Below are 140,910 nucleotides of genomic sequence, written 5' to 3'. Positions count from 1 at the left end.
CCAAGGCCAATTTGATACCCGAACTCTCAAAAGTATCAATGTGATACCCAAATACCTAAATTGGCATCAACGTGATACTTCCGTCAAAAATTTCTAACGGCTCTGTTTGTTTGTTGACGTGGCAAGCACGAGGGTCTCAATTTTTTAAATCAAGGGCAGAATAGTCTTTCAATACTAACTAATTACAAAAAAAAAAAAAAAAAAAAATGAACAGAGCTCTCTCTCCCAACTTCGATTCTTCTTCTTCTTCCCAACACTACCTCCTCCCACTCCAACTCACAATAGATCTAGCCAGATGCATCATTTTGCTGCTAAAGATTAGTTTTTTATTGTGGTAAATTCTGGGTGTGTGATATTGAGGATGGTTGATGTTCTGGTTATTGGGTTTGTGATTGGGATTGGGTGTGTTCACATTAAAGAGAAGCAGAACATCAAATGTTATCGGGCCGATTGGGCTTTGGGGGCGGTAACTGTCATCGGGTGGAGCTCGCATTCGAGGCTGAAATCAGAATTCTCGAAGAGGACGCCGGAGTGGAGGAGGCCGGGGCAGAAGATCGCGAGCTTGTGGAGGGAGGACCAGCCGCCGGGAGGCTCGGAGGAGGCGGCGGAGACAAGATCGGAGACGACAGAGCAAAGATTTAATCGATCTGTTTGGGCTTTTACTTTCTGGGTTTTCAATGGATCTGTCTCTCATAAACATCTCCATTACTTTATGGGTTTTCAATCGAATAGCCTCAAACTCTTGGTTGCTCTCTTCCTCAAGCAGCAAAGCAGAAACTCTTGGTTAATATTCTGGTCCGTTGCCGTCATCCCTGTGGCTTTGGTTTTCACAGACGAGCTCCGGTGACAGAGAATAGAAGCCCGAAAGCTTCTCAGGTTCTTCGACCTATTTTCCGACTCCGGCCATGGCTGCAAGTAAGACAGGTGGTGGTAGCTTCGTCTTGGCGAGGTGAAGAAGTCTGTGGTATCTTTGTGTCCATCCATAAACTTGAAAGAGAGAATCAAATGGGAGAAGTTCACTACAACAGAAACCTCATTTACGAGGAACTTATTCCTCACTGAAAACTAACATTTCGTCGCTGTAGTTTTTCTGCGAGGAAATTTTTTTTGTCTTCAATTCGTCGGAGAATGCTCATCAAGAAAAGCTTCAATGACGAAAAAATAATTTCCTCGCCAAACTCTTTTCGCGATGAAATTAATTTGTCTCGTTGTTATTCTTTAGCGACATTTTTTTTCCTCACCCAAACTCATATTTTTTTCTCGTTAAAAAAGTTAGAGGATTAGAAAATAGTCGTTAAATATATTTTTCGACAGACTAAATTTCGTCGCTAAATTAATTATTTTCTCGCTAATGATAATTAATAATTTAAAAACTATAAATAATAAAAAATTTAAACTCCGGTTCTTGGGACGAAAATCTTTTCATTGTTATAAATAGATTTGGGCAAGGAAGTTTTTCCTAGCTATAAGCTGTTTTCAGCGAGGAAATTTATTTCATCGTAACATGTATCCTTCAGCGAGAAAAAATTTTCTCGCTAAAGATACTCAATAACGAGGAAAACTTTTTTTCATCGGTATAAGATCTAAAGTCTATAGTAGGGAAATATTCTTTTTGTTGCTATTGTCTACTTATTACAATAGGACCTGTTGGCGATACATATCTTATTCAAGACTAGTTAAACATTCAACAAAATAATAAAGGAAATAAAAGCACATAGCAAGGATTTTGGAACAAAAGAAACTTATATTGCAGCAAACATGGTTTACATATGGTCTATAGTACACAACTCTCTTGGTAGTTCATTATTCTCAGACTTGAAGGAAACGATCCAAACCTATATTTCAATGGCAAAAGTACATTGTGGACCAAATTTGCAGCAATTTGATCTTCGTCAAGGGAAAGAATGCTGAAGTTGGATTTACTCTTGTCAAATTTGCAGGTACCACGATCAGTCCCACTGTTTTTAAGGGTAGTCCTTCTCTTGTTCCAAACCACCAGTACAGCCTGAGTCACAGGAACCGTTTTCTTCTGGATCACACTGCAAAATGTACAGGCTCATAAGACAATGCCATGCCATCATAGCAATCAAGTCAACTATAGTGCATCATCAATCCATTAGAGATAAGAAAGCAACCAACTGCCTAAACAAACACAGATTCTACCACCAGTACTGAAAACTTTGCAGATATTATAAAATGAATGTATGTGAATCCTACTTGAAATCCCAATAGACATAAAAAAAAAAAAAAAAAAGCACCTAACTCCTAACAAACGGATTACAAAACAAACAGGATTACGAGGAGACTCATAATTTAAGCAGGAAAAGGATATACAAAAAACCATCTCAATCAACATTACGCTTTCTGTTTGATCTTCGTAAGCAGAGTGCAGATAAAAACTTCAAAAAAGTAAGTAATTCCAACCAACTTGAAATCTGTAATGTCAAAATGTACAGTCACTCAACCATCTGGAAAAGTTCAATATCTTGAAGTAAAGATACATCATAGATCTACTTAATATTCCATCAGCAACATACTAATATATACATGACAGAGATTCAGATTCTACCACTGCCGAATTAGCTAGGCTTAAAGCCTTAAACTCAGTTAAGAAATTAGCTAAAGCTGCCTTTAGGTTTCGCGGATAAAAAGTTCAATACTTTTAAGGATAAACATATATAAGATTGTAAATTATGAGCAAACCTCATGATCACAGTCCACAAGCTGCTGCTCACTGAGACTCACAAGCTCCCCTGTTGTCAAATAATGATCTCCTTCCAGTGCAAGCTCCCCTTATCTACAAGAATACAAGCAATAAATCATCCTAGTATGTGATTCTTGTTCCTTCAATCAGTGTGAATTGATCGAGGTAAAACAATATTGTGCTGTGTAATTTGGTAGGAAAAGAATAAGGAGTGATCTTTGGCACTGATGAGTGCATGAACAATCAAAGGATGCATAGGTCAAAACTTAAACAAAATAGAAGTCAAAAAGCTTAAGAATAAACAATGAACGCCAACTTAATTGAGAATATATGATATATAATATGAAATAATCACAAACAAAAAAGAAACCAATTCTTTCTCTCTACTCCTATTCTAGTTCAAATGGGCGTGTCAAAATACCAAATCACCCACCAAAATGTCACTGAGAATTAACCCACCAAAATACCAAATCACCCAAACTACACCAATATCCGAAAACCCAAAATGCAGGTGTGGGAATGTAAACTGGCCTTATGGAAGTTGAGACTCCAACCTGAAACGTGGAACCAAAATATGGCAGCACAGACTCAAATCGATCAAACCTTTATTCTGTTTCAGAAAACTAATTAGAAGAAAACATTCTCAAATCAGGGTTTAACAATTGCACAAATAATCAAACGAATAAGAGGGCAATTGAAATTACCCCAAATTATATACACTACGACATCTCACATTTAGATTCAGAAGAAAATACGACCTTAGATTAATCAAGCTATACAAGAATGATATATAGGGAGGAAGAAAGATAAATCTAATCTTACTCACAGATATTAGAGCTTCAAAGATGGACGTAATCGATGCCATGATCAACACTGCCAACTGCGTCGTCGTCGACCAACAACAACACCCAGTCACAACCCTTCAGGCCTTCATATCTTTATCCTTGTCTGTAACATTGAATTGGCTGTTATACTGTATAGAGAACCTAATAAAAGAGTTGAAGTTAGAGACATACCTGAAGGGAGGGACTGAAGTGAAGCCAAACTCTCAATACCAGATATTAGGAATGAATCTACGAGAATGAAATTTTTTTATCAAAAATATCTGCTAAGTTCTCATGCGTTTAATTAATTACAAATAACAAGAATCAGATCTCCGAATATGGAATATATACAGGTTCTGTTAGGCGAGTCAACCTATAGGACTTCTTGTGTTGACTACGTCTAGTTCTTAGCTATAGTAAACGCACCGTTTAATTAAGTGCAGTACGCACCGTTTTGGTCAGCCTCGTGAAGGCATCTGCCGAGCTGTTACGTTACGTGTATGGCCCAATGTTGTAGTGACATGTGTCTGTCATGTGAACGACTCAAACTATTTCAGCTGCTTCACCTTGTATTTGTAATCATCGAAGATAATTGAAATTTCATTTGCTTTTGTTTTTCTCTCTTTTCCTTTCAATCTAGCTGCAATTCCAGTAGTTAGGGCCAAAACCCTAACAATCTGGTATCAGAGCCCTCGATTCGGAGGGGATGGTGAAACTCAAAGGTGGTGGCGGTGCTGGAGGACCGGCACACACTTCCGGGGAGCTGTCGCATGTGGAATTTGATCTTCAAGTCCACAAGGACGAAACGACGGCTAAAATTGGGGCGATGCAAGCTTCAGTAACCGGCTTGCAGGACTCAGTCGCGGCTCTGCGAGCTGACCTTCTGGAGGAAATGAAGCGGATGCGGCTGGAGGCCACAAACCCTCAACCACAACATGGGTCACCTCAGCTTAGCTTTGGTTCTCTACCAGCGTCCACAGGCAGTCCTCGCATAGGCTCAGTTGCAGCGTCGGTAGCCCCCACGACGGCTCCATCGAATAGCTTACAGGGACGAATGGGTAGTACCTCTAAACCATCTAACTCTGGATTTCCATTAAATTTGGGTGATGCTGATGTTATTTTAGGCTTTGCTAGTGAGGTCTATTCCCAGATGATCAATGTTGAGGAGGTAGCCCAAACCACTAGTGCCAAATCTAGTGTTTCTTCTGTGCCTAGTAGTGGTATTAATGATGATGGAAGTCTATGTAAAGCAACAGGGGCCTCTGCATCTCACATGCAAACTCACTATTATCAGCACTCAAATTTTGGGTCCTTACCTTTCAATTACATGGCGGGACCAACCCCAATTTTTTACCCTACTTTTAGCCAACCCTCTTTTGGTTATGCACCCACCACACACTATAGTGATACTGATCCCTTTGCTTTGCGGTACTCAGGCCCCTATGATCATAATTATTGCAGTAGGTCACCTCATTCCCTACCACAACCCACACTACCTTTTGCCGTTCCAATGTATATGAGCCAGCAGCACACATCACAACCTCTTCAATATTTTTCCAATCCCCTATTTGATAGTTCCATCCCATATCCGCAGCCCCACATGTCTCAATCGTCCCTAATGCACACTAGACCTCTTAACCAGCTTCAGTTTCAACCACAGCCTTATAATGCTCCCCCTCCTCCCATATTAGATCCTCAGCTTCCGACCATGAAGCAAATGAGACTTGACTTCACTGTTTTTGGAGGTGGTGACCCTGTTGAATGGCTGAATAAAGCTGAGCAGTTTTTCGAGTTCTACCAAATCCCTGAGGATAAAAAGCTAGCTATTGCCACCATGCATTTAACAGATAAAGCTTCTGATAGATGGTACATGTTCAAACATGAATTTCCTCCTACTTGGCAAGGTTTAGCTGATCTGTTAATGAGGGAGTTCAGTGGGCACAACGTGGTAGATTATCAAGCTGCTTTAGCTCGAATGTCTCAGACTGGGAGTGTAGAACAATACAAGGAGGAGTTCACTAAACTTTCAAGGAGAGCACCAGGATTTTCTCAACAGGTGCTGTTATCCTGTTTCTTGGGTGGATTGAAGAGTGAGATTCGAGCAGATGTGAAGGCTCAGAAGCCTCGGACATTATATGAAGCTTGTGAACTTGCAAAGATTTATGAAGAAAAAGAAGCTAGCCATCGAAATGCAACCAGAAGTGGCTTGGGAGCTAAGTCTTTTTCTCCTACCTCACTTAATGTGTCAGTCAGATCACCTCACACCTCAGTGACAAATCATCCTACCAATAATCATAAGCCCCACCTCCGAGCTACAGGAACCCCACAGACCACTACAGGCCAGCACGGCAACATGGGAAGCAGGAGGCTTAGTCAAGCTGAATACCAAGAGAGAAGAGCAAGGAACCAATGTTTTTTCTGTGATGAGATCTTTAAACCCGGGCACAATTGCAGGAAGGGACAAATCATGGTAATTGAGGTGATGCAGGAGGAAATAGAGATGCCAGGACAAGTTGCTAGTGATTTCAGTGAGGACCTCCAGTATGAGGAAGAACACAAAGAGACTGAAATTCAGTTACAAGTTATGGGAGACCAAAATCACTCAGACACCATGCAATTGAAAGGAGTATTTGGTAGTAAACAGGTTCATGTGTTAATAGACACTGGTGCCTCACACAACTTTATACATCCCTCAGTGCTTAAACGGTTTAAGGGACAGGTTGTTAATATCCAACCCCTTAATGTGAGACTAGCCAGTGGAGCCCTGATGCAAACCAAAGGACAGGTACAGGTGGTGTTGTGCGGAAGCGTAACAAACAAGGTATTGATATGAATTCAACAGTAACAAACAAAGCAAAAACACCTAATAAACAAACCACAAAGAACACCAAGATTTATAGTGGTTCACTCAATCAGTGTGATTGAGCTACATCCACTTTCGGAGCCGGCAAGATATTCCACTATGATCAATTTGGAGAAACATACAATTAGAGTTTATGAACAACTCTCTCTACCCAAATCCCCAATACACCCAATTAACTCTCTCTTTAGCCAAATAGAGAAGAAGAAGAATTCTTACTTCTCATATACAATACTTAACAACACCAACAACTAAGCTTAAGAAGCTTCAACTATGAAATTGCTAAGTCTCCAAAGAAAGAGGAAAAACTCTCAGAGTATTCAAGGATGGCTTTCAATTTATGTTTCTCCCTTCTCTTCACTCTGCTCTCTCTGTTTTCTACCTTCTTCTGCTGCTGCCGATATGGGAAATATATTACCCACACTCTCTCTCCAGCTCTTTCTTCAAAGCCGGATGCTTTCTACTTTTCTTCTTTTGCATGTTTTCTTTTTGACTTCTCTTTCTCTTTCTCTACTTTCTGCCAACTTCATTGTCTTCATATATATAATTAAAGCTAGCACATGCTTGAGATATATTCCATTCCTTTCGGCTGCCATGTCTTCAAGTGAAGACAACATCAACAATCTCCACCTTGGCTTCACTTGATACAATAATATCACAAGTAGAATATCACATACCAATTTGCCGCTCCGACATCCCCGTAGGGAATATCAAATGCTACGAACACCAATCAAGTTCAAGCAATGCTTGAACTTGCTCAATGGAACTGGTTTGGTCAACATATCAGCAGGATTTTCTTCAGTTCCAATTTTCAGGAGCTCTATATCACCATCCTCCACCAGTTGACGAATCTTGTGAAATTTGACATTGATATGTTTAGTGCGAGCATGAGTAACCTGGTTCTCTGCCAAATGAATAGCACTCTGACTATCACAATAGAGATCCACATAATCTTGAATTATTCCCAAGTCCTCAAGCAAACCACGAAGCCATACTGCTTCTTTTGCACCCTCTGTTACCGCCATGTATTCAGCTTCTGTAGTCGACAAAGCAATAGTAGATTGCAAGTTCGACTTCCAACTCACCGCTCCACCAGCAAGAGTAAACACATAAGCTGTAGTAGATCGGCACTTATCCAAATCACCTGCGAAATCAGAGTCCACATATCCAACAACACACTGACTCATCTTATCCTGCTGAAACACAATTCCAACATCCACAGTACCAAGAATATACCGTAGAATCCATTTCACTGCTTGCCAATGGCTTTTACCTGGGTTATGCATATATCTGCTCACCACACTTAAGGCCTGTGAAATGTCAGGTCTAGTACACACCATACAGTACATCAAACTACCAACAGCACTAGCATAAGGAACTTTAGCCATATATTGCATATCATCATCAGTGCTAGGAGACATAGAAGATTTAAGCTTGAAATGAGAGGCAAGAGGTGTACTTACAGGTTTAGATTTATCAACCATGCCAAACCGTTGTAGTACCTTCTTCAAATATTGTTTTTGTGACAAACAAACCTTGCCTTTGGATCTATCTCTTTCAATTTCCATGCCCAAAATCTTCTTAGCTTCTCCCAAGTCCTTCATTTCAAATTCACCACTCAACTGTGATTTTAATTTTTCAATTTCCACCTTGCTCTTAGATGCAATTAGCATATCATCAACATACAAGAGCAAATAAATGAAGGTCCCATCATGTAGCTTGCGAAAGTAAACACATGGATCATAAAGACTCCTAGTGTACTTCTGACCAAACATAAATTTATCAAACCGCTTGTACCACTGTCTTGGAGACTGTTTCAAACCATACAATGATTTATGCAGTTTGCAAACCAATTTTTCCTTACCAGCAACTTTGAAACCATCTGGTTGAGTCATATAGATCTCTTCTTTCAATTCACCATGTAAAAATGCAGTTTTGACATCAAGTTGTGCTAACTCAAGATCAAACTGTGCAACCAAGGCTAAAAGAATACGAATAGAAGAATGCTTCACAACAGGAGAGAATACCTCATTGTAGTCTATTCCTTCTTTTTGTGCATAGCCTTTAGCTACCAATCTAGCCTTGTACCGAGATCCTTCCTTTTTAGCAAATACCCATTTGCAGCCAATTGCTCTCTTCCCATGTGGTAACTGAACCAACTCCCAAGTCTTGTTCTTGTGAAGAGACTTCATCTCTTCATCCATTGCTTTTTCCCACTCTACACTATCCGCATGTATCACAGCTTCTTCATAGGTAGAAGGAATTTCTTCTTCAGTAATTGGAAGTGCATAAGTTACCATATCATTTAGCCAAGCTGGCTTTGGAGCATTTCTTTTTCCTTTTCTAAGTGCAATAGGTCCATGTTGCTGTGGAGACTCTTGAGCTTGAGCCTCTACTTCAATACTTGAATCTTCATTTGTTGAATCATCTGGCTCAACTGTAGGACTACCTGGATCAATTGGAGTTTCATCAACTTTTTCTTTAAACTCCACCTGCTTCAAACTCTCTATGGTCATCTCCTGTTTTTGAGAATCAGTCTGTTCACTCTGATTAACCATAACAGCCTCATCGAATGTCACATCTCTGCTTACAATAACTTTCCTCACATCTGGACACCAAAGCCTAAATCCCTTCACACCATCATTAAATCCCAAGAAAATAGCCTTCTTGGCTCTCGGATCAAGCTTGCTTTCCCTGACATGAAAATAAGCAGGACAACCAAAAATATGTAAGTAATGATAATCAGTAGCAGGTTTTCCAGACCATACCTCCATGGGCGTTTTACCCTCATTTGCAGCAGTAGGCAACCTGTTGATGAGATGGCCTGCATATGTAACTGCCTCAGCCCAAAACTCTTTGCCTAATCCAGCATTAGACAACATACATCGAACTTTCTCCAGTAAAGTACGATTCATGCGCTCTGCAACCCCATTCTGTTGTGGTGTCTCTCTAACTGTGAAGTGTCTCACAATGCCCTCATCTTGACATAACTTCAAAAATGGATCAGACTTGTATTCACCACCATTATCTGATCTGAGCCTCTTAATTTTTCGACCTGTCTGAGTCTCAATCATCTTCTTCCACTTCACAAATATACCTAAGACTTCATCTTTATGCTTCATGGTGTACACCCATACTCTTCTAGAGAAGTCATCAACAAAAGAGACATAGTAGTGTTTACCTCCCAAAGATGCAGTTTTGGTAGGTCCCCACACATCTGTGTGAACATAGTCTAGAGCACCTTTAGTCTGATGAACTGCAGTACCAAACTTCACTCTAGTCTGCTTTCCCAATACACAATGTTCACAAAATTCCAACTTCCAAGTCTTTGCACCCTTCAACAAACCTTGCTTCACTAATCCCTGCATTGCTTTCTCACCAGCATGTCCAAGACGCATATGCCATAATCTAGTAGTATCTGCATCATCTGTAGTCTCAGAAATTGCTGTTTCACTTGTCACTGTACTCCCTTGTAGAAAATACAAGTTTCTATCTCTAGTACCTCTCATCATCACAAGTGAACCTGACACAACTCTGGCAACTCCATTCTTCAATGTAACTGTGAGACCCTTTGATTCTAAAGTTCTCAAAGAGATAAGATTTTTCTTCAAGTTCGGAACATACCGAACATCTGTCAATTCTCTAACAACCCCATCATGCATTTTGAGACGAATTGTACCAATCCCTCTAGTTCTGCAAGGACTATCATCTCCCATCAAAACTACTCCACCATTTAGTTCTCTTAAAGTAGAGAACCATTCCTTGTTAGGACACATGTGGTGTGTACAACCCGAATCCAAAATCCATTTCTCAGAATAATCAAGTGCAGATGAGCTTGCCAAAGCAAAATCAATCTCATCCTCTTTAACATCATCAAAGGTAGATGAACAACTCAATGCAAAACCAAAATCATCATCATCTTCAGATTTTGCAACATTCACTTCAGAACCCTTCTTGTCTCTAGTCTTCAACTTGGGACAATCTTTCTTCCAATGCCCCTTTTGGCGACAAAAAGCACACTCATCTTTTGCAGGAAATTTGCCTCTTGACTTGGAACGAGAATTACCTCTTTTTCCACCAAACTTTCTATCTCCAGATCTTCCTCTTACTACAAGTGCTTCACCTGTCACTTTCTGCAATTGCTTCTCCTTCTTTCGACACTCATTATTTATCAATGAATTACACACATCATCAAATTTCACAAATTCTTTTCCATGCAACAAAGTTGTAATCAAATGCTCATACTCGTCAGGGAGAGAATTTAGCAAACACAAAGCCTTATCCTCATCACTAATTTGCACATCTAAATTAGCCAAATCTGCAAGTATCTTATTGAAATCACTGATGTGTTCAGACATAGAAATACCTTTGTCACGCCCCGAATTTTGAATAATAAATTCAAATCCGAAACATGAATAATTACAATTACAAAATCCAAATCTCGAAACTTCGAGTTCATTATTACAATTCACTCTCACAAGCAATATTGTAAAGCTCAAATGAGCATAACACACCTCACAACGTACAATTGCTGTAAAACTCTAACAATTGCTCTAACCGCACGATCACCGTCCTGGTTCTCCTGTCCTGTAGGATTACCCGCTACACAATTTGAATAGTGTACCGGGAGTTGCAACAACACAAAACCCGGTAAGCTTTTTACAGCCAGTATGAGTAAACAAGAAGAACTGTTGATTTAATAAAATACATTTCCTTTAACTCAAGTATAGAAATGTAGAAACATCACAATTACAATGATCACCACAAAACCACTTCACTTTCTCACTCTCATATATATATAAATATATATATATATAAATATTATACACTTATGAGTCACTCCCCGTTACCCTCATAAGGTCACTCAACATTTGGCAGACAGACTAGAGCTCTAACTGATCGTTTCCACCTACCCGGCGCGAGGGCGTGGTTCACGATTTAATGCTATTAGTTTCCACCTACCCGGTACAAGGGCGTGGTTCACTAATAGATGCCATGGTCACCCCCGTGACCTATTGATCTCCACAGATCAATATATCTCAACAAATCAACAATTTATTGTTTCTCAACAATAAATTTAATACCTCTCACAATATTGTTGCTTTTCAACAATAAACTCAACACAACCATAACAGTACATAATATCTCACAATTTCAACAATACATATTATTTCACATAAATAATATATATATAGATAGACATTCACACAGGAATGCCCATTAATACCAACTATAGTTCATATGATTGCAAAATAAAGCAATTAAATATATTGGGTTCGTAATATGAACCACGTGAGGTTTACTCACCTCTAATCCAGCTGCGTCTTCTTAACAGCTCCATTAACAATCTCACGAATCGTCCGCCAAATAAATCCATCGATCACCTAATCCAATAATGATCTTAACTTAGCCAACAACTCAAAAGCACACATATACGGAAACCCACGGTCGGATTCTAATTTTAATGATGATCCAACGGTCAGATCGAAATTATACGATGATCCAACGGTCGGATCTGAATTTAATGATGATCCAACGGTCGGATCCTCACGGATCGCCTTTAGGATCATCCTCCAAAATTATCACGAAGACTCAGATCTTCTTGAATCACTCTAACAAACATCTCCATAAAATTATATGAAAATCCGACGGTCAGATTCTCACGAATCGCCTTCCGAATCACTATTTCTCAATTATACGAAGATCCAACGGTCGGATCTTCGCCCGTGACCTCACAAAGTCACCGGGACAGTCATACGATCAACATATCCAAAATTGAAGCAAAACCGATGGTCAGATCTTCACAGATCGTAAACCGAAGATAAACGTAAAAACGTTAAATAGTAACGTCAAAACGTAAATCCACTATTTATCAACTTTTTCTAACATGACCATGTTATATATCAAAACGCTCGTATGGATGCATAGATCATCGCCTAGATAATGAAAACTCGAAATATGGTCTGATGCGCCGCCACAAGCGGTGGTCAGTGGGCGGTCAACGCGGCGGTCAACTCCGGTCAACCACCTCAGATGGCAAAGTGACCAACTACAAACTGGTTCAAAATGAAAGGGTGGTCGACTTTCATACCTGGAGCTAAGTCTGGTTTGGCCTAGATCGTCCTAGATCAAGCGTTGAAGTTGGATTAATCTCGTGCGTCTGATCAGATTTCAGATTAAATCAGGGACGTCGAAAAAGTCAAACCATGATCTAGCGTTCTATACACAAAATCGTGATGAAAGGCTTACATGGGGATGATCAGCATGAAGAGGAGATCACGAAAATGGGAACGATCGGCCCATGCAACGCCGGAAAAGTGGTTTTCCGGTCGGGTCGGGTTCTAGCTTCGGGGGGGCTTCGATCCACTTCTGGGGGCAGCGGCGGAGCAAGATGACACCACCAGGCGACTGGGCGTGCGGCGGCGAGTTCGGGAGGCGCCGGGTCCTGAGCTGGAGGTGGCCGGAGGGTGGTGAAAAAGCCGGGTCGGGTCGAGCTCGACCCGCCGGGTCTGAGGGTTTTCGATCGAGAGAGAGAGAGAGTCCGGGGGACTATTCCGCAAAAACAGAAAAGTTTCGTCCTTAATGAATAAATCAGAAATTTTTCCTATTTATAGAAAATTCCCAATTTTCAAATATTCATAACTTAATCATACGAACTCCGAATAATGCGTTCCACATGTCCACGAACTCGTATCGACGAGCTCTACAACTTTCATGAAAGAAGTTTTCCCAAATTTTGAATGTATAAAAAAGTCAACTTTGTTGACCCCCTAAAAACGTTCGTTTTCGAAAATAAAATCGTTCGAACTAATTCCACAACTTCTCCAAGCTTCGTACTCGCTCCTACTATCGTGAAATCATTTCTAAAAATCCACGGAATTTAATTTGGATTTTTTTCCGGGGTATTACAACCTTGCCGATAATTGAATCGGAAAAGCCGCCTCTTCAGGTGAAACCGGTTTTCAGCACTCTTGGTCATGTATTGGTCTTCCAATTTCTTCCACAGAGCTTTTGCCGAAGTTTCCTTCATGATAAAGAACTTCATATCCTTTGCAAGACACAATCTGATAGAACCACAAGCCCACTTATTAATCTGCTTCCACTCCTTCTCACTCATATCTTCTGGTTTGTCTTCAAGAGCTATATCCAATTCTTGTTGACACAAGACATCCATCATCTCACACTGCCACATGCCAAAATTGTTTGTTCCATCGAACTTCTCAACTTCAAATTTGGCATTGCCAATTGATGGCCTAGTAGTCGACGATGAACCCGAACTCGAATTTTTCTTTGTGTCAACCATTGAATCCAATCAATACACAACTCCCAAATTCAGAACCGAAGCTCTGATACCAGTTTGTTGTGCGGAAGCGTAACAAATAAGGTATTGATATGAATTCAACAGTAACAAACAAAGCAAAAACACCTAATAAACAAACCACAAAGAACACCAAGATTTATAGTGGTTCACTCAATCAGTGTGATTGAGCTACATCCACTTTCGGAGCCGGCAAGATATTCCACTATGATCAATTTGGAGAAACATACAATTAGAGTTTATGAACAACTCTCTCTACCCAAATCCCCAATACACCCAATTAACTCTCTCTTTAGCCAAATAGAGAAGAAGAAGAATTCTTACTTCTCATATACAATACTTAACAACACCAACAACTAAGCTTAAGAAGCTTCAACTATGAAATTGCTAAGTCTCCAAAGAAAGAGGAAAAACTCTCAGAGTATTCAAGGATGGCTTTCAATTTATGTTTCTCCCTTCTCTTCACTCTGCTCTCTCTGTTTTCTACCTTCTTCTGCTGCTGCCGATATGGGAAATATATTACCCACACTCTCTCTCCAGCTCTTTCTTCAAAGCCGGATGCTTTCTACTTTTCTTCTTTTGCATGTTTTCTTTTTGACTTCTCTTTCTCTTTCTCTACTTTCTGCCAACTTCATTGTCTTCATATATATAATTAAAGCTAGCACATGCTTGGGATATATTCCATTCCTTTCGGCTGCCATGTCTTCAAGTGAAGACAACATCAACAAGTGGAGCTACAACTACAAAAATACATTTTCTCAACTGAATTTTATATATTACCTGTTTCAGGTTGTGAGGTTGTACTGGGTGCTGCTTGGCTTAAAACCCTGGGTGACATCACTTGGAATTTTGAAACTATGAAAATGCAGTTTCATAGTGGTGAGAGCCAATATCTGCTACAAGGTGAAACCAAGTCGGCAGCTGCTATGGTGAGTTGCAAATCCATGTCTAGACTGCTGAGGAAAGAGAAAGAAGCTGTCTTAGTTCAACTAAGACCACTGGTCACCCAGAACTCTACGGTGACCACTCATCCTGCTATTCGAAACTTGTTGCAGAAGTATTCTGAGGTATTCCAGCCACCAGACTCTCTTCCACCTGCCAGAGATCATGACCATAGGATTGAACTATTGCCTAACACTCCAGCTATAAATGTGAGACCTTACAGATACCCTCACTTCCAAAAGGCTGAAATCGAGAAAATTGTGCAGGAAATGCTTGCTAATGGCATCATCAGACCAAGTGTCTCCCCATTCTCCTCACCAGTAATTTTAGTAAAAAAGAAAGATGGGACTCGGAGGATGTGTGTAGATTATAGGTCTCTTAATGCTGCTACTGTGAAGGACAAGTACCCAATACCTGTAGTGGATGAGCTAATTGATGAAGTACATGGGGCCACCATTTATACCAAACTGGATTTGAGGTCAGGGTACCATCAAATAAGGATGTTTGAAGGGGACATTAACAAAACAGCATTTCGGACTCATTCAGGCCATTATGAGTTTTTGGTGATGCCCTTTGGACTAACAAATGCACCATCAACTTTTCAATCCGTTATGAATGATATTTTGAGGGAGTATCTCAGAAAATTTGTTCTTGTGTTTTTTGATGACATCCTAATTTACAGCCCCTCTTTGGAAGAACATTTGGTTCACCTGCAGTTAGTCTTTGAGAAATTGCAATAGCATGAGTTAAAAGTGAAAGAAAGTAAATGCAGTTTTGCAACAAGGGTCGAATCTATGTGCCTAAGGTGGATAATTGGAGAACAAAAATCATCCAAGAGTTTCATGAAGGGCTAGTGGGAGGACACGCAGGGAGGACAAGGACCTACCAAAGGATAAAGAGAAGCTTTGCATGGCCCAGTATGCTAGGTGACATCAAGCACTTTATTGCGAGATGTCACATATGTCAACTTCACCATTATGAAACAATGTCTCCTCCAGGTCTGCTCCAACCTAATTCCATCCCTGACAAAGCATGGACCAACATTTCCATGGACTTTATAGATGGCCTACCTGTGTCTGAAGGAAAAACAGTTATATGGGTGGTGGTTGATAGGTTAACTAAATTTGCTCACTTTGTGCCAATGTCACATCCCTACACAGCGGCTTCAGTAGCTCAATTGTTTGTGAAGGAAATCTTTAGGCTGCATGGCATGCCTGAACACATTATATCCGATAGGGATCCAGTGGTCCTCAGTTTATTCTGGGAATCTTTTTTTAAATTGTAGGGTACTAAACTAGACAAGTCTTCTGCCTACCACCCCCAGAGTGATGGCCAAACAGAAAACCTTAACAGGACCTTGGAGCAGTATCTTAGGTGTGTTGCTGGGGAGAAACCACACTCTTGGGTACAGGAAATTCCATGGGCAGAATGGTGGTATAACTCTGCATTCCATTCAGCCATCCAAATGAGTCCATTCCAAGCATTATATGGATACCAACCTCCAGCCATCACCACCTATATGCCAGGGTCAACAGCTGTAGCTCAAGTGGACCAGCAATTAAAAAGCAGAGATGAACTTTTATCATTACTCAAGAGAAATCTGCAGGTGGCTCAATCCAGGATGAAGACTGCTTATGATAAAAAGCATACTGAAAGAGAATTTGCAGTTGGGGATCATGTATATCTGAAGCTACAGGCCTATAAACAACATTCAGTGCATCAGCAGGATCTGCATAAGCTCTCCCCAAGGTACTATGGCCCATTTGAGGTCACTGAGAGAGTAGGTAAAGTAGCCTATAGACTTAAACTGCCCCCTACTGCTAAAATCCACAACGTGTTTCATGTCTCATTACTCAAGAAGAAAATTGGGGAGTCTGCCACCCCTTCGCCACAACTACCATATCTTGTGAACCCTGAAAATCCCAAGTGGGAGCCAGCAGAAGTGTTGCAGAGAAGGATTTATAAAAAAGGGGGAACTGCAGCTACACAATGGTTGATTCAATGGTTTGGGACTACCCCAGAAGAAGCCACCTGGGAAGATGCTGACATGATCATGATGAGATTCCCCACCTTTGATCCTGATGGAAACACCAGTACCCCACTTCAATGAACTGTGCTATTTTTGCATACTTCACTTGAGGACAAGTTATTTTTGAAGGGAGGTGGAATGTTAGGCGAGTCAACCTATAGGACTTCTTGTGTTGACTACGTCTAGTTCTTAGCTATAGTAAACGCACCGTTTAATTAAGTGCAGTACGCACCGTTTTGGTCAGCCTCGTGAAGGCATCTGCCGAGCTGTTACGTTACGTGTATGGCCCAATGTTGTAGTGACATGTGTCTATCATGTGAACGACTCAAACTATTTCAGCTGCTTCACCTTGTATTCGTAATCATCGAAGATAATTGAAATTTCATTTGCTTTTGTTTTTCTCTCTTTTCCTTTCAATCTAGCTGCAATTCCAGTAGTTAGGGCCAAAACCCTAACAGGTTCCTAAAATAATCAAACCTAGAATTTCATTATTTCCTCTTTACATGGAGCAGAAACATGCTGAAATTTGGAATGGACAAGTGTGAGCCTATTTCTCCAATGCCCTGTTTCGACCTCGAGACCTACTAGATAGAAACATGCTGAAATTTGGATGGACAAGTGTGAGTTTCCCAGCCGCTTCTTGTTTTGAGAGCTTGTCCCGAAGCTCTCTTAGTTTAGCCTTCTTTGAATTCAAGACCCCAAGAAACTAGAAAAAGGGAAGAAGTCAGTCAAGGTCTTCAAGACAAACTTGCAGAAAACTACTCAAAGTATTTGATTCCCAGAAAAAACAATAATTCCAGCCAATTAAATGTTTGATCAAATTGTAATTCTGACGCACATTTGGAAGGGTTAAGTAATTAGTTCAAAACCAAGGAATATTTACCAAACAATTGCTCCTAGTGCTTAAGTATCCTATCCATCCAACCTGGCAGACATGAAGAAGTCTTTAACTTCAATGATTATAAAAGAGTAAAAAAGAAATTGACATAGGAGTAAAAAAGAAATTGACAAGACAACAGCTCAACGTAATATCTTCAACATGGCACCAAATGCAGCATTAGGGTTTTCATCTACAAGCATTATTTATCATCTGATTAAACACTAGACTCAGAACCATTGCCAGAACATTCTTCAATTCGTTACTTCTTAAGAGTTTGCCACACCAGGAGCCAACTTAGTATATTGATTCTTATCACTATCCCCATGACTAGTGAGAGATATTCTCCAAAGTATCATGTTACATGAAGAGAAGTCGACAACTACTAACAAAAAAATCTCCTTTATGATTGATCTTGCCACCTCTTCCCAGGAAAATTGGGAGTCTATATTTAAGCTTTTGTTGAAACATTCAGCTCCTAGGCAATATAAATCAGCATATCTGAGGTTAACAAACTCAGTCTAATGTAGCATACTAGCATTAACTTCTCCCCTAAACCCGATGCATCATAAGTAACGTCAAATAGGCACAACTTTATGCCCTTTATAACAATGTTTGCGAAACTATCAGTCTTAACACACACACACACGCATGCGGGTGACATGGTGGAAGACCCAAATGGGTTTCCTCATAAACAAAAAATTCTTCACAAAACTTAGATGAGACATCAAATTCCAAATTTTCAAAAGGAAAGTTTAAGTTTTCGATTTCTAACACTACTAGAATTATGCTCATAGACATCATGACAATTAAATCGGTGAGAAATACACGCGATGTAAAACAATGTCATTAACATCGATTCCTCAAAAACCGATTTGTATGTATATAACTGACATCGGTTTTGAAATTAGCCGGTGACAAAATTTTTGTTTGAATTTTCAGAAAACCGCTGAGCGGCTAAGTTAAAAAATTTTAAAGAAGTGCGGAGGAGGAGAAGCTCATTACCACACTTAGACATATTTGGACTAACATTGACTTCAGCTTGCCCTAACACTATTCGACCAAACCTCCCTTTTCTATATCCTTCGTTCTCTGCCTCCGACAAAAACCATCCTCCTCTTCGTTCTCCGCCTCCGACCACAACCCTCCTCCTCGTCTCCGTTCTCCGGCTACAATCATAACCCGACCTTCCTCGTCCTCCTCCTTTTCCGCCTCGGGCCAGCTCCTCTGCTCGAAGACGGTGAAGAGAATCAGCCTCTTCGTTCTCCCCCTCCGACAAAAACCATCCTCCTCTTCGTTCTCCTCCTCCGACCACAACCCTCCTCCTCTTCTTCGTTCTGAGGCTACAATCACAATCACAACCCGACCCGACCCGCCTCGTCCTCCTCCTTTTCCGCCTCAGACCAGCTCCTCTGCTCAAAGACAGTGAAGAGAATCAGAGATGGAGGCCGGGCTTTTGGAGAAAATTTGAGCTTTTTGTCATAGGTAATTGACGAATTCGTTCAATGCATGTCTTCGAAGGATTTGTGAGTCCTTAATTCACTGATCTGATTTTGTTTCTTATTTTGCTTCCAAGGATTTGTGTTTCATCTACCGAAGCTTTGTGTTTCTGAGTTTTCCGGTCATGTTCTGTGTTTTCCGGCAACTGTTGACGATAAATAAGGTATTGGTGTTCCTCTATTTGTCGAGCTCTACATGACTGTGCCATCAATTTTCAGTTTTGATTATGATTGGACGAATTGGAATTTTGGGGGTTTTGAGGCTACTGTGTGTTGGAAGTTTGATGTGGTGTATTGATCAATTGATGTTCTTCAGTTAATTTCCGATCATAAAGAAACCTCATAGTACGATTTTGGTTGTTGGTTAAGCCTGAATTCAAGAATGATAAGAATTGGATGATCAGAAGGATAAACTGTGTTATCGGGGGTGTAAGAACTGTAGCTGCTTTGGATTGTTTTTTGTATTCATACTTGTTTGTTGAATTGAGAATTAGAACTATGGAGCTTTGATTTGAGAACTGTAGAAGTGGGACGATTCCTCTAGATTTGGGTAATCTCTGTTTCAGCTTAGAAGATTAGCTTTGCTCTTGTTGATATGAAGGACGAGGATAAGATGTTTGGTTTAATTGTTTATAACATGAAGTCTTGGGAACCAAAATGATTAGAATTTGCATAGATTACCCTGTATGGATTGTTAAATTAGTGGAATGGAATTGATACTTTATGTTGTAAAAAAAAAAAAATTAAAAAGGGGCAAATTGGTCATTTCATTTTTTTTTTGGGCCCACGTGCTTAACACGTCAGCAAACAGACAGAGCCGTTAGAAATTTTTGACGGAAGTATCATGTTGATGCCAATTTAGGTCTTTGGGTATCACATTGATACTTTTGAGAGTTCGGGTATCAAATTGGCCTTGGCAAAATAGTCCTGAATTTTTCTCTTTAATAAATAGGTTGGGTTTGAGTTTAAATTTTTGACACGATTATTAAATGGGTTGGGTTTGGATTTGTCTTTTGCGACACGACAAATACCTTGACCCAACACGACCCATTGACAGCTCTAATGCTACTAAACCAAATGATACTGGACATTATTATTATTTGTTTTTAGTTATTTGATTTACATTTGACACGTTGCTGGTCCAGTTAGGTACATTTTGGATTATGCTTACCTGGCTCTTGTCCTGTATTTTAATAAATAGGTTGAGTTTGAGTTTAAATTTTTGACACGATTATTAAATGGGTTGGGTTTGGGTTTGTCTTTTGCGACACGACAAATACCTTGACCCAACACGACCTATTGACAGCTCTAATGCTACTAAACCAAATGATACTGGACATTATTATTATTATTTTTTAGTTATTTGATTTACATTCGACACGCTGCTGGTCCAGTTAGGTACATTTTGGATTATGCTTACCTGGCTCTTGTCCTGTATTTGTACAAGTCATTATACAAAGCAAGTCAAAGTCCGCAAATCAACCGTTGTAAATTTAACTAGTGTGATGGGGATTAAATGTTGCAATTGAGTATAATGGGAGTTGTCGAGTATGACAATATATAAGCGCCACAAAAGAATACCCAGGAAAAGATCATAGCTTAAATAAATTTAACCTTTTGGTTCGTATTACTGACATCATTAGGAAACAGGGATACCTTTTGAGCTTTTGACGGGTTAAGGAATATAGGTCTCTTGCTGAGTCAAAGGGTAGATCTTCCAATAGAGATTGAGCCAAGCATATACAGGTCTCTTGATTGGGAGACTGGGTAGATTAGGCCAAGCTTAGAGTTCGGCCTTATAACGGTGCTTAATTTGGACCAGTGTTATAATGGGCTTTTTATTTAATAATAGCCTTTGTCAACATTTACCATAATCTTACTGTTAGCATTGAAGGCACCCTCAAGTGCAAGAGGTACAAGTTATAGAATAGGGGATTAAGTAAGGATGTCGAACCCACGAGGATTGGTAAATCCTTTCCTAGCTAGGGAAAACCTAAGGAAAAACTAGAAGAATATGCAAATGTACAATCACAAACAAAGTCTCACAAGTGAACCAAAGTTCATGGTGAGTATGTGCAAGATGGTGTGTAGAGATTTGATTTTGATTTTGAGATTGGTTTCTATTCAAATTGAAACAATGAAAGCAAGTAATATAAACTAAGCTAAACTAAACAAGTTGTTATCAAATGGATGGGAGTTAGGGCATCGGGTTTCACCTTTTGCCTCCCTTGCAAGCATTAAAGCAATTGAATATGAATGATGCAAAGCTAATTGTCCTAGCCCCAACTAGTTCACTACTCACACATAGCTAGATACACAAGCTTCAACATTCTATTAAACATCAAATACATAAAGAGATAGGGAGTAAAGGGTGACTATTGATGATGCCGGAAGAGGTGGTGGAGATGGGTCTCCAAGAACATGATGTGGTGGTAGTCACCTCCTTCTCCTTGCTCCAAGCTCTTGATATTGGTAAGAATAGTGAAATTTGGAATCTCTAAGGTGAGTTGTGGTGTTGAGTGGTGGAGGAAATGGAGGTTGTAGTGGTGGAAATGGTAGTTTTAGAGGTGGAGATGGTGGTTTTAGTGGTGGAAATAGTGGTGTCTTCTCTAGAGAGAAAAATGGATCTTGGATAAGATGAAGATGATTGAATGGAGTCAAGAATTCTGAATAATTGCTCTTTGGCATCTCTTTGATCAGCTATGTATGTCCTCTTTGGTCCCAAAGTGTGTAAGAGATGCTCTTACACCATTGTCCCCCAAATGGTCCCAAATTGGCAAGGTGACAAAAGGACAAAGTGTAGGGAGATATTTGAATTTCAAGTGATGGGATATTCTCACAACCATGGTCCTCCTTTGCTGGAGAAAAGGCCCTCCATGAGTAGCGGCTCGCCGGAAAAGTTTGCCGAAAAAATCGCCGGAAAAGTCGATTTGCAATTTTCTTCCAATCTCCGTGTCTTCTTCCCCTAGCTTCAAATCTCCGCATTTCAAGCCTCAAATATTCATTTTATTCTCAATGCAAGGTTTCCTACAAATAAAAGGAAATGGATTAAAAATGGTAAAATAGCATGGAAGACAAATCAATTTTCATAATTATGGGGCACAATTGCATAAGTAATTTGTGACTCAACACTTACAAGACGTTGTTTTTAACTTTTTAGGATGTGAAGTAACAATCATTTATAGAAATCCACACTTTTCATTTTACAACCTATAGTACTCTTCATTTTATTTTTAGGTTGAAATTCTCATATAAAGACAAAATTTAAATTACTAATATTTAGGGATAATGACCAGTTACACAATTTTGGCCTAAAAATTGCCCACTTACTCCACTAAGAGTTTTTCACTCCCATTTACCCAATCTAACATGTATTGACAGTATTGCTCTCATTTTAATTAATAAATTACACTCATCTCTCTCTCTCCCCCCCTCCCCTCTTCAATCTATTCTCTCTCTCCTCCCCCCTCACCAATTTCTTCTCTCACCGGAGACCGAATCCGGCAATGTCTGCGGGCTTCGTCATCATATCCGGTTTCGTCGCCGTCTGCGGGCTCACTCTCTCTCTCTCCATGTCTAAGGATATGGAAATCTTGATCGGAAATTTCCGGTTATCAGTTCTTTGCTCGGCGTCCCGTCCTAACTCGGTTCAGCGACTTGGCCAAGTCTAAGTCGGATTTGATTTTGTTAGCTAGGAAGTCGCCGCTTTCTGTGCTCGGCTTCGTTGTCGCTGACTCTGTCTGGATCAGAGGAGCTAGTTCTGATAAGAGAGGTGCTGATAAGGAACAAGGACGACAAGGAATTGGAGAGGAATGACCTGGAATTGGAGGCATTAGGGGCACGATCATGTTGATTTTCACGATCATCTTGAGCTTCAAGGGTTCCGATCATGTTGAGGTTCACGGGGCTCCACTGCCATTCTCTCTCTCAGAGGCAGAGTTGATGACAATGTCGCTGTTAAATTTTTTTTTTGGTAAAATGAGGGCAGAAAGCCCAGAAGGAAAGAAAAAAGGAAAAAAAAAACTATGTTCCAAATGTCCAAGCGCCCATTTTGTTATGTTGCTGATGTTTAACTAGGGCTGGGATTGGGCCCGGTCCGTGTAAAATTTATAGAGCCCGGACCCGGACCGGAATTTTCGGGCCGGGCCCAAATAATATTTTTTCAGTTTTAGGACCGAGTTGGGCCCGGATCGTTTTTTTTTTTGCAGGCTTTTCGGGCCCAAAAAAAAAACAATAAATCTTGCTCCAAACCCATTCCTCCACCCTCCAAAGCCACAACTCAGATTTGTCTTCCAAACGGCATAGCTACAAAAAAAAGTGAAAAACTAGAGAGAGACCGAGAGAGAGATAAATTTTGGGGATGAGTAAAGACAATTATCTACAATTGATCTGATGGGGAAGGAGGACTAGGGACTAGGGAGAGAAGGGAAAAGAAAAGAAAAAAAGACAATGGACTGAATGGAGGCGTTTGGGGAGAAGAATAAGAAGATAAGAAGAAAGAAGGAAAAAAAAATAGAGGGGAGGGAGGAACAAGAAGAGATGGGAAAAGAAAGAAGAAAGAAGAGAGAATAATAGAAAACTAAAAAAACATGAGTAATTGAAGAGAAAGAAGAGAGAGAAGAAGAGAGTCCAGAAAAAGAGGAAGATAGGAGAATAAAAAACTAAAGAGAAAGAAGAGAGAGAAGAAGAGAGTCCAGAAAAAGAGAAAGAGAGAAGAATAAAAAACTAAACAAATTACAAATATGAGTAACTATACATCAGTTCGGGCCTTCGGGCTTTTTTTTTTAAACTTTTAAGGACTGAGCCCGGCCCGTTATGTAATGTTTTCAGGCCGGGCCTTATAGAACTGTCAAATTTTTTTAAAAGGCCCGGACCGGTTCCGGGCCGGGTTTCGGGTTTTCGGGCTAAATGCCCAGCCCTATGTTTAACTGTTGTAATCGTCTTGTTGGCATTTTATTGGGGGGCAATAAAAAGATTATTGGGGCACAATAAAATATTTATTGGGGGGCAATAATAAGATTATTGGGGGGCAGTAATATGTTTATTGGGAGGCAATAATATGGTTACTGGGTATTATTAGGGGGCAATAAATTCAGACGCCGGAATCCGGTCACCAGTCCTGTAGCCGGATTCGGGATTCCGGTTACCCGTCGCCGGAGTCCGCGGCAGGCCACTGGTTACCGGAGTCCGGCAAGGTCTCCGATGACTTGTCTCTCTAAGTGACAAAGAAGGAGAGGGCAAAATTGTCCCAAAAATAAATAAAAAAGAATTGGGTATTAGGGAAATGATCTCTTAGAGTGTTTGGGTAAGTGGGGTTAGTTAACCCCAAAATTGAGTAAATGATCATTTTCCCTAATATTTATAAGTCTAGATGTATAAAATCTTACCTACTTATAATTTCTGAGTTGAGATATTACTGTTAACAAGCTCTTTCTTCTTCTTTTTCTTTCGGATCTTCTTACTAATTCACAATGAATAGAGAGATGTAATAGGCAACACCAAAGTCTTTACATTACTGATATGAGAGTACTCTCAACATTATTCCTCCCATGCAGATGCTTTGGACATTTCAATTCCCTGATACTAATGTATTTGAGAATCATCTACATATTGAAGAACTCATGGAATATCTCATTTTCTCTATCAGAAGAAGAAAAGGAATATCTCCTTGTGTTGATGGTGTTAGAAATTGAGCAAAAGACAAATGAGTGAATCTTTAGTCAGAAGGGCATCCGGCCGGAGCTGTGCATATAACTATACGAGCTACACTGCAGAATTTAACTGGTTTACTGTAGTGCCTTGGTCATCAATATTCCGAAAGATTTCAAACATTGAGGTATGCTTATATATTCGGGCATTGTCTGGACTCAAATAGTCAATTGTCATAATTTCATTAGATATATTTGCAGTACTAGCTCCCATTGATGGCATTCCCCTTACCTGCATCTCAATGCTTTAAGTATGTAGTGGTTCTTTTCTCCATGCATTCTTAATATATGTTCTCCTCACCACTAACGAACACAATTCATGTTCTGCAAAACCAAACACTCATTGATATATACATTATAAGTTAATATGCCAAGACTCAAATATACTTGCATTGCTAAAGAAACACATGAGGGTTCTTGTTTCAGAACGTTAGGAATCACATGGGTAGAACTAGTGGTCCTCACTCATGGTATATACATATTAGTAAACATGAAACCGATTTGCTTTCAACAATGGCACTCAGATGTAGTTAATGTACCAGAATAGATTTTCTTTGTAATAAGGTACATCATGTATTTGATAGAGATTCAGAAACCTTCCTTCTAAGAAAGAGTATAGCATACTAGTACAGAGACTGAGACTTAGAATATAAGATATATATAGTCCTAGAAATATCATACTTTCTGGCAGCTCAGAAGAGTAAGATCCTCCCGTAAAAACTGCAAAAATCATGCATGGTATACGTATACCTCTGTGGTTATAGCAAACTCACTTAACTATAACAATGTTCACAAGCAAGTCAACTATATGTGGTTGTTCAGTTGTTTTTATGATCTTTTCATGGAGGCAGTATACTACTTTTGTACATAGACTAACGGCACCAATCTTCTTCACTGAAATTTACTAATGTTTTCTACAAAATTACCACTGCTTGGATAACCAGCCAATTGCTTTTCGGCCTTTTCCTAAAAGCATCATTGCTTTTTACTAAAAGTACAAACACGAAATTAACTTCATCCTAGTTAAGATATGCAATATTCTTGGGGTAACTTTTCTTAGTTGTGACACCCTACAACCATCGAACAAGGGGTCGTCTTGGGTACCTTGGTGTTTGCCATATACCCTTATTTTTTTATTTTTTTTACTTTTAGTAAATTAATATAGTGGAAACCTACTGAACTGGTCAACAGGTTACCCAATTAAATATCGACATGTGTCATTTTTAAAAATAAAATTTACTATAAATAGGACAAAAGTTACCGCTTTTACATCAATTGTTGTGATTATGGTAAAATGTGTAGTCATTGTAGTAATCATTTCATTAATGATAAAAACATAAAGATTTACCACTTTGACAACAAATTTGTTGTCATACTTGTTAAATTGTCTATAAATTAGTACATTAGTTTAGGTTGAGTAATTACTATAAATAGGACAAAAGTTACCGCTTTTACATCAATTGTTGTGATTCTGGTAAAATGTGTAGTCATTGTAGTAATCATTTCATTAATGATAAAAACATAAAGATTCATACATGTTCGATTTTATATAATATTTATCACTCTGAGGACTCATGTAACCACTTTGAGGACACATGTGGTAATTAGAAAAAAAATCCTCATTAAAGTAAATAAGGTCTTCATTAGAGTAAAGTAGGTTCTCATTTGAGTAATTAAGTCTTAAAAGTGGTAATTGTAATAGGTTCTCACTAGAGTAAAGTAGATTCTCATTTGAGTAAATAAGTCCTAAGGTAAGTTCTCATTTGACTACATTTAAAACAAATATTATTTATTTTTACACTAATTGTTGTCGTTGTTGTAAAATGCATGTAAAAAGAATTATATTTGATTAAGGAAACTACTAATGATATAATTAATTGGTAATAAAGACTACTTAACTAATACTAATTTTGCGAACTTAGGTTAGAAGGTTTTTGTTTTTAATAAGGAAAAAACATAATTTTCAATTGTGTAATTGTCCATTAATAACAAGCATTAATTCACTAATAATAAAATTAATTAGTAATATAGACTATTTAACTAAAAGTAATTCGGTGAACCTAGGATAGAAGGTTCTTTTAATTTTTTTTGAAAAAGGAAAAATCATAATTGTCAATTGTCAATTGATAATCAAACATTAATTGGCTTTATTGTTTTCACTATCTTTATTGTTTTCAATTCAATTAGTAGTTTGTGTTAACATTTTGGCTTATTGGAAATATGTAGCATAATTAGTGCCTGGGGGTTAAATTTTGTTAAGTAGTCATTGGTAGTTCTTGATATCATAAACAATTAGTAATTTGTTAACTTATATTGTTTTCACTATCCTTCTTAGAAATGAGTTTTTGTTTTATTTGTGTCTGAGGTACTTATACTATGATTGTAGGCTTAGTTTAGCTTTGTAGACAATGAGTGGTTTATGGAGTTTAATTAGCAAAAGTGTTACTTGGTGTTACTTGTTGTGTATGGTTTCAACAAGATAAAGAATAAAGTGTATATGGAAGATTTAAATGGACCGACTGAGTTTGGATTGGAGTTGTATCATATATTTAAGCTGTATGCTTAGGTAATACTTTGTGGAATGAAGTTGGTACAAGATTGTTGGCATTAATGTGGCAGAGCTAGTAGCCTTGGCACCCCTCAATATCTCCATGATTCCTTATGTGGAGCTGTTCAGACAATACTTAATAGACTTTGAAAGGTTTTGCTTAATTGGCCCCCTAGAAATAATGTTGATCACTCCAATATGTGATATCACCAAATAAGGAAGGATTTTAGCGTCCAATCAACAAACAACACGTTTTAATTTATTCTCAATAATTTAGTTTCTAATTAGCAAAGAATAAAAGATGATACATTATTACCTAAAATAGAGTACATATCCCATCGGTTTGGATAAAAAAGAAAAGAAAAAAAGAACAAACGAATCTTGTAACCATATTGAAGAGGTTGAAATATGTTGGGGGCTGCTGATGTGAAACTAGTATATGTGCCGAGTTCATGGAATCAAATGTGCACAATTGTTCATGTATATCCATGTTGGCTTCAGTACTTCTTTATATGTAAAGGAGAGAAAACCTTCAATTCTATACCAAAGTAGTTTAAGTTAAGAAATTCCAAGTCACTTCAAGGAATTCCAAAGAAAATGAAAAATAGCAATGGAAATGGACAGAAGCTACAATAATTAGTAGAGGTAAGAGATTGGATTAAGAAGACAAAATGAGGTTAGGGTTTACCTGAAGGAGAGTCGAGCCTCAAAGAGATATGCCGCTCAGAGTGAGTGAAAGCTTCAACTTTTGGAAATTTGACAAACCAAGCTTTCGCAAAATCAAAACAAGCTTTCTCAAAATCAGCTCCTCTTTCTCTTATCTTCTTCTTCCTATTGATTCTTTTGAAATTTGATATGCGGCTGCGTGCAATATTGCTGGAGATAAAAAAAAAATTTGCTTCTTCTTGTTCCAACTTAACCCTAAAGGGAAAAAAAGGGAAAAAAAAAAATTAGAAAGGCTAAGGGCTAAACAAGTTACCATTTTGTTAAATATTTTGAACCATTGGATATATTACTAATCCAATGGTCCAAAATATTTAACAAAATGAGGGTATGGCAAACACCAAGGTGCCCAAGAATTCTCCTACGAGGAAATCTGGAAAATTATACTGCACTCTTTGAAGAACATGTGTTTCCATAAAAACGTTGGTTCTAGAATAGTATAATAGAGGCATTATTTGGACTAGATGTATATCAAAAGTTGTTGTCAACAACTAATCCAACTATCATGGTTTGCTTTCTTTGGATATATATAGGTACCATTACAAAGGAACAAAAAGAATAAGATATTAGAAACTAGAGTAACAAATATAATCAACGTACTAACCTTTTAACTACTTACTGTAACTACTGCTATATAATATGTAAAATCAAAAACATTTAGAGCTATAAACAAACTTTGATCGGATTCAGCACACCAAAGTAATGACTAGATTTTTGCACCGAAATAAAGAAAAGAAAAGGTAATGACTAGGTTTATTGAGCACACCATTTTGAAACTACATGTATGTCGTAAATTTCAAGATAAATTATTCTAGAAAATTTTAACTAAGGTGTTTAACTGTAAATGTATATTTGATGTAGCGGTTAATGTATATTAGTTCTATTGAGTCTACAATAGTTAGGACATACAAAAATTTTATGAAGTAGAAAATTAGTTTGACAAGAAGACTTCATAGATATTTTAGTTTCTGAACAGCTTTTAGTTATCCATTTTCATAACCATCGTAATTAAGTTTCTTAAAACTCAAGTCAAAATAAAGCAGTACAAAGGGTGAAACACAATACATATTAGGTTGAGCACCAAGCTACATATGCAAACACAACATACAACTTGTAAGTCTAGATAGGCTCCGTTCTGATCAAAGTTGATCAATCAACGTAGTGAAGGGAATACCTATCTCCGAACTAGAATGCCATGCTGACTAGCCAGAATTGCATAAAAAATTTAGTTTCAGTTGTAGCTCAGACAAATCCAGACATGCCAAATCGTCGACCTGCGAAATTGAATAACAAATAGTATGAACTAATTTGTTGAATCCATGGTTTTAGCTGTTGAAAGATCGAGGGAGTAGTTTAATTTAAAGGAACCAACAGCCATACCTCACACTGAATAGAGTGAAACAACCTCTGATTTGCTGTGGTGGAAGCACACTCCACAACGGTAAGGCCCTCTGCAAGCAATGCTTTGAGTACTCCTGAAAGAGAAAATCCTTCTAGCTCACTGCAATTTGTACCATTAGTACTTACCACAATCTCCACTCCACCCCAACATGTTGGGCCAACCATGATATTGGAAGTACTCTTAGTACCCAAATTTTCATTAATTTCAGGACTGAAATCATGTGCAGAACTACTGTAATGTTTATACACCCTTCTAAGCTCTTCCCTCTTGGCATTCAGCTCCTGTATCTTTTCCTTCAGCTGCTTTATATAATTCACTGCTTCATTTATGTGCTCGGAGATTGAACGTTTTCCCTGTAAATCCCCATCAAAAAATGAAACCCTAGCTAGAATCATTGTGATTGATTTACTATCTAAAACCTAGATATGTTTGAACTCAACCACCCCAAAAAGAAATGGATCCCAATCTGTGCAAACTAATTACTAAATTAACTAAACAATTACCTTGATTAATTCAAGAGGGAGGAGGGATCGAAGTGATGCAGTGCGAATCGCCATAACTTGTCTTCTTTGGCGCTCGTTGTCCCTACGCAAGATCTTCCTTTCGCCAGAATCAGTAGCCATATTGTTAATATTTGCTTCACTAATATTAATATTGGATAGACTACGTCCCTGCAGATCAGATGGCAAAACCTCATGACTACCCCGCATCATGATCAGATCCTGTTGCATAAAATCTTCTTGGTGGGGAGTCGAAGATATTTGTAATTCCATATTTTTGCTTTGATGATCATGAGGGAAAGGAAACATCGAACAAAGACTATATGTATTTAGGGTAAGAGCAACTATAAGGAGCTAAAGGACAGAGATACGTTTGTTGAGATCTTCAGAGATTGAGGAACTTAAATAACTAGTGTGCTTAAGATTCCTGGTTATATTATTTCAAAAAAAAAAAAGTCCTGGTTATTTGTTAAAGAGGAGGTGCTCTGGAAGGCATATATATTAATATAAAAGCAAGGTCTTGTGAGTAGTAGTGAGTACGCATTCTTTCACTTTTGTACTAAACCAATTACTGCCTGTTACTTTCACATTTGGTGGAGCATAATCTGTCGGAAAGTAGGCAGTCGGGCCCGACCTGGGTTTACACTATGGGACTAATTAACCTGGGTTTACACTATGGGACTAATTAACCTCAGTAAGTGAAGGACAATTCTTAGGTTTACCTCTACAGTGAACGAGTATATTCACTCTCATTGTTGATTATCATAATTTTACTTAATAAATTTATAATTCAACGATCCATATCTTAAATTAGTCTTTAAAGATCATCTCTGTAAAAAATCAATCGAATCGGAAATCATTCAATTATCTAATTGAATCAAATAAATGGATAGTTCTAACAACACTTACTACTATTATGATGAACGTCCATGTATTTCATAGAAATGAATAACTAAAAGGTATTCAATTTGATTGATTTTTTACAGAGCTAATCTTTATATTACATTATACAACATGAATGGTTGGATTAGAAAATTATAAAGTTATTATGAGTTAATCGCAAGAAATAGTGAATATGCTCATTCACCCCAGGGGTGAACCTAAGAATTATCATTAAGTGAATATGTATGGGGAGCTACACCTAGCCTAACAGTTATCTGGTTCCTGCGTGTCAGATTATATTGTATATTACAAAGCAGATCGATAATGATGTGAATATCTCCTTAAGTTGAATCAAGTGGTTTGTTAGGAATATTAGTGTAATTTTATTATGCCATAAATAGGTTTGTTGATGTACTGTTCACTACACACACATAATACAATGTAGCCATGCAGTTTTTACGTTTTCTCTCGCTCTCTCCCTTTCTCTCATTTTCTTCTTCCTTCATCTCTAATTCATAGCTCAGCTTTCATGGTATCAGAGTCAGGTTATCCCACATGTGCATACCTAGTGGCCACAATGACTCTATGTCACCCAATATTAGTTGTCCACGTGTATGACTTGAAATTTCGCCACACGTGCGGGACATGTTGAGAGTATAGATCTCACATGAAAATGTGAAATCTTGCTTATGAGTTTATAAGGTTTGGCCACTCCATCCATTGTTAATTATTTTTAGATGTGAAACCCATATTACTTTATCTTTTTCCTTTTTCCTTATGAATGGCAATGATCAACCTGCACTCCTCTATCTTGTTCTATGCACACTATTTGTTATGACAGATATATGGTGAGCTGTGTTATATCTGCCAATACAAGGTGCACACATAATCTGTTTATCTGTTTATGCATACAGTATCCATAAATTTCCCTACTCTATTTTCTTTCACATAAAATGTGCGACAAAATTAAGTTGACGTTGATTTCTATCACATACCACGTGCGACATAATTAAGTTGAAGTTAATTTTGATTTTGAATCATTATTATGATTAGACATAATAAAGCTCATAGAGATTCTCATTGAATTAGAAAATTGAAGTTACAGTAATGATGAAGACTTACTCTAAGCCTCAGTCATCTCTCTATGAACTGAAGAAAGAGCAAGAAATTGTTGTAAATTAATGGAAGCTCACAGACTCGATACAATGTCTAACTCCTTAGACCGCAGATTATATAGGAGTTTAGATCACTTAGATTATATATAAACCCTTCTAACCGACCTTTACATCAAACAGATTTTTATAACTGAACCTATATAATAGTGTGGCTAATCAGTTATAACTTCTCGTTTTACGACTTTGCAATTAATAATGTGCTGCTATACTTTTTCCATGCTGTTTTCTTTATATCCTAATTTATTCCATGCTTGATCATGTTTGATAAAGTAATCTGGGGTTCACATCCAAAACCAATTGGCAATGGATGGAGTGGCCCAAACCCTTATAAACCCATAGGCAAGATCCCGTTTTTCCCATGTGGGATGTATATATTCTCAACACGCCCCCGCACGTGTGGCGAATTTTCAAGCCAAACACGTGGACAATTTTTGGGTGACGTGGAGCACGTGTGGCCGTTAGGCATGCACACGTGGGTAACCTGGCTCTGATACCATGATAAAGTAATCTGGGGTTCACATCCAAAACCAATTGGCAATGGATGAAGTGGCCCAAACCCTTATAAACCCATAAGCAATGTCCCGTTTTTCCCGTGTGGGATGTATATATTCTCAATAATGTTTAGTGTTTATGGTTGTTCGTTTCATTGCATAATGTATTTGGAACATCAGGGTTTTGGGTTTTTACTTGAATTTATAAACCACTAAATTCTTAAGTATCTGTAGCTAAATTCTGAATGAATCTTATTTACCAAGGAAAGTCTAGCTTTAATAGCTTTTACGTACAAGTACAGTTCATAAGTCTTGTAGCCGTGCAATTATGCAGAAGCGATAACCTCAACTAACCAAAAACTTCACCACCGGCCTAGCTGTGCAATTATCGAAAGCTAATAATTAGGACTAAAACATATTAAAGTGAATTATATATCTTGGACCACCACATGCATAATTTATTAAGAAGTTTTAACTTTTAACATGTGTTGTTAAAACCTAAAAGCTGATAGATGCAGATTAATTATAATAAGGGATAATTAGAAAGGCAGCCGCAATGGCAACAGTATCACGGAAAAGATATGCATGAAAGATACTTCTCTATAATACTACCCAATTAATATAATTAAGCTAAACCTACTTTGTAAAGTTCTTAATATATAAGCAATGGCCTTATTGTTTTTGGAACCAATATCACATTAGTTAGCTGTAATGCATTCTTTTTCCTTTCACTAAAATTTTTGTTCAAAGTATATCTTAAAAAGACATCTATGTGACTATATAAAATTATGTCGAAAAAGCAAGTTAATTAGTACTCTCATTATGTGGGAACAAAACCCCTATCTGCTAGGGATACAAGGCAAAAACCCCTAAATCATATTTAGTATGATATGTTTACCTTTATACATGCTTTCAAGTTCCCTAGCCATATTCCATGACCCATCATCGTCCAGTGCTAGCAAAAAATGTATAATATGCTTTCAAGTTATTGATATCTGGGAAGCCAATAACTATCCTATACTCACATTTTAATTTTTGTGCCATTTAAGATTTTGAGCGGGGGGGGGACCTTTGGTTTCTCCCCACCGATAAAAAAACTCAGTGTGAATTTTTTTTTTTTGTGGGACTCATCTTTACACCAATATATATCATATATCATTTCATCTTTACACCAATATATATCATATATCATTACTTCATTAGAATATATGGTGAAATTTAATCCGCATGAATTGATAAAATTTAAAATATTAAAATAATACATTTCACCATTTTTTTTTTTTAATCAAATCAACGATTTCTCATTATAGTCTCAAGCTAGAGCAGTACATTACATACTTTTCCACTGCCTTGAATATAGAGGGCAAATAAGAAAACGTGGTATATATATCTAGTACCACTCATTAACGAACTCCCATGCTCACTTATTACAAGCAAGCCTATCAACTATGAAACTAGAAGCATAGCAAATAGGCAAAGTCCCAAACAAAGAAAAGACTCTAAATTATCTCCTTGCCCTTGATGCTAGGGCTAGGAGGTTTTGTCAAGAAGACCAAGCTTGCCTCTTGTGCATCAGCTATCTTCTTTGATTTTGGTGGCTTCTTGTTCTTCGATCCAAGAGGTCGACCTTTCTTCTTCTTTGGTTCAGTGTTGGTATTTTCCAACTCAGCCTTAGACACTAGGATGCTGCCTGGAGCTTCAATCAATCCCAATGATCGAGCAGTGAACTTGGAGGTGAATTCTGGCATTCGAAGCTTCTTTGCAGGCGCTTCAGTAAGTTGGGAACAAGCAAACAACTCAGGTAAGATGACCTTCAGTTTTTTTGGAGACTGAAAATTAGAGGGTTAATTGTCTTTCTCTTTTAGCTGAAACCACTTCATTGACGGGGACCAAAGCCAAAGATGCCTCCTTACTAGACGAAGACCTACCATCTGAACTCCTCAAAACAATAGGCTTTCCGCGCTTTCGGGTTCCATGCTCTTTGGGATGAAAGAGAGAACGAGCAACAGAAGACAGTATAGGAGTCTAAAGTCTATGGAATTTGAACAAACCATTCTCAAACTGACTTTGGACAAAACCAAACGACGGGCTCTTAATCTCCAATCTTCTAGGTGTCAACATCTCCGTATTGAGAGATTTTCTACTGTCAGCTGCTGGACACACTCCATTTTCATGGTAAATCAAGTCACAGTAGTTGCACTTACCCATCAAATTTTCGAAGAAGAAAGAGATTTCTTCCTCAACTCCCGGCGCAAGCCTCACCACTTTCTTCAGAAAGAAGGGTTTCGAGAGATCATGAGAAACCCTAACCCGGATCTTTCCTATGTTGTCAAAAAGCTTGTCATCCAATTCGATGACCCTCCCAGCAATGGTAGCAATAGCCCTGATGGTATCCTTATCTTCAAAGAGAGGAGGCACATCAGTAATCCGAACCCAAAAGAACAAAGCATTCAGCGGGACTGATTGGGGTGGAGCAATCCCGTCATATTCTTGCATCACGATCGGTGCTTGGTTGATGTAGTATTAAAGATTAATTAATATAATCACATTAGTGATAATAGTTTTATAAGTCAAATTCCATATGATAATATTCACTTTAATTTAGTCATAATCTCCGGATCCATTCTTCAGCAAGCATCCTCTGCTTCATTGTCATTGAATTCCAGATCATACAATCCTCTTCCGTATCATATCATAGCTTTGCATTAAGCTTTAAGAAATTAAGAGTAGAATCCAATATCTTCTATATGCATATCATTAATTAATTAATTAATGTGTGAAAAGTTGTTATAAATAGGGAAGTCGGTCTCTCTCTCTCTCTCTCTCTCTCTCTCTCTCTCTCTCTCTCTCTCTCTCTCTCTCGCTCTCTCTCTCTCTCTCCCGGCCTATCGCGTGTTGTTTAATGAAGCGAACATTTTGACAATCAGCTCACAGATTGGGTCATTTCGATCTGATACTTTATGAGGTTAATTCATCACACTGTATGACATGATGAACTCGCGCTATAAGTCTATAACAGACCAGCAAGCTCCCATCATCTATGGAGATATCCATGAATATGGCATGATTAAGTTGTTCTTTAGCTCGTCTTTTTGGGAGGCTTCAATTATTATTTTATCTGCTTAATTAATTAGTAGAAAAGGAAAACCACTATAGAACAGAGATGACAGATCTTAGATTATCTCAATATTTTGTTGTTTTCCCAATTTCTTAAGAGCTTCATATAGAGGCACTAAATGTTCCGACATACAGTGCATGCTCGATTATCATGATGTTAGAATGGGAAACAATAACTTTGATGGTCCGTGCTACAATTGAAACCCAAATGTTAAACCACTAATCTTATGTTCTTGCAATTCTAAAAGCCAAGAAGTATTGTTTACGAGGTGTAGTATGAGGCGAAAGAGAGTCATGGCACCATAAATTTCTTTAAAAATATCTTAAATTCGTTATAAACTTTCAAAAATTTAAGGTCTGGTTCAGTCAATCTTATTAGTTATTACATAACAAAACTATTGACAATTATATCAGAATGAACGAGAATGTTTTGGGAATGTTGTGTATTTTGATCTCTACTAACAGAGCATATATATACATCTACAAAAAACTCTATTACTACAAAAAACAATATTCCTAATATAAGGCATGATTTAAGTCAGCCTTTCGGGGTTGTCTGCCAGCCTTTCGGGGTTGTCTGCCACCTTTGTCGGTCCAACACTCCCCCTCAAGTTGGTGCATACAGATCACGGATGCCCAACTTGTCAAGTGAGTCATAAAAGGCTTTACTCGATAGAGCCTTGGTAAGAATATCCGCCAATTGCTCTTCAGTAGGAACGAAGGGAAACAAAATGACCTGTGCATCCAGCTTCTCTTTAATGAAGTGTCGATCTACCTCTACATGTTTCGTACGATCATGTTGAACTGGATTATGAGCAATTTCAATTGCAGCCTTATTATCACAATAAAGCGGCATAGCCTTTTTTTGCATGAACCCCAAATCTCTCAACAAATTTCTCAACCACAACATCTCACAGCAAAGTCCTCGGGCCATTCCTCTATATTCTGCTTCTGCACTGGAGCGAGCCACCACCTTTTGTTTCTTGCTCTTCCAAGTAACCAAATTACCACCCACAAATGTGAAGTAGCCCGAAGTAGACCTGCGATCTGTAATATTACCTGCCCAGTCTGCATCTGTATATCCGGAAACATCCAAGTGACTGTATTTTGAAAAAATTAATCCCTTCCCTGGAGCAGACTTTAAATACTGCAAAATACGAAATACAGCATCCATATGGGCTTCACTGGGATTATGCATAAACTGACTCACCACACTAACTGCATAAGCTAAATCTGGTCTAGTGTGGGATAAATAAATCAACCGTCCAACTAACCTCTGGTATCTCCCTTTATTTGTAGGTACTTGATCTATATACTCTGCTAACCGATGGTTCTGCTCGATAGGAGTAGCAGCCGGTTTACAATCAAGCATACCTGTTTCTGCCAGCAAGTCTAGGACATACTTTCTCTGACTCAACACAATACAATCCTTGCCACGAGCAACTTCAATTCCTAAGAAATATTTCAAATTACCCAAATCTTTCATCTCAAATTCAGAGGACAACTGACCTTGTAACCTTTGAATTTCCTCAATGTCATCACCTGTCACAACCATGTCATCAACATAGATAATTAAGGCAGTCACTTTACCACACCGATGTTTAAGAAACAAGGTATGATCTGAATTGCTCTGTCGATACCCAATTTTCTTCATGAACTTGGTGAACCGGCCAAACCAAGCTCTGGGAGACTGCTTCAAGCCATAAAGCGACTTCTTCAATTTGCACACCACCTGCTCTCCAGTGGAAGTACCATATCCAGGAGGCAAATCCATATAAACTTCTTCATGCAGATCACCATGCAAGAATGCATTCTTAACATCAAACTGTTGCAAAGGCCAATCAAGATTAGCAGCTAATGAGAGAAGTACCCGAATTGTGTTAATTTTGGCCACTGGTGCAAATGTCTCATCATAATCCACTCCATACTTCTGAGTATACCCTTTAGCCACTAATCTCGCCTTGTACCGATCCACTGAACCATCCGAATTATGTTTCACTGTATACACCCACCGACAACCAACTGTCTTCTTCCCTGGTGGTAATGACACCAACTCCCACGTACAATTCTTCTCAAGAGCATCCATCTCGACTGTCATTGCTTTCATCCACTTCTCATCCTTCATGGCATCCTGCACTTTACTAGGAAGAGACACAGAAGATAATTGATTCACAAAGGCTACATATGGTTTAGATAACCTATGGGTCGACACATAATTAGCAACAGGGTATTTAGTCTTAGCACTTAGAGTAGGTTCATAGTGTTTCGGAGGTTGACCACGGGTTGAACGACTGGGTAAGGTTTTGGTAGGAACACTACATGACACAAAAGGACTTTTAGACAAGGAAGGATTGGGACATACCTCGGGTGATGATTGAGCAGGCGAGACCGCTGAAGAGGAGGGAGAGACTGAAGCATTGTCTAAAACACCATCTGAAGACGGTAGAACCTCATCCTTGAGGGAGAGACTGAAGCATTGTCTAAAACACCATCTGAAGACGGTAGAACCTCATCCTCCACTTGATCAAAAATTGTCTCCCCAGCCGACTGGTCAGACTGATCCGGTTGACCAGTTGGTAATACATTGCTCAAAGCTTCTTCTCTGGATGAACCCCTGTTTTCCCTATTTTCCTTCTCAATAGTAGACGATGGGTCCTCCAACTCTGAGAACTCATATGCCAGATACTCATTTTGCCTATTAGACAAATCTTCATAATAACAAGACTTCTCCCCCTTACTAGGAGTCACAGGAGGCAAGAAATAACAAACATCTTCACTGAAAGTAACATCCATGGTGACATAAAACTTCTGGGATTGAGGGTGATAACATTGGTAACCTTTCTGATGAGACCCATACCCAACAAATACACACTTAAGGGCTCTAGCATCCAATTTTGTCCTTTGATTTTTATACAAATGAACATAGGCAACACAACCAAAGACACGAGCAGGAAGGGTATTAGATGATGGGATAGAAACATAGTTAGACAAGACCTCAAGTGGGACACAACCTTGAAGAGGAGCAGATGGAAGGCGATTGATAAGATGAGAAGCACACAAAACAGCTTCTCCCCAGAGGTACTTAGGCATGTTAGCACTAAGCAAAAGAGATCGAGCCATATCCAAAAGGTGACGATTTTTCCGTTCAGACACCCCATTTTGCTCTGGTGTCTGTGGACAGGAAGTTTGATGGATTATGCCATGGTGTTGGAAATATTCATGAAAAGAATGATTAATAAACTCACCCCCATTATCGGAACGAAAAACCTTAACATGAGCATCATATTGAGTACGAACAAGACTATGAAATGCTGTAAAGGCAGAGAAGACAGAATCTTTGGACTTAAGTAGAACCACCCAAGATAATCGGGTAAAGTCATCGATGAATAACACAAAATATCGCATTCCAGAAAGGGTAGAATGTTTAGAAGGACCCCACAAGTCTGAATGAATTAACTCAAAAGGCATAGTACTAGAATGAAAGCTCGAAGGATAACTAGACCTATGACTCTTAGCCAAAGCACAAGTTTCACAATGCAAGCTAGAATCACTTATTCCAAAAAATAACGAAGGCATGGACTTTTTCATAACTCCAAAAGATGGGTGACCCAAACGCCTGTGCCACAACCATAACTCACTCAGTCGATCAGAACTCGATGTCAGGGCTAAAGGTTGTTCTGGTTCTTGTGTTTGTCCTGCGTACATGCAATCCAAATGAAACAGTCTCCCCCTCAGGTCTCCCTTGCCCATGATCACTCGATTGCACAGATTCTGAAAAACAACATACATTGGATAAAAGGTTACTGAGCACTTATTCTGTGAATTCAATTGAGATACAGATAACAGATGATGAGACAACGAGGGCACATAAAGGACATCATGTAAAACAATGGATGGTGTAACTTGAATAGACCCAATACCTAAGACCGGAAAAGACACACCATTTGCATTAGAGACATGAGATATAGAAGGAGATGACATAGACACAAAGAAAGACTTGTCGTAGGTCATATGATCGGACGCACCAGAATCAATTATCCATGTATCACTACCAGTAAAGTCAGAAATATGTAAAGCAATACCAATTTTACCTCGAGTTTCCTTAGTCAAGGAAACATTACCCTTAGAGAGGTCTCGCCCTTCGACACCATAGAAATCAGGTTCTGGCACCATTTGGATTGCTGCTTTGCCTCTCTGACCTCTTCTTCCTCCAGTATTACTTCCTCCTCTCCAACCGGAATTGTTCGAATTAAACCTTCGATCGTAGCTTAGGGCATTCATTCTTGAAATGACCAACTTCCTTACAATAGTTGCAAGTCATTTGGTTATTAACCGGAGCCAGCCCTCGGCTATAATTCTGATTCTGTTGGTACACCTGGCTCCGAGGTCGATAGTGACTTAGAGATGGGACATGAGATGAACTCCCATACTGAGGAGACAAAGATTGAGGTGATCTAGCCTGGACTGCTAAAACTGAAATGTCAGTATGAAGACCCTTGGCAGCAACTTTGTTGGTTTCATCTTTTCGAATATAAGCAAAGGCTTGCTCCAACGTTGGAGGAGTTGCAAGACGCAATAACTCATTCTTTGCCCCTTCGAAATGAGGATCGAGACCAGCAAGAAAGACATGAACACGCATCTTATCTTGCTCACTCCTGTAGGTAGTGATGTCTGCTTCACAAGTCATAGGATTAGGATTTCTCTGATCAAGCTCCTGCCAGATTGTCTTCAAATTTGCATAAAATGTTGCAACAGGCTGTCCACTTTGAGTTATTTTGAAAGCTTTGACATTTAATTCATGAACACGGGCAAAGTCACTTCCATCATAATAAGTAGCAGCAACAGAGTCCCAAATTGCTCTGGGAGAATCAAAATTAGCAAATAACTGCATTACCTCTGGAGTCATTGCTTTTAGAAGAATTCCCATCACATTAGTATTTGCTGTGTCCCATTCATCAGCTTTTGGTCCTGCAGCAGGTCTTGCAGTGCTACCAATAACATAACTCCACTTTCCAATCCCTTGAATATGGATCTTCATAAGCCTGTGCCATAACTGATAATTTGTGCCATCAAGCTTGACGCCAAAGCTTGAGTTATCTGTTACATTTTGAACAATCACAACTTCACGAGCCACAGATGTAGATGTAGCTCCTGTAGCCTGAGGATCACTTACGATCAAATCCACCATCTTACTTACTTACTTTTTTTTTTTCTTTTTTTTTTTTTTTTTTTAATAAATAAATTCAAGCAGAATCACTAGACCTATTACTAGACCTGTGATAAATGTCTCCCTTTCGTTCTGTCTCCCTCCTTTTTTTTTTTTTTTTTTTCTGTCTCTTTCTCTCTTTTCTCTCTCTCTTTCTGTTCTGTCTCCCTCTCTTTTTCTCTTGCAGGTGCTAGGCGTGAGGCGGAGGGTGACAGGAGGCTTGGAGCCGCGCGGGGCCGGGATCTGCGCAGGCGGGGCCGAGTGGACTGCGCTCGTGGGCAGGCGCAGTTTTGCCGACTTGGGTGTTGCAACAGCGGCGGTGGGTGGAGACTGGAGGCTGCGGTGGAGCTGGCGTGCGTTGCTGGCTTGCAGGGGCCGCTGTGATGGATGACGCCGATCTGGGATGGATGACGCCGATCTGGGATGGATGCGATCAGAGGTGATCAGATGAGATACCAAGGACTGGAGATCAAAAACAGGTTATGGGTTTATGGGTTTCAGATAGTGTTTGATCAGAAGAAAAGAATTGGCTAGAGTGTCAGTATTAACCAATCTGTATTAAACAAAAGAACCCAAAAGAACTCAAAAGAACCCGAGAAACAAAAGAAAAAAAACACAGCGGAACAGATTCCAAATTGGATCTCTGCTCTGATACCATATCAGAATGAACGAGAATGTTTTGGGAATGTTGTGTATTTTGATCTCTACTAACAGAGCATATATATACATCTACAAAAAACTCTATTACTACAAAAAACAATATTCCTAATATAAGGCATGATTTAAGTCAGCCTTTCGGGGTTGTCTGCCAGCCTTTCAGGGTTGTCTGCCACCTTTGTCGGTCCAACAAATTACACTTTATTGAATTGAAGGAGTGTGGTTGGAGAGAGTCGAGATAACCGTCCTGGTGGCGGGTCGACAAGAGGTCAAAATGCCGAGAACTAGAATATGATAGTATGAAAAAGCTTTAAAGAAATTACCAGAATATAATTAAGCAGTTGATCTTTACTTGCAGGATTTTGCAAAAACTTGTATAGTAATACACTTATCAGACCAACGAATTTTACACTCTCTGTCTGAGCCATAAGTCCACGACAGCTATTACCTTGTACACTGAAGAAAACAATATGAGTTAGCTGGAAAGAAATGTCTATACTTTATCTTACTCTAGAGGAAAATCAAATCAGCATATAGCTCCCAATCGATGTAAAACTTCTACTAAGAAAGTACTTGAAGCTAGAATGAGAAAAATTGTTCTTGCTTATATAAGAATGGCTTTGTAAAAACACATGCATTTTGCCTTTCCTAAACGAAACAATCGAAATGCAGGGAGGAGATTGTGAGACAAAACCAAGCAAGCAAATTAGCAAAATGTTGCTGATGATTGGTTATGTTACATTCTTGTAGAGAAGAAACCTACAACTAATTAAACTTTCTTAGTATTGTGTAAATCAACCATATAAACATATATACATTGCCCCCTTCAAAATCCGGTCGATGATGAGACGACTTTTGCGAGAGTCTGCTCCAGCCCATGAAAGTCTATATATGATGGATTGCTAACCTGTGAAGTTGGAGATATGAAACAAGAATTACGATCTTATTGCACTGTACTCGTGCATAATTTAAAACCTAAACCAATTAAATGAGAAATTAAAGACTAGCTACCTCGGATTGTATGGTGTAGACAAGCCTTTTGTTAACCTGGGTAGTAGCACAATTAATTACAGTAAGTCCTTGTTCAAGCAGTATTTGCAGCAATCTTGATAAGACCACACCTTGTGGCTCTGCAGAAGCACCAGTAACACAGCTGATTATTACAATCTCAACGCCACCTAAGCAAGGGTTGACTGCAACACGGCTTCTTGAAAAGTTGCCTGCTAACAATGATGAAGAGCTACCAGTAGATCCACTAAGATTCCCAGCTAGGCCAAGAGCACTAGTACAACTCAAATCCGGCGACGACGTTTGTATCTTTAGGTCATCTCTCTGGGCACCGAGTTCTTTGATCCTCGTTTGCAGGTGTTTTATTTGATTCACAGCTTCGTTCATATGATCTGCCAATGAACGCTTTCCCTGAAATAATCCATCCACATATATCCACGATCATAACCTTGTTCATCGCATTTAGTTTATGTAATTTACGAGGATATATAAACCCTAAATCAATTTCTGACAAAACTAATTAATCCAAACCCAGAAAGATGTACAAAGTATTGAGCAAGTATGAAGAACAGTAGGGCTTTAACAAATTACCTTGATAGACTGAGGAGGGAGTGTGGATCTGAGTGATGCATAAAGGGCGGCCATTTCTTGTCTTCTTTTCCTTTCAATATCTCTATGCATCATCTTCTTTTGGCTATCGTCAATAATGGAATTCGCACAAGGTTGATCATTATCCATTAAACTGAAGCATATATGTGGCAAGATCAGATCTTGTCGGCGGATTCTGTATTTTTGTTCAAAGGAATAATTAGATGATGAAGTACAGGAAGGACCATGTATAATTCAAGATTCCTTAGCTCTAAAGGAGACATAGTATAATATAGGCTCTCTGATCAACTACTCAAAGTAAGTACACGGAGCTGGTAAGGAAGGGAAAAGTAGTAGATTCGTTAGTTAGGGTTTTAGATCTTCCATGGACCAAATCAATATCCCAGCAACAAGATTCCCCAAAGTCTCTTCAATGGCCTAGCTGTATACATCTAATAGAAACTTACCTCTGGCCACACAGCTTTTCATGTTTTTGGAATTGGAAATGCAACCCCACCCACCAGCATTTTCTCTCCTATGCCTCTCCATGTTTATTACACCTTTTCTACGACTTCTTCTTCTTCTTCTTCTTCTTCTTCTTTTTTGACTGTGTCAAGGGGAACCCAAAGGCTTCCTAGGCCCAAGATAAACCCCCTTCGGCGCATGTGAAATGCTCCAACTGTGCATTGCAGCACAGTGCCTGGCCATCTTCTTCTTCTTCTTCTTTAATCTTTAGGCCGTTATGTTTTTTGTTGTTGGGGTTATAACCCATGTAGTGACCTCAAGGGTAATAACTTTTCTATTATGATTCTAATCTAAATTTATTACATTTTGAGAATCGAATTTTTAATCTATCATCACAATTTAATTCTGAATTCTTCATCTTAAATGAAACATGTATAGATCCCATGTAGTCAAAGAATTGGTGTCATTCCTTTGTACGCTGCTACAAAGAAAAATATTGGTCATGCAGGAATTCTTGTTGCAGAAGGTACTGCTCTTTGCGATGATTTAAGCTCTACTCTCCTCAATCAGTTTAATCAGATTTCGGAGAAGGAGATTATGGAGACTGTGTTCTTAACAAGCTAGACTGCTGTTCCTTGGAGTATCAAGATGCTTGTTCAATATATTAAGCTTTTAGCTAATCAGTTCCAGTTTATTAAGTGTAGACATATTTTTGGGGAAGCTAATTTTGTTGCTGACAATTAGCTAACCTTGATCAAAATCATTATACTCCTTCGATATATTTGGTTTAGTTGTCTCCCCATTTCTGTGTTTCCAGTGTTCCATTTGGATTAGCTGGGCAGGGGTTGTGGTCGTGGCTTTTTCTTGTAGTTGTCTACCTTATTAATGGATTAACACCCTTTTTTCTTTTCTTTTTTCAAGAAAATGTAATCAAAAAAATAGATAATACCCTTTTTGAGTTTCATAAGACTATTTCACCGAAGCCTAAATCAAATATTGATGCTGACCCATACAATGAGGGCCACTTTGCCTAGGTACTGGCTCTTCCATTATTTTTGGTTAGAGGGCTTTATCAAACGTTGTTCAGAAGACTAAATGATGATATTTTCATCACATATTAGAGGTACAACTAAGATAATTTGCAAGCTTGTATGTGTGAAATGGTCTGAAGTACACTGTTTTTTAATTAGGTGTTGTATGACTTGTATCCATCCATTTGAGAGCCCAAGTTGCCCTTTTATACACACACACGCACGTGTGTGTGTGTTTGTATATGTATATGTATATAACCTGGTCATAACTCACCAGTCGATAGTTGGTAAGCATCACAAGTTGCGTAACTACTACTCTACTGTGTTGATTAATTTGCATCATGAGACTCGTGGGTTTTTCATATTACAACATTTTCCTTGTTACTCCGCGTGCGTGATGACTTGGCATTCTTTCATTCTGAAAACTAACATACATACATGCATAGACTGATAGACTCATCGTTTTTCTGTTCCACGTTAAGAATTAATGGTCTCTGCTCCTCCCTGGCTGGCTCCACAACAATAATGAGAAATGTGATCAAGAACGGGCTGTACTTCTGCAGCGTTACTCTTAGTAAATTTGAACTCAAAACAAAGTAAATAAGCGACTTATTCTAACCAAGCTAATTAAACATAATCATGTCCATCCGCATGGTTGTTTGACCTTGATGGTAAATGACTCTTAAACATAATTAATCATGTCCTGTTCTTGTTCTATTCTACAATTATCATATATTATATGTGTGTATGTGTACATATATGTATATATTTGATTACAATATATACTCTTTTACTTTAAAGGGGATTGACATGAAGATTTGCTCATAATATATAATCAAATTAAAGCTTTATTTGATGCTTAGTTAATTTGGTGAAGATGACTGGCATGCTGTCCTTGGGACCATATATAGGGCTGTTTAGTTTCCAAGTAGTTGCCTACAACATGTGGGATATCATATAGTCTTAAAGCTTAGGATCTGCAAGTACTTAACCAAAAAAATATCGATGAGGGTTTGCAACGAGACACAAACTACTCCTTGGGTAGACCACCGTCCTTGAAATAAGCCAAGCAGGGATCATTCATATAAGATGTAAGAACTTAATCATAGATTTCTTAAGAAAATATTTGATTTCTTTGATTTGACATCAATTTAAATCTATTCCTAGCTAATTAGAGAGACTCACGTACGTGGTTTTCTCTTCTTCTTCTTTTTTGAAAGGGGTGGTTTTCTCTTCTTTAAAAACTAAAACTTCGGAGATGGTCAAAGTCAAACCGATCAAAATCCTCGAGCCCAACGATTCCAATAATACAGGGATAAATATTATCTGACAATAAAACTATGGTGCTATGCACAAGTCATTGGTATGAATGCCTATAATTAATTGCCTGCCGCCACAACTCACATTGATAAGCATTCGCATTAGTGAGAATTCTCTTTTACTAGTGAAAGTGTACCCAACCTTCAAACCGTAGCTGATAAATCCCCAAGGTTGCATGTCACGCCCCGAATTTTGAATAACCAATTCAAATCCGAAACATGAATAAACAATTAATACAAATAACGTTCTGAATTTTTTTCTCAGAAACAAACACACCACTCGCCACTCAACACAAAACTCGAAAACCTCGAGTTAATTATTACAATTCACTCTTACAAAGTAAAATTGTAAAGCTCTAAATGAGCATAACAAACCTCACAATATAATGCTGTAATTCACATAACACTACTCTAAGCTGCCCGATCACCGTCCTGGTTCTCCTGACCTGCAGGGTTATCCGCTACACCGTTTGAATAGTGTACCGGGATTGCAACAACACAAAACCCGGTAAGCTTTTGACAGCCCGTATGAGTAAAAAGAAAGAACTGTTGATTTATTAAATTTCAGTTCAAGTAAAATTCAACAGTATTACGTCTGCAAAGAGACATCAAACCACTCATGTAAAACCACAAGGAATACATTTTCACATTCCTCAAATCACAATACACCACACTGGTCCTGCAAAAACCCAACCCACATAACACCACTTTGGTCCATCCCAACAGCACGTTAGAGCTCTAACCACATCGCTACCAGTCACCTTGGCCTAGGTGCAAGTAATGCGACATACTTCGGTTAATAATAAACCGTCGCGCTTTGGACATCCCCGTCCTCAGCACCATATACTTCGGTTAATAATAAACCGTCGCGCTTTGGACATCCCCGTCCTCAGCACACAACTTCGGTTAATAATAAACCGTCGCACCTTGGACATCCCCGTCCTCAGCACACAAACACTCCGGTTATCCTTAGCCGTCGAACTTCAGACACCTCATCCTCAGAACCCTACATTCTCTAACTCTATACATCCTCCAATGTAAATCATGAATATTAACAAGAACTCATCAATCATGTTCATCACATATAATTATGGTAAGTCACATGTCAATTCATAATAATTTAATCATCCCAATTCCACACTCTTCAATGTCACACCATTCACATATAATCACGTAAGTATATATATACGTAATTATCCGCTCAGGGATAATCACTAATACCAACTATAGTTCACATGCAATAAAACTGAGAAATTCATTTGTATAGTAAAAATCATTTTACTTACCCATGGACCGTAGTTGATCAAGTCCATATGATTTTAAAACAAATATTTATTCCATAAATATTTTCACGCAATTACGACAAAATAAGGTAATTAAATTTATTCGGTTCGTAATATGAACCACGTGAGGTTTACTCACCTCTAAATTCCCGCTGCGTCTTCTTAACAGCTCAAAATACAATTTCACGAATCGTCCGCCAAATCAAACTGTCGATCCCCTAATCAAACATGACCTTAACTTAGCCAATAACTCAAAAACATAATCAAACGACAATCCAACGGTCGGATTGAAATTAAATGATGATCCAACGGTCGGATCCTCACGGATCGCCTTCCTAATCACTGTTTTGCATTTATACGAAGATCCAACGGTCGGATCTTCGCCCATGACCACACAAAGCCGCTGGGACAGTCATAAGATCATCATATCAAAACTACAAGTCCATCTGACGGTCCTAACTTCACATATCATGAATCAAACGATCGAAATCGATCGAAACGTAAACCGGTCACTCCAGGTTTTGGTTTTCGATCGAAAACCGGTCGAGCTCCGACGAACGTGAAACCGGTCACTCCAGGTGCGATCCTTCTAGTATGATGATCAGCAGGTTGAGGCGAGTTCATAGAGCTAAGGATCGAAAGTTTTGGTGGCCGGAGCTAGGAGAAAACCGGCGTTGACTAAAATCGAACTCAAATCGGACCGGGCTTGCCGCCGCCGCTACAGGCCGCGCCACCGTGCAAGGCTGCCACAGACAGGTGCGCAAGGACCATACGAAGCCAATGGAAGAAGTTTGGTGAGGATCGGTGGCCGGAGGAGGAAGAAATAGCCGGAAGAAAATCGAAGGCGATTTCCGGTCGGGGGAGGGGCTGCAGCTCAATTTCCATTTTTGGAAGTTTCTGAAATTATTTTCGGAAATTTCCGAAAATGGAAGATTTATACTAAATTGGAAACTTTTTCAAAAAATCATAACTAATTCATACGAACTCCGATTTTTGTGTTCTACATATGCACGCGATCGTATCGACGAGCTCTACAACTTTCATGAAGGGAGTTTTCCCAAATTCCATACATATAAAAAGTCGATTTTCGCGTGCCCCTAAATAACGTACGTTTTCGAAAATTAATCGTTCGAACTAATTCCACAACTTCTCCGAGCCTCGTACTCGCTCCCACTATTGTGAAATCATTTCTAAAAATCCACGGAAATTAATTTGGATTTTTTTCGGGGTATTACATTGCATCTAGTACAGTTGCACTCATGGTCATCATTAAGGATAAATTAAAAATTAACTATAAATAAGTTTATCACAGTCTCAGTGCTTCCATAACTCGATCTTATTCCCTCCCATAACTATATATAATTTGTTCACAATTATTAGCCACTTTGAATATTATAATAGATTTGATACCTGATTTTGTCAAGAAAAAAGAATTAGGAAGCAGCTAATCTGCTATGTTCCAGCATTACAATATTCTCTTACAAATCTTCTTCTTGATACTGTTGGTGGTTAGGTTGCTTTCTCTGCTCTCGTTCCTGGACACTACTGTTCCGGTCCATGCACAATAATGCTATTGTTTAAGTTTAACTATAGCTAAACTTCTCATACATATAAATCACATTTTTGAAATGACTGAGAAATATACGAGCTTCCTGTTTAGTTACTCTACTACATGACCCATATCAAAAGAGAATGTCATTTCAAAGTCCTAATTAAAAAGGAATAATTGAGATGAAATGATCGCTTCAGTACTAAAAGGGACAGATACAGAGACTTTATAAATTAATGTTTTAGGTCTGTGCTCCACCTGATAATGTGAATGCCAATTATGCTGGGGTTAACTTTTGCGCCTAGCAACAGTGAGAGGAGCATATTAAAAAGTTTAAAGTGACCTTGGGTGAGGTCACTTCTTAGCTCACCTATCTTGTAATGGGAAGAGATCGATATCAAATTTCAAGGAATCTTTGGCATCTTAATTACCTAGCCAGCGAGGCCCATGAAAAATCGATCATATCTTCTTCCTCTTCTTTAAAGTTGGAATTAGCTAGCTAGCTAGCTAGCTGTTCACCAAGTCTTTGATTTGTTTTTGCAATGTTTCCTTTACACCAGGGAAATAAGCTGGTCTTCCAGATTTCATCATCTAATCCTCACCACCAGAATTCATCAGAAGATAGGATTCTCGGATATGCTTCGCCGGATGGATGCAGCAGTACTGTCCTTAGCAACAACAATAACATGGGGAAAAGCCGGCGGCGGAAATTAGTGGTTGCAGCTTTGGATCAGACAATTATTGAAAATTCAAAGGATAACAAGAAGAAGAAAATGATGATTCATAGGGAGAATGAAAGGCAAAGAAGGCAAGAAATGGCTACCTTATACTCCTGTCTTAGATCCCTACTCCCCCTTGAATTCATCAAGGTGAAGATCAAAAACCCTCACACTTAATTTCATTTCCTTTAGATTTCTACTTGCTTCAATTTTGTAAATTTCGGTCCAAATATATAGGATTATATTCTATTAGGGATTCGACAGATTCTAACTTAGGGTTTTTGTAATATGGTGGGAAATTAATTAAGCAGGGAAAGCGTTCGACGTCTGATCACATGAACGAAGCTGTGAACTACATAAAACACCTCCAGAATAGGATCAAAACATTAGACGCAAAGAGAGATGAATTGAAGAAATTCCCTAAAATAAGCACTGTTATTGACCGTCGCTGCACTACTGGAAGCTCTTTGAATTCAGACAAGGTGAATTTGCCTAGCTGTTTTACAGTCCAGCCAAGTTCTGGTGGAGTGCAAATTTTGGTGAGTGGCGGCTTCAGAAAGGATGGGTTACCACTCATTTCAATCTCAAGCGTTTTGGAAATTCTGCTTGGACAAGGGCTTACTGTTGTTAGTTGTGTCTCCTCCCAAGTAAATGAAAGACTCCTTCACACTTTCCAGATTGAGGTATATAAATTTTGGTTTAGGGTTTTGAATTGCTATATATTTTGGTTGGGGTTTTGTGTCAGTTTTAAGTTGCTATTTGTGGTTCAGTACGTGTTAAACTATATAGGATTCTTACTCCATATATATCAGGTCGATGATGTGGAAAGTCTGGATCTTTCTGCGCTGGAACAGAAGCTAGCTAAAGCGCTTCCAACATCCAGAAGTACTATCTCCAAGTAACACTCAATCTAATTGTATTAATTCTTAGCGACTCATAGTTAAGTAACTAATTACAGGTTCCCTCATAAGTACTAATTTCTTTTTTAGTAGACCTCCCAGAAGGTAAAAGTGAACAAAAAGACTTGTGATGAATTGATTTCCTTTCCGAGTGTTCTGTAAGATAAGGGAAGATGAATATTACCAAACCTCCTTGTAAAGCTTCTCCCTTTAAGCCAATAATTAGCTACTATGAAATGCATAATATTTTTTTTTTTGAATAAAAAAATGCATAATATTTTTAAAACTCATAGATCATATCTAGCTAGCTTCATGCATGACTGTGATTTTCTCTTCATGCATGACTGTGATTTTCTCTGGCAATGTACGTGTTGGATATATAACATTTACAGATTCATACATGTGAGGAAGATTAGTCGTCAATGATTATGATCGTCTATTATTCAAAGGAGTATGGAGTAGTCCTGCATTTATTCATTAGTATTTCTGGCCACCTTGTATTATTTGGCTTGTTCCATCAAACATGCATATAGTGTATCTGGCCACCTAGCTGCTTCCTGGATTTGATTTATAGTTTAATTAGCTGCTTAATAATTAAGTTCTTGAATTTTATGAAGAGAGGCATTAAGAGGCATTAATTTGTCTGAGTCATATATCGAAGAATTGTGTGGACATATCCTTTGCCGGAAGCATCAACTAGCTAGCTTCTTTGTAATTTCCATTGATTGAAGAATTATTCAGTACAGATTTGGCACGAGTTGTATTACACGCATGCAACATAATCAAGATGAGTTTTTCTTTAATCATTTGAAGCAAGAAAACATGTTCAGATGTTCTTTACCAAAAAGCAAAAAATGGGAGTTATTTATTAGGAAGCTGGCCTTCATCTCATGCAAGTATATATCAGCCACGTACTTTTGTATATACATCTAGGCTTCCTCACATCTTTATGCCCTTAATTTATTACTTGCCATCAATCATGATATGCCCTTAATTTATTACTTGCCCTTAATCACATCCTTTGTCAAATTAATCCATGCCTTCTAGCCTTTAATATACAAAGCAGAAGTAGACTTGGTAGGTAAAGAGTTATATGAGCAGGTTTCATTTTTTTATTTTTTATTTTATTACTTTTTTCTGGTTTGACTTTACTATGTTTATTTTCATGATAACCACTGCAAGTGGCCTAGTGGTTCTTGCCTAATTGAGTGTGCTCCCCAACCTAGGTTCGAACCCCGAAGCTGTCAAAGTGGCCAGACACTGTGCTGCAATCCACAGTTGGAGCATTTCACATGCGCCGAAGGGGTTTATCTTGGGTCTAGGAACCCTTTGGGTTCCCCTTGACAAAGTAAAAAAAAAAATGTTTATTTTCATGATATTTCAGAATATGAAAAGTATGTATGTAAAAATTTTAAGTATTTAAACTCTTAGACATGTATACCAACTCTTCCAAGAGTGTCCACTAGTTGAACCCCGTCCTGTAGACTTCCTGTTTTGCTCATCCCCTTCGTCAGTTGTTTGATCGGTATATATATAGAGGGCCCTTCCATTAAGGGATCATTTTTTTTTTGCCATTTTAAGGGATCCCTTGAGGGACCCACTTTTCTATCGTATTTCGGCATCTCGATCGTTCAGTTTTTAGGTCCTAATGTATATATCATTTCTACAAATTTTCGGCCAAATTGATGATCGTTAAGGTATGTAATTGGATCAAATCAATGGACGAACCGAATCAGTCCAACCTGAATGGTTTGTGTTCATAATTGTAAATCGCAGTTATGAATGCCTTAATGATTATCAATTTGGCTGAAAATTTGGAGAGATGATCTACTTATATATATCTAAAAACTGAATGGTTAAGATGTGAATATGTGATCGAAAAGTAGGTCTAATGAGCGATCCCTTAAAATGGCCAAAAAAAAAGAGATCCCTCACTAGAATGTGTGTGTGTGTGTGTATAAATGCACTACCAAAAATTGTAAATCCATAATTTTAATTATTATTAGTGGAGCACAAAACAAACTGTGCAACACTTGATTTGTGAACATTTGTTGCTGTAGTGTTCTCCTAGTTGGTAACGGTAACTGACTAGAAATTTTTTGGTTACAAATTGGACCTAATTGCCAGTGTGGAAAGATGAAAAATATGCATTTGCAGTTGTCGCTATACTCAATGTCTTCAGCTTTCAACCAACTGTATTGCATCTCGGAATACCAGAAATAGTTATCAAAATAGGTTCATTAGATAGGCAAAAACTGGAAATGCATATTTCTCCTAGTATCTATCTCATGAAATTTCAGTGACAATTTGGTGGGCGGAGACCGAAAAGCCCGTAAACATAATATCAATGGGCTTGAGAGGTGAGTCGAGGATACAGTACTGTTTGCAACTCGAAATCTGTGGTAACATGCGCAATTGAGGCAGTTGCCAGACTAGTTTGCCCCATGTTTGGGTGGTGGCTAGTAGGATGAGGCCTCATACTGAGCGTAAACCTGAACCCAGCAACGAGTACCTTGAGTTTGATAGCAATGTAGGGTGCAATTTATGATTGATGTTGTTTTTTTTTTTGAGAAAATGATTGATGTTGTTTTGCAGAACCAAGTGTGTGCACTCCTTTCCCTTCACCTCGACAAAGTTTTGACGAGGCCACATTTTTTTGTTATATCGTCTGTTGTAAGCTTGTCCTCTGTTTAATCAGATGTTGGTATTTCAATTATTTTCATCACAGATATTCAGAAGTAAGATTCTACTTCTTTTGGGTTGAATACATTCATTAGTCAAAATATACAGTTGCAGGAAATGTGGGATGAGTGCAATACAGCTTCAATTTCGTGGTTGGATTATGACTCGGACAATACCAAAAATCTTTGATAGAGCTGCTTCCTGTTTCTCTCTCATCTATCCAGTAAGATGCATCATTCCTTGCTATGAGTCAACAACACAGAATTTTTTTCACTACTGGATGTTCTTTTATGGGTACCAAGTCAGAATTGAGACAACTCTCAGAAATTTAAAATGAAAGCATAGAGCATTACCATTTGGTCCACAGTGCCACAAAATAATCAGCATTAAAAAAAGAGAACAAACTCGAGATCTATTCCTCAGATGCAGCCATGCAGGACAGAATCTACTGATTTTGTGGAAGTCATGCCTAGATTTTTCTCCCAAAGCTATTAGATAAGAAAAGATACCACTCATCTATACTAATAAAGACCATGAAAAGTAATGTTCTGCAACAGCAAGCCTAATGTGTCTATGGTGAAAAGCTTATGATAACATGGGGAAAATAACATAATATGCCCTATATGAATTTGTGACATCAGCTGGCTGTAGGAATATAACCGGCAACTGATTCTGTAGCTACAATTTGTAGCCATCTCTACCTGGAATTCATTATTGGCAGACTTACAGAACCACACCAGTAAGATACACTATAAGCAGATTCTCTTTGTTTATCTATAAATGCTTTAAGTTCCAGTGACCCTCTACTTTTGAAGAAATCATATATATTGCTCACTGGTTCCACACCCAAGACACTACTACCAAGCTACTCGAATAATTCTTTCATTTTGGTAGATAAAAAAAGCACAAAATAGCACCACTAAATCCTCTCCACAAGTCATGTCATGCCCTTTTCTGCACAAATGATGGAACAACCAAAGAAAAATACCTGTTTACTGGATCATCTCAAGTACTTGTGCAAACTACATAATGGCACCAGCCACAGGAGAATCTATATGCACTTCGTCCCAAATTCAATATGTATAACCTTTACTAATGCATTATAGTCTACATTTACTTTCCCTTGTAAGGGTAAAAAATGTCTTAAATATGAAAAGCACAGTCAATTAACCTCCACAAAACTCGAGATAGGAACTAAACAACTACCCTGGCCAAAAATTTCAAATGATGATTACACCAAAAATTTCAAATGATGAAAAGCAAGTTGCTTTCTTTTTTGCTTTTCTTTTCCTTTAGGTGGAAGGGGTCAACTAAAAGAACTTGATTAAGCAAGTTCTAGTTCAATATCTAGAACACTGATTCAAATGACTAAGCTAAAAAGTATGGACCAGATAAAAAAAGCAAAGTTAACCTGCCTCAAAGTCAGTGCAATAAGAATAGGATCAGGTAACAGTGCTCACATTTTTACCTCAAGTTATTGTTATATAGGAAGCTCAGATATATTATGGATTTGTAGGCCATATCAGTAAAGAAAGAGCAACTGAAATATGTTCAAATGATCAGTTCATTATATAAATTAGAAAATCTATTTCCTTTTCCTCCTTTGGATACACAAATCATCCACAAAGATGACGTAACAATGATCTACAGCAGTATACCACCTAATTTTGATGAAAAACTAAAAGCGTACATTAGAAACTCACCGGACCTTTCTATGGGACTTGTGTGAGAACCGTGACTGAGCTGACGTGGTTAACTCTGGTGGTAATTTGGGTGGTTCTAACTCACCAGTCAGCATCCCCACAACCTCTTTCATTGAAGGCCGGCGAGCAGGTATCTTTTGCAAACAAACTAATGCCACAGTGATGCAAAGGAGAGCTTGTTCTTGCTCCAGACCCTGAATGGACTTATCAACAAGATCAATAAGCTTCCCAGCACGAGCAAGATGGCGTGCCCAAGACAACAAATTCGCTCTCTGGAACTCTGACAGAGGCGAATTTGTTACCTGAAGTGGGCGCCTTCCGGCTATAACAACCAACAACAACACCCCAAAACTATAAACATCACATAATTCTGAAGGATCACCACCAAAACCATATTCGGGGGCAACATAACATACAGTTCCTCTCATACTTGGCGTACTACTCATGCCACAGCTTTTAGGAATTTCCCCACTAGCAGAATTATTACTAGCATTACGGCGAATTCCATCCAACCACCAATCAATACTACTCATACTCCCCCAACTCCTGCTCCTACTCTTCTTCTTCTTCCTGGTCTCAGCATACAATTCATCGTCGTGTGGCCACCAGTCACTCTCATTCTCATCAAAGCTCATTCCTTTACTCTGCTTCTTATCCTTCTTCTTTTTCTTCTTTGTCAGCTCCTCACAATACTCCTCCTTCCACCATTCCCTGGCAGGCCTCCTCTTCTCCTTGCTCGAAACTTTCCCACTCTCCTCCATCGACATCCACCAATCCAATCTCTTCCTATTCCTCTTCTTATTCTTCTTCTTCTCCGACCTCCCCACCATTTCACTACTCGAAGCAGCCGTGGGCCTCTCATTCCCAATCCACTCCATCACATAGTCCTTCACACCACTCCCATTCTCCTGTCTCATCCACCAATCCTTATTCACACTCGGCTTCTCTCCCCCCTCCTTATCCACATTCTCCTCCGGTGGTGACGCCGTCACCGGAGTCTCCGGCGAAACGGGCAGCTTGATCACTAAACTCTCCGGCGACTGATCGACTCCCAAATTCGAATCCTCAAACCCTGCAGTGGCAACACTAACACTCTCGGTTTCCTCAACCACAGAGCCACAGTCTTCAAGCTCCTCCTTCTTCACCTCCACACCCTCACCCTTCTTCACATCCTCCCCAATCACAACCTGAATTTCCGACTTTAGCCTCGCCAGCCCGAAATCGGCAATCTTCACATTGAAGCTCCCGTCCAGCAGCACATTACTCGGCTTGACGTCACCGTGAACAACCGGCGGGTCCAATCCATGAAGGTAGCAAAGACCCTTAGCTACATCCACCATAATCGAAAACCTCTTCTTCCACTCCATCAGCTCCGGGCACTTCCGGTGCAGCAGCGCGTCCTGCAGGTTCCCGTTGCTCATGAACTCGTAAACCAGCAGCATACGGCGCCGTTTCCGATCGGAGGAGAATCCGAGGACCGAGATGACGTGTCGGGAGTCGAGCATGGAGGCGAAGAAGAGCTCGTTCTGGAACTCGCGCTCGCCCTGGAGGGACCCGGAGTCCATGAGCTTGACGGCGACGTCCTGCCGGGTGTGGGGGAGCGTTCCGAAGAATACGGAGCCGGAGCCGCCCTGGCCGAGGCGGAGCGTGGGGGAGAAGGAGTCTGTGGCGCGTCGGAGGAGGGTGTAGGAGAAGCGGTGGGGGGGCTTGGAGTCGGCTTCGGGGGCGGTGCGCTTGCGGGTGATTTTGCGGAAGCAGACGAGGAGGAAGAGGAGGAGGGAGAAGGCGGTGGTCGTGGCGGCGCCGGCGAGTGGGACGAGGAGGTTGGTGCGGTGGGGGTGCGGTGGCTGAGGGGATGAGGGTGACGGGGATTGGGTGATTGGGCGCATCGTGAGGTGAGGAAACTACATAAAGGTTGAGTCTTTGGGTGTTGGGTGTGGTGTAAAGGTTGAGTCTTTGGTAATGGTGGGTTGGTTTTAAAAGGTTGAGTCTTTGTTAATGGTGGGTTTTTTCAGAAGAAGAAGAAGAAGAAGAAGGTGAGTTGTTCAGCTGGCTCGTTTTGTGCCGTGAAGAAGTGAATGAATTGGTGTGCTTTTGGTAAGTTTTTATTTTTGGGGATTTATTGGTTTTCTTTTACGTTTTTTCTTTTTCACTTTCCAGTTTGTATACGGCAATTTGGCGCCTGTCTAGTATAGCTTTTTGCTTCGGATTAAAACAAAATTACTGTAATTTCGCTTTTCTTTTTTCTTTGGTCAAATAGTTGCTCTAAGTTTTTAAATTTGTAGGGTTGATGTAATAAGCATGAAAAAAAAAATTCCTTTCCTTTTTTATTTGTTTGGTGGTCTAAAAAAGTAAAAAAAAAAGAAGTGGAAAAAAAGAGAAAAAAGAATGGAAGGAAATAAGACCTATATAATTTATGTCATTATAATAGGAGAGTGCCAAACAAACACTGGACCTCCAAGTCCTTGGTTTCATTGGGTTAGGTTTTGACTAATTTATTCTGATACTTAAATTGCCAATTCCCCATAAGATAGTTACTCCTTACTTAATTCAATTATCTTAATACTTTCTTAAAAAAGATGAATGTGACCTTTTCTATTTTTACACCAATTCAAGGAACGTTCAAAACAAGCACCAAACTTATGATTCGCCAAGTCAAGAAACCCTAATCGAAGTCATTTTCTAATTTTAATTAAACTACAAAATTTATCTTTTATTTCCTTCATCGATGGTAACTTAATTATCCGTCTCTTTCAACAATAATGACTTTATTAATTTTTTTTTTCCGTATGAAAAAGGATATGTTATTTGACTCATTGAGGAGGATAGGTTCATTTGAATAAGGTGCATAGTCTTGACTCAATCTTGCTAAGCCTTCTGCCGCCGCATATATGTTTCTAATTCACACTGACCTTTTATTTTCCAGTCAACATTTGGAAACCAAGCCCAAAGTAACGTAGACGGTCGATTACTCACATTACGTGACCTGTATCTCCCGCACGTGCAGCCATTTTTTTCCATTAAAACCATGATTTAGATTTTAGAATTGAATTAATTGTCATTTAATGATAATTAAAAAAACACAGTGTGTCTGCATCAGAGAAACTGGGTGAGAATAAACCAAGTCAAACATCTTGTTCAACTAACTAATCAGATTCCACGTGTGGATAACACAGTTTCTACTTCTATTATTAGATTCGATTTTACAGGTTGTAGATCAAATAGTTTGATTACTTTCCCGCAAAATACAAATCAGTAAGTAAGAACACAGATTATATAATCCAGAGGAATTAGATATTTAATGGAGGAAGATGGGGAATATATAGTTCTAAAACAGCCTGACCAATAAAATCTATGTGTAAGAATCTTAGAAAAATATTATACAACGTAGTTTTCGACCACAACCTTCTGTCATTGCTCAAAAACCAAACAAAGAGTTTCACATGTGCCACGAAGTTTCCATGTGGCTAGCTGGGGCATACTCCTCATCCAGTTTTGTCATGTTTAGATTCATGGATCATGAACCATTTCTATTGCTTTTGCAGCAAGAAATGGACGGTACTTTCTGTGTCGAAAACCTCTCTTAATGATTGGTTTTGAAGGCACTTAAAGGTTAAACAAATGAATTTTGGAAGATAATCTATAGGACCAAATCTTTACTGTAGAGATATCATCCTTGTCTCAAGAGAGCATATACATGTACTAAACTACAAGGTGGAAAGAAGGCAAGTTACAGAACTGAAACTACCAGAACCATTCAAACCTGGCATCGACAGCTTTAACGTTAGTTTGTACAAGGGGAATTCTTCCGAAGAGGGAGATGAGATCATTGAGGCACTTGTTGCGACTCTTGCTGTGCCTTTTCAGACCGCTAATTCCTGAAGATCCAAGCTCGTACATCTTCCCTGCATAGTTTTTGTCCCCAAAATAAACATCAAATTTGCTAGAGGGGCAAAATTAGACATGAACTTAGCACCAAAAGCTCAAGATTACAATGGCACAGTTCAGTTGGGCCAAGAACAGATTCCAATATTATTGTGAAAAAACACTATATATTTGCTGATTATTACTTCCTCTTTGCAAAATCGTATGTGAACATACAACTAAAACTAGCCTCAGTATCATTTACTTTATGCGAACTACAACTAATACTCAGAACTTCAGTTTCCAAAGTATTGCTTGCTCAACATACTAGTACATAAAGTTAGGGAAAATGTAAAGAGAAGCAATTACAGCTAAACAACCGTACAACACACATTAAGGGTCCAGACCATGCCTCTGATATTCATATAATTGTAATACACTTCAGATCATCTATTTAAGTTTGTAGATGGGACAAAAACCCCAAGTAACAGATGCTCCCTATCCAATGTGCAGTTAACTCGATGACAATTTGAGAAAAATCTTAGGAATCGATACTTATATGATTAAATAAGCCTTTCGTCTATTATTCCTGATCTCTAAGCAACTTCGAAAACATATATCCTTAAATAAATTGATGCTCAAGTCAAACGAAGAGAGTATATATTACCATATCATATATACCTCAAGAGTATATACAATTGATGTTTGTTTAAGTTTTAACATTTGACTTGTTATCTCTCTGTTTTATCTGTCAAGGTGGAAATGAACAATGCAACACTCTGCAATATCTTGACTTGATAATTGGTGTTATTCTATTGAAAACATTATTTCGTTCAGTAAGACAAACTTCGTTTCTGTTCTGATACAATTACAGGTAAAGGTAAGTTTTACAAATGAATGAGGAAGTTTTCAAACAAGTAAAAGGTTTCACACAGAGGCCAGATCAATAGCAAGTTAGCAACGAAAGTTAGTGATGACTTCACTCAATTCAGGGTGTCTGAATATGCATTGGACAAGCTATTGTATAGGTTTATTCATTAGAGTGGTTCACAAGTCATAAGTTATTATTTTGTTTTCAATACCTCCACACAAAAAACAAAACAAAAAATGTAATTGTTCTAGTTTATATAGAGAAAGCATTAGCCTTATTTCTGCCAAAAGACAATCTAACTATAGACTCTATAGTCATTTGGACATCAACACAAAGCCTGAGTCTTACATCCAAATTAATTTGCAGATATATAAATGTCAAGAAAAGGAAATGCAAAACCTACCTTTCACCCAAATCGGAGGTGCACCGGTGGCATTAGCAACAAGCAATGACATAGCAATATCTTCACAGTTTCTGCATAAACACATCAATTCAAAGTATAAAACCAGTGGCGGCACATAAGCAAATGAGAGCTAATAGCCATATGTCACATATGTATTTATATCTACCTTTCCCTGGTGACATAATCACGAATGGATGAGGCCATATCGTAAGTATACAAATCCAAGTATTTCCTATGAAAGAATGCAGCTTTCGGAAGCAGCATGCTATATGTCCCCATCCACCAAACTGACCACCATCCCCCATACTCATAATTCGCCACGCCACTCTGCTGTATCAATTTCCATCCAAACAAACACATCAATAAAAAAAAAAAAAAAAAAAAAAACGAAAACACACAATCCATCACCATTTCCCTATCAAAACACTTCAAACAACACTAACCTCCTCATCAATCCAATGCATTCTAGGAGTGAACCCAACCATACCATTCGGCGCAGACTGCCAAACTCCGAAAGCAAAATCCAACGTGTCACACGAAACAATCACATCATCATCAACCGAAAACACAGCATCAGTTGTCATCCCCTCAATCGGCTTGAACCTGTTGTTCAAATCCTCATCCTGCCTCATCCCAAACCTAAAGTCAGGTTTTTGAGCTGCTCTTGACTTTGAAAACACCATCTTTTCAAGACGAGACTTCAAAGTTTCCGAAGGCGGATCACTATCAGACCACACCACATGAATAGAAGCAACCCCATCACACGTGGCATAGTGAGCAACCGATTGCTTCAAAGCAGAGCTTTGCTTCCATGTGTTTATCAGAACAGTGTATCCACCACCCCTGAAGATTTTTGATCTATCAAAACCGAAATTGTAGTATAAATAAAATGAGGTTTGAGCTTTGATTGTACCTTGGAAATGAGGAGTTGGGTTGGGGAGGGAGCCAGCCCATGAGAGAGCTGAGCCTGGAGGAGAGGAAAACGACGAAGCAGAGAAGGAAAACAGAGGCGACGAGTCTGAGCTTGCGCGCGCAAAAGAGGTGGCGGAGACGCTGAAATGGAGGGAAGCGTGGGCTGAAGAGGGGTCTAGTGGCGGCTTTGGCTGGGGAGTAGAATCCGCCATTCATGTCGGAGGAGGATATGGCTGCGGCCATAGTGGCGGTGGGGGCGGAGTCGCGGATGGAGATGGTTGTGGACATTGGGAAGCGTTAAGGTTTGGGAGATCAGACGGTGGTGGTGTTTGGGTTGGAGGTTGACATTGTGAAGATGTGAGGGTGGTGAAGAGTGAGAGAGGAGTTGAGTACTTCGCCACTGCGTACCCGGAGATGGCAGTTGGGAATTGGAGGGAGCCACAGAAGGCGTTTGTATTTGGGGAAAAATTGCATCCGGGTTCAGATTTGGGCCGGGTCTAATGGATAAAGAGTTGGACTTTCCCGGCCCGGGTTTTGTTCGATAATAGGACGTACAACCGGAACAAAGGTCATTTGCCCAAAGTTATCGGTTAAATGTTTACCAAGTTATTTGGCATAAACTATACTCAATAACTTTTGGATGTAAATTCAATGATTGAAAACAAAATAATTTAACTTAAAAATAAATTTTTCCACTATTGAATTTACATCCAATGGTGGTTGAGCATAATTTTCTTCATCACTTACTGACTAGGTAACGTGCTCTATTAAGTTATTGTGTGATTGTCTTATTTTCCACCATTGGATGTAACATTTTCCACTGTTAGATGCAACAGTAATTGAATATAATTTTCATGGTCAGTTATTGATTAGGTGAACACAACTGCATTGTGTGAAAGAAGTTCAATATTTGCAAACAACCTAATTGTTCAAATAAAAACACTAATCTCAATCCCATTATTAAAATACTTATTTTAGTGTTACAATAGAATAAGTTCAAATATCCAACAACGGAACTTCTATTCTATCGAACTTTAATACATCAAAAACCCAAGTACTTCAGTAGCACTGGCTCCAATAGTCTGACTCACTCCAATATTACATCAACTTCCTTTATATGCATTTTTTTACCTGAATAGAGATTGCAACAGACATCATAAGTATGCAAATTAGTCAATCAAAGCAGCACTAAATAAAAGGAAGCACTGTACTAAACTATTCAACACTAAGACATCAGCTAATCACTTTATATTTAGCTCAGTTACACAGAGGAGCCAAGTAAGAAGAAATTGCAGATTTTGTTCTCAACAAAACTAGCATGTGGTTAAGAGACTTGAGTTACAGACACCTTAAGTTGGATACTCCATGGTTATTTTAATTTAATGATCTCTAAATTTTGAAAACAAAAAACTCAACCGTAGTCAGAATTCATACACAAGATAATTTACTCACCAAAGCCATAGTCGAGCTTACAACACCAACCCAGAAATGTTACCTGCAGATATCAAGGAGTGCATGTTAAACTGGCAAATGCATGGGCATAGAGATATACTGTTTGATCTTCATGATTTGAAAGTCATGTAGCAAATGCATGGGCACACTGGTATGAATACACATGCTAGGGGGCTGATAGTAAAAACCAAAAGATTCTTTGATTCTAACTTCTAAGGATTGGTGCAGTTCAACTAATTACCAAATCCTCTTACTTTCATACCATGCAAGAGCTAAATTATCCAAGTATAGATGAAGTTGCAGAATAACATAGTTTAACAGATGGCCTCATGTACAGCAAGGTCCACTATTCAATGTGGATATGTAATGATGCACCACTGTGATCAAAATAGTCTAAACGTCTAGAATAAGAAAACATAATTAGATGGGCTTCAGGAATCCTACCAGTACCAACATAATTGTACACCTAAAATTTTTCAAAACAGTGCAAAGTCGTATCAGCCAAGTTCCTTTCTCCATCAAGATAGAGATCTACAATTTCATTTCCACCTGCAAACACAAAACAGAAAAGTTAAATCAACAAACAGAAAGGTTATGTTATCTTCATATGACTCAAATTTGTGTACAGACAAGCACGGTTAAGGCGTGGATGGTTATGGTTATTATAGGAAAGGAATGGAATTACCTGTATCAAGTATATGGTCTAGAATCAGGACATGAAAACCAACAGTCCTTACAAATTATAAACCATAAAACAAATTCTATATTATCTTTCAAAGCACCCAAGAAAATTGAGCTAATGAACCAAACATAATTAGCAATGGGTCAAATTTTTAAGAAAAGGTGATGTACATAAAATGACAGCATGCATTATACCCAGTCTAGAATTTGAGAATCTTTCAAGTTCAAACAAGGTTAGAAGAAAGTAGCTGGTTTGGTGATGTTTTGAATTCTTATTGACACAAATTATGCAGAATCTCCATGTAGCTGGTCCAAAGTATATTACCTGATCATAAGTAACAGTGCCACAGTGACTCCTGCAATTTGGCCTTTGCCAAATCATATCGTACACTTATCTAACTAATAAAGTTCTCTTAGTTCATTAGCTTCCCTGTAATTTATCCAACTAATATTATCTAGAATGAAAATGTCGAGGCTTCTCAAGTCTATAATGTATATTCCAAAGCCCAAAATTTCTAAACCTTAAATGAAAACAGTAACAACAAAATCAAATTCAGCACACCACAGAAATTAAAGCCAATCCGAAGAAAACCCCAAAATGGATAATAAAAACTGAAACTTGTAACCTACTCTCAGAGATTGGGGGTCGGGATGATGGGTTTCAGCGGTTGCAATACGAATTGAAGAACGCAGAATGTCGTCCTGGAACAAGAGTGGAGGGAACAGGCGGGGACATGGTTATTAGAGACCCGTCTGTGAGAACAGAAGAATACAGTTGGAAGAACAGTGGGAAAACAAAGAAGTATTGGCCATGAAAAAACAGATTAATAAGAGATTAGACAAAAAAAAAAAAAAAGTATACCTCTGGGCCTAATTAATCTCTCTCCTTCTATCGTTCTCAGAGACATAGTTCCCCCGGGCAACTCAAGAAGCTGCAAAAGGCCCCCGACTTCCCTCCTCCTGCCAAGCAATCCTCCCTTTGCACTGCCACCTCCATCGTCTCTCTCTTCTTTTCTCTCACTATGTTGCTTTGGCACCGGCGACAATGTGCAGTTGTAGACTCTTCCTTCCCCAGACTCTGATGAACTTCCCTCCCCCGAGACTCCAATGACTCCCTCCCTCTCTGTTCTTTTGCTTCTCATCGCGGGTGGGAGTTGTTCTATACCACTGATTGTCAATGCTTGCATATTCCTCAAGCTGTCAGGAAAGTCAGTAAGTTTTGAGCAGCCAGACAGATTGAGAAATGTAAGGTGTGCCAAACTACAGAGGCTGTCCGGAAGAGAAACAAGGCTAGTGCAGTTTCTCATACTTAATACATTAAGCCCCTGAAGCCTTTCAATTGATGAGGGAAGGTCTTTAATTGCAGTCTCATCCAAACCAAGCTCTGATAGCTCCATCATAACTTCTGCAATCTCGGGAAGCTTCTCAAGATTTAAGCAGCCAGAAAGGTTGAGGGTCTTAAGAGAATTCATATGGATGCTGGCCGGAAGAACCTTAAGTTCTGTGCAACCTTTGAGACTTAATAAGACAAGGTTTTTATGATCCCAAATGGATGGGTGCACCTCGAATAAACTTGAACAACCATCAAGAATTAGCTTCTCAAGTTTTGTAGCCTTAGTCAAGTCAGGGGTCTTCTTGAGATGTGGAGAGTGACTTAAATCGATGAATGTCAAGTTTTTCAAAGGCTGCAATTATAACCACCAGGAAAACAGAGGCATCAAATAACATACCAGGTATCCTGACTTTCGTTTTAAAGTATATGAAATATATATAAATTATGAATGTACCTTGGTTCCTTCCCAAAGTTGTTCAAGGCTACTAAAATGCATGTCAAGGTCGAAAAGATTCTGAGGGTGAAACTCGGATGGCAAAGACTTTAGGGGGTATCTATGCCAGATGAGACACCTCAACTCATGAGAAATGAACTCCAAGTCTCCAATCACATGTTGTTTACAGTTAATGGAGCCGTTATCATAAATTTGGAGCAGTCTTAGTTTCTTCATTGTAACAAAAGCCTCAGCATTGAAGTACGCCTCTGTTGAGTTCGACAAATTAAGGGTTATAACTTCAACTGCTTCAGTAACCTGGATAACCAATAGTGAAATTTTGTGAGTACAAATATGAAGAACCATATAGAAGATCATAAGTCAACACATCTCCAAGGAATTCAATTTTTGTCAAAGTCAACTTTCAATGGAAATTTTGGTTAACAGTGAAGCTTTCTACCAAAGATATGTTGCAATTTCTGATGATTCAGAAAATTACACATTGAAGCCTTATAAGTTATAAATATAATATAAATGAGAAAGAAACTTGGCCATGAATAAGTACTCATTATATATTATAGATATCAATATCTCACCTGATCTTGAGTTGACAAACACCTAATTCCTTGGTAACCCTCTAATCTACTGCGGTTCCCAGGATTATGTTCATCTTCATGGCGAACGAAGTCCCGAACAATTTCCTGTAGTTCATCATGTATCTTGAGAGTCGCGTCCCTATCTGAGATGGCTATGAGAGATCTATCAACTAGAACTCTTAATGCACTATAAGGAAAGAAGCCACAACTGTGCAGAATTTTGGTTGCATACTCTTTTTTCATTCCTTTAAAGAACCATGCAACATCTAGAAGTATGTCCCTCGCCGAGGAATGTAGGTCATAAAAGCTTGTTGTAAACACCCAATGTACTGTGCGCCCCTCCTTCAAGGCATCTTTCCACTCGCGTGCATTTTTCTGATAAAGAGAACCTCCCCAGACTTTAAGAGCTAAAGGTAGACCTTGAACATATTCAATAGCACGCCGTGAGAGACGTTCGAACTTTTTCGAGGGTTTGATTGTTCTGAAGGCAAAATGCCTGAAGAGTTCAAGAGCTTCATCATCTAATAGCTTGGGAGAATACATCTTAAATCCACTCATTATTTGCTCCTCTCTAGTTGTCACAATGATTCTACTACCACCACCAAATGAATCTGGCTTTCCAACTAGGGTTTCAATCTGATTTATATCATCTACATCATCAAGAACGAGCAGAACTTTTGTCTTAGCTAGCCTTTCCATTATCACATTGGAACCTCTATTCAAAATGCCCAAACTCTGTACCTTTTCCTGTAAGATTCTAGACCGAAGCTTTTCTTGCATATATACTGCGCCATGCTTTGTAAAACCTTCGCTGACATTCTCAAGAAAGCAACGGTATTCAAATTGAGGAGCAATTTTATCATAAACAGCTGTAGCAATGGTTGTCTTGCCACTGCCACCAATTCCACATATCCCAACAATGTGAACATCATCCACCTGAGCAGGACATAATAGCAATTGCATTTCATTTATGTGGCGATCCATTCCAACCAAGCAATAGGTTGATGATGATGGGGGAGAGAAGGGTTGCTCTATACCACTTCCCTGTACTTCAAGATCCACCAAGGATTTTAACTTCCCCAAGTTATTGGGCAAGTTATGGAGATTCGAGCACCCTGAGAGAGTGAGACCTGTAAGGGATGACAAATTACAGACACTGTCTGGAAGAAATTCAAGGCTTCTGCAGTTTCTCATGTTTAAGAACATAAGCCTCTTCAGTCGTTCAATTGATGGGGAAAGGTCTTTGATAGACGTTCCATCCAAATGAAGCTCTCTTAGTTCTTCCATATCTTCTAAAACTTTCGGAAACACATCAAACTTCGAACAACCAGAGAGAGCAAAAAATCTAAGGGACTTGAGTTGACAAATGCTGCTCGGCAGGCTCCTAAGTTCTCTGCAATCTTCTAGCCTCAATGTAACAAGTTTTCCTAGTCTTTCCAAATCCTCTTCAATTTTTGGAAACACCTCAAACTTTGGACATCCAGAGACAGTAATCGTATTGAGGTACTTAAGTTGAAAAATGCTGCTCGGAAGACTCTTAAGTTCTCCACAATCTTTAAGGCTCAAAGATTTGAGACGGGAAAGATTTTCAATAGAAGGGGGCAGTTCTTTAATTGCAGTATCATCTAAATTAAGCTCTGATAGTCTCCCCATTTCTTCTGAAATCTCTGGAAACTTTTGTAGGTTTGAGCATCCAGAAAGAAATAGCGTGTGAAGAGATTTCATATGAATGCTACTTGGAAGAGTGTTAAGCTCTTTGCAATCTCTTAGACTCAAGACCTCAAGTTCTTTAAGAGCTGAAATCGAAAACTCTTTGACAGATGTTCCATCCAAATGAAGCTCTATTAATCCTTCCATTTCTTCTGCTCTGACAATTTGTGGAAACACCTCAAACTTGGAACATCCAGAGAGAGTAACATATTTAAGTGACTTGAGTTGACAAATGCTTTTTGGGAGACTCTTAAGTTCTCTACAATCTTTTAGGCTCAAAGTGACAAGCCCCTTAAGATTGCTGATTGATAAGGGCAGTCCTTTAATTGCAGTCTTGTCTAAACAAAGCCGTGGTATCCCTTCCATAACTTCTGAAATCTCAGGAAAGTTCTCAAGATTTGAGCAGCCAGAAAGCTCAAGGATCTTAAGAGACTTCATACGGAAACTGCTGGGAAGAACCTTAAGATCTTTGCATCCTTTTAGACTCAAGAAAACGAGGCTTTTAAGATCAGATATGGATGGGTGAACCTTCAATAAGCTTACACAGCCTTCAAGGTTTACTTTCTCAAGTTTTATCGCCTCGGTTAAGTCAGGGGTCTCCTTAAGGTATAGAGAGAGACTTAAATTGATGTATTTCAACTTTTTCAGAAGCTGCATGTGTGAAGTAAAACATGCATTAGTTACATACAAGCCACTTAAAAAAACTTAATTGCCTTCAGAAAAAATGTAAACGAGCATTATACCTTGGTTCCTTTCCAAAGTTGTTTGATGTGGCTGGAACGCATGTCAAGGTCGACAAGATGCTTTGGCTGAAACTTGGGTGGCAAAGATTTCAGGGGGCATCCATGCCAGATGAGACACCTCAACTCATTAGAAAGAAACTTTAACTCGCCACTCACTTCTTGTTTACAGTCATCAATTAGATGGTATAATTCCCCCCGTGAACCATAATAATCATCAACAAAGTCTATGGAGCGGTTATATCGGATTCTGAGCAGTCTTAGTTTCGTCATGCGAGCAAAAACTTTGGCATTTATGCATATGCGTTTTGAGTGATACAAGTCGAGGTCTATACTTTCAACTGCTACCGTATCCTGGATAACCAAAGTGGAAATTGGGTGAGTGCAAATATCCAAACCGTTATTTACAGTTTAAACTTGCTACATGTTTCCTATGCATCTGAGTTTGGCCAAATTTGAAGATTCGCTTCTATAAATAAACAACTTTACATGTTGAAGCTTTCCAGTAAAGATAGATATTTCATATGAAAAAGAAAGCCATCAAGAATAAATAAATTATACTTATATCTCACCGTATTTTGAGTCAACGCCTCCTCAATTTCATCAGAACTCGACAACCTACTGAGGCTTGACTCTCGACGGACAATTCCCAAAGCCATGTCCAACAGTAAATCATGCATTGCCAGCACCACATAGAATCCAGTGCTAGTTACAAGAGCTCTATCAGCAAGAACTGATAATACACTTACAGGAAAGAAGCCGCAAGCATCCAGAATTTCTATTGCATATTTTTTCTTCATTCCTTTAAAGAAACATGCAATATCTAGTAGTACTGTTTTCTGTAGATGATCTAGTCCTTCAAAGGTTGTCCTTAGCACACCCTCAATTCCCAGGTGCTGGCATTTCTTTATTTTTTCAAGCTCAACTTCCCACTCATGTACACTTTTCTTATAAAGAGAAGCTCCCAAGACTTTAAGTGCTAAAGGCAGACCTTGAGCATATTTTATGGCATGATCTAAGAGCTCATCGTACTCTGTTGAAGGCTGTGAGCGAAGATCGTCCTCTGTTGAGGTCTGTGAGAGATGATCATCCTCTGTCGAGGGTTCACTTGTTCTGAAGGCATACTTCTTAAAGAGTTCAAGAGCTTGATTATCATCTAAACAGCCGGGTTCGTATACATTATCAAATTCTCTAAGTAGGCTCCTGTCTCTGGTCGTTATAATGACTCTACTCCCACGACCAAATGAACATTGTTTTCCAAGTAGGGCATCAATTTGATCAGAATTGTCCACATCATCGAGAACAAGAAAAAGTTTTGTCCCACTAAGCCTTTCCATTATCATTTTGGAACTTAAGTGCTGCCCATTTTCCCTCAAGATTCTGTATAGAAGTTCTTCCTGCATTCCTGCTTCACCTTTTCTCTTGAAATCTTCCTTGACATTATGAAGAAAGCAATGGTGATCAAAGTCTCCGCACATTTCCGCATAAACAGCTCTAGCGATGGTTGTCTTCCCTATACCACCCATACCCCATATTCCAACGACACAGACATCATCAAACTGATAAGAACGTAATAGATGCTTCATTTCGCTCATGTGGGAATCCATTCCAATCAAGTCATTATCAGATTTACTTTCCCTGATGTTGCTCAACTGTGTTGAAATATCTGTAACAACGTCATCAATAAGCTTGACATCATCCCTGACAAATTTGAAAAACAGTATTATGTCATACAGTTGCAGTCTCTAGTAATGATAAGTAGTCAAATAGTCAAAAATCCCATCATCATAGGATATATAGACCAAATAGGATATAAAGCCAAAAGGATCAAAATCCTAATAACCCAGATAGTTTATTAGATCGAACAAGCTAGGAGACTTGGAGATGCATGCCTTATGATATTTAATGAGACACTACCCACTGACCTAAAACTTCAACCATTCAGGAATTCAGTTAACATCTTAAAGACCCTAGTCCCAATTTATCACTTATAAATAATAACCGGAACAGTATGAAGAAACATTACTCGTATTTGCAGGAATCCCAGCCAATAATATTGCCGGCTGTATTTAGAGCAGACTTCCACCGCTCCCGTTCTTCAGTGGTCCCCCTGGACTTGTGTTCATGTTGTTCAAACGCTTCCTTAAAACTTCCCCTCACATAACGAACATCAGCCGGATCTACTTGGTAGAAAATCGGAACCATTATATGCTTCTTTGTTTGCATGCATTCCACGATTTTTTCGAGTTCCATCAAGCACCATTTGGAATAGGCAAAGTTCTTAGATAAAACTACAATGGAAAGCTTTGACGCATCAATAGCTTTCAGTAGCACCCCGAGAACGTCCCCTTTTCCAAGCTCTTCAGTATCTATGAAAGTAGTGAGTGATTTCCGTTGTAGAGCATTGTAAAGATGGCCAACAAAGGTCTTGCGAGTATCTAACCCTCTGAAACTCAAGAAGACATGATATTTGCCACGAATGCGAGAAGAAGAAGAAGAATCAGCAGCAGCAGCCATTTATTGATAAACACAAGATCGAAGCTGGTCAACCAGCGATGAGTAGCCTAAAGCCAGATTTGAAACACTCTGATTTTCTGATTGGAACTGAGGGCCTAATATGAGAAGCTGTGCTTCTTTGACCAAAGAAAAGAAAAAGATGCTCTGCTTAGTGTGGCGCCAGTAATCTAGAGACTATCAACACGATGCATTCATTTCTTTATTTTCTCTATTAATAATACACAACTTGCTTATTTTGTTTTGGTTGACCCCAACAAACTTTTGTATGAACTGGATTGGCCACCTAACAAAAAGTGTGAAGAAACCTGACCTGGTCTGGTAGCTTGCACCTTGCACCTTGCACCTTGCACCATTGGATACTGGTTCCAAGTGTGTGGTGTGGTTTGGCAAGGTATTATAAGGCCCATATACACTGATACCCCATAAGCCTGAAGAAAGAAGAACATATTCTCGGAGTCACAGACACGACACAACACAGCAATACAACAACATACAGAATTTCATAGAACTGGCAGCTTAAATATACGGCGTCAAGCAACTATGAATTGTTCTAATTATTAAGTTTATGCGGGTTCTACGGTTTAGTACACATATTTGCTTGTGTTCTAATGCTGACCACTAACTAGAAGATTATGGTAAAAAGCAAAGGAGCCTAATTAGAGAGCTTCAATTTCATGGCTCTTTTCAGAAAGACTGTTTATTCACAAGCAGAACAAGTTGGAGACTCCAAGGACCCAAGTTGATTTGATAATAAAAAGTAGCCAAGAGTAGCCATTAAAGTAGCCAAAAGAATTGAACAGGTTTTGACTAATGGTGGGAATGGAGGGCCTACGAGACAGTGCACTTCTCTTTTCGATTTTTTTAAGGAAAGGGACTCCTTTTAGTTTTACCAAGGCAGCGACTCCTTTTGAATTATAGGTACAACCACAAAGCAAAAGTTGTTTACGTTCACATCATTCCTTCATAATTGGCAGCTTGCAGTCTGTAAGAAGTAAGGCCCATATTATGGCCACAAGCAGAGAAGGCTACATGAGGTAGCTTCAATTTCATGGCTCTTTCCGGAAAGATTGTTTCTTCAAAAGCAGAAGACCTTAGAGACTCCCAAAGCAATCTGCTGTTAAGTGGACATTATCACAAATCCTCGGACCTTAAGGTAATTTGCAGAATTGAAAATGTCAATCAAACTTAAATGCGAAACTACGTTTCACCCTATTGGAGGAGCACCCAAGTTCACCCTATCGGAGAAAGACCCCAGTTGATTTTATGACAATGTGTACAGGGTATCTAAAATTCATATGAACTTATAATACTGTCTCTTCACTCCTGATATCTGTCAAAGTGGACATGAACAATGCAACGCTCTGCAATATTTTGACTTGATATTTGGCGTTATTCTATTGAAAACATCATTTCGTTCAGTAAGACAAACTTCGTTTCTGTTCTGATTTCTTTACGATTACAGGTAAAGGTAAGTTTTACAAATGAATGAAGAAGTTTTCAAACAAGTAAAAGGTTTCACACAGAGGGCAGATCAATAGCAAGTTAGCAACCAAAATTAGTGATGACTTCACTCAATTTGGGGTGTCTGAATATGTATTGGACAAGCTATTGTATAGGTTTATCCATTAGAGTGGTTCACAAGTCATAAGTTATTATTTCATTTTCAATATCTCCAAAAAGAAAAAATCTAATTGTTTCAGTTTATATAGAGAGAGCAATAGCCTTATTTCTGCCAAAAGACAATCTAACTATAGTCATTTGGACATCAACACAAAGCCTGAGTCTTACATCCAAATTAATTTGCAGATATATAAATGTCAGGAAAAGGAAATGCAAACCTACCTTTCACCCAAATCGGAGGTTCACCGGTGGCATTAGCAACAAGCAATGACATAGCAATATCTTCACAGTTCCTGCATAAGCACATCAATTCAAAGTATAAACCAGTGGCAGCTCGATCATAAGCAAATGAGAGCTAATAATCACATGTCACATGTACATGTATATCTACCTCTCCCTGGTGACATAATCACGAATGGATGAGGGCATAGCGTAAGTATACAAATCCAAGTATTTCCTATGAAAGAATGCAGCTTTCGGAAGCAGCATGCTATATGTCCCCATCCACCAAACTGACCACCATCCCCCATACTCATAATTCGCCACGCCACTCTTCTGTATCAATTTCCATCCAAACAAACACATCAATCAAAAAAAAAAAAAACACACACACACAATCCATCACCATTTCCCTATCAAAACACTTCAAACAACACTAACCTCCTCATCAATCCAATGCATTCTAGGAGTGAACCCAACCATACCATTCGGCGCAGACTGCCAAACTCCGAAAGCAAAATCCAATGTGTCACACGAGACAATCACATCATCATCAACCAAAAACACAGCATCAGTTGTCATCCCCTCAATCGGCTTGAACCTGTTGTTCAAATCCTCATCCTGCCTCATCCCAAACCTAAAGTCAGGTTTTTGAGCTGCTCTTGACTTTGAAAACACCATCTTTTCAAGACAAGACTTCAAAGTTTCCGAGGGCGGATCACTATCAGACCACACCACATGAATAGAAGCAACCCCATCACACGTGGCATAGTGAGAAACCGATTGCTTCAAAGCAGAGCTTTGCTTCCATGTGTTTATCAGAACAGTGTATCCACCACCCCTGAAGATTTTTGATCTATCAAAACCGAAATTGTAGTATAAATAAAATGAGGTTTGAGCTTTGATTGTACCTTGGAAATGAGGAGTTGGGTTGGGGAGGGAGCCAGCCCATGAGAGAGCTGAGCCTGGAGGAGAGGAACACGACGAAGCAGAGAAGGAAAACAGAGGCGACGAGTCTGAGCTTGCGCGGGCAAAAGAGGTGGCGGAGACGCCGAAATGGCTGGAAGCGTGGGCTGAAGAGGGGTCTGGTGGCTTTGGCTTTGGCTTTGGCTTTGGCTGGGGAGTAGAATCCGCCATTCATGTCGGAGGAGGATATGGCTGCGGCCATAGCGGCGGTGGGGGCGGAGTCGCGGATGGAGATGGTTGTGGACATTGGGAAGCGTTAAGGTTTGGGAGATCGGACGGTGGTGGTGTTTGGGTTGGAGGTTGACATTGTGAAGATGTGAGGGTGGTGAAGAGTGAGAGAGGAGTTGAGTACTTCGCCACTGCGTACCCGGAGGTGGCAGTTGGGAATGGGAGGGAGAGTACGTGTCACAAAAGGCGGTTGTATTTGGGGAAAGCTGGGTAGGGGTTGAGAGTTGGGCCGGATCTGATAGTTGAGAAGTAATTGAGTAAGGCCCGGTCCAACAAGGACAAACAAGATTTGTTTTCGGAAGCCTTATTAGGGACTTGGGTTGTTTGTGCGCGGTTCTCGGGGGAACTGAGAATCATTGAGAGAGCCGATTTATCCCGATTGATATATTACTCGTCAAAAAACAAACAAAATTAGAGAGTAGATTGGGGTTACCGGCCTACGACTTTCCAATGCCTAAATCAGATATATATGAAAATATTAATAGAGTAAGGGTATGGATTGAAAGAGTAGTTGCTTGCTTGCTATAAATGAGAGTGAATGCATGTAGTGTGGATTAGGGACTTGTCTCTTTTCTATTTTTAATGTGGGACGTCTAAATGTGGCTAACTAAAATTGGTAATGTGAGGTTAGAACCTCCACTTGACCAGACCGCAGGGGTGGTTTCGGTCAGCGTATGTGTCGGGCCTTGGGCCCACATTGTAGAGTTGGATCCCAAGTGTCTCCTAGTGGGCCATACTCTACTCTTGTTAGATGTCTAGTCAGTACTTGCACCGTTTATACTTGGAAAACAAATTTCTCACCTAAGAGAGTTCTTGACCAAGGACTTGGAGAACTTGTTCATATCAGTTATGTGCTGAGTAAAAATACCACAAATACTCGGCCATCATACCAAGCGGGAGTAGAGGGCCCACCGAGAGACACTTGTGACCCAGCTCTACAAGGTGGGCCCAAGACCCGACACGTACAATTGTTGGTACCGCCCCTAGGGCTCGGTCTAGTGGAGATTCTAATCTCACATTACCAACTTTAGTATGCCACATTTTGAAAATGTTCACCTGGTCAGTAATTGACCAAGAAAATAATGCTCAACCGTTGTTGAATGTAAATCCAATGACAGAGAAAATTATCATTAAGTTGAGGTGTTTTATTTTTCACCCTTAGATTTATATCTAAGGGTTATTGACAATACAATCTTTGGTCAGATATTGACTAGGTGAACACCACTGTGCCACATTTAGTCTCATATTGGAAATGGAAAGGAGACAAGTCCTAACCCACTCTATATAAGTATATACACATGCATTCACTCTCATTTATGGTAAGCAACTACTCTTTCCGTACCCTTTACCCTTTACCCTGTTAATATTCTCATAGCTAGATATCTGTCTTTGACATCAGTGAGTCGTAGGCCGACAACCCCGATCTACCTTTTGACTTTGTTTGTTTTGTCTACTCTCTCAGTAGTTCTCAGTCTCCCCGGGATCCATGCAAAAACTGGGATCTAACCTATTCAATCGAATCCAAACCTTAACGACCAAAAAATATGTAATTTTTGTGGTTCATTGAAGCGAACCTCATAGTGACGCTATTTCATTAGGGTTTTAATCGGGATTAAAATGCCCTTTTAATAGTTGGTTTAATGTGAGTTCCTAGCAGCGGGATCGCCCATTCTTGTTCGATAATAGGACCTGCAATCGGGACAAATCATCTGCCTAGGTTCGTGATGAATACCTGCGTTAAGCTATTGACTGATAGAACTTAAATATTTGCAAACAACCTAGTCTTTCTTTATAGGGAACCAAAATGCAATTATTAGATACACCGAATCAGGTGCTGCACTCCTGTCTACATCTATGATCTCCTTAATTATGACACTTGGAGAAGTTGAAGGAAGACAAGCAATTTAGGACTACTTAAGTCTGTGACTCTAGCTAGAAAGTAGAAGTTTAAATTGAATTAGCCTTATCAAGCAATCGAGACCACTGTTCATCTTGGCAAGCCCAGGAGACAAGATCATTGAGGTGCACGTAGAGAGCCAGCCCGAATCCAGTTGTGTACCTTGGAATCTTGGATTGCTTTGTTATTACATATGGTCCTCCCCCAAAGACGGAAATGCTAGAACCCTTTTGGGAAAGGCTTTTCTGGCACTAACAATAGAGATAATGATGGTTCCATTTTAGAATCTCGCTAATTCATAAACCCACCTCTGCAAATCTCACATCTCCAAGAGTCCTCTTCTGCAAACCATATAATTCGAATGAGACCATGAGAGAGCTATAAGATTCCATTGTTTGTTCACTCATCTACTCAAAACTTCTCAAACTCTATATCAATCAGACAATCACAGTTTCTTCTCATGCCACTACTTGGTATGCTCTGCTCTCTCTCTCTCTCACATTTGTTAATGCATGCAATGACAATTGTGTGCATGAAAACCCCAAATCACCACAAAGAAGATGACCAAATAAAGCCACTAGTCTTCGGCACCTAGTTTCTCCGGTCCGCGACAAAAAGCCATTCCTAACGCAGCAGAACTCGAAGTCCCACTCATCGACTCGGGCGACTTCCTCTCCGGCAATGAGAAACGCCAAACTCGTCGGCGAGGTCTGCCAAAAGCAAGCCTTCTTTCCCTGTGGGACTTGGAGTTCTGGTGTGTTAGGACATGACTTTTCGTCGTCGGCTCAATTTATGTTCTGATGTGTGTTCCTTTCGTCGCCGTCAAACATGGGTAATCCTGTTCGTTTTTTTCTTTTTCACTTTCCAGTTTGTATATGGAAATTTGGCAGTACAGCAAAAAGAAAATTACTGTTGTAGTATATATGACTCATATTGTATGAGTCATGTTGTATGAGTCATAGTATGAGTCATAGTATAAATGTCTATATCATGTAAATATGTACTTGAGTGTATAGAACAAAGTACTTGAGTGTATAACATAGGTATGAGGACTTGTGTAGCATAAAGTAAATGGGAAAGCAACAAACATGGCAGCCCTTACTATTGGAATTGCAGCTGTGATCTTTGCAGCAGCCATTGTTGATTTACAAGCCAAAGATCATGGTTACCAAATTGGTTTCCTCTTTGAGCATTCACACTACAAAGTATTTCCTATAAATACACCCTTGTATGAGATGAATAAACACAATTCAGATTCAATGATTCATTACTCTCTCTCTCTCTCTTTGTTAAATTATGTTCATACTTAAACACGTTATCAGCACGAAGTTGCTCTAGAATTAGAATCGAAAATTGACAAGAGTAGAGTTCATCATCAATCGAAGTCATTTTTCCACACCTACAAAAAAAACCTCCAAACCCTAGCTCATATCAAAGCCCTTGATCCAAGAAGCCCAGAACCGGTTTTAGAACCGCCAAAACCGGCCGGAAACCGCCTGAACCGGCTGCCGGAAGTTTTGGACCGCTGCCGAAGTGCTGCCGAGCGCCTGCGCGCATCTGCCGAAGTGCTGCCGAGCGCCTGCGCGCATCTGCCGAAGTGCTGCCGAGCGCCTGCGCGCACCTGCCGAAGGCCTGCGCAGCAGCTGCCGAGCACCTGCCGAGGGCCTGCGCAGCAGCTGCCGAGCACCTGAGCAGCAGCTGCCGAGCAGCTGCCGAGCACCTGCCGAGCCATCTGTCGAGCAAGTTTCCGACACTTCCTCCGGCCACTGTTCCGGCAATCCTCCGGCCACTGCTCCGGCCACTTTTCCGGCCACCCTCCGGCCATTTTCCGGACACTTTTCCGGCGACTTTTCCGGCGACTTCCCGGACACTTTTCCGGCGACTTTCCGACAACTTCCCGGACACTTTCCGGCGACTTTCCGGACACTTTTCCGGCGACTTTCGGACACTTTTAAGTGATTTTCCGACAATACTATTTCGAGGTATTTATTAATAAAAGTTCCTGTTTTTGAGTTTGTATTCCTTTTCTCTTCTTTTCAGGGACTTGTAATCAAAAAGCGGAATTATAGAAATTCACGCTAAACGAACTAAGAGCGTTCGTAATCTATGAACTAAGAGTGTTCACAATATTCGGACTAAGAGCGTCCGCAAATATCAATTTATCGACTAAAAGCGGAATTATAGAAATTCACGCTAAACGAACTAAGAGCGTTCGTAATCTATGAACTAAGAGTGTTCACAATATTCGGACTAAGAGCGTCCGCAAGTATCAATTTATCGACTAAAAGCGGAATTATAGAAATTCACGCTAAACGAACTAAGAGCGTTCGTAATCTATGAACTAAGAGTGTTCACAATATTCGGACTAAGAGCGTCCGCAAGTATCAATTTATGGACTAAAAGCGAAATCGTGGGGATTCACGCTAAACGGACTAAGAGTGTTCGTAAATCAATGAACTAAGAGTGTTCATAATATTCGGACTAAGAGCGTCCGCAAACATCATTGTTTGGTCTAAATCCAAATATTCTTGGAAATTGATTTCTTGGTAGCATAGCTCGGAAATCTTATTATTTTAGTTTTCGTGGAAGTATAGACTCTGAAACTATTATATCTTCTCTTCCTATTTCTCAGGATGTCGAATGAACCTAGACTCGACTTTCCAATGCTTGACTCAACAGGCTCGGAATACCATGGCTGGGTAACCGACGTTGAGAACCATCTCACTGCGAGTGGGATATTGCCCATAATCCAGGCACCTGACCAGGGCCTTGTGTTCCAACGAACACCCACAAAGCATGCTCAATCACTTATCTTGATGCGACACCACATGGATAAATCTCTCAGTTAGAGTACATGTCGATCAAGGATGCAAGAGACCTATGGGTAGCGCTTTGGCAATATCCACAACGTGGGCAACCTGCACCTCAAATAAAGGGAGGTAACCACAATGACATGTGTCATCGATGTGGATCAATTGAGCATTGGTTCAAGCAATGCCATGCAAGTACCCAAACTAGCTGAAAGCTACAAGGAGTATAGGCAATTGAGAGAGCAAGAAACCAATCTTGCTGAAGATGAAGATATCAATCTTGCTGAAGATGAAGATGGTGAAGAGATCACTCTCACCACTGAGGACTTTAAAGCTGCAGATAAAGAGCACGAGGATGCCGCAGACTTTAATTAGAATAGTCCTTTCTATTTTCCAAGAACGGCAAATGTGCCTTAGTCAAATGACAATTGTATTAAAACTCTTTCTCATGTGGCGCATCCATTGTAGTATGATGTCTAGGAAAGTAATTGAGATCGGGGTACTTAAGCGAGCCTCACTCCACCAACATCTCTCTACTTTCCTGGTCATATTTCATTGGAGTTACCAAACGGATTGAGTAAACTACAATTTGTCTAAAAATTTGATTTTATTATGGAATAGACTTTGGGAAAACTTTGATGTAATCATTGGTTATTTTCCTTATTAATAAAGTGTCGCATTATTATTCAATGTCATGGACATGTGTTAAATTCCGAACTTTATTATTTGAAAGGTATAAGAGCCAATGGTTTTCATGTGGAAACACATTGTGAGAATGGACAAAGATTCCTTTGCATTACCTCTAATGACTACGGACATAAACGAGTATTAGAAAAACTTATGTGTCGTTCTAGTGGGTTGTATACAACCACTATTCAAGTCATTGAATCAAACCATGTCATAAGAGATGACTTATGGGATTCTGACACATATAGGCTTTGGCAAGAACGTTTGAGATATCCAGGTTGTGATATGATGCTCCGTATATTAAAGACTTCACACGGACATCCATTCTTCACAACAAAAAGAAGTACGAACCAAAGATTGGTCCAAAGAGTTACTTCTAAAAGATATCATTCGTTTTGCAAAGCTTGCTATTTAGAAAAAATAGGATTGAGACCATCCTATGCAAAGGACACTAAAGAAAATATACCATTCTTGCAAAGAATCCAAGGTGATATTTGTGGACCTATTCAACCAACTTGCGGACGTTTAAATATCTCATGATGTTGGTTGACACGCAAACACACTAATCACGTGTTGTGCCATTGTCCATCTATAAAAGCTTCTTATGCTATACTCATAGCACATATAATATGACAACGGGCTCACTCCCCGGATCATCCTATTTAGTCAATTGGATTTTGACTATGCTAGTGAGTATACATCGAAGATTTTCGATGGTTATTGCAAAGGGAGTGATGTTGGACATCACATTCCCATATACACACCTAAATGGTCTCGTGGAAATAACTACGATGGTAGTTCAGACATTGGCGATGCGCACCAATCTCTTTATATCCGCTTGGGGTGATGCAATATCGCATACAACTATGCTAATTCCTCTATGACCTACCGCCACTCAATGTATCCCTGCGTTACAGCTAGTGACTGGGTACAAATATTTTGTACTTACGCACATTCGAGTGAGTCATTTATGTGCCAATGTGAGCCATTTATGTGCCAATTGCGCCGCCACAGCGCCTATGGTAGGTCCTTAAAAACAAGTGAGCAACTTAGTTGGAATTGAGACTCCAACAATCGTTCGCCACTTAATGCCCTTGCAAGGCGATCTCCTTACCGTCTGATTTACGGATGTCACTTTGATGAGACAGTCTTCCCGTCGTTAGGGGGAGATAAGAACACGAATGTTCAGCAGGAACGACAGGAATTGTCGTGGTCTGTCCCCACTATGTCTCATCTCGATCCCTATTAAAGTGACGAGATCACACACATTTGCTGCACAAATGCCTGCAAGGAAGGACGTCCCTATAAGAGGACGTAGCGCCACCCTACACAGAGGTAGGCAAGGCGCCAACGTCATAGAAAGTGGCACTCTGGCGTTACAGGCCATGGCCCTAGCTAGGATGCGTGGGAAGCCCGTGGATTCGAAGGATATTTTGGCATCCTTAGATCATCGACACTCAACATCCGTCTCATGAGTATCTTCTGAATTATGGTTATCGTTGGGGGACGCCTCAACGTCAGAACCTATTCCTGAGAATATAGAGCTCTATGAAAATTGCACTAGTGTACATGAGACGTGGAATAGAAACTCCATCATAATTGATGATGTAGTTGCGCATTCTGTTGCGCATGAGTTTGTTGAGACCGATGATATCGAACCACGCTCCGTTGAAGCATGAATACCAACGTAGAGAAATTTAGCCTAAATGGAAAGATGCGATCCAGATTAAACAAAGAGGAAGGTCTTTGAGCCAGTGATGCCAACACCTCCTTACATAAAACCTATTGATTAATGGGTCTTCGTTAGAAAGCGTGTTGAGAAAACGAGATGGCAATCTCGCCTTATGGCACAAGGCTTCTCACAAAACGCCCTGGAATTGACTACGATGAGACATATTCTCACGTAATGGATGACATTACATCCACTACCCTGTCAGTTTGGTAGTTTCCAAATAACTGAACATGCAGCTTATAAAAGTGGTCACTACGTATCTCTATGGGGATCTAGATACGGAATATACATGAAAGTTCATAGTGAAACTTTATTTACCCAAATCAAGTGGCTCTAGACCACGGAGCGCGTTTGCAATAGAATTGAAACGCTCACTAAAGTGACTACTTGATTGGGAAGGGATATGCCCGTGCGTTTCCATAACAAGTTTCGGATTCTATCACGGTTTTCATGTTGGACATGATCTTCATTAGAAGCCCTTAATGAGTTAAGGGAAACCGTTGAACACTTGAAATCCGAGTTTGAGATGAAGGATTTTTGGGGAAACACAATTAAGCCTTGGTTTTTGAACTTGAGCACCGTGTTGATAGATGCTTAGGCATTTTGACAAGGTCAAGCCTTCAAGCACCCCATGATCATTCGTAGTCTTGATCCTGAAAAGGATCCTCTTCGTCTGAATGGATGATCAGACGAAGATGTGCTAGAGAGGCTGAAGTGCCTTACTCAAGTACAATAAAGCGCATTATTGTACTTAGCTCAATGCACAAGACTGGACATCTCACTTTGCCATAAACTTGTTAGCTAAAGGTATAGCTCTGCGCCAACGCAACGCCATTAGATTGGTGTAAAAAGATATCTTTCGGTACTTGAGATATACGATCGATATGGGCTTATTCTATCCCTATAGAGAGATGATGGATTCAGATCCATCACACACCAGAAACGCCGCCAAACGCTGGCCTGCGTATTCTATCCCTACCCCAAAACGACATAAGTGTTTTGGAAGGTTTTTGCTGATATTGGGTATCTCTTGACCCATACAAAGGTCTTCCCAGACTGGTGAAGTGTTCACCATGGGTATGACCGTGATATCTTGAAGGTCTATAGAATAGACCTTAGTCGCTATATCTTCGAACGATGCAGAGATTATTGCTCTTCACGAAGTGGTTCGTGAATGTATATGGATTGGATCCATAGTTACGCATGTTCGAATAGTTGTGGTTTGAAGTCTACCACAAGATGAGCCTACAAGCATTTAAGATAATGCTGCTTATTTTGAAACAAATGAAGCAAGGCTGCATGAAAAGCGACAACATCAAGCATAAAATCAGCAATAACAGACTCTCCTCAAAGATCAATAAGAGGGGGGGATGTCTACATATATGGTCTCAAAACGTGAAGAGTGTGTTGTGCTCTTTTTCCCTTTCGACCGAGATTATTTTTTGTCCCACAGGGTTTTTATTACTCGGCAAGGTTTTTAATGAGGCAACGAGAGAAGCACCACGTTTGGGAGACACAAAGGAGATGTTGAAATCAGGGGGAGTATCCAGAAGCATACCCACTTGACCATCGTGTACTCTTTTTGTCCTTCGTCCAGGGTTATTTTGTCCCACTGGGTTTTGTTACCTGGCAAGGTTTTAACGAGGCACATCTTTAGCATGGTCGCCCCACTTATACTACATCCTGAAGATGTTTTGATTCAACATATATGCTTTTGCTCATCTTTTACCTTCGACCACGGGTTTTTCCCACTGGGTTTTCCGGGCAAGGTTTTGTTGCAGCAACTCTATTTGCATCCCTCTCGTAGACATATTACCTACTTATGATGCTGATAAGAAGACTCCACTTATCTCCGAAGCTGTGATATTACTACTCCACACTCAACGCGCGTTGTGCTCTTTTTCTCCTTCGACCAAGGTTGTTTTTTCCCACAGGGTTTTATTACTTGGCAAGGTTTTTAACGAGGCAACTTCGAAGCGCACGGCATAGACAATACTATTAACATGAAATATCCAAGGGGGAGTGTTGTAGTATATATGACTCATATTGTATGAGTCATGTTGTATGAGTCATAGTATGAGTCATAGTATAAATGTCTATATCATGTAAATATGTACTTGAGTGTATAGAACAAAGTACTTGAGTGTATAACATAGGTATGAGGACTTGTGTAGCATAAAGTAAATGGGAAAGCAACAAACATGGCAGCCCTTACTATTGGAATTGCAGCTGTGATCTTTGCAGCAGCCATTGTTGATTTACAAGCCAAAGATCATGGTTACCAAATTGGTTTCCTCTTTGAGCATTCACACTACAAAGTATTTCCTATAAATACACCCTTGTATGAGATGAATAAACACAATTCAGATTCAATGATTCATTACTCTCTCTCTCTCTCTCTCTGTTAAATTATGTTCATACTTAAACAATTACTAGGTTTTGCCTCTTTTTTGGTTAAGAAGTTGCTCCAACTTTCTTAGATTTAGGACCAAAGTCATTGATGAATGCAGATTGTGGTGTACTGATTAGGCATAGGAAAAGCCATTGTTTAATTAATGTTCCGACATCACTAAAATCTTAGAGGACGATTGGTCCGGGTTGAGAGTTGGGCCGGGTCTGTAGTTGAGAAGTAATCGACATCCATTGAGTATAGTCCGGTCCAACAAGAACAAATAAGACAATATTACTCACCTGCAAATTGCAATGCAAGAAATCCATGTGCTTTGAAGATGTTGCCAACACGGCAACACAGGCAGACAGGCTCATTTTCCTAACCAGAAATAGTCTCTGCAGAAAAGGAACCAAAGGGAGCTAAACTGTGTGCAGCTCCATTGCCCTCTTGATCCGAGAAGGAAGTATTGGCGTCCATGCGAGACACTACATTCATCATAGAGCACCATCACACTCATAATCAGTATGAGCCTAGTGATGTCGCCTTGCAAGTAGCACGCCAGCCCTCAAAGCCAACAATTCCACTCCCACAAGCGCCAACAGTCACAATTCAACTTTATACTCGCAGATGGAGGACTGCCGGTTACTAAGTTGACTTGGTTGCCTCTTTGGATACACAGTCTGAACCCGCAAAAGTCATCAATATAAGTACCGATCCCTCTGAACATTTAACCTTGAATCACCACTGCCACCTCTCCAAACAATTGCATTCCTTGCATTCCAAATACCACACAGCGACACCAGACATGCATCAACTAGTTAAACAAGGAAATTGCTATAAGCATTCCCAAATAACACAACATTTCAAGCATTTTATCTACCACTGTGTACCTTGACCAAACAACTGCAATTTCAGCTTTGCCTTCTCTCTTGGATCTGTTCAAATCAACTACTATGACACTCATATTGTCACAAACTTCCACGGACCCAAAGCAAGTCCTTTGCGAAGAGAACAATCAATCTGGTTTCATTGATGTAATAGGATGACAAATACAGTGGATGCTTGGAGCCATAGGGAAAATCCTTATGTCCAAGACATGTGTTAGCTACCCTGCGAGCCATTCATCTGATAAGGCATTTCCAAAATTCAACCATTAGTTAGAATCAAGTATTACATCTTCATCTTTCTGTGTTGGAAATATATTGTTGTAACGTAATCACTGGTTTCAAAACGGGGACACTGGTCTCACCTGTTAATTTGCAATCAATGAACAAAAAAATAGCTGCAATTGACTCAAGGCAGCGGGAGGAGCACCGACATGGGTGTTCAGTGAGACGATTCGGTGCATTAGTTGTTTGCAAAGTGTGAAGACCTGCATATGAATCACAAGATCCCTTCACTCTTCATAAATAAAAAATTCTCATTTCCTAAAATACAGAAGGGATAGTAAACCTCAATTTCCTAAGCTTGACGTAGGCTTAAGACTATATTAATCATTCAAAAAAAAAAAAAAAAAAAGCTGAGAATAATACTGGGAAAACAAAGTATTGGCCATGAAATAAGAAAAGGAAAAGAGACAACATAAAGCTAATTAATGTATACCTATCTATATGGCTAATTAATGTAACGATTCCTGGACAATCCCGTGAATCCGGCGACCCAGTCTCCCTTTTCCTCGAACATATAGTCCATGCATCCAACTCAAGAAGCAGTATAAGGCCCCCAACATCCCTCCTACCGTGGAGCAATCATCCCTTTGCACTACCCCCTCCCATCTCCACTTTCTCTTCTTTTCCATCAACCTCTTCCCCCGACTCCGATGAATTCTCAGAGAGACTGAAGAACTCATCTGATGAAATCTCACTTTCTATTTCTTTGTTTCTCATACAGAATGTGAGTTCTTCTAAACCACTGATTGTCAATGATTGTGTATTATTCCTCAAGCTGTAAGGAAAGTCGGAAAGTTTTGAGCACCCAGACAGATTGAGAAATGTAAGGTGTGCCAAACTACAGATGCTGTCTGGAAGAGAGACAAGGCTCGTGCAGTTTCTCATACTTAATACATTAAGCCCCTGTAGCCGTTCAATTGATGAGGGCAGTTTTTTAATTGCAGTCTCATCTAAACCAAGCTCTGATAGCTCCATCATAACTTCTGAAATCTCCGGAAACTTCTCAAGATTTGTGCAGCCAGAAAGATTAAGGGTCTTAAGAGATTTCATATGGATGTTGGTTGGAAGAATCTCAAGTTGTCTGCAACCTTTTAGACTTAAGAAAATGAGGTTTTTATGATTCCAAATGGATGGATGCACCTCAAATAAACTTGTACAACCATCAAGAATTAGCTTCTCAAGATTTGGAGCCGTGCTTAAGTCAGGGATTTCCTTAAGATACTGAGAGTGACTTAAATTGATGAATGTCAAGTACTTCAGAAGCTGCATGTCAAAACAACCAGGAAAACACAAGCATTAAATAACAGACAAGGCATCTAAACCATAATTTTCATTTAAAAGAAATACCAGTAAATAATGATTGTACCTTGGTTCCTTCCCAAAGTAGTTCAAGGCGACTAAAACGCATGTCAAGGTCGACAAGATTCTTTGGGTAAAAATTGGATGGCAAAGACTTTACGGGGTATCTATGCCAGATGAGACACCTCAACTCATGAGAAATAAACTCAAAGTCTCCAATCACATGTTGTTTACAGTTAATGGAGCCGTTATCATAAATTTGGAGCAGTCTTAATTTCTTCATTGTAACAAAAGCCTCTGCAATGAAGTATACCTCTTTTGAGTTTGACAGATCAAGGGTTATAACTTCAACTGCTTTAGTAACCTGGATAACCAATAGTGAAAATTCTGTCAGTGCAAATATGCAGATCCATATAGAAGATCATAAGTTAACACACATCTCCTACAAATTAATTTTTTGTCAAAGTTGACTTTCAATGGAAATTTTGGTTAATAATGAAACTTTCGACAAAAGAATTACATGTTGAAGCTTTATAAAGATGTTACAAATGAAAAAGGAATTCGTCATAGATATCAATATCTCACCTGGTCTTGAGTTGACAAACACCTAATTCCCTGGTAACCCTCTAATCTACTGCGGTTCCCAGGTTCATGTTCATCTTCGTGGCGAACACAATCCCGAACAATCCCCTGTAGTAAATCATGCATTTTGATAGTCCCGTCCCTTTCTGAGATAGATATGAGAGATCTATCAATTAGACCTCTTAATGCACTATAGGGAAAGAGGCCACAACCGTGCAGAATTTTTGTTGCATACTCTTTTTTCATTCCTTCAAAGAACCATGCAACATCTATTAATATGTTCCTCTCTGAGTAATGTAGGCCATAAAAGTGTGTTGTTAGCACCCAATAAACCGTGTGCTTATCCGTCAAGGCATCTTCCCACTCATGTATACTTTTGTTGAAAAGAAAAGCTCCCCAGACTTTAAGATCTAAAGGCACTTGAGCATGTTGTGTGGCACGCCGTGACAGATCACCATACCCTCTTGAGGGTTTATTTGTTCTGAAGGCAAAATGTCTGAAGAGTTCAACAGCTTCAACATTTGATAGCTGGGGACGATATATTTTAAATCCACTCATTATTTCTTCCTTTCTAGTTGTTACAATGATCCTACTCCCACCACCAAATGAATATGGCTTTTCAAGCAGAGTTTCAATCTGGGTTATATCGTCTATATCATCAAGAACAACTAGAACTTTTTTCATACCTAGCCTTTCGATAAGCATATTGGAGCCTCTGTTCAAAATGCTTAAACTCTGCACCTTTACCTTTAAGATTCTGGTCAGAAGTTCTTCCTGCATTTGTTCTGCACTATGCTTTATGAAACCTTCCTTGACATTCTCAAGAAAACAATGGTGTTCAAATTGAGGAGCAATTTTATCATAAACAGCTGTAGCAATGGTTGTCTTGCCGATACCCCCAATTCCACATATTCCAACAATACGAACATCATCCACCTGATCAAGACATAATAGCGATTGCATTTTATTTATATGGCGATCCATGCCAACTAAGCAATTGGCTGATGATGATGGTGACTTCTTTGGATGCAAGAGAGAGAATGGTTGCTCTATACCACTTCCCTGTACTTCAAGATCCACCAAGGATTCTAATTTCCCCAAGTTCTTGGGCAAGTTATGGAGATTCAAGCACCCTGAGAGAGTGAGACCTGTAAGGTATGACAAATTACAGATATTTTCAGGAAGAAAGATGAGGCTTCTGCAGTTTCTCATGTTCAATAACATAATCCTCTTAAGCCGTTCAATTGATGGGGAAAGGTTTTTGATAGACGTTCCATCCAAATGAAGCTCTCTTAATTCATCCATATCTTCTAAAATTTCCGGAAACACCTCAAACTTCGAACAACCAGAGAGAGCAACAAATCTGAGGGACTTGAGTTGACAAATGCAGCTCGGCAGACTCCTAAGTTCTCCGCAATCTTCCAGCCTCAATGTAACAAGTTTTTGTAGTCCTTCCAAATCTTCTTCATTTTGTGGAAACACCTTAAACTTTGAACAACCAGAGACAGTAATCATACTGAGGCTCTCAAGTTCAAAAATGCTGCTTGGAAGACTCTTGAGTTCTCCACAATCTTTAAGGCTCAAAGATTCCAGCTGGCAAAGATTTTTAATTGACAGCGGCAGTTCTACAATTGCAATATCATCTAAATGAAGCTCTGAGAGCCTCCGCATTTTTTCTGAGATCTCCGGAAACTTCTGAAGGTTAGAACATCCAGAAAGAATAAGCGTGTCAAGAGATTTCATATGAATGCTACTAGGAAGACTCTTAAGCTGTTCGCAATCTCTTAGACTCAAGACAACAAGTTCTTCAAGAGCTGAAATTGGTGGCAGAAACTCTTCAATAGACGTTCCATCCATATGAAGCTCTATTAATCCTTTCATATCTTCTACCCCCACAATTTTTGGAAACACCTTAAACTTAGAACACCCGGAGAGAGTAACATATCTAAGGGACTTGAGTTCACAAATGCTGCTCGGGAGACTCTCAAGTTCTCTGCAATCTTTTAGGCTCAAAGTGACAAGCCCCCTAAGATTTTTTATTGATGAGGGCAGTTCTTTAATTGCAGTCTTATCTAAAGAAAGCCGTGGTAGCTCGGCCATAACTTCTGAAATCTCAGGAAATTTGTCGAGATTTGAGCAGCCAGAAAGCTCAAGGGTCTTAAGAGATTTCATACAGAAGCTGCTTGGAAGAATCTTAAGCTCTTTGCACCCTTTTAGACTCAAGAAAGCGAGGTTCTTAAGATCAGAGATGGATGGGTGAACCTCCAATAAACTTGTACAACCTTCAAGGTTTACTTTCTCAAGATTTGTGGCCTCAGTTAAGTCGGGCGTCTCCTTAAGGTATAGAGATAGACTCAAATCAATGTATTTCAACTTCTTCAGAAGCTGCATGTGTGTACCAGTAAAACATGCATTAAATAGCATACGAGCCATTAAAAACTTAACTGCCTTCTAAAATAAAGAATGTAAATGAGCATTGTACCTTGGTTCCTTTCCAAAGTTGTCTGATGCGGCTAGAACGCATGTCAAGGTCAACTAGATGCTTTGGGTTGAAATTGGATGGCAAAGATTTCAGGGGGCATCCATGCCAGATGAGACACCTCAACTCGTGAGAAAGGAACTTTAACTCCCCACTCACTTGTTGTTTACAGTCATCAATTAGATGGTATAATTCCCCCCGTGAACCATAATAATCATCAACAAAGTCTATGGATCGGTTATATCGGATTCTAAGCAGTCTTAGTTTCGTCATGTGAACAAAAGCTTTAGCATTTATGCGTATGCCTTTTGAGTGGTACAAGTCGAGGTCTATACTTTCAACTGCTTTCGTATCCTGGATAACAAAGTAAAAAGTTCATCAGTGCAAATATCCAAAACGTTATTTCCAGTTATAAACTAATACATGTTTATGAATTTGAGTTTGGTCAAAATTGAAGCATTCTAGTATTTCACATGTTAGGCTTTGCTGCTGTATTCGGCAGCTCCCTGTTCAGATATTTCACATGAAAAAAAAAAGTCATCAAGAATAAATAGATTTATAGTCATATCTCACTGTGTTTTGAGTTAACACCTCCTCAATTTCATCAGAACTCGTCAACCTACTGAGGCTTGATTCTCGACGGACAATTCCCAAGGCCATGTCCAATAGTAAATCATGCATTGTCAACACAACATAGTATCCAGTGCTTGTCACAAGAGCTCTATCAACTAGAACTGGTAATACACTTATGGGAAAGAGGCCACAAGCCTCCAGAATTTCTGTTGCATAGTCCTTTTTCATTTCTTTAAAGAAACATGCAATATCTAGAAGTACTGTTTTCTGTAGATGATCTAGTCCTTCGAAGGTTGTCCTTAGTACACCCTCAATTCCCAGGTGCTGGCATTTCTTTATTTTTTCAAACTCAACTTCCCACTCACGTACACTTTTCTTATAGAGAGAGGCTCCCAAGACTTTAAGTGCTAAAGGCAGACCTTGAGCATATTTTATGGCATGCTGTGAGAGATGATCGTATTCTGTTAAGGGTTCGATTGTTCTGAAGGCATACTTCTTAAAGAGTTCAAGAGCTTGATCTTCATCTAAATATCCCGGTTCATATACATCAAATTCTCTAAGTAGGCCCTTATCTCTGGTCGTTATAATGATTCTACTTCCACGACCAAATGAACATTGTTTTCCAAGTAGGGCATCAATTTGATCAGAACTGTCCACATCATCAAGAACAAGCAAAAGTTTTATCCCACTAAGCCTTTCCATAATCATTTTGGAACTTAAGTGCTGCCCATTTTCCCTTGAGATTCTATATAGAAGTTCTTCCTGCATTCCTGCTTCACCTTTTCTCTTGAAATCTTCCTTGACGTTATAAAGAAAGCAATGGTGATCAAAGTTTCCACACATTTCCTCATAAACAGCTCTAGCAATGGTTGTCTTCCCTATACCACCCATACCCCATATTCCAACAATGCAGACATCCCCTGACCCATAAGCACTTAATAGAGACTTCATGTTGCTTATGTGGGAATCCATTCCAACCAAGTCATCATTGGATTTACTTTCCCTGATGTTGCTCAACTGTTTTAAAATATTTTTAACAACATCATCAATAAGCTTGACATCATCCCTGACAAAATTGAAAAACAGTACTATGTCATACAGTTGCAGTTAGTAATGAACTATTGATAAGTAGTTAGTCAAATAGTCAGATCCCTTTATCATAGGATATATAGACCAAATAGGATATAAACCAAAAGGATCAAAATCCTAATCAGCCAAATAGTTTGTTAGATGGAACAAGCTACTTGGAGATGCATGCTTTATGATGTAATTCTCCAGTTAAGACTAAATTAATGAGACACTAACTACTGACCTAAAACTACAACTATTCAGGGATTCACTTAACATCCTTAAAATTCTGCACTCTCGAGATTCCTGTTGAAGATATTGATCAGGGCCGTCCCGAAGCAAAGGGAGGCCTAAGGAAAAGTTTAATAAACAAATAAATAAATAATTAACCTTCCTAATTTAGAACTAGGATAAAAAGAAACTGTGCAGCTATGTTCTATGCCAGCAAAATCAAAAATTGTGCAGATGCCTCATATTTTGGGTCTGACAAGAAAGTTTTGTATTTATTGTATGATGTATACTCATGTTTTTAGCTGCCTACTAGCCTAGTGATGATAGTGTAGTTGACTATTGTTTGGTGTTTTTGCTTATCCTAGTCCTAATGTTATCAGTTGTTGTAAATAATAGCTGGAACAGTATGAAGAAACATTACTCATATTTGCGGGAATCCCAGCCGTTAATATAGCCGGCTCTAGTTAGAGCAGACTTCCACCGCTTCCGTTCTTCGGGGGTCCCCCTGGACTTGTGCTCATGTTGTTCAAACGCTTTGCTGAAACTTCCCCTCACATAACGAACATCAGCCGGATCTACTTGGTAGAAAATGGGAACCACTATATGATTCTTTGTTTCCATGCATTCCACGATTTTTTCGAGTTCCAGTAAGCACCATTTGGAATAGGCAAAGTTCTCAGATAAAACTACCACCGAAAGCTTTGACGCGTCAATAGCTTTCAGTAGCACCCCGAGAACGTCCCCTTTTCCAAGCTCTTCAGTATCTATGAAGGTAGCGAGTGCTTTCCTTTGTAGAGCATTGTAAAGATGGCCAACAAAGATCTTGCGAGTGTCGAACCCTCTAAAACTCAAGAAGACATCATAACTGCCACGAATGCGTGAAGAAGAAGAAGAAGAAGAATCAGCAGCAGCAGCCATTTATTGATAAGCACAAGATCGAATCTGGTCAAAGAGCGATGAGTGGCCTAACGCCGGATTTGAAACACTCGATTTTCTGATTGGAACTGAGGGCCTAATATGAGAAGCTGTGCTTCTTTGACCAAAGAAAAGAAGAAGATGCTCTGCTTAGTGTGGCGCCAGTAACCTAATGACAATCAACATGATGCATTCATTTCTTTATTTTCTCTATTAATAATACACAACTTGCTTATTTTGTTTTGGTTGACCCCAACAAACTTTTGTATGAACTGGATTGGCCACCTAACAAAAAGTGTGAAGAAAGGTGACCTGGTCTGGTAGCTTGCACCATTGGAGACTGGTTCCAAGTGTGTGGTGTGGTTTGGCAAGGTATTATAAGGCCCATATATACTGATACCCCATGAGCCGGAAGAAAGAAGAACATATTCTCGGAGCCTCAGACACAACACAACACAACACAGCAATACAACAAAATACAAAATATCATAGAACTGGCAGCTTAAATATACTATAAAAGCCATGCGGTGTCAAGTAACTATGAATTGTTCTAATGATTAAGTTTATGTGGATTCTACAGTTTAGTACACATATTTTGCTTGTGTTCTAATGCTGACCACTAACTAGAAGATTATGGTAAAAAGCAGAGGAGGCTAATTAGAGAGCTTCAAGTTCATGGCTCTTTTCAGAAGGATCGTTTATTCACGAGCAGAACGAATTAGAGACTCCAAAGGCCCAAGTTAATTTGATGATAATATGTATAAAAAGCTCAGGGTATCGAAAATTCATATGAACATATAATAAACTGTATGTTCTTCTCTCCTGATTTCAGCAAGATCAAGATTCTTAATTATCAATCTTTTTGGAGTTGGAACTTCAGCAATCAGAGCAGTCTAGCTATAGAGATGAGGTATGGGGTAGTTAATCAGATAGTCTAAGCTTTTTAATTTTTACAATTTGAGTTGTTAAGCTGAGGTGGATATCAGCATTCAGTAATGGTCAGGGCAACTTAAAAAGAGTGGAGAGCAGCTCTTTCTTCATTGTATTCAAACCCATATTTCCAGTCAGTAAGAAACACTCCCTTTCTCTCTCTTTTTCTGGTTAAGTATAGTTTTTGAAAATATTACTACTGAATCAGCAAGGTTCAAACACAAGGAGAAGATGGCCAACCAGAGTACACAAGTTTCATACAAGAACCTGGATCAATAACAACCAAAGCTTATACATGACCAAGTGCCGGAAAGATTTCATAGTTAAACCAACTCATCACATTGTTTCCAATACCAAAACATCAAAAGATAAAGACCAGCACATGAGCAAATGCAAATGAACCCGGAAACCCAAAAGAAAAAGAGGCAATAGTGTATTCCATATGTAGATAGAGAATTAGAGACAGACATACATTTCCCTGTAGAGACCACAATCTACAACTCTCCATGCTTAGAATTCGCAAAGCCACTATTCTGTTCTTGCATCAGAAACAAAAATTGAATTAAAACAAACTCAATCAGCATAAACTCACTAAAAACTGAGCAACCAAAAAAAAAAAAAATTATGAAGCAAATGGCTTTGAGTTGGAGGACCATACCCGTATATAGTGTAGGCTGCAGATTGCCAAATCGTGAAAGCAAAATCCAATGTGGTACAGTGAACTACTACTACTACTAAATCATCATCAACCGGTCTGCGGCAACTTCCGGTCGGACCAGTGTCCCCTATTCCGATGGTTGTCAACATTGAACCGGTAAGGTTTGTGAGAGCAGACGGCGGTAAATGTATGGATTGGAGTTTGTGTAGGCGTATGTATATGGTGAAGTGATGGGCTTGGATTGCAAGTGGAAGTGGTGGGCTTTATTAAGATTTGATTAATACACTAACAACATCCTGAGCTTTCAGAAAGATTCAATCTTTTTGTTTTTGTTCTTTATGACTTCACATAAAATACAAAGTTTAAACCAAGAACAGAAGCCAGAATGGCAATGAGTCCGGAATCCTAGGAGCTCAATTTATGAAGCTACTGCATAGTGATTTACAGTACATGTCAACCTTGTGGACTTGTCCAGAGTAACTGTGTTTTTCTTCTCCCAAAAGTAACATTCATGACATAAAATGCTTGCAGATTCACATGTCAATGTTTGTCATTGCAGACTACAGTGCACGACGACATATATCATCATCAAGACTTCTCTGAACCAACTCCAGGCAGCAGAGTAGTATTGCAGCTGTGCGGTTGTTTTTAGAAGAGATACTGGTTTGGATGACAGATACATGTTCTAGCCACCCAAATGCCATTGTTAGCTAGCATCAATTACTCATCTTGATATGATTCTCCCTTTCTGTGATGGAAGGATGAGGTTCGAATGCTATCACTGGTCGTAAGATGTGATCACCTGTGAAATTGCAACAAGTAATTAAAACTAGCATCAAAGAAATTAAAGATGACAGAGCTAGCTAGCAAGGCAACTCACCTTTGATAACATTGTACGATTGATACTTTGCCAGACTCCCTTTTCGTTTCCTCCTTTCCTCTTTATCATAACTGTGTAGAGGGACAGTTCATCAGAGAGGAGATGATAGTTATTGAGGTGAGTGCGAATAAGAGGAGTTTGTTGGTTTGTTCTGTCTAATGCCATTAACAACAGAATTTTAGAATAAAATACATTTTCCATCTCAAAATTTGTTGCTAACTTCATATGATCGGTCTCCTCGCTTTTAATTAGTTCAAGCGCTCAGATTTACAGTACCGAGGCATAATCATGTTATCTACATCTAGGATAACAAGGTGTTAAAGAGCAAAAATGGATGGATGGATCCATCTTGAACAACTATTAAGACATAGTTCCTCAAGATTTATCGCCTCAGTCAAATCAGTCAAACCAACTACATAAGACTAAACCAAAAGGTTACAATCCAATTAAGAGAAGAGATTCATAAGTTAGCACATAAATATATAGAAATTGAAGAAAAAATGAACTTCATAGAGATTAGTTGATTCAAATTTTTTGAAATTAAATTCAGTTAAGCATCAGTATGAATCCGCCATTTTATCACAACTTTTAACACTAAAAGAATAGCTACGGGGCGAAATTGTAAGATTTCCACTGAAGTAAAGGAGAGAAAAAAAGGCCAGACAAACGAGACTAAAAGTCTAAAACTAATTGAGAGTTTGAAGAAAGATTACTCATATTTGCTCGAATCCCAGCCAGATAGATCCGCAATTGCAGTTAGAGCGGATGTCCAGCTCTTCAACTCTTCCTTGTCGAGGTTAGGATTTTCTCCATGTTTGGCAAAAGCTTCTGCAAATTTTCCATTGATTTTCCGTAGATGAGAGGGATCTACTTCGTAGAAGATGGGCACCACTATATGCTTCTTTGTTACCATGCAATCCAGGATTTTGACGAGCTCTTTTAAGCACCAAGTGGAAGTGGCATAGTTCTGAGATAAAACTACAATCGAAATCCTCGAGTCCTCAATAGCTGTGAGTAGCTCCGAAATCTTGTTGCCTTTACTCAGCTCTTCAGAATCAATGAAAGTATTGATTGCTTTCTGTTGCAGAGCTCTGAAATTGGAGGGAGACCAACGACATTAACAACAACAACAACAAAAATGGCATAAGACATATCTTCACAGTTTCTAAATGAGCACAGAACATCACAATATAAAAACCAGCACATGAGCAATAGAAAAGAAAAGAGAGGCAATAGTGTATTCCATCTGTAGATAGAGAATTAGACATATACCTTTCCTTGTTGCTATACAGACCACAATCCACAATCCTCCATGATTAGAATTCGCAACGCCACTATTCTGTTCTTGCAACACAAACAAAACTGAGCAACCAAAACAAGATTATCAAGTATATGGATTCGAGTTCCAGGAACACAACCGAATATAGTTGATTACAACATCGTCAACATCAACCGTTCTGCCACAAGTTACGGTTGGACCGGAGTCCCAGATTCCGATGACTGTCGACATTTTGAAGTTTTGAACAGAGCAGAATGTATGTATTGGAGTTTGTGACTGTGCAGGCGTATGTGATGGGCCTGGACCGTAGGTGCAAGTGGTGGGCTTCATACACCATCCTAAGCTTTCAGAAAGATTCTATCTTTAGAAACTTCACTCATAGCTTTACCCATACAAAGTTTTAACCAAGGACAACAGCAACAATGACAATGCTTTGAGAATCTCAGAAATGCAATTTATAAAGCTTTTGCATAGTGATTTACAGTACATGTCAACCCTGTGGACTTGTCCAGACTAACTCTGTTTTACTTCTTTCAAAGTAATATTCATGATATAAAATGCTTTGCAAATCCACATGTCAATGTTCGTCATTTCAATATCGCCTCTACAGTGTCTATTACACACTTAAATGGCACTTCCTTGCCCCAATGCGAGGCAGCAGAATGTTGCAGAGCTGCGAGGTTGCTGTTAGAAGAGAAAAACATTTCATTGCTCGGATGAAAGAAGCACGTTATAGCCACCATGCCACTGGATAGGGCATCCCAAATTCCACCTTCAGCTAGCATCAAGCACTCATCTTGGTTTGCTTCTCTTCCTATGATGGAAATAAGAGATGGTTGTAATGTTATCACTGGTTTCAAGGCATTAAAACTAATATCAAAGAAACTAGTGGGATAACTGAGCTACATAACGAGCCAACTCACATATGAGAAAACATTCCACCATCCATATGTTGCAAGGACTCCCTTTTTGTATCCTGCTTTCCTCTTATCTGATCTGTGCAGAGAGACAGTATATTAGAGATAATACGACGGTTAAATGGCGAGTGTCAATAACAGCGCAAGTGAGTTTGTAGTGTTCAATGCCATTGACATACCAATATTTTAACAGTTTCTGCACAAGCAAAAAAACAAAGTTCAAAACCAGCAGCAGCAAAAGCAAAACCAGAGGTAACAAGTGTACCACATATACATACCTCTTCCTGTAGACATAACCATGAATAGAAGAGCGAATACCATAAGAATACAATCCAAATAATTCCAAACAAAATTTGCAGCCTTGGGAAGAAGCATGCTGTCCAATTACCAAACTGACCGGACTTAATATGCGAAATAGAACTCTTCTATGTCCTGTATGCTGGAGACGGGTCTGCATGTGTGATTTCCTCTGTAAGTAGTTCTATATAATACTGGCTCGTCACTGATGCGTTGCACGTGCTTAGTGGCCATACAGCCTTGATCCATTCGATAAGTGCATCTGTAATAGTTTCTGCCAACAAAAATAATCTAATGTTATGGGAAGAAAGAAATATTTTGACTTTATAAATCTCGACTTTGGGTGACATTATCTTCAGGGATACCATGGTTTTTTTTCCTAATGATAAAAGATGCGCCACTTCATCCAAACGGAAAGAAAAGGAAAGTAGTGAATTACAGGTCAAAATTAAGTTCCTTTATTGTCTGATATATATCCTTGCTGTATATTTATTTGTGGCCAATTGCAGTCCAAAACTTATATTCCTTGTATGTCCAGGATATTCTAGCTTGTACAATGCGGTATTTAATAAAGATTTCAAAAAGGGTGAGTTCAAAGTAGTTGGGTTAAAATACATTGCTGACCAATTCCTGGACAAAAAAAGCTTTTCAGCTCATAGTTATCTAACATGGCACCATAGCCTTGTTTGCAAGAGGCTCTGGGTTTGAACTCTTCAGTCTCCACTTCTTTGTTTGCTACTATTTGATCTTATGAGTATGAAAGAAAAAAGAAAAAAAAAGGGCCATACTTTAAAGAGAAAGGGATCTGCTTCCAGACAATTAGAAGTCATAGACAACAGTCGCATCATATTGTAGTAGTATAGTACCTCAAAATCAAGAAACATAGCTAAATTTGATATGATAAAAATATCCTAAATACCTGGGATATCTGGATCCAAGTATCTCCTTTTGGCCATACTTTCTCCAAGCATGGCCGTCATCAATAAGTTGATTTGTATCTCGGATCCACGTTGCCGAATTTCGCAAATTTGTGCGCCTTCTTCTGTTAGTACGATTAGGGATAGTTGGACCATCACGTCTGCCAACACACAATCAAATGTTATGGGAGGAAATGCAGGTTGTATGGGACACATTATTCAAAATATAATTAACACAAAAATTGGAGGGGGAGGGGAGCATACTCATTGGCACCACTTTCTACTGTTGCTACTGCAGTAAGAATAGAAGGAACCCCTTCCCCCGCCGAGGACCTCTTGCCCGCGGAGGACCCTTCCCCCGCCAGGGACCCTTCCCTTGATGGGGATCCTTCTTGCTCTTGCTCAGTGAACACCTCTTCTGCGGGAGGCCACTCCCACTGCAATGTCACCCCTGCTATATCTCTCTTTCTCTTCCTCACAGTGTCCAATGGGATTTCACAGCCATCATGATGAGAATTAGGCTGAGTGATGCTTAGATTTTGCAGTCCCATATAATTACCATGAAACAAACGCACTCCGCAACTTGTGATGCAATGTCGTCGTATTACTGTCCTGTAATCATCATGTGCATAGACTCCATTTTCTACCACAATCTCAAATGTGACTTCAGTGTAGTAGCGTTCATTGCCCTGCTTCCCTTCATCACTGAAGCGATATTGTGACCATGGCACATATCCCATGAACATGTGATCCGACTGGAGGTATCTGTTTGTTCTGAAACCCCAATCAAGCAAATGAAAACTGAACTTGTACTCACCATGATTTCCTTTGAAGGTACAAAAACAAACAGCAGATAGATCGGATGCATCATTATGAGCACCCTTGAAGTTACTAACACCGCATATAGCAAATCCCAAAAACTTATCATCGAACCAATTCTGTGGTAGCTGCACAGTCACTGAGAATCCCTTACTCTGATGGTTGAACCAATGAGGAATTTCACTTCCAGGAAGTGACATACTAAAGGAAAGAGGTCGTAGATAGCTACCCTAGAAAAGAAAAAAACATATTTGTTTGTAAATGTTAATGTTGTGTCAAAGTATTTGTTTAAACTTTAACAGAGTCAGAATGTGTGTGTGTGTGTGTGTGTGAGAGAGAGAGAGAGAGAGGAACCTGATAATGTGAATGAGTTTCCACAATATCCCTGAATAGATTTGTTTGTATCAGCTGGAGACAATTTGAAAATGTGAAGCAGAGATTTGTAGAAGAGCGAGGCTTTGGTGTTGAAACTGTTTCCAAAGCTGTGCAATCATGTGCATCTATGTAACTAATACTTGATGAAAGCTCAGGTATTGATTTCAGTTTCTTGCACGCTTCTAATTCAAGATGTGATAAACAACGAAGTCGATTCATTGCTGCAGGTAAGCTCTCCAAGTTGTTTCTGCGCAGCTCTAACGTTCTTAATGAGGACAAATGAGCAATACCATCTGATAATACCATCAGATTGCAGTCACTTAAATCAAGATGTAGCATACCAGAGTAAGTATAATATCCTTTGATTGATGATGACCATGATGAAAGGGGTGCCATCATTTCTTTACATCCATCACATGATAATCTTTTGAGCTTATTCACATGTAAGATCGAAAAAGGGAGTTCTTTTATACCACTTCTTTCTATTTCAAGGACCATCAAGGATTCTAAATTCCCCAAGTTCTCAGGCAAACGATTAAGTTTTGAGCACCCAGAGAGAGCGAGATTTGTAAGGTATGCCAAATTACAGATATTGTCTGGAAGACAGACAAGGCTTCTGCAGTCTGCCATATTCAATAACACTAGCCCCTGAAGCTGTTCAATCGATGACGGTAGTTCTTCAATTGCAGTCTCATTTAAATAAAGCTCCGATAGGTCATCCATAATTCCTGAGATCTCTGGAAACATCTTAAGATTTGAGCAGCCAGAAAGATCAAGGGTTTTAAGAGATTTCATGTAAATGCTATCCGGAAGATTCTTAACTGCTTTGCACCCTTTTAGACTCATGACAACAAGGTTTTTAAGAGCTGAAATTGACGGATGAACCTCCAATAAACTTGAACAACCATCAAGAATTAGTTTCTTCATATTTGTCGCCTCAGTGAAGTCGGGGATTTTCTTAAGGTATTGAGAGTGACTTAGATTAATAATTGTCAACTTTTTCAGAGGCTGCATGTCAAAACAACAAGGATAACATGCATTAGATAACATGCATAATGCATCTAAAACTTCATGCTCATATTTTAAAGGAAAACGATACCTTGATTCCTTCCCACAGTTGTTCAATGTGACTAGAATGCATGTCAAGTTCAACAAGATTCGTCGGTTCAAAATTGGACGGCAAAGACTTTGAGGGGAATCCATGCCAGTGGAGAATCCTCAACTCATTAGAAAGAAACCTGAAGTTCCCACTCAGATGTTGTTGACAGACATCACTTGGATGACATAAATCCTGAGGTGAATGGTTATCACTGATAATTCTTAGCAGTCTCAGCCTCGTCATCTTAACAAAAGCTTCAGAATTTAAGTATACCTCTTTAGATCTTGACAAGTCAAGCATTATGCCCTCAACTGCATCTGTAGCCTGGATAACCATAGTGGAAATTACATGAGTGAAAAAAACCATAAACTTATTTAAAATTATAAAGGTAGTCCATGTTTCCTATAAATGGGGTTTTGGTTAAAGTTAAAGGTTTCTGCTAAACGTATGTACTGATATGAAAAGGAGTTAGAGGTCATGATCAAATATCTCACCGTATTTTGAGTGAACACATGATTGACATCTTCAAAAACCCACAACCTAGTGCGCTTCCCAGGTTCTTTAATTGATTGTCGTCGGACGATTTCCCAACCTATTTCTTGTAGTAAATCATGCATTTCGAGCCTATTGTCATCTGAGATCGTGATGAGAGCTCTATCGAGTAGTACTCGTAATCCACTATGGGGGTAAAAGCCACAACTTTCCAGAACTTTTGTTACATATCCTTTGTCCATTCCTCTGAAGAAGCATGCAATATCTAGAAATATATCTTTTTGTAAAGGATCTAGTCCATCAAAGCTTGTTCTAAGCACACCCTGAATTTCTATGTGTGGGATTTTCTTTAATTTTTCTAGCTCATCTTCCCACTCGCATTCACTTTTGCTATCAAGAAAAGCCCCCAAGACTTTAAGTGCTAAAGGCAGACCTTGAGCATATTCTATGGCACGCCTTGAGAGAGAATCGTACTCTCCCGCAGGTTGGTGTGATCTGAAGGCATACTGCATAAAAAGCTCAAGATCTTCATCATCACTTAAAAATTTGGGACTATATCTCTCCTGCACTCCACTTAGTGATTGCATATCTCTAGTTGTTATAATTATTCTACTTCCACCACCAAATGAACATTGCTTTCCGAGTAAGGCTTCAATTTGGGCAAAATTTTCCACATCATCAAGCACAAGCAAAACTCTTTTCTTATTCAGCCTTTCCATAACCATCTTGAAGCCTGTATTCAAATTACCTAAGGTACACACCTTTTTCTTCAGGATTCTAGATAGAAGTTCTTCCTGCATACGTACCGCACCTTTATTCTTGAAACCATCTTTGACATTTTCAAGAAAGCAATAGTGTTCAAACTGACAAGTGATTTCATCATAAACAGCTCGAGCTATGGTTGTTTTACCTATACCAGACATTCCGAATATTCCAATACCACGAACATCATCCACCCCAAGACACAATAGTACATCTATTTCTGCAATGTGTTTATCCATTCCAACCAAAACATTGTCTTTACTGGATGAGACGCGGATCAATCTTTTAGAAATATCACCGACTATTTTCTCAATAAGCTTGGCGTCATCCCTGCCATATTTTAAGAAAAAGAAAAAGAAAAAAAATACATAAATTTTCTTTTTGTAAGTCCAGAGCAAGAGCTAATGTACTAATATCATACTGATACTACCAAAACATAAATCGACAACTTGAAACTATATGTGATCGGACCAAAATCAGGAATCTTTTAATATCCTAGTAGCCTTTGTTAATTTACAGGATGATGATCCATATATATATCAGAATCTTGAAACCCAATTGATTAGCATATGGTAGAAAAAAAAACATAAACCCAGTTAAATTATTCACCCCTTATTATAAAGGAAAAAACTTTCTGTTCTAACAATTCCATTAGACAGATAATAAGTATATATGAAAGAAATATTTACTCATAATTTATTGAATCCCAGCCAGATAAATTGGAGGCCTCAACTAGAGCAGACTTCCACCTCTGCACCTCTTCCACATGCGTATGTTCAGCAAAAGCTTGCTCAAAACTCGCTTTGGGTTTCCGAATATCAGAAGCATCAAGTTCGTAGAAAACGGGCACCACAATTTGCTTCATCGTTTTCATGCACTCCACGATCTTGACCAGCTCTTTGAGGCACCACTTGGAAGAAGCATAGTGTTTGGAGAACACCACAACGGAAAGCCTCGAGTCGGCGATGGCTTCCAGAAGCTCTGAAGGGTCGTTTCCTGTTCGAAGCTCGTCGGAATCGATGAAGGTGTTGATTGCTTTCTGACGGAGAGCTTTGTAGAGATGGCCGACAAAGTTCTTGCGAGTGTCATCGCCTCTAAAACTGATGAAGACATCGTAGTTCCAACGACCGACAGATGCAGAGGAAGAAGAAGCGGCCATGGAACCTCGATCGAAAAGCCCGATCTAAGAAATGAAATGAGATAGGGGGGCTTTAGTCAAACGTTTCCCACCGGCCTTGAGAAGTGGGGGAAGAATCGTGTTCTATTTTATTAGGAATAGGTGGACCAATTAACAATTATCAATCATGTGCGCTCACGTATTCTCTATAGTCTCTCTTTATTAATCGAGTTAATTAATCGGACAAAACCCGAAAAGGAAAGAAATGTTATGAGTCAGGTGAGTTGTAAGACCGCAATTAACGAAAATATCTCGTCTTTTGAATTGCATATAATATAGAGGAAGAATTTTGGATTTAAAATGAATTTTGTCTTAATTTAATATAAAAATATAATAGTTTGATATAAAGGCAGACTAGTCTAGCAAGGCATGGAACCGATCTATTTCTACAACGAACTAGTTTTTACTTTTGAGTAAAGATAGATAGTATTCATTCAAATCTTAGAACGGCATTTACAATGATTTCCTTTAGGGAAAAATGCACCAACAGTGTCCGGACACTGCGAGGACTGTCAAAATAATACCTGAACTTTCAAACGTATCAATGTGATACCTGGACTCATATTTTCGTATCAACGTAGTACCTTCCGTCACGGAAACGTTAAATTTTGCACATGCGACGCACGTGAGGCCGAAAATGAGGGCAAAAAGACCTATTTACCCTCAAAAGTTTTTTTTTCTTTCTTTATTTATTTATTTTTATTTCTTTCTTTCTTTCTTCTTTTTTATTTATTTCTTTACTCATAACTATCCACGCAGTTAGGAAAGACCAGTACTATCCACACTGTTACATTGAACCCTTATTCATTAGTAACCCTACGAGATTATGGCTAGTCATCTCATAAAATTAAAATTAAGTGAGAAATTCATTTATCAATACACTCAATTGTGGTTCGCTGAGAAATTCATTTATCTACACTCAATCTGTGCAGAGAGACAGTTCATTAGAGAGAAGATGAGGGTTATTGAGCTGTGTGTGAATAAAAGGGCCAGTGAGTTTTTTCTGTCCAAGCCATTGACTACAGAACTTTAGAATAGAGAAGCATACGTTTTCCGCCACAAATTTGTTGCTAACTTCATATGTTCTCACTTTTACTTAGTTCAAACGCTCAGATTTACACTACTGAGGGCAAATCATGGTGATATTTTCAACAATCCTCATGATAGTAACATCAAGTGCTGAAATTTTTGCCCGAACAATCCTCAGAAGAGAACTCTACAATAGCAACAAACATATGTTACCAACATTTCTCCAACAAGGCAACAGTATGGTGCCAAACTTGTGTATCGTACGTACGAGAATTCACAATAAAAGCTATATACTTGTCAAGGGAATGCAATCAACAAATTACAATTTCAAGTTTCAGACAAATAATTCAGTCACCCACAATGTTGACTGGTGCTATTTCTAAGTAACAAAACTTAAAAGATGAGTAACAAAAATAATAACATGAAGATCTTTACGAGCATCAAAGACAGCACATAAATGCATAGACTTTCTACTAAGAAACTAACCTTGGATCATTACTGTCAACTCTTCAACTAATCTTTTTTCCTTTCATGCAAGCCAAAGTCCTCTGCTTCTGCCACTTCTCTATATTTCCACGCCATACTTCACCCAGCCAGTAAAAGCAGCTGCACAGCGGCCCTAACAACCCTCTCCAACGACTCCTCCCCCATCAATTCTTTCTCTTCTTTGCCCTCACTCTGTGAATTTGGCACCACCAGATCACTGTGGCTGCCCAACTCCGATATCTCCCCCTCGTCCGAGATTCTGGTGACTCTGTCTCCTTCTCTTTCTGTTTCTTTCTTTCTCAGAGAGAATGCCGACCCTAACGCCTGGCACCCCTCTCCCTCCTCCTCTTCTTTTCTCTCGGTCTGCGGCTCTGGTAACAGCTCCAATATTTGGCACGTGCCTCTCTCCTCACGCGACTCCGATGACTCTGCCTCCAACTCTGTTTCACTCTTTCTTATTTCCAACGGGTCCGTAAAGAAAGGTGCGCCAATCCCCGACACCCCTCCTATAGCACAGCACCCCTCCCCCTGCTGCACCGCATCCTCCATTGTCTGGCCATCTACATGAATTAGGGGCTGTGTCACGCTATTTTGCATCTCATCGTGAGCATAAACTAAACGAACACCGCAGCCACTAGTAAACCAATCTTCTGTCGGCGAATAAGTTCCAGTTTCTACTACAATCTTGAATGCATCTAATCTATCTTGTGAAATCCTGCCATATCCAGACCATGGCAAATATGCCATGAACAGGTGATCTGACTCTATACTGTAAATTCCGAACTGCCGGCCGAGCAAATCAAATTCGAAGGAGTACTCACCATGTTTTCCTTTTGAGGTCCAATAACATCTTCCATACATATCAGATACATCATGACAAGCACCATTGAATTTAATAACAATGCATATAGCAAATCCTAAAAGCTTGTTATTGAAACTATTCAGTGGTGCTTGGAAAGTTGCTGAACATCCTGTCTTCCGAAAAGTTTCTGAACATCCTGTATCCCGAAGGTTGAACCATTCTGGAACTTCACTTCCAGGAAGCCACATGTGGAACCACAGAGGTCGCAGATGACTGTCCTATACATTGAAAACAACTATAAACTTACTTTCGGGATTTTTATGTGTGTCAGTTGAGAGAGAGAGAGAGAGAGAGAGAGAGAGAGAGAGAGAGAGAGAGAGAGAGAGAAACCTGGTCGAGAGAATAAGTCTCAGTCTCAACAATATCTATAAACAAATTTGCTTGAAGCCGGAAGCAATTAGAAAACCTGAAGTCTAGAATTCTACATACTGGATCAGTCTTTCGTCTTGAAACTGTTTCCAGAGCTGTGCAATCATGTGCATCTATGCGTATTACACTCGATGAAAGCTCAGGTACCGACTTCAGTCGCTTACAAGCTTCCAATTCAAGATGCGTTAGACAACGAAGTCGATTCACTGTCACAGGTAAGCTCTCCAATTTGTTTCTGCACAGCCTTAATGTTTTCAATGAATATAAATGAGCAATACCATCCGATAACTCCAACAGATTGCAGTCACTTAAATCAAGACGTAGCAGAACAGAGTAACTACAATATTCTTCGATTGATGATGGCCAGGCTGACAAGGGTGCCGTCATCTTTTTACATCCAATACATGATAATCCACCTTTAAGCTTTCCCAAACGTAGGACAGAGAATGGAAGTTGTTTTATACCACTATATCCTACATCGAGGACCTCCAAGGATTCCAAGTCCCCCAATTTCTCAGGCAAGTAATGAAGTACTGAGCACCCAGACAGATTCATATGTGTAAGGTTTGCCAAATTACAGATACTGTCGGGAAGAAATTCAAGGCTTTTGCAGTTCCGCACACTCAATTTTTTAATCCTCAGAAGCAGATCAATTGATGAGGGCAGTCCTTTAATTGCGGTCCCATCTAAACGAAGCATTGATAGCTCCTTCATGATTCCTGAAATCTCCGGAAACTTTTCAAGATTTGAGCAGCCCGAAAGACAGAGGGTCTGTAGAGATTTCATATGAATTCTCTTTGGGAGAATCTTGAGTATTTTGCACCCGGTTAGATCCAATAAATGAAGGTTTTGAAGAGCAGAAATGGATGAATGAACCTCAAATAAACTTGAACAGCCATCAAGAAGTAGTGTCTCAAGATTTATCGCCTCAGTTAAGTCGGGGATTTTGACAAGGTATCGACAGTGACTTAACTTGATGACTCTCAGATTTTGTAGGGGCTGCATTTAAAACACCAGGAAAACATGTCTTCATACATGGGGCACATGGAAATTTATAATTTTGAAACAAGAAAAGGATATTTAGATGATCGTACCTTGATTCCTTCCCAAAGTTCTCGAATGTGACTACCACGCATGTCAAGGTGAACAAGATTCTTCGGGATAAAAGATGATGGCAAACACTTTACCGGGCATCCATGCCATAAGAGAAACCTCAATTCATGGGAAAGAAACTCGAAGTCCCCCCTCAAGAGTTGTTTACAACCACCTACTGGGCATATATTCTTGCGGCACTCGCTATATGGAAATAGGTATACGGGGAATGAATAACAGATTATTAGCAGTCTTAGCTTCGTCATCCTTACAAAGGCCTCAGCATTTATGCTTAGGTCAACTTTTGAGTTCGACAAGTCTAGCATTAAGCATTCAATTGCATCCGTAGCCTGCAAACCAATAGCAAATTACATGTCAGTGCAAAATATCCATAACATTATCAGAAAGGTAATACAAGATTCCCATGATTTGGTCAAAGTTGAATCTTTGTATTTTGGGAAAAAATCATGAATAGTATCCAAAGTAAGGCCCACTACGAATTTCAGTACATAAATTTCCAAAACATAAACTTTGGTACATCAAATATGAAACCCGACCCAATATACGTACACGACGTCAATGACTCCGTCAGACGTCGTGCCATTACGCACATAATAAAGGGCAGAATTGGTTTTTTAGTTTGAAAACCCTTATCCCTTCGACTTGGTCAGCTGTCGTATATAAGGACATGTAGTCCACCACAGTCAACTCGTTTCTCTCTCTCTTTTATCCCTTTGACAGCCACAGCTCAGAGAAAGGGAAAGCACAGCAACAGCTAATACTAAGAGTGAATAAGGACAGTTAAGGGCAGAGGGAATCAGAATCTTATCAGAAAGAATAGGAAAAAGTGGAGTGGAGTGAATGGCACAATACTGGAGGTATTTCCGGTTGGATGGAGATCCAGCAAGATATGGAGGTATGGATAAATTATTCCCTTTAATAGATCTGTTTGCTTTTGATGCTTCTGTCGCAATTTAAGGGTGTTTGATTGAGTGTGGTAAAAAAATATTCCTTCTTTGTTTATCAGAGTCAAATATTGACTGGCTAGGGTTTGTGGGCACTGTTTGTTTATCCCATTTTTTTGTCTTGTTCTGCCTTTTCTATTTAAAAAACCCCTTTTTGTCGGTGAAAATGGTTGAAATTGGTTGGGAATTGAATACAGTATTCAAGATTAGGGTTTCTGGTTGGTGGGTGTGAACTAGTGTTGAAGTAAATGAATCTGTTGACCCGATTTGGCATGTGAATGTATTTGTTAGCACTAATGGAAGTCCCTTACTGACATTAAAAAAAGGAAACAGTATGTATAATGGGTTTGCCACACACACACAGCCGTCCCTCTCCTCCCAAACCCTACCTCACGCACACACACACAGAGCTCCACCGCCATGGGACGCGTCCGCACCAAGACCGTGAAGAAGTCCTCCTGGCAGGTGATCGAGAGGTACTACTCGCGCATGACCCTCGTCTTCCACACGAACAAGAAGGTCCTGGAGGATCTGCAAAAATCCCGTCGAAGCGCCTCATTCTCGACCCATCTCATGAAGCGCATCCAGAAGGGCCCCGTCCGCGGCATCTCCCTAAAGCTCCAGGAGGAGGAGTGCGAGCGCCGCATGGACTTTTCCCCGACGAGTCCGCCATGAAGACCGACGAGATCGCCGTCGACAAGGAGACCGTCGATCAAGAAGGTGGATCCCTCTGATCTCCAGACTGCGCCGATCGGGTACGGCCCCAGGAGGTACTAGGAAATGGTGGCCGGTTGCCGGTTTTTCGCCGCCGCAACGGTTTTGATGTTATAGTACATTGGGTTTTTTTTTGGATTAGGAACCATGTCTAATTTGCTATGCTTTTTTTTGAGTTTGTTGTGAACTAGTGCTTTGTCCTTTATGGGAATTTCTGTTCTGGATCCAGAATTTAAAGCATGTCTCTTTATTTAGATTTGCTGCATAAGTTGTTTTGATATCGTGGTTAATTGGTTCAAATGTTGTTTCTGTGTTAATTGGTTGATATTTTGGTTGATTGATGTTAGGGGTTTGTTTAAGAATGATTACAGTAGGGTTTAGATTTGAGTTTATTTGGAAGGATCTGGTTTGGTCTTGTTGTTGGATATGATTACTTTGGTTCCACAAATGACATTGTGGTTCTAGGTCCCGGGAACTGAAGTGATGTTGATTTCAATTATGTTAGTTTGTTTAGTTGTTAGAGAATGCAAGCTTTTTAGTGAGGCCGTGGATAAATCCCCAGGCTCATACTGACCTGCTTTTTTCTGCTTTTGTTCACATTTTCTTGATGCAAGTTCTAGGTACTTGAGGGTGCATTTTGTCTGGAAATGTATATACTAGAGTTGAACTGCGACATAAGGGTGCATTTATGTTTTTGTTTTGAACATGTCTTTATAATGATATGGGAGCTGGAGAGTGCTCTCAATTTTAGTGAAAAGTGATAACCTGAGTGGAACTAGTAAAGATGATAGTCATGAATGAAAAACAACAAGATGTACGGTGAGGGTAGGCTTTGTTTTGAATGTTGATGATATGAAGATTGGTTTTCTAGAAAGACTGGCCCTACAAATTGGGTTTATTTTTGGATTAGGAACTATGTCTAATTTGCTATGCTTTTTTTTTTTGAGTTTGTTGTGAACTAGTGCCTTGTCCTTTATGGGAATTTCTGTTCTGGATTAAGAATTTAAAGCATGCCTCTTTATTTTTAAAAAAAAGAAAAGTATAATGGGTTTGTTTGATCTGATTGGATTACTGTTGGTGTGATTAGTGTGAAGGATATAATCTGATATGAAATTCTTTTGAATTTCCCAGATCCCAGTTTGTTTACTGTGAAGATTCACCACGGCGGCAGGTTTTACAGTAATGGAGGTATCAATAGGCAGTACAGGGGGAGTGAAGATCCTGTGTTTGTGGATGGAGTTGATCCGGATAAAATATCTGTTACAGGATTCAACTACTGGGCGAATGATCTTGGTTATATTGGAGGTCCGATCATGTATTGGTATAGGATTCCTGGGAGTGAAGATGGAAGTGGGTACCTACCAATAGTGACTGATTTAGATGCAATGGATATGGTGCAGTTTGTTCCCAGTAATACTAGGATACTTGATGTATATATTGTTTGTCTTGGTGGACGGAGGCATTTCCAAGATTGGGAGTTGGATGGTTATGCTAGTGATGTGGACCACCTTCTTTATTTCAGCAATTTCATTGAGGATCTGCCATTATCAGCAATTGAAGATGGAGACTTGGACCCAGTTGCAGAGGGAAATGAGGAAGCAAATATGGTCATCAACAATGAGGAAGGGCCAACTATGGGCCAAGAGGATTATATGAGGGGCCAACAAGATGGAATGGTGCTGGGCCAAGATGTTGGCAGGATGGGCCAACAAGATGGGTTAACAACAGCTGGGATGCATAGTTCGGTGACAGTGTCAAGAGCTTCTAGGCCAAGAACAGCTGGGCCAAGAAATGTGTCAAGTACCCGTACAAGAAGGGATGCAGGTTTTGGGAGGCCAGCTGCTGGGATATCAATTAGGGAGCCTGAAGCCAATCAAAGCTCTCAAGCTCAATCTGTTCAAACATCCTCCAGGGTGACTTCCAACTCTGCAAGGGATAAAGGGAAGCAAAAAGTGGTTGAGGCACCGAAGAAGAAACGAATGAGACCTAAAAAGGCAGAGGCAAGGAGGTATTCAACAAGGGGGAATGAAGGTTGCTCTTATGCAGTTCCGGATGGAGACTTTAGCTCTGAGTCGTCTGATTCTGATGACCCTAATTATGATGGGATTGTTGATAGTGACTATGAGCTGTTGGATGAGGAAGATGAAGTTGACTTTGAGAGAAATGTGGATGGTGATCCAAGTTTGGTAGGGGAGTTTGAAGATATGGGGTTTGAAGGGAATATAAGTGATGTGGAGGATGATGGATCAGATGGTTTTCCAAGTATTCATGGGTCTGATAGTGAGGGTGAAGATGTTGGCCCTTACAAAGTGGGATGCAGGAAGAGGTTTTCTGATTGGGTGGAGTTCAACCCAAAAATTGAAATGAGGAACCCAAGATTTCAGTTGGGAATGGTGTTCCCAAACTCTGTAGTTTTTAAGAATGCGGTTAGAAAGCATGCTGTTTTAACAAGGAAGGAGCTGAGGTTTGAGAGGAATACCAAAGACAAAGTCCTTGTAAGGTGCAGGACCTCACCAGGGTGCCCATTTTGGCTATATGCAAGTTCACCGAAGGAAAAGACAGCTCAAGTAATGATCAAGGTTTACAGGCCAGTACATGAGTGTTCATCACTAGAGGGTAGAGTTTATCACTGCCACGCACCATTCATTGCAAATGAATACATGGACCAGTTCATGGCAGATGGGAACTGGTCAAGAGAGGGAATCCAAAATGCAGTTAATAGGGATTTTGGAATGGATATTGGCTACCAGATGGCATACAGAGCTAAACGAATGGCAACGCAGAAGGCACAGGGGACATATGAAGAGCAGTATAATCTTCTGGAGAGTTATGCGAATGAGCTGAAGAAAAGAAATCCAGGAACTTCTGTCTGGATCCAGACTGAGCTACAAGGTGAAGTTACGAGGTTTAAAAGGATTTATATTTGTTTCGAAGCTTTGAAGAAGGGATGGAGAGCAGGTTGCAGACCTATCATAGGTCTTGATGGATGTCATTTAAAGGGTGTGCACAAGGGCCAGTTGTTGTCTGCAGTAGGGATCGATGGCAACAATGGCATGTATCCGATTGCGTATGCAATTGTAGAGCAAGAAACAAGGGATTCTTGGACCTGGTTTCTAACATTCTTGAGAGAGGACCTCCAGATATACTCTTCAGTGCATTATGCATTCATTTCAGATAAGCAAAAGGGACTGGAGCAGGCAATCAAGGACCTCTTTCCCAACTCTGAGCATAGGCATTGCGTACGACACTTGCACAACAACTTCAAGGGAGATGGCCACACTGGTTTGGCTTTAAAGCAACTTCTCTGGGCAGTGGCACGAGCTAATACTATGTCTCAGTATGACAATGCAATGGAGGAATTGCAGAAGGCATCTTTCTTGGCTTGGAAGTGGTGTGTTGACAGGCCAGCTTGCCATTGGTCTAGGTCACACTTTAAGGATCAGATTAAGTGTGACATCCTTCTGAACAACCACAGTGAGTCATTCAATAAGAGTGTCTTAGATGCAAGGAAAAAACCAATTCTTCCATGTTTGGAGGACATTAGGAAAGCACTGATGGTGAGGTTAAACCATAGGAGGAATTCTGCTGCTAAGTGGAGGTGCAAGGTAGGGCCTAGAATTGAGAAGTTGTTAAAGAAAAATGCAGTCTGGAGCCATGAATACAGAGCACTTGAGTCTAGTGACATGAGGTTTGAAATACAGGGAAGGGGTGTTGCTTGCCAGAGTGGAGTTGTGAGTCAGCATTCTGTGCAGCTGGACACCATGTCATGCACCTGCAGAAGATGGGATTTAAGTGGACTGCCTTGTGGCCATGCAATTGCTGCAATTTATAGCAAAGGAAGGAGCCTGGATGATTATGTTTCAGAATGGTATACTCAAAAGAGATATATGGAAGCATATGAGGTGGTCATCAATCCCATTGCAGGTGTTGCTGAATGGGAGTTGATTCAAAGGGCAATAGCACCTCCACTATATAGGAGGCAACCAGGGAGGCCCAAAACAAAAAGAACAAAGGAACCAGGTGGCTAATGTGATTTTTGAACTTTTGTTTTTTTTACTTGCAAGTACATTTTCAGTTAGTTTGTTGGGTTACTTACTGGAAATTGCCTTCATTTTTAGGTGAGGAACCTCCTCCAGCTGGAAGTGAAAGGCTGTCGAAGAGCTACTATTCTCAGATAACATGTGGGAGATGTCACATGAAAGGTCACAACAGGAGGACTTGTGAAAGAAGAAACGAGGTATGGTTCGCAATATTGATGAAAGTTAATGTTTTGAACTGTGCTAAGTTAATGTTTGTATGCTCAACATTAAGGGTGTCAATGAAGAAGGCCACCAAGATCATGCTGAGCCTCAAACTGTGGATGAAGCTGCAGAACCTGGAGTTCAACCTCCATTGCAAGAACAACCTCAGGATGATGATCAAATTAGAGATGCACCACCTTTGCCAACTGAAGAATCAATTCAGGACAATGCATATTCTCAAGCATCATCTGTGCAGCCAAATCTGGTTAATGACAATGCCAACCAAAATATTAATTTTCGTGTTAATGTCAATCTCAATCTTAATATTGATTCCGGAGGGCCTAGGAATGGAAACCTTTCTCAAAACATGACCGCAGTTGGGCAGAGTGCTTCTCAGGTAAATTTTGTTGGATGGTTATTGTTGGTTATTGTTGGTCATTGTGATTGTGTGAAATAATAGGTTAGCTGGTTTGGTTGCATCATTTTATACGAACCATTGCTATTCAACTATCTATTTCATCATTTCCTAGGCTGAACCAGTGAATGAGACATCATCAGCAAGTGCTGGAGGGTCAAGGAAGAGGTACAAGTTGCCTGCAAGGAGAATTAAGCCAAGAAAGTCACCCAGACTTGCTGCTGCATCTGTTCAACCTCAAAAACCGAAACTGCAGAGGGCTTTGTGGAAACCCTGAATTCTGTGTTTTAGGAACCAAGCTTGGTAGTTATGGCAAGAAACACCACCTGTTAATGTGGCATTTGTTTTCTTATGTTATAGGATAAATGCCATAAGCTTTTGTGTAACAGGTGGTTTTTGGAAAATCTGTAGTAGGGGGCAGTATGAACAATTGCTTTCCATTATTTGGAATTTCTATGTCATGCACAATTGAACCATTAACTAAGTAATTTCATTCCTATCATTGCCATTTTTTTTTTTCATTTTCACCACTACTAATAGTCCATTTTTAAACAAGAGTATGGTTAGTTGCAGACTTTATCAGAATTATGGCGGGAAAAATATGTGTAAGGAGTGTAGGTTGTAGGTTGGAGGGAAAAGGCCGTACAGACCATTTTACCCCTTCAAATACGGCCATCTGGCACCAAACTAACGGCGTCATTGACGTCGTGTATGCTAACTGGTCAGTTTTTAAACCTCATGTACCAAAGTTTATGTTTTGGAAATTTATGTACTGAAATTCGTAGTGGTCCATAGTTCAGGTACACTTACCAAAATTTTCCCTTGTATTTTACCAAACATTATGTACACATTTGACATGGAAAAGAGCTAAAGAATGATCATGATTGATTGAATATCTCACCGTATTTTGAGTCAACACGTGATTAACATCTTTGTAACTCCACAACCTGCTACGCTTCCCAGGTTTTTTAGTAGATTCTAGGCGGACGATTTCTCTACCCATTTCTTGTAATAAATCATGCATGTCGACTCTGTAATTTGACGAAGTTATGAGAGCTCTGTCAACTAGAACTCTTAATCCATTGTGGGGAAAGAAGCCAAAACTGTCCAGTAATTCCGTTACAAAATTTGTGCGCCATTTTCTAAAGAGACATGCAATATCTAGGAATATGTTTTTCTCTGAATCGTCCAGTCCATCAAAGCTTGTTCTAAGCACATCCTGAATTTCTATGTGTGGGATTTTCTTCAATTTCTCCAACACGACTTCCCATTCACATACACTTTTGTTATCAAGAAATGCCCCCAAGACTTTAAGTGCTAAAGGCAAACCTTGAGCATATTCTATGGCACGCCTTGATAGATGATCGTAATCTCTGTTGGGTTGATTTGTTCTGAAAGCATATTTCCGAAACAGCTCGAGAGCTTCATCATCCCTTAAATACGATGGCTTGAACGTCTCATTAACTCCACTTAGCGATTGCTTATTTCTAGTTGTTACAATGAGCCTACTTCCCTCACCAAATGCATGTAGTTTTCCAAGCAAGGCTTCTATTTGGGCAAAAGTTTCCACATCATCAAGAACAACCAAGACTTTTTTCAAACCTAGCCTTTCCTTTATCATATTCCAACCTCTGTTCAAACCCAGACTCTGCACCTTTTCCTTCAGCAATATAGATATAAGTGCTTCCTGCATTTGTACTTCACGCTTGTTTATAAAAGCTTCTTTGACATTATCAAGAAAGCAGGAGTGTTCAAATTGGCAAGCAATTTCGTCAAAAACAGCTCTAGCAATGGTTGTTTTTCCTAAACCGCCCATACCCCATATTCCAACAACACGAACATCATTAACCTGAATACATAATCTTGAATTCATTTCTGTAATGTGGGAATCCATTCCAACCAAGCCATCAGCTTTATTGGACGAAGTGTGGATCAGTTTTTTTAAAGTATTTTCAACAATTTCCTCAACAAGCTTGCCATCATCCCTGCAAGATTTGAAATCCGTGTAATTGTATTTGTAAAGAGTGATAGAGTCATACAGTTGCTAGGAACATATAGTGACATAGAACTAAACTAAAATGTGATCAAGAAAGACTAAAATCAGGCCACTCCGCCTGACATACTAACTAAAACTAACCGAGAGTTCGAAGAAAGATTACTCACTCATATTTGGTCGAATCCCAGCCAGATAGATCCGCGACTCTATTTACAGCGGACCTCCAGCTTTCCAACTCTTCGTTGTCGAGGTTAGAATTCTCTCCGTGTTTGGCAAAAGCTTCTGCAAATTTTCCATTGATTTTCCGTAGATCAGAGGGATCTACTTCGTAGAAGATAGGCACCACTATCTGCTTCTTCGTATCCATGCAATCCAGGATTTTGACGAGCTCTTTTAAGCACCAAGTGGAAGATGCATACTTTTGAGAAAAAACTACAATCGAAATCCTCGAGTCCTCAATAGCTGTGAGTAGCTCCGAAATCTTGTTTCCTTTACTGAGCTCTTCAGAATCGATGAAGGTGTTGATTGTTTTCTGTTTCAGAGCTCTGTAAAGATGGCCGACGAAGATCTTGCGGGTGTCTGCCCCTCTAAAACTGAGGAACACATCATACTTGCAACGAGCACCAGATGAAGATGAAGATGAAGAAGCCATCGTGTAAGAAACAGAAGTTCAACAACTGAAACTAATGCTCCATTTTCTAATTGCAATGAAGAGCCTAATTGTGCAAGTTGCTCTTCTTGTTGGATGGATGCTCTTCTAAACCCTTTCATTATTCTCTACTAACCAGGTAATTTCTCAATCTTTGTTTTGGTATTTGGGGTTGGAAACTAGCACCGACCCATTTGGGGTTGGAAATTAGCACCGACCATCTGGGTGTACGTGCTTGGACCGGCGCATATAGTTTGACTGGGCAAAAGCAATATGATCCAATCCTAGTTTTCAATTTCTATGTACTGGGCAAGAGCAATATGATTGGTTCATTGTTTTCAATGTCTATGTCCCTGGCAAGAGCAATACAAACCGGTAAAATTGTTGCTTGCACTCCGATCAATTGTTTTTTTTTTAGAGTAATTAACTTTGGCCGGTCCAGCTTAACTTAGAAAATTAATGAAATAGTAAAACTAAATAAAGCATGTCAATACAAAAATATAATATGTCTTTTTGGATTCCAGAAGTTGAACAAGTTTTGTCATGATTGGAATTTTCCTGTGGTGAATTTGAATTTGGTGGAGACCATAGAGCATTGACCATTGACTCTTATCTTTGGCATTCAGAGGTGTAGGGTGATTTGCACAAGAAATGTGGCTCTGTTGTGAAGTTGTGATTCGGAGCAACTTAGCTTTTAGTGTCAATAAGAGCAAGTTCACCGGTGTAGTCTTGACTGGTCACCAGCAAGACAAAGCTGATGTTGTGACCGACTGTGGGAGAAAACCAGGTCCAACGGTGGATGCTTGACCGGGCAAAACCCACCCCCTCTTGACTACAGCCAAGAAAATAGTCAAGTCCATGACTATTTCCATGACCGACCAAGCCCACATGCCAGCTCGGCCCAACCCTGATCGTGGCTGACGTGAGCACCATCTCAGCAGACGACGACGCACCGAGGGAGGGAACTGGACGACAGCATGATGACACGTGGCGCCGCAAAGAGACTAGGCGTGAAGCCAGTCGCTTGTCGCGTAACGACAGAGAGAGGGGGCCGGCCCGCCACGTGGAAGATAGTCGTTGGTCCTATTTGAAATCTGGGCCTAACGGTCAATTAATCCAAGCCCTTCATTTCAATTAAATGGGCAATCCTACGGCTTACAATTAACATGTATATATATGTTTGTAACATTAATAAACGGTAACAAAAAAAATTAAAAAAAATTCTAAACATTTCTCTATAAATACCTACCATTTATTTTACATCTCATACCCAAAAAATTATCTTTCATAGTAACCCAATTTTGTGCTTCCTCCTCTTCATATAGCTCTCATCTTCCAAATTTATTTATATCCAATATGGATGAACAAAGGGGAAACACACGCCCAGTGGCCGGACCAAAGGGAGATCAAAGTGAAGATGATAATATCCAAGACAAAAGGAGATGGACGGATGAGGAAGATGTTCAATTGTGCAAGTCTTGACTGGTCAAGAAAAAAAACGGGTGGAAACCCATGTCCAGTGGCAGTGAACAGTTACTTGACTGGTCGAATTCTTGACTTTTCGACCTTGACATTTCTTGACTACAGGTGAACTTGCTCTAAAGGATCCAACTCTTATCAAAGAGATGCTACTAAAGGCTGCAGATAAGTTGCCTATGACTAGGAGGGCATTCCATTTGGCCTTTGGAAAGTCAAGTCTCTTTACTTCTTCTTTTGATGAGCAATCAGCTCCTTGTTTCACTTCTTGTGCTACTTGGGTATTTCTATTGCTTTGCTTTTGTTTTTTTACCAATATTTTTTTGTCTGCTGAGATTACAAACAAGTAATTTCGGAGAGAAAAATGCATGTTCATTTGTGTTTTCATATTACTGTCACTCAATGTCGTGAAACATGTTGTATTAACTTAATGTTATGTTTGGCAACGTGCATATCAACTTGTGCTCGCAATTTCATATGGTCTGGGAACATAGCCATTAAAAAGCTTGTCATTGTTTCCTGGAATCAAATTTGTGCACCAAAGAAAGAAGCTGGGCTTGGTCTTCGACATCTGAAAACTCTTAACTCTACAGCGCTTCTTACTATGGGGTGGCGTGTTCTAACAGTTAATTCAGCATGGAGTATTTTTGCCCATCGTCGATTCTCGATCTTCCATCATATGAAGATTAGATATTTTGGTTCTTCAATTTGGCATGGGTTAAAAGTTTCTCTTTCCCTATTGTTTCAAAATTCAAAATGGCTCATTGGGGATGGACAATTAGTTCGATTTTGGACTGAAAAATGGCTTGATATACCCATTGTTGATAAGCTTCATGCTACGACTTATTCTGCTCATTTGACATCTACTATTGCTTCCTTTATCTCAAATCAAAGTTGGGCTTTGCCGGCTCGATTTTGTCAAGCCTTCCCAGATTTGGCTAAAGAGATCATGCTAGTCCCCCTCCCTTTGGAACCTATTAGTGATTCTCTTGTTTGGGAGCATTCTGGTAATGGGACTCTTTCTTTTTCCTTTGCCTATGAACATTTACGACCAAAATTTTTATCACCGACATGGGTTTCTTCAGTGTGGCGTAACTATATTCCTCCACGCTATTCTTTGCTAGCTTGGCGCTTATTTCATCATAAATTGCCTACGGATGATCAACTTCAAAAGAGAGGTATTCCTATGGTGTCTGTTTGTCAGCTTTGTAATTTTGGTTTTACAGAGGATCAGACCCATCTCCTTTTCAATTGCTCTTTTGCTCAACATGTTTGGCAATGGTTGGCTTGCTGCTTTGGTTGTTCTTTGCCATCTAGTGGCTCTTTTCTAGATCTTTGGAATGTTTTCACTCACAAGGCCTTCTCTACTCAATTGAAAAATCTTTGACTTGCAGGAGGCTTGTATGTAATTATGGCTATTTGGAAGTCTCGTAATAAGTTACGGTTTGAGAACAAAAAACCGTCTCTTATGCGTGTCTTCCGATCTATTAAAGCTTGGCTTCAATTTGTTGCTCCTCATACGCCTGGTGACACCAATGGAGTCTTAGATGCCCAATTGCTTCTTGCATTGGGTGTGACACCAACCGCTAAAACCCGAAAAGAAAATCGGCTTGTTCTGTGGCACCCTCCTATTTCTCCGTGGATTAAGCTCAATACTGATGGTCTTGCTAAAGGAAATCCAGGTCCTGCAGCTTGTGTGGGTGTTTTTCGGGATTGTCAAGGTCGTTTCATTGGAGGTTTTAGCACGAGCCTTGGACATCATAGTGCTTTCTTTTCAGAGCTCATGGCGGTAATTATTGGGGTTGAATTGGCTTTTCAGCTAGGTTGGCATTGTGTGTGGCTCGAATGTGACTCTACTAGTGTGGTTGAATGTTTCTCTAAACCATCTTTTGTCCCCCCGTGGCAGTTGCGCATCCCGTGGCTTAATTGTGTGGCTAGAACTCGTGTAATGTCTTTCTTTTCTTCTCATGTTCTTCGAGAAGGGAACACTGTCGCCGATAGGCTTGCTAATTTGGGTTTGTCTTCACCATCTTTGGTTTTGGCACACTTCCCCTCCTGTTGAAATTATTTCATTCCTACGTATGGACTCTCTGGGTTTTCCTTACTTTCGTCATGCTTAGCTGCTATTTGCTACAGACGAGATGCTCCAACCTGCAGCTCTTGGTTTTGATCAAACTGCACCTTTGTCATGTTGATGAGGATGCAGCAAATGCTGGTGCACAAAGGATGGCCATGCAGGTGGTTTCCATGATCATGTTCTCTCTAATTTATATGTTCTTCGTGCACTAGTTTTGGCTAGTTTTACTATTTCCTTTTTGTTTTGCACCCTTTGACTATGGGTTTTTTTTTATTTTTTTATTTGCTCTTGGGAAGGTTTTGGTTTGGTCCCCCTTCCCCTATTTGTATTGTTTTTTCTTCTTTTTAATAAATCTAAATGGAGGGACGGGCGGTGGGTTCCTGATTGTGGGTGGGCGTTTGACGCCCCAAATCGGCTTTCACCGAGGAGCTAATATCGCCTAATCCTCTATTTATTTAAAAAAAAAAAAACGTGCAAGGCCCATATATACCGACAGCCCATGTATATTCCACTCTGCACTGAAAAATAAAAACAAATTTTCAGTCTCAAACACACAAAATAATATTATATAGAGAACATCAGTGGCGAGTAACTATGAAGTTGTTCTAACGAATTAATGAACGCGGATTCTACAGTTTCAGTACACAAGGTTAGTTTGCTTGTTTCCTAATGCTGACAGCTAACTCAAATATTATGGTCACAAGCAGAAGAGCCTAGATGAGCGTGCTTCAAAATTTCATGGCTCATTCCAGAAAGATTGCTTCTTCAAAAGCAGAAGACTTTAGAGACTCGTAGTACACATGTTTCATACAATAACCTAGATCAATAACAATTAAGAACCAAAGCTATTCATGAATGCATGACCAAGTTGCAGAAAGAGTTCTTAGTTAAAGGAACTCTTAGATTGGTAACATTGGTTCCAATAGCTAAAAGATATGAGCGCATATACCGGAGTTGTAGACTTCAATGACTCCAAAGAGTTACAAAGTTATAATAAATTGGACAACAGTGATAGAAGCATTTTAATGTGATATTTTAATAGTTAATTCCTCACATTTTGCTTAGTTAATTCCTTAACGAATCGATTTTTAATTCAATTTTTATTTTTAGGTACATTGGAGTAGATGATGATGAAATAAGTGTTAGGTCCATAAAATGATGGAGAAAAATGGAAATGCACTAAAAAGGTCAACTTTACACATTTTCCTACTCCGGCTAGGAGAAACCAAGCCAAGCAAGGAAGAAGGAGCGACCACCTGACCAAATGAACTTCAAATGAGCTGAAACCTTCCAGATCCATTCTAGACATCCTAAGAAACATTTCTTATGAAGAGTGCAAGAGCCAAAAAGAAGTGGAAGGCCTTCAAACAGTCAGCCCAATGTTCTGCAGAAGCAAAACTGGAAAACTGGACCTGTAAGGAGTCCAGCAGAAATTCCGGCCCAAACACATGGAGATAAATTCTGAAAATTTTACAGAATGATCTACACTCATGATGGATCATTTCATATGAAGAAGTCACGGGCAAAATCTGAAGTCTTGGTGGAGAATTAATTGAAGGAAAAATGAGTAGAAAGTGACTCAAACCTAACAAATTCCATTAGTGTTTAAATATTCAAACCTAATAAATTCCATTAATGTTTAAATGCTCAAACCTAACATATCATCATTTGTTTAAATCCAAATAGTTTTGCTTGGTAGCCTATAAATAGAGGCTACAACAAAGAAGAAAGACATTCCTTCATCCATTCCATTTTCTTTGTCTCTCCATTTCCTTTCCATTTTCCTTTCCATCCTCTAGTTTCAAGTTTAGTCATCTCCACGAGTTCAAGCAAGGCCAAAGAAGAAGAAGAGAAGCCGTGAGCACTTCCATCCATAGCCATCCTTGAAGCTTGCTTTCGAGTTTCAAGAATCCACAACGTGAATCATCCATCTCATCTTCATCCACGGTGTAATCCTATTCTCCTTTGTAACCTTTGCTTTGAATTTCGTTGGTTATGAACTAGTTGACATATATGTTTGAACAAAGTATTATTTCTGGAATTTTTATGATTAATTGAGAATTTTCAGATTCATATATTGTGATTCGAGAGTTGCTTATGTGGGTTTGTTTAATTAAATTTGCGTTATAGATAACTTTTGTATTTTAATCTTATGTGGTTGCAAACACTTAGGGTTTCGATATGAATGGTGCTAGGTTTAAGAACATGAAATCGACTTTTCGTTTTGTGTAAACTTGAATCAAAGTAGTAAAGGTTTTGTACAAAGATCGAATTTAATTAAAGAGAATTGCAATTAGGTGGACTTTTCCATACTAAGTTGTACACTTGAGTTGATAGCCTTTCTCTATGTGTAATGCGTTAAACATGACATGATTGACTAGCTTTCTAGGGTTTGATTGCATGTTTGATAGGATTAATCTAGGTGCTTTCGCTTAGGTTAATTAGCATTGAAAAGTAAAAAATGGGAATTCATTTGCTTTCGAATGTTTCACATGATCAACTCCTTTCTCATGACTTAGATGAACAATATTAGGGTTTGAATCAATTTTAATCATAAGTTTCGGTTTTGATCTTTGTTCCTTCATTCCATTCGTATTTTTATGTTTTTGCATTTTAATTGTTTTTGTTAACTTAGTTTCATTTTCAAAAAAACCAAAAACAAAATCCCCCCTTTTCGTGTAAAATGTTTATATTTTGTGAATACATTTGTGAATATTATACTTTGTTTTAATTTTAATTGTTTAATTGTTTGACAATGACAGGTGTACCCTCAATCCCCAGAATAGAACGATCCCTATTTGCTTATACTACTAACGATCTTTTCAGGGTTAAATTATGCGCTTGCTTTGAGCGTATCAAACAGCAGCAAAAATGGCATAAAACATATCTGCATAGCTTCTAAATGAGCACAGAACACCAAAATGTAAAAACCAGCACATCAGCAAATGCAATGAACCCCCAAATCCGAAAGAAATTAGAGGCAATGAATGTATGTCTAGATAAAGAAGTAGAGATATAACTCTCCCTGTTGCTAAAGTCGAATTGACGAGGGCATTGTCAGTATTATGGCTGTCACTCGGTCGGTTCGAATCAGTTATAGGTATTACCAACTTCAAAACCAAAACTTTTGGTTTCAAAACTGAGCTACCAATTACCAACCAAAATTTTCAGTTGTTAATTATATCTACCAAATTCGGTATTTCGGTTTTCGGTATTACCAACTTTAGAACAACTAATTCTTTATAATATAAATTAGAATGAACAAAACTAGGTTTTTGAATTTTATAGTCATAAACGTTGTATTCATCTACTAATTATAGCTTTCTTTTGTACATATGACATTAAATTTTAGCAATTTTCACTAAAACTAGGTTATTTAACCATCTTTGACTAGATTACTTAAAATATATGTACTATTAATGTAGTATATGTAGTAATATTCATACTATTATAAAAAAAATTATGTTTATTTCTTAATATACATGTATGTGTATTGAAAACTGTAGTATATAAATCTAATATTTAGATAATCGGTAGATTCAATATTTACCAAAATCAAACCAACTTTTTCGGTAATTTTCGATTTCGGTTTTATCGGTCTCGGTTACCAAAAAATCGGTTTACCAAATCTAAAACATCGGTTGGTATTCGGTCGGTTTGGTAATTACCAAACCAAGTGGCAGCCCTAGTCAGTATACAAGTCCCAGTAATTCCCACTATTCATTATTCTGTTGTGCAACCAAACAGAAAATAAATCCAAACACAGTCAATCAGCATAATCTCAACTAAACACTGAGCAGCCGAAAAGAAATTATCAAGCAAATGGATTCGAGTTCGAGGAACAAACGCAAAAATAGTGTAGGCCGCCGATTGCCAAATCGTGAAAGCAATATGCACTGTGGTACAGTTGATTACTACGTCATCATCAACCGTGTAGATTGGTCAAGAGATGGGCCTGGATTGTAGGTGTTAGTGGTGGGCTTACTTTAAGATTTGATTAATACACCATCCTGAGCTTTCAGAAAGATTCTATCTTTTTGTATTTGAACTCTGCAGAACTTCATGAAAGCTTGAATCCATGAACACAGAAAAGAGCAGAAGCAGAGAGAAAATAGAGAGAGAAATTTGTTATATTGATCAGGCCAATCTGTTACAATCGAAAAAGAGGGCAGTGAAGGGCAGTGCACAGTTATAAACCTTCCCAGATTACATAAGAAAATGACAGGTGTACAATAGCTGTAGACCACTAACCAATTAAGCAAGCTGCAGTAATAGTGTGGTAAAAAAAGGTAATTTTTACTACTCTGTTAACACCCCTCCTCAGCTTGATGGGAGGGCTCTGACATCAAGCTGGCACACAGGTACAAGTGTTGAGTTGAGCATAAATCCTTGGTGAATAAATCTGCAAGCTATCAGGCCAGATGTGCGCTTCAGCCAGGAGGAAAGAGAGGCAGTAACTGAGAAGCATTACCATGCAACAAGGGATGACAGAGACTTGGTAGAGCACCAGTGACAATTGGCAATGGATGAGACGAAAAAGAAGCAGCTATAGATTGAGGTATCACAGAAGTTGGTGGTTGGAAAGCATAGTGATGCCTATGGAAGCATTCAGCTGCACTGTGACCTGTTTTCAAACAAATTTGACATCTCAATGAAGCGCCAGAGGTAACAATTTGTCGGGGAGCAGATCTTTGAGAGCATGACGGAGCAATATGGCCAAAACAATGGCAAATTTGGCATTTCACATTGAAAGAGCTGCTGGAGAGTGTATTTTGAGGTTGTGAATATCTATGATAGCACCTAGAGGCAGAATGACCAGTCCTTTTACAAAGCCGACACATGATTGAACTTGAGTAGCCTTGGTGTGAGAAACCTTCACTCTGTTGTGAGAAACCAAAACCATGTTGTTGCATGAGACCTTCATTTTGATGAGTAGCACCAGAATTGAATGCTTCATTGTACTGACTTTCACCAGTATTGAAAGCATATCCAGAATTTCCTTGTGGTTGAACATACCATTGATTGAATATGGGATCATGGGTTGGCAAAAGTTGCATAATGGAGTTCTTATTCTGTACAACAGTATTTGCAGCATATGGAGAAGTCATTGTAGGAACAGATGCAATGACATAAGGAGCATTCATGTACCTTGAATAGGCAACAGTACTTGGAGGCATCAAGGTAGTAACATCATATTTGGCATCTGTAACATGAGTTGGTGTAGTAGTAGTCCCTCTGAAATTATCACCTTGTGCTACGATTTCAGTATTGGAAGGCAAGGAAATAGACTTGTGAACCTCTTCAAGTTCAGCTTCAGCAATGAGCAAAAGAGACCTTAACTCTTGCAAATAAATGGGGTTATGCTTAGCCCTGATTATAGTTTTCATGGTAGTATAGTCTGATGGCAAACCAAGAAGAACAGAGACAACTATGTCTTCATCAATCATATGAATCCCAACATTGGCCAACTGATCACAAGCCATCTTCACCCTATCCAAGTACTTGTCAATAGAATCTGAACCTTTTTGGAGTTTGTAAAAGTTGGTCTTTAGTTGCTCTTTGTTAAACCATGAAGTAGAAGCAAACCTTTCCTTGAGCAAACACCAAAATTCTCTAGAAGTATTACTTCCAACAACAAAAGAGAGAACATCACTAGATAGAGTAGCAGCAAGCAGAGCCATAACAACATAATCGTTTTGCTTCCAAGTAATGTACTCTGTTGTCATTTCACATGTGACACCATCTTCTTCTGTGATCAAGTATTGAGAAGGGCAAGGGAATGAACCATCAACATATTTCATTAGGCCACAACCTTTTAACATTGTTTCCAACAAAAATTTCCATGTGACATAGTTAGAGCCATCTAAGCGAACTGAAATTAGATTGCAGAAATTGGATAGTATAAAGTTGCTCAAGTCAAAACTGTTATTCATGATGCTTGACTGTGGATATCAATACAAGCTGCAACACTTCCAACACAACAACTTGTAACAAATGTCCAACCAACTTGAATCCTCAGAGTAGCAGACTTCTTGCAAACAGAATACACTATTGATCAAGAAACTCAATTGCAGATAGTGTGAGTAGCAGATGCATTAGTAGTAGGTAAAGCCATTTCTATCTCTGAGATTTAAGGTTTTATCAAGATGCAGTAGGAGAAACTATATAGACCTTGTAACAAGTAGCCAATCTTCCCAGCTAGAAGCAATAATTCCAGCAAAAAATTCAGCTATATGGAACTTGAACAATTTCAGATGAGAGACAGGGGTTTAAGCTTCCGGTATCAATAACTAGTATTTCTATAATCTTCAATTTCCAGTAAATCACTGTGAATCGCACAACTCAGCACTGAATCGTCTATGAACAAAAATTAGGGTTTCACCAAACTTCAATCTCAAGCAAATCACAACAAAAAACCAATAAATCTTGTACTAAAATAGTAGCACACTACTTCCATCATGGAATCAAGGCTTCGGAACCAGCAATCAGCAACAAATTTCAACTTTTCAGAGCTTCCATAATTCTAGATTTAGAAGAGGAACTTATCTCAAACTTGAATCTTGCTCTAATATGGCTGAATCAAAACCAGAAACGAATAGAAATAAGCAATAGCTTGAAGAACCTCAAGCAGCTAGGCCTCCAATATCGAACTCCGGTCCCGATCGAACCTGGCTCCTGATGCCATGAAAGCTTGAATCCATGAACACAGAAAAGAGCGGAAGCAGAGAGAAATTTGTTATATTGATCAGGCCAATCTGTTACAATCGAAAAAGAGGGCAGTGAAGGGCAGTGCACAGTTATAAACCTTCCCAGATTACATAAGAAAATGACAAGTGTACAATAGCTGTAGACCACTAACCAATTAAGCAAGCTGCAGTAATAGTGTGGTAAAAAAGGTAATTTTTACTACTCTGTTAACACTTCATACATAGCTTTACCAATACAAAGTTCAAAACCAAGAACAAAAGCCACAAGGGCAATGCATTCAGAATCCTAGAGAAGTAATTAACTAATTTACAGTACATTTCAACCTTGCAGACTTGTCCACACTAAACTGGGTTTTGTGTTTTTCTTCTTTCAATGCCAATAAAATTCATGACATAAAATGCTTGCAGATTCACATGTCAATGTTTGTCATTTCAGACTGCAGTGCACGACAACATATATCATCATCAAGACTTCTCTGAACCAACTTGAGGCAGCAGAGTAGTATTGCAGCTGCGCAGTTGTTTTTAGTAGAGAAAATGGTTAGGATGACAGGTACATGTTCTAGCTACCCAAATGCCATTGCTAGCTAGCATCAATTACTCATCTTGATTTGATTCTCCCTTTCTGTGATGGAAAGATGAGGTTAAATGTCATCACTGATTGTAAGATATGATCACCTGTGTATTTGCAACGAATAATTAAAACTAGTACCTAAGAAATTAGAAGAGGACTGAGCTAACTAGCTAGGCAACTCACCTTTGATAACATTGGACCATTGATACTTTGCCAGACTCCCTTTTCCTTCTCTGCTTTCCTCTTATCTTATCTGTGCAGAGAGACAGTTCATTAGAGAGAAGATGAGGGTTATTGAGATGTGAGTGAATAAGAGGGCAAGTTAGTTCGTTCTGTCCAATGCCATTGACTACAGAATCTTATAATAGAGAAGCATACATTTTCCATCTCCCCAAATTTGTTGCCAACTTTATATGATCTCCTCACTTTCAATTAGTTCAAGCACTCAGATATAAACTACTGAGGCATAATCATGGTGATATTCTGAAAAAAATTCTCATGATAGTAACATCAAGCGCTGAAATTCATACCAAACAATAAATAACTACAGATAGAACAAAATTGTACAAAAGCAACAAGCATATATTACAAAAATTATCCATCAAGGCAAACAGTATGGTACCAAACTTGTGTCTCACACATGCAAGAATTTACAATAAAAGCTAAATACCTGTCAAGGGAATGCAATCACCAAATTACCATTTCAAGTTTCACACTTGAATCAGTCTTCAAGAATTATCACCAGTGCTATTTCTAAGTATTCAAAACCTATTGCAAAGCTGCAACCAAATTAATAGTCACTTACCCTGGTGTTTACAGCTTTAATGTTAGTACCAGTACAAGGCGCATTCTTTTGAAGAGGGAATGAAATCACTGAGGCATACTTTCCTTCTGTTGTTCTGCCTTTCCAGATGACCCAAACACATGCATCTCCCCTGAAAGGTCTGCATACTTAAATTTGATAGAGGGATAAATCATGTGAACATACCACAAATTTGATAAGAGGAATTCATGCATAGCAATGAGTATTTCTTTTATAAGTATTGGTGAGTTCTGAGTTGCAAAAATAGTAAAAGATGAGTAACAAAACTAATTACATGATTCTGAGAAACAAAGACAGCACAGAAATGTATGAGCTTTTGCTGAGAAACAAACCTTGGATCACTACTGCCACCTCTTTAATTTATCTTTCTTCCTTTTATGCAAGCCAAAGTCATCTGCTTCTGCTACTTCTCTATTTCCACACCATACTTCACCCAGCCAGTAAAAGCAGCTGCACCGTGGCCCAAACAACCCTCTCCAATGACTCCTCCCCAATCAATTTTTCCTCTTCTTTGCCCTCACTCTGTGAATTTGGCACCACCAGACCACTGTGACTGCCCAACTCTGATATCTCCCCATCATCAGGGACTCGTGACTCTGTTTCCTTCTCTTTCTGTTTCTCTCTTTCTCAAAGACATAGTGCATCCAGACAATGACAAGCAGCAGCATACCGAACCTAACACTTGGCACCCCTCCCCCTGCTCCGCCACCACCATTATCTCCTGCTCTTCTTTACTCTTGGTCTGTTTCTCTGGTAACAGCTCCAATGTTTGGCACGTGCCTCTCTCTTCATCCGACTCCGATGACCCTGCCTCCCACTCTGTTTCACTCTTTCTTACTTCCAACCAGTCAGGATAGAAAGGTGCTCCAAGTCCTTCAATATGATTTGTGGGCTGAGCCATGCTTTCACTTTGCACTTCCATATAATTATCATGAAAGAAACGAAGTCCGTAACTCGTCATGCAATGGCGTTCTGACCTGGAATTACATGTACTTTCTACTACAATCTTAAATGTGGCCTCAATGTAATAGCGTTCATTCACCGGCTCTCCTTTTTCAGCCAAGCTAAATTTAGACCATGGTACGTATTCCATGAACAAGTGATCTGACTCCAGGAATCCGCAATCTTGCAAATAAAACTGAAATTGTGGTCACCTTGATTTCCTTTGAAGGTACAGTAACATAGAGCAGCTACATGAGGTGCATAACTTGGATCAGCCTCATTATAGCAACTAACAGCACATAGCGCCAATCCCAAAAACAACTTATCAAACCAATTCGGTGGTAGCTGGACAGTGATTGAAGAAGCCCTGGACTGATGGCTGAACCAATTGGGAATTTCACTTTCAGGAAAACACGTATTGCATGAAAGAGGTCGAAGATGATAATCCTATGCAGAGAAAACAAGTAAATAAGAAATCAAATTTGGATTAACTTTGTTTTGCATGTTTGTCTATGTGTATGTGACAAAGAACCTTGTGTTTGTGTGTTATATATATATATATATATATATATATATATATATATATATATATATATATATATATAGAGAGAGAGAGAGAGAGAGAGAGAGGAACCTGGTAAACAAAATGTGTTTCAACAATATCTGTAAACAGATTTACTTGTAACAGCCGGAAGCAGTTAGAAAATCTGAAGTCAAGATTTCTACAATCAGTCTTTGGTGTTGAAACTGTTTCCAGAGCTGCGCAATACTGCGCATTAATGTAACTAATACTTGAAAGCTCAGGTATTGATTTCAGTCTCCTACAAGTTTTCCGTAGATCAGAGGGATCTACTTGGTAGAAGATAGGCACCACTATCTGCTTCTTCGTGTCCATCCAATCCAGGATTTTGACGAGCTCTTTTAAGCACCAAGTGGAAGATGCATAGTTTTGAGATAAAACTACAACCGAAAGCCTCGAGTCCTCAATAGATGTGAGTAGCTCTGAAATCTTGCTGCCTTTAGTGAGCCCTTCAGAATCGATGAAGGCGTTGATTGCTTTCTGTTGCAGAGCTCTGTAAAGATGGCCGACAAAGATCTTGCCGGTGTCTTCTCCTCTAAAACGGAGGAACACATCATACTTCCTGGGACCGCCGGATTTTGTAGGAGAAGAAGCCATCAATTAGTCCAGAATTGAAACTAATGTTCCATCTTGTAATTGCATTCAAGAGCCTGATACTGCAAGTTTTGCTCTTCCGTTGGACTGGTTTTGACTTATGGTCAGAAATGGACCCAGGAAATCAAATCACAACGAGATATGGGGGTGCTTCTCTAGTTCTCTTTTCGAATATTTTAAGGCCCACATATTCTAACGACCCATGATCCAATTAAGTGGAAGTACTCATATTTGGATTTGTATGTGGCCCATTAACGATGAGTACAAGAACATCCAATCAGCCCATTTTTCAAAGACTCTCACAAAGAATTGTAAAGTCGGAGGATTCCTGAATTTTGAGCAGCTATGAACTTGTTCTGATCAAGATTCAGATTTGATCTTCATATGAATTTCATATTTCATCTCACTACACATGACATTGGTTTGCTTCTGTTCTAGTCATCAGACAAGCTAGATGATCATGGAGAGGGGATAATTAACCACCACTGGACAAAATATGGATTGAGTGAGCTTAAAATTAAAGGCTGTTTACAGAAAAATTGTTTATTCATCAAAAGCAATAAAACCATCCATTGAGATTCATTCATGTCAAAAAAAATCCCAGACTATGACTCATATCAGCACCCTCCATGCCAAGCCTCCAAACTCAGGTTCCGTCTGCTTAGTCTTTGTAGTAAAGGTCACTTTGTAAGAAAGCTTCTGATTAGCTTTGAAGAAGTTCAGAGATCCGCTGCTCAACTTTCACATAACCGCCCTTGAATGGCGAAACTATGGCATGGTAACTTGAAAAGCCAACATCAGTGACTGTTCCATGAACTTTAAACGGTAAACGGAAACATGAGTCTTCTCAGGAAACTTGACAGAAATCGTGCTATAGTTCAAGTCCCCTGGAGTGGCCAACACCTTGAGCTCGGCTGAATGTCGTAAACGAAACCTGGGTCAAGAGCCTTCCTTCAAAATAAAATCTAAATATTTGTCAGTGAAATGCAATCACTAAACTACCATTAAAAGTTCCAGACACTTGAATCAGTTATATAAATGTACCTTTCTGAAAGACCTTGCAAAAACGCCTTGTGCGGTAGCTTCATTGACAAAAAACGACATTCATCCTGCAGCTCCAGTTCTTCCAAGTTCATGTGACCTGGCTAGCTAGCTAGCTGCAATCAAAATTATCTTACAACCTGAATTACCATTGTCCCAAAGACTCCAGTTCTATACAAGCACAAGCCAGAGGACCCAACAGAATGACAAAAATACATAGGCATAGTCCAACGGGCACAAATAAAAGGCTTAAATCATAAACATTGCCCAGCAATCACAAACTCCCCACAAACACTAGTATATGACTGTACCACATCCAAAGTCCCACTACCTCCGAAAAACTAGAATACAACCCAGACTTGGACCATTATTCATTGCTTCACTCTAGCTTCTAAAATTTGGTATTGACTATTGAGTCTGTTATGTTTGCTTCTTTAACAGTGTCGGTCTAGCACAGAGTATTGAGTCTATTGACTTGACTACCAAGCAAAAACAGGAAAAGACAAAACAAAAGGTTTGTCACAGTAGTATTGAGCATTACCGATCTAGAGAGTTAATTTGAGGCTTCCCAATTCCCCGAGGCATCAGCTTCCAGTAACTCCGATGACGTTGCGACTTGTGCTACTCGTTCCATTAACATTGGTTGGCTCCCAAAATCAGTCTGGTACAAACTGTCTCTTTTGAATGCGCGAGCGTGCCAGCACCGTGGGGTGCAGTCGTCGGGGCGTCCCTTGACCTGACTTCTTCTCAAACAATGTGGACGAGGAGAGCACCAACCTCGTCACAAGGTTCTTTTCTATGCCTTCCGGAAAAGGACTTTTTGCCTTACTGGTAAGGGTTTTGGTTGTGGTCTCTTGCGTTCACCGAATCGATACTTAGTGTTGTAGACTAAGCAGAGCAATCACTGGGAAGTTGGGAGTTTGCTAAAGCGTGACTTTAGCTTCACTGGGTTGCGAGGGCGTTACCCTTGCTTCGCTGGTAGTATCGGTGACAGTGGTACTGGCAGTCGGCTCCTGGGGAGACTGGGACTGGAAGTACGGTCGCCAGGTTGGTTTGGTGGCACTGACAGTCGGCTCTTGAAGAGACTGGGACTGTAGTGTGGTCACCAGTAAGAGAGGCTGCTCCGGGGAGACTTGGGCAATCCTAGAGATTGATTGAAGAGTTGTGTGTCCTTCTGTATCGTCTTTAGCCTCTATATATAGGCTGCTTGCTGTAGATTCACCTTCCTAATAGGAATGAAATACTATATTTTAGGCCACAGTTATTGGCCTTGAATCAAATCAAAACTCTTAATAGTTTTGATAACTATCGTAAGCAATTAAAAGATTGACTCTGTACATGGCTGGAATATAGGCAAAGATTAATTGCCTCTTGGAGTCTTAGACGTAATCTTCTCTGATGCGAACTGACTTGATATGCATTAATTGCAAATATATCTCTTCGCGGGCACTCTGTAGGTCGCGGCATGCAATTATATATGTTCATATATAGCCCACTGAGCCATGCAGCTTAACTTGTATATATATATATTCCTTGTTTCTTGTGCCATGCTTCACGTGTCCACCATATCCCTTCCTTAATTAAATCATGCATGAGCCACCACATCATATATATCATATACATATATGTTCCATCATGATTGCATGGTAGTATATACTGTACGTGCATGCCATTAATTGCTGATTGTGAAGGCTAGTGAAGGGTAATTGTATCCTTCCTTGATTGATCAACCCAATCTGCTCGCGTTCGCGACCTTGATAGAGATACATGTGGGGCCTTGATAATTACCTTACATGGCTCGCGTAATCTCGGCCATCTATTTTATCTTCCCGTTTTGCACAGTCTTGACAATCAAGCAAACAAATTACCATTAACTATCAAATACATTGGTAATTAATAATAAATCAATGAGTATCCAGATTTGCTTCACTATTGCTTGGCCTCTAAGCAGGCTTTATTTAGCCTCTAAATAATATATTTCGAACTTGCCGAAAATATACAGGTTGGGCCACGGATATTGGCCCGGTTTCTCTAGAATCCCCCTTATCGGGAAAAAATGTTATTTTTGGTTCAAACATTGCCCCCCAGACCTCGAAGTCAAAGTTCCCCATCTTGACTGAAGAGGTCTTGAGTCAGCACTAGTCTTGCAATAACGCCGCTTTAAAGCCACTTGCATTGGCTTAAATGAAAATTGATAATTCAACAGACCTTAATTGCTAGGTCGTGAAACTTGAATGACATTAAGTCATCTTGACGAACAGTGAGGAAATAGATTATCATAGTGGCATACTGATTAACTAATAATCATATAATAAGCATGACCCGAGCCTTGAGTCACATATGCCTTGCATGAATTAACCCCACTCTTCTTTTACTTGATAATCTGAGGTAGGTTGGCCGCGAGTGGCCGCGAGTTTGACCAAGAAAAGAAGCTGGAGGCAGGTGCACTTTGTCCACATAGAACTTCCATTTATGCACGCGACAGTCACATCACATGCAAGAGAATTTCTTCTCATGCAATTAATATAATTAAGCCACCCTGTTGGCTGTATGTTTAGCATGTATTGTCAGGAATACCACCGTCTTGGATATTATAATGGGATGAAGACCATGCATCTTGAAATCTTGAATTAATTAACTATTAAGAGTCACTTGCTAGCTCTAATAAATTAACTTCCAAAAAATCTCGGCCGCTTGCTGGATGTGAATCCCAACACGTCTTTCCATGAAAATTAGGTGTCATTAGCCTGCTCCTTCTTGCTTTTAGGCCGGCAGGTGTTGACAATTGAGCCAACCAATATGCAAGAAGATAAGTCTTTCTTTCTTCTATGCGTGCCCAGTTTGGCAATAAGAATTCTCCATCAACCCTCTACTCTTTGCCCCTGCTGCAATTATTTAATTTAAAATAGAGCTTGATGGCTCAGATAAAACATTAGCCAGACATTCAAATATGCGCACGTCATCTTCATAGAAGGTTTCTCTCAGGCCTTCCATCAAACACCTTGTGTGCATATCTCATGTTCTCAGACTTGTGATGATCGATCAACAGAACCGCATCCCCTAGAAGATTATTTATCAGCAAAGAGTTCAATCAATAACTGGAGAGTGAGGATTGGGCTTGATTCCTTGCGGCGGCAGTGGGAGATGACTCTGGACTAGGTATGGCACCTCCAGCAATTGGAGTTTTCCTCTTCTCACCGACGGAAGATCTTGTTCCCTGAATCTTCTTTAGCGTCAAAAGCCGGTTCTGCCTTGACGTCTGCCACTGTGGTTGGCATTGTCCGTTGAAGACCACTCGCTGGCCTCAGTTCGCCTTCGCCAGAGTGTGCATAGCTTGTAAAGTGCTTCGCCGGATCGAACCCCTCTAGCGAGGCTTAGACCAAATGTATTCAGCGAGCTCTGCTTCTTGTGATAATGTTCCTTGCGAGCGTTCGCTTCACTTGATTAGTGCTCGCTAGAAAAGCATTCGCGAAGTGTTCCTCGCGAGCGTTCATTGACTTTTACATCGCTGACTCATGGCCTCGCGGACACTCGCTGCGGTCGCTACGTCCTTCGCGACCTTCTCCTTCGCGGCCAGTCGCTCGCGGCCATTTTTTATTTGTTTGCGCTTACTCTCTGCCTCATAAAGTCTTCAAACTGCTCGTGACCCTTCGCGGTGATGAGAATGGGCCCCGGCTGCAAATGTTCGCGAACTCTGGACTCTTCGCGGTGACCAACCTCTTTTTGCAGAGAGTTTTTGCACCCATTTAATTATTGCAGAAGGCTTCTTCCATCACGTCTTTGAATGAAGGCCAGGTGTCATCGGCCCGCTCCTTCTTGCTTATATATATATATATGAACAGTGAGCATACATATATTAATCAATCGCCAGTTTCCTTTCGTGAACTGTTCTCCGCGAGGCCATGTAATTAAAGCCACTTCGCTGCACTATTATTGGCAAAAAAATATTGACTTGACCTGTTCCATTGCTGATACCATACTAGGCATATTAAATGCCTCTAATATATGTGCCCAGGCCAAAACTAATTGTTTGGCTCCAATTTTGCTGCAGCTGGTCAACAGTCTCTTTTCTGCGCGGGCGTGCCAGCACCGTTCGGGTGCGGTCGTCGGGGGTGTCCCTTGACCTAACTTCTTTCAAGCAATTGTGGACGAGGAGAGCACCAACCTCGTCGTGGGATTCTTTGTGCCTCGTGGTGAGGACTTTGCTGAAGTTTCTTCTTGTTCACAAGTCGATACTCAATATTGCAGATTGAGCAGAGCGAAATCACCGGGAAGTATTGAGATCTTGCTAAAGCGTGACTTTAGCTTGGCTGGGTTGCTAGGGCGTTACCCTTGCTTGGCTGGTTCTGTAACCGTTGTGGTCGCGGCACTACCGTCGGCTCCCGAGGAGACTAGGACCGAAGCACGTTGACAGAGGGTTTGGTGGCACTGAAAGTCGGCTTCTGAGAAGACTAGGACTAGGAGTGTGATCACCGGTAAGAGAAAGAGAAAGAGAGGAAGAGGAGTTGCTCTTAGAGAGGTTTGCTCTAGAGAGAACTTAGATCATCTTAGAGATGTTGTTGTTGAATGTGAATGTGTTTCTTAGAATGAGAAGAGAAGGTGTTTATATAGGGAAGAAAAAGAAGAGTGAAATGATGAGTGGAAGAAAAATAATGAAAGTAGATCTAAGTTCACTTGTAAAATATGGAAAAGATAGAGAAAAGATGAAATGAAAGCAAAGCATGAAGGTGCAGCAACATGGAAGTGGTGATGATCTATTAAAGAGATTGTAGAAGAAAAATATATCCAAGGAAAAAGAGAAAAACATCTAGCTTTCTTCATGTGGGTAGGAAACATGAACATGTGAATATTGAGCTGGTTTTAGGTCAGTTTCTGCCCCTTTATTCCTTCAATTATTTCTCCAACAAGAATTCAGATTGATCCTTCGACTTCTTCATAAAAAATGTTCCACTATGAGTGTAGATCATCCTGACAAATTTTCAGAGCTTTATTCCATGCGGTTGGGCTGGAAATGCTGCTGGACCTCTTACAGGTCCAGTTTTCCAGTTTTGCTTCTGTAGAAAATTGGGCTGATTGTTTGAAGGCCTTCCACTCAAAAAAAGCTCTTGCACTCTTCATAAGAAATGATCCTTGGGCTGTCTATAATTGATCTGGAAAGTTTCAGCACATTTCGATTTCATTTGGTTAGTCTGCCACCCCTCCTTCCTTGTCTAGCTCGGTTTTTCCTAGCCGAAGTAGGAAAATATGCTAAAGTTGACTTGTCATACTTCCATGCTTCCATAGTAGGCTTTATTTAGCCTCTAAATATATATTTCGAGCTTGTCGACAATATATAGCTTAAGCCACTGACATTGGCTCAATTTCTCCAACACATGCCTTGTCAGGCCAAAATGTTCATTTTGGGTCCAAACATTGCCCCCCAGACCTCGAAGTCAAAGGGTCTTCGTCTTGACTGAAGAGGTCTTGAATCAACACTACTCTTATAATGTTGTTGCTCCAAAGCCACTTGTATTGGCTTGACTGTTTCCATATAGGCCTCTAAATAGGCCATAAAGCTTGAATGCCACAATCTGGATTGCCTTTGTTATGAACTGATGCTTCCTTTGCCAACTTTATTGCCCCCCATGGATCTAGCGAAACTTGGGCAGGTTGTAGGCAATCAAAACTTTAGCGTGCCCCCCATGCGAAGGAGACTGCTTTTGATCGCGAATGATGATCCTTCTCTTCCTTGGTGGTAGCTTCGCCATGTGTATAGCAACAAGTATCTGCCTTGTTTGCTGGCTCTCTGTTGATTTTTTCAAATGTAGGTGTTGGAGCCGCTTTCCTGGCTAGATCAAGGCCTATAGTACTTGGCGAAATAAGATGCAAAATAGCAAACTGTTTGCTTTCATTTAATCCTTCGCGAGTCTTATGCCAAAGAGGATGATTGGATCATGGCTATCGTCATCATGACGTGTGACCAATTGAAACCACCATATTTTGCTGCAACTTTAGCATCTAAAACCGCATCGGGTTTAATCATGTTTTAAAAAACATCAGGCCACTATGCTGGCCCTGCGGTGATAGGAAAAGGTGGAATATCTTCACTGTCGCCTTAGATGCGATTCTCAAGATGGAATAATGACTCATTAATTATCAACTAGGGCCACTCACTGGCCCAGCTAATAAATTAATCTCCAAACATATTTGAGCTATAAATCAAAGCGTATTGGAGAAGTATCTTCACTGTCGCCTTAGATGCGATTCTCAAGATGGAATAATGACTCATTAATTATCAACTAGGGCCACTCACTGGCCCAGCTAATAAATTAATCTCCAAACATATTTGAGCTATAAATCAAAGCGTATTGGAGAAGTATTCCTTGCGACCTAGAAATGGCATCCAAGAAACCATTCGTTATCGATCAGGCAGATGAAATCACTGAGAAAGCCGCATTCGCCTGGCGAACTAACATGAGTGTTCGATGTAGAAGTCAGAACGGAGAGGAGAGAAGTCGACTGATGGGCTTTGGTGGCGGTGATAGTCAAGCGAGTCTGGGTCCCACACCTCGCGATCGTTTGCCAGATGATGCTATGGCCTATTATGGGCTTCCCATCCGCCGTCCCATAGCGGCTCTTCGGCAGGTGCCTGGTGATTTTAGCAGTTGGGGACCAAGGAGGAAAGTGGGCTACTGGCCTACCGTCGCTCCCGAGGAAAATATTTGGTATCAGGAGAACCGAGCGAGAGATTTGGCCCGATGGGATGCGGTGGGTATCACCCAAACCATCGATCTATGCTTCTGTCTTCCCAATAATACTAGCCCTGCACCGCTAGCTGCCGCTCTTTGCTTCTGGAACACCTCCAGCAATACATTCGATTTCCGGTTTGGGCAGATGAGCATAACTCTGCTGGATGTTCTTACCATCACGGGGTTGCCCATTGACTTTGACCCCTATGTGCATGGTCAGTTTGATGGCACTCAATTTTCTTTGAGAATGGATATGGCTGGTCGAGGGCATAACAGCAGATCCTACCCATCCTGGCGCGAATATTACTGCACCCGGCGTGACCATACAGGAGGTATCGCATTCCTGGAATTCTGGCTTTGCAAATTTATCTTTTGCACTTCTTCCAACAAACCTACTGGACCTTGGAATTCTCTGGACACTGCTCTCTACAATGGTATTTGCATTGGCCTTGGGCAACCTGTATTGGGTGCGTTATATCGCTCCCTTTATAGAGCCGTAATGCGCCCATTTGATACCGAAATTAGTGGCCCCTTCTGGATCCTTGCCTTTTGGCTGCAGATTTATTTCCCTCTCTTCCGTCGCGGTGATATTCCAAAGGAACCTCCAGTTGATTCCCTTTTGGGGAACTGGCTTTGCCGCAACGTAAGGTATCGAGCTCCACCCTACTCCGAGTGTTTTATTTACTTGTACTTGCTGGGAGAGATGCCGGACCCAAAAATAGTCCTTTCTAGGCGATTCCCTCCTCCCCTTGATGATGGCTTTCTGCCCAGTGGACGGGATCATAGCGAAAGAGCCTTCCTGGCCTTTTGTCGCGCCATCTCCTGCTTGGATATTCGTCTTGCCACTGAACGCGTAAGTTATGAGCTCTATGCCCCTAACCATTTTGCTCGCCAATTTGGGTTGGCCCAGTTGGTACCCTGGCCTCTGGTTGATTCTGCCAATTACTACACCTCTTGGCGGAGATTAGCCCCACCTGGGTCTGCCCCCTTTCAGAGTCAGTTTACTTTGATAGTGATTCCCCCTTGGGTCAGAGCGCTGTACCCCCTCAACGATGTCGACGATGATTATGCTGATTGATGGAAAGAAGTGTCCGTGAACTGTTGGGACCTGCCACATGACGAACTCTTCGTCCTGATCTTTCGTGGCATGAGTAGTCCTGGTCCGGAAGACCGCAAGATTCTTGAGCGCTTCTCCAACCCTGCAGCACAACCCCCGCGACCTATTCTACCTTCTCGCTCATTGCGTCCAGGGATACAAATCCACGAGCCTAGGGCAACAGTAAGTTTTTGTCTTTCTTCACCATTCTTTTTCCTTGTGTTGATTTTCCCGTTCTTATTCCTGAGTGTGTTTTGCAGCAAACTACCTGGAGCAGGATAGCCTCTGTTCAGGCGGGGAAACAAAAGGCAATAGCAGAGGAGACTTCTGAGGGAGAGTCTTCGCATGATGAAGATCCCGCTGAGGTAATTTAGTTAAGAATGATCCCAAACTTGTATATTTGGTGCTTCCCCCCTTTTTGAGTTATGACTCTTTTCTCGTACAGGCCACTGCTGTCTTTGCTTGCAAACGCGATCGAGCTCAATTCGTCGAAGAGAGTTTTGAAGATGACGAACCTCTGGGAATGAGATTGGTAAACTCCGACCCCGTCTTATCCTTTTTAAATTTTAGAATCTGGGCAGGATCTTCACTATGTATCTTTTGACAGGTCCGTCAAAGGACCACTAATCCCTCTCGCCTGAGCGAGGCTGGACCCTCAGCCACTGCAGAAAAGCCAACTCTCTCGCTAGTTCAAGCATCAACTAACCCCGTGGCGCCTCTTCCGTCTCCCACATCTACAGAGCATCTGCAAGGTCCTACCATTCTAATAACGATCTCCGATGACGACTCCTCGGAGCATGAAAGTGTGGAAAGCCACTCTGAGGATTCTGCCGCTTATGAGGAACTGATGACGACAGAGATTCTCGCGGCACTAAAGGTCCAAGAGGTGAATGAAGTGAGGCTTCTTCCTCTTGGTGACCACGTACCAGATATTGACCCGACAACTCGAGAGGTAAGCCACTGTTGGCCAATGCTTTCCATTTCCCTTTTGATCCAACCCCACTCTCTGACATTTCTGAATCTAACCAGGATTCTGTTTGTACCGAGGAGGTGGCTACAAACGCTGAGGGTCCTATCGGTCGGACAGTCGCCCAAGAGATGAAAAATGATACTGACGGTGGTGGTGCCCCCCAAGTCTTGCGAATAAATGAGACAACCGTCGAAGCCGAGGGCCCTGTGCTTGAATCTGCTCCACTTGCCCATGGTGAGCCGCGAGTTGAGTTTCCAGATTCTCCCGCGGCTGAAGGGACAGACCAACCTATTGAAGATGAAGAAACTGAGGAAGATGTCCACCCTTTTGCATTGGTGGTTCGTGATCCTGTGGCGCCTCCGCCGCCTCCTACCAGATTCGAGAGATTGATGAGGGTGTTAGAGGTAACTCCTCCTTCTGTTGTGGATGAGGCTAAGATGGTGCTTCACGAACATCTGGGTCCTCAGGTATTAGAGACTGACATCCTCTCGCGAGTCTTGGAAGCCCTAAGGTATCTTTGCCAGGAGAAGGCATTGACCCTGCAGCAATTTAGTGCCATTGACGATCTGCTGAATGAACTTGGTGAGGCCCGCCAACGTCAACCGGCCGCGAACGCCCAGGCTCACGACACTCGAGAGGCTTTGAATAGCCTCTCTCGAGAAATGGACATCTCTCGCGGTATTTTAAATGAGCGAACCAACCGCCTGCGGGAACTACAAATCCAAAGGTCCGACTTCAAACTTCGGATCGAGGACCTCCATACAGGTTTAGCCTTTGTTGAAAACGCGATTGCTACAGAAGAAGCCCAACTCGATGAACCTCTGGCTGCTTCTGAAGAAATGGGCCGCAACCTGGCCCATCTCAGAGAACAGGCCACTCAGGCTTCTTGCGGCGAATCTCCGCGTGGAGGAACTTTGCTTGAAATTGAGCTTCATGGGCCAATCTTTGTAGGCCCCCTCGAAAACTGTTCGGTCTCCTTACACGTCAATAATCCCTTCTTTTCCGAGATTTAAGGCATTAATCACTCGTTGAAAAACAACGGTCGTGAAAAAATAATCTCGTGAATAGAACAGTTACCTCCTCGAAAACCGTTCGGTTTCCCCACATGCTATTAATCCTCTAATAATAGCTAACTCCTCAAAAAATCGCTCCTCACATGCTGCTAGTCCCTTTTTTCCCGAGATTTGGAATCACTAATCTCGATTTACTGACATCGGTTTTGAAATTGAGCTTCATCCAAGGGTGGGGATTTGCCTAAAGTCCCTATAAATAGTTGTATTTCAGGAAGGGAATACTCACAACAACTTTTCTGAAATATTCGAGAAATGGCCTTTCAATCCTTGCTTCTTTTTCTCCTTCTTCACAAATCTTCCCCTCATGAAATGACCTTTAGCCTCTAAATTTTAGGCTTTATGGCGTAATCTTAAGCCTGGGTTAGGCCTCATGGCGTAATCTTAGGCAACCCCTTGTTTCGTCCTTCTGGAGTTCTGCAACAAAAATGCCAGGCTTCAGATTGGTTTAGAAACACGAGGGGGCTCCAAGTGTGGGATCTCCGGTCATGTAAGATCATTTTTTGAGAAAATCCCATACGCGGAGCGAAACGGGGAGAGGGAGGACGGCCACTCTGAGGTTCATCTTTCCTCCTCTGTTTCCTTTCTTCTGGACCTGGCCCGTGTTGTGCCCTCCAGATGGAAGGGGCTTTGGTTCTCACCTCCTTTTCCCCCTTTCTCTTCTTGATAGAATCTTGGAGGGATGAGAAGGGATGGACTCTTTGAAGGAATGGGTTCAAGCTACAGAATGGCTGTTCCTGTACTTCACGTCCAGCTAATGGTGGTTACCAAGGCTAGAGGGGGTGCAGAGACTCAAGCTGATATTCGGTTCCTTCACTCTCTGCCCCTCCAGGAGATAATGGCGCGGCTCAACCCGGCGTTGGATTCCATAGCTGCTTCCAATTGAGGGGGCTTGGAGGCTCCATTTTCTTTCACTGGAGTCTCCCCTTCTCATGAATAATGGTGTTGGCCAAGCCTATGTTGTATTCCTCTACCGCTTCCATGTAAAAGGGGCGCGGGGGTTCCGTTACTCCTCTTTTTCCTTCCCTGAAGTCTGCCCCTCCTTGGGATAATGGCGCGGCTCAACCCGGCGTTGGATTCCATAGCTGCTTCCACTTGAGAAAAGATTCAGAAGATATCGGAAGATTCCTGTTTTGTATTCTAGCCACTTTTGGCTTTGTAATGAATGTACTGCTTTTGGCCGCAAAGCCACTTTATGAATACAATAATATTTTCTTATCCTGATATTCAAATATCTGTGAGAAGCTGTGTCAACGTGTCTCGCAAGGCCCCAAATATAGGCCCCCATAGTTGTATATCGAAAATAATATGAACTTTTAAAATATGCTCAGCGTCAAAAAGAGTCTTGCGACGAGGGTTACGTTTTGAGAAAATATGTATCTTTTGGATCCACTTGCTGGCTCCCAACTCAAAACTCTTAGCGCCAATAATTCATTCTTTTCCGAGATTTAAGGCACTAATCATTCGTTGAAAAACAACAGTCGTGAAAAATAATCTCGTGAAAAGAACAGTTACCTCCTCGAAAACCGTTCGGTTCCCTCGTGCCAATAATCCATTCTTTTCCGAGATTTAGGGCAACTTTAATCACGCTTTACTGACATTGGTTTGACTCTTTAACCATCCAGCAGGTGGAAATGCTTTTCCGAGACTGTCGGCCAAGGGTGGATATTTGCATGCCTATATCTTCCTCCACAATCTCCAATCCCAAAACCATTTCATCAACTC

General features: G+C 39.8%; 12 protein-coding genes across 28 annotated transcripts; 2 read left to right on the top strand and 10 right to left on the bottom strand.

Annotated features, from left to right (window-relative positions):
• Positions 1–27,640: 27,640 nt before the first annotated feature.
• Positions 27,641–30,277, bottom strand: LOC133713561 (transcription factor bHLH36-like). 2 transcript variants are annotated; one of them, XR_009848088.1, is made up of 5 exons: positions 29,938–30,277; positions 29,413–29,787; positions 29,207–29,306; positions 27,998–28,230; positions 27,641–27,847 (listed from the first exon to the last, which is right to left on the bottom strand). XR_009848088.1 is itself a non-coding variant. In XM_062139599.1 (3 exons), the coding sequence occupies exons 1-3, from the start codon at positions 30,241–30,243 to the stop codon at positions 29,235–29,237; spliced, it is 753 nt and encodes a 250-aa protein (XP_061995583.1). In that variant the 5' UTR covers positions 30,244–30,277; the 3' UTR covers positions 28,986–29,234. The 2 variants fall into 2 exon arrangements, 1 of the variants encoding a protein (XP_061995583.1); XM_062139599.1 differs by lacking the exons at positions 27,641–27,847; positions 27,998–28,230 and having other exon boundaries at positions 28,986–29,306.
• Positions 30,278–42,156: 11,879 nt separating this feature from the next.
• On the bottom strand, positions 42,157–43,302 carry LOC133713782 (transcription factor bHLH36-like). The gene is made up of 3 exons (XM_062139810.1): positions 43,062–43,302; positions 42,474–42,881; positions 42,157–42,369 (listed from the first exon to the last, which is right to left on the bottom strand). The coding sequence occupies exons 1-3, from the start codon at positions 43,206–43,208 to the stop codon at positions 42,289–42,291; spliced, it is 636 nt and encodes a 211-aa protein (XP_061995794.1). The 5' UTR covers positions 43,209–43,302; the 3' UTR covers positions 42,157–42,288.
• Positions 43,303–49,017: 5,715 nt separating this feature from the next.
• LOC133714673 (transcription factor bHLH120-like) lies at positions 49,018–52,370 on the top strand. 2 transcript variants are annotated; one of them, XM_062140841.1, is made up of 4 exons: positions 49,018–49,574; positions 49,736–50,107; positions 50,237–50,322; positions 51,550–52,370. In XM_062140841.1, exons 1-4 carry the CDS (start codon positions 49,248–49,250, stop codon positions 51,665–51,667), a joined length of 903 nt encoding a protein of 300 aa, XP_061996825.1. In that variant the 5' UTR covers positions 49,018–49,247; the 3' UTR covers positions 51,668–52,370. The 2 variants fall into 2 exon arrangements, with proteins under 2 accessions (XP_061996825.1, XP_061996826.1); XM_062140842.1 differs by lacking the exon at positions 50,237–50,322 and having other exon boundaries at positions 49,019–49,574.
• Positions 52,371–54,553: 2,183 nt separating this feature from the next.
• On the bottom strand, positions 54,554–56,803 carry LOC133714672 (receptor-like serine/threonine-protein kinase At4g25390). Its single transcript, XM_062140840.1, has one exon. The coding sequence runs from the start codon at positions 56,595–56,597 to the stop codon at positions 54,705–54,707; it is 1,893 nt and encodes a 630-aa protein (XP_061996824.1). The 5' UTR covers positions 56,598–56,803; the 3' UTR covers positions 54,554–54,704.
• Positions 56,804–57,932: 1,129 nt separating this feature from the next.
• Positions 57,933–61,261, bottom strand: LOC133717651 (glycosylinositol phosphorylceramide mannosyl transferase 1-like). Of its 2 annotated transcripts, none has more exons than XM_062144360.1 (5): positions 60,760–61,261; positions 60,290–60,689; positions 60,013–60,173; positions 59,847–59,917; positions 57,933–58,613 (listed from the first exon to the last, which is right to left on the bottom strand). In XM_062144360.1, the coding sequence occupies exons 1-5, from the start codon at positions 61,044–61,046 to the stop codon at positions 58,453–58,455; spliced, it is 1,080 nt and encodes a 359-aa protein (XP_062000344.1). In that variant the 5' UTR covers positions 61,047–61,261; the 3' UTR covers positions 57,933–58,452. The 2 variants fall into 2 exon arrangements, with proteins under 2 accessions (XP_062000344.1, XP_062000342.1); XM_062144358.1 differs by having other exon boundaries at positions 60,013–60,176; positions 60,760–61,258.
• A 422-nt stretch (positions 61,262–61,683) lies between these two features.
• LOC133715737 (disease resistance protein RUN1-like) lies at positions 61,684–70,359 on the bottom strand. Of its 2 annotated transcripts, none has more exons than XM_062142362.1 (10): positions 69,730–70,359; positions 68,276–69,404; positions 67,707–68,057; positions 65,254–67,614; positions 64,679–64,975; positions 63,754–64,576; positions 63,522–63,644; positions 62,655–62,759; positions 62,211–62,253; positions 61,684–61,889 (listed from the first exon to the last, which is right to left on the bottom strand). In XM_062142362.1, the coding sequence occupies exons 1-7, from the start codon at positions 70,218–70,220 to the stop codon at positions 63,553–63,555; spliced, it is 5,544 nt and encodes a 1,847-aa protein (XP_061998346.1). In that variant the 5' UTR covers positions 70,221–70,359; the 3' UTR covers positions 61,684–61,889; positions 62,211–62,253; positions 62,655–62,759; positions 63,522–63,552. The 2 variants fall into 2 exon arrangements, with proteins under 2 accessions (XP_061998346.1, XP_061998347.1); XM_062142363.1 differs by having other exon boundaries at positions 63,522–63,593.
• A 38-nt stretch (positions 70,360–70,397) lies between these two features.
• LOC133715738 (glycosylinositol phosphorylceramide mannosyl transferase 1-like) lies at positions 70,398–73,607 on the bottom strand. Of its 2 annotated transcripts, none has more exons than XM_062142364.1 (5): positions 72,971–73,607; positions 72,501–72,900; positions 72,232–72,395; positions 72,063–72,133; positions 70,398–70,648 (listed from the first exon to the last, which is right to left on the bottom strand). In XM_062142364.1, the coding sequence occupies exons 1-5, from the start codon at positions 73,270–73,272 to the stop codon at positions 70,398–70,400; spliced, it is 1,188 nt and encodes a 395-aa protein (XP_061998348.1). In that variant the 5' UTR covers positions 73,273–73,607. The 2 variants fall into 2 exon arrangements, with proteins under 2 accessions (XP_061998348.1, XP_061998349.1); XM_062142365.1 differs by lacking the exon at positions 70,398–70,648 and adding an exon at positions 70,680–71,331 and having other exon boundaries at positions 72,971–73,605.
• Positions 73,608–82,428: 8,821 nt separating this feature from the next.
• On the bottom strand, positions 82,429–91,407 carry LOC133714183 (disease resistance protein RUN1-like). Of its 4 annotated transcripts, none has more exons than XM_062140263.1 (9): positions 90,594–91,404; positions 88,874–89,939; positions 88,304–88,654; positions 85,825–88,206; positions 85,307–85,603; positions 84,374–85,203; positions 84,021–84,143; positions 83,662–83,896; positions 82,429–83,585 (listed from the first exon to the last, which is right to left on the bottom strand). In XM_062140263.1, exons 1-6 carry the CDS (start codon positions 91,088–91,090, stop codon positions 84,520–84,522), a joined length of 5,277 nt encoding a protein of 1,758 aa, XP_061996247.1. In that variant the 5' UTR covers positions 91,091–91,404; the 3' UTR covers positions 82,429–83,585; positions 83,662–83,896; positions 84,021–84,143; positions 84,374–84,519. The 4 variants fall into 4 exon arrangements, with proteins under 4 accessions (XP_061996247.1, XP_061996248.1, XP_061996249.1 ...); XM_062140264.1 differs by having other exon boundaries at positions 82,429–83,542; XM_062140265.1 differs by having other exon boundaries at positions 82,429–83,896; positions 88,892–89,939; positions 90,594–91,407.
• Positions 91,408–95,263: 3,856 nt separating this feature from the next.
• LOC133714184 (TMV resistance protein N-like) lies at positions 95,264–101,770 on the bottom strand. Of its 7 annotated transcripts, XM_062140272.1 has the most exons (11): positions 101,202–101,770; positions 99,753–100,842; positions 99,532–99,582; positions 99,259–99,450; positions 98,139–99,167; positions 97,230–98,014; positions 96,968–97,126; positions 96,030–96,322; positions 95,931–95,947; positions 95,758–95,830; positions 95,264–95,648 (listed from the first exon to the last, which is right to left on the bottom strand). In XM_062140272.1, exons 1-8 carry the CDS (start codon positions 101,669–101,671, stop codon positions 96,154–96,156), a joined length of 3,945 nt encoding a protein of 1,314 aa, XP_061996256.1. In that variant the 5' UTR covers positions 101,672–101,770; the 3' UTR covers positions 95,264–95,648; positions 95,758–95,830; positions 95,931–95,947; positions 96,030–96,153. The 7 variants fall into 7 exon arrangements, with proteins under 7 accessions (XP_061996256.1, XP_061996255.1, XP_061996254.1 ...); XM_062140271.1 differs by having other exon boundaries at positions 95,931–96,035; positions 96,140–96,322; positions 99,259–99,582; XM_062140270.1 differs by having other exon boundaries at positions 95,931–96,035; positions 96,149–96,322; positions 99,259–99,582.
• An 868-nt stretch (positions 101,771–102,638) lies between these two features.
• LOC133713383 (TMV resistance protein N-like) lies at positions 102,639–114,780 on the bottom strand. 3 transcript variants are annotated; one of them, XR_009847982.1, is made up of 6 exons: positions 114,026–114,778; positions 112,764–113,847; positions 105,530–105,877; positions 104,397–105,434; positions 103,205–104,284; positions 102,639–102,905 (listed from the first exon to the last, which is right to left on the bottom strand). XR_009847982.1 is itself a non-coding variant. In XM_062139387.1 (5 exons), the coding sequence occupies exons 1-5, from the start codon at positions 114,508–114,510 to the stop codon at positions 103,304–103,306; spliced, it is 3,936 nt and encodes a 1,311-aa protein (XP_061995371.1). In that variant the 5' UTR covers positions 114,511–114,778; the 3' UTR covers positions 102,984–103,303. The 3 variants fall into 3 exon arrangements, 2 of the variants coding, with proteins under 2 accessions (XP_061995371.1, XP_061995372.1); XM_062139387.1 differs by lacking the exon at positions 102,639–102,905 and having other exon boundaries at positions 102,984–104,284; XM_062139388.1 differs by lacking the exon at positions 102,639–102,905 and having other exon boundaries at positions 104,101–104,279; positions 114,026–114,780.
• A 7,398-nt stretch (positions 114,781–122,178) lies between these two features.
• On the bottom strand, positions 122,179–129,464 carry LOC133713384 (uncharacterized). Its single transcript, XM_062139389.1, has 6 exons — positions 129,325–129,464; positions 127,741–129,231; positions 126,497–127,553; positions 126,147–126,292; positions 125,525–125,594; positions 122,179–125,445 (listed from the first exon to the last, which is right to left on the bottom strand). The coding sequence occupies exon 6, from the start codon at positions 123,991–123,993 to the stop codon at positions 122,491–122,493; it is 1,503 nt and encodes a 500-aa protein (XP_061995373.1). The 5' UTR covers positions 123,994–125,445; positions 125,525–125,594; positions 126,147–126,292; positions 126,497–127,553; positions 127,741–129,231; positions 129,325–129,464; the 3' UTR covers positions 122,179–122,490.
• A 6,232-nt stretch (positions 129,465–135,696) lies between these two features.
• Positions 135,697–140,512, top strand: LOC133713385 (uncharacterized). Its single transcript, XM_062139390.1, has 2 exons — positions 135,697–137,328; positions 137,406–140,512. Exon 1 carries the CDS (start codon positions 135,697–135,699, stop codon positions 137,125–137,127), a length of 1,431 nt encoding a protein of 476 aa, XP_061995374.1. The 3' UTR covers positions 137,128–137,328; positions 137,406–140,512.
• Positions 140,513–140,910: the final 398 nt, after the last annotated feature.

Source organism: Rosa rugosa, chromosome 6, assembly GCF_958449725.1.
Source record: "Rosa rugosa chromosome 6, drRosRugo1.1, whole genome shotgun sequence".
Lineage (NCBI taxonomy): Eukaryota > Viridiplantae > Streptophyta > Magnoliopsida > Rosales > Rosaceae > Rosa > Rosa rugosa.
Note: the sequence above shows the minus strand (reverse complement) of the source record. Positions and strands in the feature narration are given on the sequence as shown.

What these genes read in the sequence shown, in the direction of transcription:
- LOC133713782 (XM_062139810.1), bottom strand. Translation starts at nt 43,208, where the DNA reads ATGGATAATGATCAACCTTGTGCGAATTCCATTATTGACGATAGCCAA. An exon ending in TCCCTCCTCAGTCTATCAAG is followed by an intron (nt 42,882 to 43,061) that starts GTAATTTGTTAA and finishes GGATTATTTCAG; the next exon opens with GGAAAGCGTTCATTGGCAGA. An exon ending in TCTACACCATACAATCCGAG is followed by an intron (nt 42,370 to 42,473) that starts GTAGCTAGTCTT and finishes CCAACTTCACAG; the next exon opens with GTTAGCAATCCATCATATAT.
- LOC133714672 (XM_062140840.1), bottom strand. Translation starts at nt 56,597, where the DNA reads ATGCGCCCAATCACCCAATCCCCGTCACCCTCATCCCCTCAGCCACCG.
- LOC133714183 (XM_062140261.1), bottom strand. Translation starts at nt 91,090, where the DNA reads ATGGCTGCTGCTGCTGATTCTTCTTCTTCTTCTTCTTCACGCATTCGT. An exon ending in GTTTGTCAACTCAAGACCAG is followed by an intron (nt 85,604 to 85,824) that starts GTGAGATATTGA and finishes TTGGTTATCCAG; the next exon opens with GTTACTAAAGCAGTTGAAGT. An exon ending in TACTTTGGGAAGGAACCAAG is followed by an intron (nt 85,204 to 85,306) that starts GTACAATCATTA and finishes TTTGACATGCAG; the next exon opens with CTTCTGAAGTACTTGACATT.
- LOC133715737 (XM_062142362.1), bottom strand. Translation starts at nt 70,220, where the DNA reads ATGGCTGCTGCTGCTGATTCTTCTTCTTCTTCTCGCATTCGTGGCAAA. An exon ending in GTTTGTCAACTCAAGATCAG is followed by an intron (nt 64,976 to 65,253) that starts GTGAGATATTGA and finishes TTGGTTATCCAG; the next exon opens with GTTACTGAAGCAGTTGAAGT. An exon ending in GAGATTAATTAGGCCCAGAG is followed by an intron (nt 63,645 to 63,753) that starts GTATACTTTTTT and finishes CTGTTCTCACAG; the next exon opens with ACGGGTCTCTAATAACCATG.
- LOC133715738 (XM_062142364.1), bottom strand. Translation starts at nt 73,272, where the DNA reads ATGTCCACAACCATCTCCATCCGCGACTCCGCCCCCACCGCCGCTATG. An exon ending in CCCAACTCCTCATTTCCAAG is followed by an intron (nt 72,901 to 72,970) that starts GTACAATCAAAG and finishes AAAAATCTTCAG; the next exon opens with GGGTGGTGGATACACTGTTC. An exon ending in GATTATGTCACCAGGGAGAG is followed by an intron (nt 72,134 to 72,231) that starts GTAGATATACAT and finishes GTGCTTATGCAG; the next exon opens with GAACTGTGAAGATATTGCTA.
- LOC133713561 (XM_062139599.1), bottom strand. Translation starts at nt 30,243, where the DNA reads ATGTTTCCTTTCCCTCATGATCATCAAAGCAAAAATATGGAATTACAA. An exon ending in TCCCTCTTGAATTAATCAAG is followed by an intron (nt 29,788 to 29,937) that starts GTAATTGTTTAG and finishes GGGGATTTACAG; the next exon opens with GGAAAACGTTCAATCTCCGA. An exon ending in TTCACTCTATTCAGTGTGAG is followed by an intron (nt 29,307 to 29,412) that starts GTATGGCTGTTG and finishes TCAATTTCGCAG; the next exon opens with GTCGACGATTTGGCATGTCT.
- LOC133714184 (XM_062140268.1), bottom strand. Translation starts at nt 101,671, where the DNA reads ATGGCCGCTTCTTCTTCCTCTGCATCTGTCGGTCGTTGGAACTACGAT. An exon ending in ATGTGTTCACTCAAAATACG is followed by an intron (nt 99,583 to 99,752) that starts GTGAGATATTTG and finishes ATGGTTATCCAG; the next exon opens with GCTACAGATGCAGTTGAGGG. An exon ending in AACTGTGGGAAGGAATCAAG is followed by an intron (nt 99,168 to 99,258) that starts GTATCGTTTTCC and finishes TTTGACATGCAG; the next exon opens with CCTCTGAAAAAGTTGACAAT.
- LOC133713384 (XM_062139389.1), bottom strand. Translation starts at nt 123,993, where the DNA reads ATGAATAACAGTTTTGACTTGAGCAACTTTATACTATCCAATTTCTGC.
- LOC133717651 (XM_062144358.1), bottom strand. Translation starts at nt 61,046, where the DNA reads ATGTCCACAACCATCTCCATCCGCGACTCCGCCCCCACCGCCACTATG. An exon ending in GATTATGTCACCAGGGAAAG is followed by an intron (nt 59,918 to 60,012) that starts GTAGATATAAAT and finishes GTGTTTATGCAG; the next exon opens with AAACTGTGAAGATATTGCTA. An exon ending in ACCTCCGATTTGGGTGAAAG is followed by an intron (nt 58,614 to 59,846) that starts GTAGGTTTTGCA and finishes AAAACTATGCAG; the next exon opens with GGAAGATGTACGAGCTTGGA.
- LOC133713383 (XM_062139387.1), bottom strand. Translation starts at nt 114,510, where the DNA reads ATGGCTTCTTCATCTTCATCTTCATCTGGTGCTCGTTGCAAGTATGAT. An exon ending in ACGTGTTGACTCAAAATACG is followed by an intron (nt 105,878 to 112,763) that starts GTGAGATATTCA and finishes ATTGGTTTGCAG; the next exon opens with GCTACGGATGCAATTGAATG. An exon ending in AGACTTATTCTCTCGACCAG is followed by an intron (nt 104,285 to 104,396) that starts GTTTCTCTCTCT and finishes TTCAATGTATAG; the next exon opens with GACAGTCATCTGCGACCTCT.
- LOC133714673 (XM_062140841.1), top strand. Translation starts at nt 49,248, where the DNA reads ATGTTTCCTTTACACCAGGGAAATAAGCTGGTCTTCCAGATTTCATCA. An exon ending in TCCCCCTTGAATTCATCAAG is followed by an intron (nt 49,575 to 49,735) that starts GTGAAGATCAAA and finishes TTAATTAAGCAG; the next exon opens with GGAAAGCGTTCGACGTCTGA. An exon ending in TTCACACTTTCCAGATTGAG is followed by an intron (nt 50,108 to 50,236) that starts GTATATAAATTT and finishes CATATATATCAG; the next exon opens with GTCGATGATGTGGAAAGTCT.
- LOC133713385 (XM_062139390.1), top strand. Translation starts at nt 135,697, where the DNA reads ATGGCATCCAAGAAACCATTCGTTATCGATCAGGCAGATGAAATCACT.